The sequence below is a fragment of the Bactrocera dorsalis genome, chromosome 1, assembly GCF_023373825.1.
Source record: "Bactrocera dorsalis isolate Fly_Bdor chromosome 1, ASM2337382v1, whole genome shotgun sequence".
Classification (NCBI taxonomy): domain Eukaryota; kingdom Metazoa; phylum Arthropoda; class Insecta; order Diptera; family Tephritidae; genus Bactrocera; species Bactrocera dorsalis.
Window position 1 is genome coordinate 12,246,288 of NC_064303.1, and position 141,838 is coordinate 12,388,125.

The 141,838-nt window shown below is 35.7% G+C and overlaps 19 protein-coding genes and 1 pseudogene across 23 annotated transcripts in view; 9 read left to right on the plus strand and 11 right to left on the minus strand.

Moving 5' to 3' along the window:
• Window positions 1-21,485: 21,485 nt before the first annotated feature.
• LOC105225063 (uncharacterized) lies at window positions 21,486-29,784 on the minus strand. 3 transcript variants are annotated; one of them, XM_019989818.3, is made up of 9 exons: window positions 29,539-29,784; window positions 28,377-29,089; window positions 27,637-27,771; window positions 26,160-27,420; window positions 25,827-25,945; window positions 25,575-25,763; window positions 25,257-25,497; window positions 24,274-24,410; window positions 21,486-22,492 (listed from the first exon to the last, which is right to left on the minus strand). In XM_019989818.3, exons 2-9 carry the CDS (start codon window positions 29,034-29,036, stop codon window positions 22,325-22,327), a joined length of 2,910 nt encoding a protein of 969 aa, XP_019845377.2. In that variant the 5' UTR covers window positions 29,037-29,089; window positions 29,539-29,784; the 3' UTR covers window positions 21,486-22,324. The 3 variants fall into 3 exon arrangements, with proteins under 3 accessions (XP_019845377.2, XP_011201686.2, XP_019845378.2); XM_011203384.4 differs by having other exon boundaries at window positions 28,377-29,015; window positions 29,539-29,783; XM_019989819.3 differs by having other exon boundaries at window positions 28,377-29,784.
• Window positions 29,785-30,105: 321 nt separating this feature from the next.
• Window positions 30,106-33,397, plus strand: LOC105225087 (ribonucleoside-diphosphate reductase large subunit). Its single transcript, XM_049460922.1, has 4 exons — window positions 30,106-30,254; window positions 30,709-30,797; window positions 30,903-31,080; window positions 31,186-33,397. Exons 1-4 carry the CDS (start codon window positions 30,221-30,223, stop codon window positions 33,297-33,299), a joined length of 2,415 nt encoding a protein of 804 aa, XP_049316879.1. The 5' UTR covers window positions 30,106-30,220; the 3' UTR covers window positions 33,300-33,397.
• A 190-nt stretch (window positions 33,398-33,587) lies between these two features.
• On the minus strand, window positions 33,588-36,157 carry LOC105225086 (polyisoprenoid diphosphate/phosphate phosphohydrolase PLPP6). The gene is given in 3 exon segments (XM_049460960.1): window positions 33,588-33,884; window positions 33,886-34,418; window positions 35,815-36,157. Coding segments are annotated over 3 exon segments (612 nt in total). The 5' UTR covers window positions 35,818-36,157; the 3' UTR covers window positions 33,588-33,808.
• Window positions 36,158-40,707: 4,550 nt separating this feature from the next.
• LOC125779622 (ribonucleoside-diphosphate reductase large subunit-like) lies at window positions 40,708-43,995 on the minus strand. Its single transcript, XM_049460923.1, has 4 exons — window positions 43,838-43,995; window positions 43,305-43,393; window positions 43,023-43,200; window positions 40,708-42,919 (listed from the first exon to the last, which is right to left on the minus strand). Exons 1-4 carry the CDS (start codon window positions 43,869-43,871, stop codon window positions 40,806-40,808), a joined length of 2,415 nt encoding a protein of 804 aa, XP_049316880.1. The 5' UTR covers window positions 43,872-43,995; the 3' UTR covers window positions 40,708-40,805.
• Window positions 43,996-51,438: 7,443 nt separating this feature from the next.
• On the plus strand, window positions 51,439-54,031 carry LOC125779637 (ribonucleoside-diphosphate reductase large subunit-like; annotated as a pseudogene).
• A 5,355-nt stretch (window positions 54,032-59,386) lies between these two features.
• Window positions 59,387-60,553, plus strand: LOC115066698 (uncharacterized). Its single transcript, XM_049460949.1, has 3 exons — window positions 59,387-59,616; window positions 59,680-59,836; window positions 59,901-60,553. The coding sequence occupies exons 1-3, from the start codon at window positions 59,484-59,486 to the stop codon at window positions 60,430-60,432; spliced, it is 822 nt and encodes a 273-aa protein (XP_049316906.1). The 5' UTR covers window positions 59,387-59,483; the 3' UTR covers window positions 60,433-60,553.
• Window positions 60,554-61,227: 674 nt separating this feature from the next.
• Window positions 61,228-62,645, minus strand: LOC105233561 (polyisoprenoid diphosphate/phosphate phosphohydrolase PLPP6). Its single transcript, XM_049460954.1, has 2 exons — window positions 62,506-62,645; window positions 61,228-62,103 (listed from the first exon to the last, which is right to left on the minus strand). The coding sequence occupies exons 1-2, from the start codon at window positions 62,506-62,508 to the stop codon at window positions 61,483-61,485; spliced, it is 624 nt and encodes a 207-aa protein (XP_049316911.1). The 5' UTR covers window positions 62,509-62,645; the 3' UTR covers window positions 61,228-61,482.
• Window positions 62,646-62,876: 231 nt separating this feature from the next.
• LOC125775273 (uncharacterized) lies at window positions 62,877-64,244 on the minus strand. Its single transcript, XM_049460940.1, has one exon. It carries the CDS (start codon window positions 64,090-64,092, stop codon window positions 62,881-62,883), a length of 1,212 nt encoding a protein of 403 aa, XP_049316897.1. The 5' UTR covers window positions 64,093-64,244; the 3' UTR covers window positions 62,877-62,880.
• Window positions 64,245-64,825: 581 nt separating this feature from the next.
• Window positions 64,826-67,009, plus strand: LOC105233565 (S-adenosylmethionine decarboxylase proenzyme). The gene is made up of 7 exons (XM_011215679.4): window positions 64,826-65,084; window positions 65,635-65,721; window positions 65,787-65,955; window positions 66,011-66,277; window positions 66,346-66,438; window positions 66,499-66,654; window positions 66,721-67,009. The coding sequence occupies exons 1-7, from the start codon at window positions 64,966-64,968 to the stop codon at window positions 66,856-66,858; spliced, it is 1,029 nt and encodes a 342-aa protein (XP_011213981.2). The 5' UTR covers window positions 64,826-64,965; the 3' UTR covers window positions 66,859-67,009.
• Window positions 66,991-68,587, minus strand: LOC105233564 (acylglycerol kinase, mitochondrial). The gene is made up of 3 exons (XM_011215678.4): window positions 68,414-68,587; window positions 68,118-68,241; window positions 66,991-68,054 (listed from the first exon to the last, which is right to left on the minus strand). The coding sequence occupies exons 1-3, from the start codon at window positions 68,509-68,511 to the stop codon at window positions 67,035-67,037; spliced, it is 1,242 nt and encodes a 413-aa protein (XP_011213980.2). The 5' UTR covers window positions 68,512-68,587; the 3' UTR covers window positions 66,991-67,034.
• Window positions 68,588-69,186: 599 nt separating this feature from the next.
• Window positions 69,187-71,342, plus strand: LOC105233595 (hemicentin-1). Its single transcript, XM_011215715.4, has 7 exons — window positions 69,187-69,379; window positions 69,595-69,845; window positions 70,186-70,302; window positions 70,462-70,555; window positions 70,654-70,781; window positions 70,841-71,009; window positions 71,080-71,342. The coding sequence occupies exons 1-7, from the start codon at window positions 69,331-69,333 to the stop codon at window positions 71,181-71,183; spliced, it is 912 nt and encodes a 303-aa protein (XP_011214017.2). The 5' UTR covers window positions 69,187-69,330; the 3' UTR covers window positions 71,184-71,342.
• Window positions 71,343-72,189: 847 nt separating this feature from the next.
• Window positions 72,190-73,800, minus strand: LOC105233566 (dolichyl-diphosphooligosaccharide--protein glycosyltransferase subunit 1). The gene is made up of 2 exons (XM_011215680.4): window positions 73,173-73,800; window positions 72,190-73,107 (listed from the first exon to the last, which is right to left on the minus strand). Exons 1-2 carry the CDS (start codon window positions 73,735-73,737, stop codon window positions 72,317-72,319), a joined length of 1,356 nt encoding a protein of 451 aa, XP_011213982.2. The 5' UTR covers window positions 73,738-73,800; the 3' UTR covers window positions 72,190-72,316.
• A 231-nt stretch (window positions 73,801-74,031) lies between these two features.
• Window positions 74,032-76,437, minus strand: LOC109580077 (probable dolichyl pyrophosphate Man9GlcNAc2 alpha-1,3-glucosyltransferase). The gene is made up of 5 exons (XM_029548286.2): window positions 76,298-76,437; window positions 75,060-75,859; window positions 74,803-75,000; window positions 74,577-74,736; window positions 74,032-74,500 (listed from the first exon to the last, which is right to left on the minus strand). The coding sequence occupies exons 2-5, from the start codon at window positions 75,725-75,727 to the stop codon at window positions 74,072-74,074; spliced, it is 1,455 nt and encodes a 484-aa protein (XP_029404146.2). The 5' UTR covers window positions 75,728-75,859; window positions 76,298-76,437; the 3' UTR covers window positions 74,032-74,071.
• On the plus strand, window positions 76,045-76,773 carry LOC105233567 (DNA-directed RNA polymerase II subunit RPB9). The gene is made up of 3 exons (XM_011215681.4): window positions 76,045-76,253; window positions 76,310-76,438; window positions 76,513-76,773. The coding sequence occupies exons 1-3, from the start codon at window positions 76,186-76,188 to the stop codon at window positions 76,700-76,702; spliced, it is 387 nt and encodes a 128-aa protein (XP_011213983.1). The 5' UTR covers window positions 76,045-76,185; the 3' UTR covers window positions 76,703-76,773.
• Window positions 76,774-79,363: 2,590 nt separating this feature from the next.
• Window positions 79,364-80,655, plus strand: LOC125777099 (phospholipase A1 VesT1.02-like). Its single transcript, XM_049451014.1, has 2 exons — window positions 79,364-79,508; window positions 79,581-80,655. The coding sequence occupies exons 1-2, from the start codon at window positions 79,469-79,471 to the stop codon at window positions 80,555-80,557; spliced, it is 1,017 nt and encodes a 338-aa protein (XP_049306971.1). The 5' UTR covers window positions 79,364-79,468; the 3' UTR covers window positions 80,558-80,655.
• A 2,388-nt stretch (window positions 80,656-83,043) lies between these two features.
• LOC105233596 (phospholipase A1 VesT1.02) lies at window positions 83,044-84,273 on the minus strand. The gene is made up of 2 exons (XM_049455606.1): window positions 84,153-84,273; window positions 83,044-84,081 (listed from the first exon to the last, which is right to left on the minus strand). The coding sequence occupies exons 1-2, from the start codon at window positions 84,190-84,192 to the stop codon at window positions 83,105-83,107; spliced, it is 1,017 nt and encodes a 338-aa protein (XP_049311563.1). The 5' UTR covers window positions 84,193-84,273; the 3' UTR covers window positions 83,044-83,104.
• Window positions 84,274-89,270: 4,997 nt separating this feature from the next.
• Window positions 89,271-108,119, minus strand: LOC105233568 (zinc finger protein 225). Its single transcript, XM_011215682.4, has 7 exons — window positions 107,832-108,119; window positions 94,020-94,302; window positions 93,637-93,939; window positions 93,161-93,330; window positions 91,070-91,235; window positions 90,312-90,395; window positions 89,271-90,009 (listed from the first exon to the last, which is right to left on the minus strand). The coding sequence occupies exons 1-7, from the start codon at window positions 108,015-108,017 to the stop codon at window positions 89,822-89,824; spliced, it is 1,380 nt and encodes a 459-aa protein (XP_011213984.1). The 5' UTR covers window positions 108,018-108,119; the 3' UTR covers window positions 89,271-89,821.
• A 28,244-nt stretch (window positions 108,120-136,363) lies between these two features.
• Window positions 136,364-137,339, plus strand: LOC105233569 (uncharacterized). The gene is made up of 3 exons (XM_011215683.4): window positions 136,364-136,687; window positions 136,867-137,069; window positions 137,124-137,339. Exons 1-3 carry the CDS (start codon window positions 136,449-136,451, stop codon window positions 137,312-137,314), a joined length of 633 nt encoding a protein of 210 aa, XP_011213985.1. The 5' UTR covers window positions 136,364-136,448; the 3' UTR covers window positions 137,315-137,339.
• A 223-nt stretch (window positions 137,340-137,562) lies between these two features.
• LOC105233571 (DNA damage-regulated autophagy modulator protein 1) lies at window positions 137,563-139,950 on the plus strand. Its single transcript, XM_011215684.4, has 4 exons — window positions 137,563-137,721; window positions 138,003-138,124; window positions 138,216-138,603; window positions 138,669-139,950. The coding sequence occupies exons 1-4, from the start codon at window positions 137,657-137,659 to the stop codon at window positions 138,832-138,834; spliced, it is 741 nt and encodes a 246-aa protein (XP_011213986.1). The 5' UTR covers window positions 137,563-137,656; the 3' UTR covers window positions 138,835-139,950.
• The window catches only part of LOC105233572 (forkhead box protein L2), a 7,845-nt gene continuing 5,407 nt past the window's right edge, over window positions 139,401-141,838 (minus strand). For all 3 annotated transcript variants that reach the window (XM_049448365.1, XM_049448367.1, XM_049448373.1), the window contains exons 3-8: window positions 141,782-141,838; window positions 141,312-141,667; window positions 141,179-141,257; window positions 141,056-141,113; window positions 140,399-140,461; window positions 139,401-140,307 (exon numbers count right to left, since the gene is read on the minus strand). The exon at window positions 141,782-141,838 is cut by the window's right edge and continues 22 nt beyond it. In XM_049448365.1, the coding sequence (XP_049304322.1) occupies window positions 140,216-140,307; window positions 140,399-140,461; window positions 141,056-141,113; window positions 141,179-141,257; window positions 141,312-141,667; window positions 141,782-141,838 (705 nt within the window). In that variant the 3' untranslated portion in view covers window positions 139,401-140,215. The remainder of the gene's footprint in view (window positions 140,308-140,398; window positions 140,462-141,055; window positions 141,114-141,178; window positions 141,258-141,311; window positions 141,668-141,781) is intronic.

The window sequence follows — 141,838 nt, forward strand, 5'->3', positions numbered from 1 at the left end:
TTATCACCCAACATCGAAATCTGAAAGAAGACTTTGATTTGACTTCATCTTCACAACCCTATGATACTGTGAGAGATGGTTATGGTGAAGCTTAAACTTCAGTAAGGGGACTTATATCTTTTCCTTTTCAAGGAAGAAGCCAAGAATAATTCCTAATATTGCGTCATCGCCGCCGGAAACCCTGGAAACGTAACCAACCCTTGTGTAAAATGAAGTAACTTACCCGTGTGGAACCAGGACCTTCGACATATTCAGTTTAAGGGATCGCAGAAGTCAATTGCAGCGTCTGTTCACCAGAAATGCGACTGCGTGCGGGCATCGGTCTTGAAGCAAGCTGTTCGCTACATAAATATGTACCGTTCGCACGATAGTCGGGTCTACGTAAACGGAACGGACCCGGATTTTGTATCCGGCCAAGAACTGTTAACTCAGCAAAATTCTGCCCCTAGAACAACGACATAAATTTGTACACAATTTTACACTCCTCGACTAACGAGGTTTCGAGTTGAATTTTGGTCTTACCATCTCCAATGAAAGAGGGACAGCAAACCCCGAAAAGTTCTTATACAGCTTTGGATATTATCATCGACAAATAAAATATTATTCATGACAAAAACCATTTAAATTCTGAAATTTTTTTTGTTTCCTGAGGCTCAAAGTTTAAATTCGACTGGGTCTGCAAACAGCAACTTTGTAAGTTGCTTGACCCTACTAGTCTCTTTGTGCATTTGTTGTATGCCCCTTAAAGTTATCCAAAAATTGGGAAACTTTGGAAGTTTGAGCCTGTTTCTTGATCGCTTTTTATGAAAAGCTATGTTTTGACGACTTTGGTTCTGCTTTCTCCAGGTCGGACAAAGAAGCAAATGGGTCTGGTAGCGAACTAGGGCAAGACGAAATATTTCAAACAGTCGTCGCACTCGCGACTTGGCAGCCACATAGCACTGCTGACAGTCATAACTTCGAAGTCGTAGATAATTGTGTCTATCTTAGAACCAGCATTACACCAACAACAACCTAAGCATCAAAATCCAACGAAGAATAACCTGCCAACAGGTGCTACTTCGGACTGAGTAGGCAATTGAGAAGTAAAGTCCTCTCTCGACGAACAAAGACCAAACTCTATAAGTCACTCATTATCCCCATCCTGCTACAAGGTGCAGTGACATGGACGATGACCACATCTGATGAGTCGGCAATACGAGTTTTCGAGAGAAAGGTTCTGCGGAAGATATATGGTCCTTTGCACATTGGCAGCAGCGAATACCGCAGTCGGTGGAGCGATGAGCTGTATGAGACATATGAAGACATTGACATAGTTCAGCGAATTAAGAGACAGCGGATAAAAAACACTCCGGCTCTGAAAGTATTCGACGCTGTACCCATCAGGAAAAACAAAGGAAGAGGAAGCCCTCCACTACGTTGGAAAGACCAGGTGGAGAAGGACTTGGCTACACTTACCCATAACCGCGGAAGCAGTGTCTACGTCAATAAAGGACAGGAATGCAACTGATCACAAAGTGATCGTAACCATTTCTTTGCCCTTGTGTGTACCCAGATCCGGCTACACTATTTCCTTTTTTTCGCTATAACCAGTTGAATGTAATTATTTCAACATTTACACCACTCATTTATCAGCATTTTCAGCTTTTTCGTTTGTTAATTTTTTTCCGCATATTTGTTTTTTTTTCCATATTTTCACACTCTCCGCACACACTTGCCGGCTTTCCAGGCCATTAGTGACGTTCGTTTCTACCGTTTTTCGTTTTATTTACTCGCATTATTTCTTTTTCAAATATTTGGTTGCTATTATTATTTTTGTCGGCATTGTAATGTATCGCACTTTAGCGTAAATCTACTTAGGCCAGTAACATCATCATCATAAACATAATTGTAATCATCAACCGCAGCAGCGTCGCACCCCCGCATACCACAAGCACCGACGCAGCCACCAGATACCATCAATAGGTGCCGCCACAGTGGCAGCCGCCAATCGCCCACATTTATTTTGATGAATATGTAGCGGAGCCGCAAACGATAAATACTACGTGTAAATATAGAAAACAATAATAATAACAATAACAATAAACGAAAAAAGCGCGAAGCACAAAATCAAATCCGAAAATAACTACTCAACCAGGTGAGTGTCGGCGACCGGCCGTGGCATCTTCACCAACGCCAACGAAAATGACTCTATTAGATTTTTGGTGTTAAATTTTAACGATGTTGTTGTTATGGTTGCTGTTAAAGCGATTATCATCACTTTTTTTATGAAGTTATTATGTTTTGCTGAAAGAATTAAATTCTAAACAGAGAAAAAAACTGCGGTTTACTAATGTACTTCTTGTTAGTGTTATTTGGAATGAAATTCAGAAAATCACGCACAATATTAAGGTTACGTTAGTCTGGTAGGCCAATGAGCCACGCGTAAGCCAGTTTTAGTCCTTTGCGATACCAGATGGAGTTCAGTTACTAGGTCGAGTAGTATTGCCAATACAAAGTGCCCAAGAGATGCTTTATTGTTTCTCTGCTGCTTAGCTCTAGACATTTCCCGCAGTCTTCCCGATCAGGCATCCCCATTCAATGGGCGTGTGTCGCCACCAGACAGCGACCAGTTAGATCAGTCTATACTATCGGAACCCTAGAGGCTTATAGCGTAGTCTTGCCAATACGGGACAAGTGCACAGGAGATGCTTTATTGTTTCTCTGCTGCTTAGCTCTAGACATTTCCCGCAGTCTTCCCGATCAGGCATCCCCATTCAATGGGCGTGTGTCGCACAAAGACAGTGACCAGTTAATTTCCGATCATTTTCCTACACTCTATTGAGTACCAATATTAATTTTGTGTACTTCCGTTCCACCGTGTTGCACATGGCATTTGCAGTTTTGCATCCAGATAACTCGTTCCATGCTTCTGTCCAGATCGTCGTGATACCCGTACACCATTATGGTAATTGGCAACATTGCCTTCGAAGCCTTTGTGACCTGCCAGGGAGTAGAAGTAAAGTTGCTTACTTTTGGCAACACTCCACTGCTGCCCTGCTTCCCAAGACACTTCTGGCCGATATGCGATACGAGATTACTGCTTTGATTGCTGCTTGACTGTCAACGTAGATGTTGACGTGCCTGAAGTAGAGGCCAGCTCCGCGGCATTCACAATGGCAAAGACCTCAGGAAGAAACATACAACTTAAAAGACTGCCTTATGCATAACTCTGGACAGTATACCTTCGCACCAACTCCATTCTCGAGCCTTCCGAATAAATCTTTTGAAGATTGTCGCTTGACGCTGTAATACATACAGGGCTTGTCCGGAAAGTAATAGGACTGAGTCGATTCAGAAAAAAAAATGTATTTAGCAATCGTTACGGTTCTTAAAAAACTTTCAAAATAGGCTTTTTCTGTGCCGATGCAGCGCTGCCAGCGTGATTTTCAAGCATTGAAGGCGTCACGGAAGGCATTCTGCGGAATAGCCGTGAAAGCCGAGGTGCATGCTGCTTGGATTCCCTCTGTCGATTCAAAACTCGAAAGATTGCCTCTTTGTCTCGGGATCATACTCAAATATCCATGACTCCTCACCTGTGATTAAGTTATTCAAAAATGGGGGGTCACTTTCACACATGTTCAAATTTGCTTGGCACACTTCCACTCGCCGCAATTTCTGGTCGTCAGTGAGCACTTTTCTAACCATCTTCCCGCACACCTTGCGGCTGTTCATGTGCTCCGTCACAATGCCATGAACCACAGGTTTTGATAAATTCAATATCTGGGCTATTAAACGAATATTTAGTCAGCTCTCCCAACACGGTCTTCATCAGCCATCTCTTTCCCACCCTCCAAAAAGGCCTGGTGCCACCGAAGCACACCACTTCTTGCTAAAGCAACATCTAGGTAAACCTGTTTGATCATATCAAACGTCTCTCTCACAAATTTACCGAGTTTCAGTGAGAATTTAATTGCGTTCCTCTACTCTAACGAACGCTGCATTTTTGGCTTGCACCAAAGTAACAAATCGTGAGCAAATGTTTGTCCTGACTTTCCAGGCGCTCGGAGACAACTGCCCAGCCGCTCGTTCGTTAGCTAGGAACGCCGAATCCAGTCGGTGCGCACACGCTCCGAAGTACAGCAGAAGAAAATCAGTCCTTTTACATTCCGGACAAATTTTGTATGTGATAGATGTACATAAAGTACTGTCAACTCTTAGGAACTTCCCAGGAACCCCACATGAGTTGTATCGCTAAAGTTATACCAACAAATTGAAAAAAGTTTTTTCGATCAATACCGATTATAAGAATTCTAGCGCCTGTGCGCCTGTTTTGGGAGTCTATTTAATCACAAATAAATGGCACAAATTATTTTGTGAAGCTCGCGAAGTCATCGAAAGCGGGTCCATCCACCTTTCTTAATAACTACCATGAAACGACATCGACAACATGGCGCGCGGGTTGTTAACTCGGCTATAATCGCGTAAGCGGTGTCTACGCCAATAAGAAGAAGAAGAAGAAGACATCGATAATAGCCTTTTACAAACTGCTGAGGACCTTACATTCACTAAACGTGAGGAGGTGCGGGTTTATGAATATGACATTTAGACTGTCCAACAATCTAGCGACTGTCGCTCAAAAAATGATCCGAAACCGATTAAAAAGTCGAAATTACTCAAAAATCAGTGTCATACTCATCGCATTCTTTGATTAGCATGGTATGATTCATCATTAATTCTTTCCATAGGGTGAAACTATAAAGAAGGAATGGAATGTGGTCATTTTAAGGAGTCTCATAGTGTACCATGAGTTCATTGAAGGCATTCGCTGAAGCCACTGAAAGTCATCCCAACCCAACGAGACTTATAACATATATTGGCTGAATCGTTGGCATGCTTTTATTGGCTTAAAATATTGAAGACGATAATAAAGATTTGTATTAAAATATGTAAAAATGTGTTCTTTTTCTCTGTCAGTTTGGGTGATTTTAGTTCAAATGATATAACTATTTTTTACGAGGTGTTTCAAAAAATATCGCGACTGTTTGCTGACAGTTTTCTTCGATTGTAGGGGCGTGGTGCATCATGAGTTCTTGCCACAGGGAAGAACGGTCAATAAGGAATATTACCTGCAAGTTATGCGCAATTTGCGCGAAGCAATCCGCCAGAAACGCCCGGATTTGTGGAAGAACAAAAATTGGCTTTTGCATCACAATAACGCCCCTGCTCACACACATCGTTGCTTGTGCGCGACCTTTTTGGCCAAAAACAACACACTAATGATGCCGCAGCCACCGTATTCCCCAGATCTGGCCCCCTGTGACTTTTTCTTGTTCCCTAAACTGAAGAGGCCCATGAAAGGACGACGTTACGCTTCTCTTGACGAGATAAAGACGGCATCGAATGAGGAGCTGAAGAAGATAAAAAAAATGAGTTTTTGAAGTGCTTCGAAGATTGGAAAAACCGTTGGCACAAGTCTATAATATCTCATGGGGATTACTTTGAAGGGGACAAAATAGATATTCATGAATAAATAAATAATTTTTGAAAAAACACAAAATTCGCGATATTTTTTGAACACACCTCGTATAATGTTTAAAACACCGACCTTTTTCTGCTACGTTTGGTGATCTGATATCGATCTTAAACTATTCACAGACTCTCACAATGGTTTCGAGTTCATCTCAACGAAATTTGACAAACGCTGTGGTATATTTTCCTGCTTAGAAGCTAGACACTGTCTTTTGTTCTAAAAATATTTAAATTTTCAGTGTCATATTTTGATAGTTTTTCGCGGCCATTCCTCAAAGTGTCGACCGTCGACACAACGAACTTAGAGTTCACCTACTTAATTTTTAGCATAATCTATAAATAAACCATAAATTTAGAAGCAATAAGCGCTTAGTCACTCTTGCTTTGAACTAGAAGAAACCCCAAAATAATAGAGGGCAGATTAATTAGCCGTCAGGGCGAGAAAATGCTTTGAAGTGTCACGAGCAATTCGTGCAGTTAATAAATGAAAAATAAAAAAAGAATTAAAAATAAATAACTAAAAAAATGGACCAAAAATATCGGCAGCAGCTAGCAATTTATGACAATAATTACGTAGCGTGCGTAGTATGTCTTACGTAGTACAAAATTTCTTCAAGCTTTTTGATTTTTATAATCTTATTTTTTATACTGTTTGTCCACAGATTTGTATCTGTAAGTTTGCCCCTACAAACAGTCAAAGTGAATTATTTTCATGATCGATCAGTTTCGGCGCGTTTACCCTTTGCCTTTACCACGAATAGGTAAACAACAACAACAATAATAAAATTGAAAGCAACAATTGCAGTATGCCACTGTGACTCATTTCACGTCAGCTTAGACACTTTTTTTGCCTACGAGTGGTGTGCCAGCTGACTTTTCGGCTGGCCCCCGATACAAACAAAACAAAAAACGAAAAAAAAAAACAAGTGCCTGTCAAATTTGTCATTTGACATTAACTCAATTAAATGACATTTAAACGGAAAGTATTGACATCAAAGCTACACAAATTTTAATTGATGTGCTGGACAAGGCGAACGCTTTGCTCTATACGTCAACAATGAGAGCGTGTGGTCCACATGCCAACAGCTAACGACTCGGCCGCGATCTCGGCTCGCCCCGTGCGCGAATGACAACTATTTGACGCTTTTTCGTGTTAAAAACTTAATGTTGATTAATTGGATTAGCTTTTCATGTTATTGGCTTTGTTAAAGCTACCGTTGCGGTTGGGCGTAACGCGACGCTTTAGGCTTAAGAGTTCAGACTGGACAGTGTTTCGGACAATTTTACATAAGGCACATAGCTACCGGAAGCTTAAGATAAGCGCTGTTGTTGCTAGTATGTCTTATTATTGTTATTTATTTATTTCTTGGACAACTGCTTACAGAAAACGTTATAGCAAACACATACCTGGACACACCCCCGCCAACTAGCCTTGATTGGTTCTTGCGTTTGCGTGCTGTTAGACAGTTTGGTGCTGTTGTTTTTTCGTGCGTTTGATGTTCACTTCGATCACTTTGATCACTTCAATCACTCTTTGATCGTTGCTGCACGTTTATGGTATGCGATTTTCTTTTTGGCGGCAAAACCTATTTGATCCCACTCGGCATGCTGACTCGGCAAATAATAACGTTGATCGTTTGGCGGTGGTGCAGTGTAGTTGGTTTGGTGGTAGAGAAATATGCTGATTTACGCGTCGTAATGGAGCGACATGAAGTCTCCAATGGCCGCCAGTGCTCGGTACTTCACAGCATATTTCAATTTACAATTCGATCCGCTAATCGCGCTGACGAAGTTGGCTTCCATCTCTACACACACACACGTCACTTCGCCCCCAAAAACCCACGATCGTCCACCGTTCGTTCGTTTGTTGAGTGTGTGCGGGTGATTTTCAAGTGTTCTCAGCTCATTGCCGCTTGCCGGGGTATATACGCGCAACGCTCAGCGTTAGTGTTAACTTTTTTCTTTCAACTTGTCCTGCATGAGTCAGTTATTCTGCGGAATTCATTTTTTCAACTATAGATATACATACATACAAACATGTGCTGTTAACTTAGAAGTTTTGATTTTTAATTTTTTATTTTTTTTTTTCTTACTATATTTTACTCTCCATTATAGCCAACTCACTCAGCCGAGAATTTTGCACTATCACGCTCATATGCGTCGGCTGCTTTGCAATCGGCGGCACTACAGTACTCACATACATACATATGTATGTACATACGATCAGTTCAAGAAATCTGTGCTGCATGGGCATGGCTTTCAAAAACAATACGAAAACACTCGATTCATAAACACTCGAGCTGATTTCATCCAACCGTGTTATTTATGTAGCTTGGTTAACACTTCTGTTGAAAATTCTACTACAAGCGATCAGTGATCGCAGTAATCAAAGTGTTCGGCGTTCGGTAGTATTTGCTGTTAACGTTTTCCTTTTGTGTTGTTGTGAAACAAGTTTTGCATAAATATTTTCATAACGTTTGGTGATCGGAAAATCATGATATGTCCCCAGTATTTATTTGTTTACATAATTTTGAAGATCGATCGATTTCGATTCGATTTTGTGGTGTGAAAAATAAACTTTCACGTTTTTTCGAATTAACAGAGAGCTCAAATGAGATCCATATTATGGAAATTAGGTTAACGAAACAGTCTTTAATCAATGATTAGATGATTTTTTGGGAAAACCAAACCAAAATATATTAATCGCACTTTATACAGCAAACGAAAATTTAGAATAGAATAGAATAACTTCTTCTTTATTGGCGTAGACATCGCTTACGCGGTTATAGCCGAGTTTACAACAGCGCGCCAGTCGTTCTTCCTTTTGACTGTTTGGCGCCAATTGGAGTTTCCAAGTGTAGCGTGGTCCTTCTTCTTGGTATTTTCAACGGAGTAGACATATTCCTCTTCCCCTGCTTCCCTCCGTCCATGACCTAACCCGATTAACCGCTGTCTCCGAATTCGCTGAACTACTGAACTGTATGTCAATTTGGTCGTATATCTCGTACTGCTCCATCGTTTCATCAACTGTCACATCACAGTTGCCAACGCGCAAGGGAACATAAAGGATGGGATGAGTCATGTGTAGAAGTTCACGCGAGTGTGAGTCTGAGCGCCATTCACTTTTGAGATGATTATTTTACATATGGCTCCAGCAGCTCACGACTTCCGGCTATAGGCCAAATATCCTCTGGGTAGCGAAAGATCCGTTTGAAGGCGAGCTAAAGTGGGAAGGCGAACATTCCTCCCCAGGTTTTGTGCGCTGGGTTTGGGAGCCGCCACGTAAAAAATACCCTCAATTGCACGTCAGAGAATGATAGATCTGATGTCTTGTAATCTTGACTTCAAAAAGGAAAGATATCGCATGACTTCGATCCTTAATTGAGAAAGTTCAATGTGTTGACTCTACAAATTTCACTGATAGAGAGAGATTAAGCCACGTAGAGGTCAATGAAAAAGAAATACAATACAGGAAATGTACTACCGAGGTCAAATCATGTACGGAAGAAAACTTGATTTAGAATAAGTAGTACTATGGTTTAAGAATACTTTCAACGAGTTAATAGATTTGTTTATATACAGTCAACGAGAGTAATGTAAAGTACCTGCAAGCAACACACAAAGAGTGCTTGTTCTTGGAAACTACGTCACTGTTGGGAACTAGAAAGTGCAGGACTTGCTCTATGTCGGAATCAGCACAAATACCACCAAAAATCTAAGCCTGGAGATCGACTGACGAATAAATCTTGCTAACTGGTGCTACTTTGGGATCGGTATACAATTAAGAAGCAAATTCCACTCTCGACAAACAAAAATTTCGTTCTATAAGTCGCTTTGATTCCCGTCCTATCATACGACGCAGAAACTTGGACGATGACAAGCCGAAATGTGAAAGCACTTAGAGCATTCAAGAGAACTGTTCTCCGCAAGGACTTTGGAGCCTTCCAGATGAGCTATTATTACCAAAGAAGATGGAACCACGAACTGTAACTCTACCCGTGAGTGTACAATATAAGCAAAGGCGGCCAGGCATGCAATGGAAGCAGCAAGCGAAAGGAAAACAGTTACTGACGTAGTTTCGAGTTCTCGCCGCTCAAACTGCCCCGAGGTTATGGGCTTCATTTGGATTTTCTATCAAAAAAGATCGTTAGGAAGTGATTTTTTCAAATTTCTGGGTTCCCTTGAATTAAACAAAAAAATTTAAGTTATTTTTGAGATCATTTGGGCGATCTTTTGCTTCAGTCTATTATGTCTTTAAGATTCTTGTGGATTTAACTATAGAATATTAGTATAAGCATCTGAGGTATAACCGTGACTCGGGAGTTTTAAAAAAGGTGAATTTCAGCACTTAATCATAATCAGAAATGAGACCTAACTTACTCCCGAGTCTTGTGTAGGGACTAGTTTAGGTTTGCGGATTAAAATTCCACACTCCGACTTCCGGAGGGGTAGGGCTTCCTCCTATAGCCTATATATATAGTTTTGTATAGCAAAATCAAAAAGATACCATCCATCATACTAAAGTATGGAGTAATTGTTTGCCTCTACAAAATAGACTAAAAGCCTGGGGACAAAGATCTTAAACTTGCATATTGTCGAGTGCTTATCTTTCTCAATATCGTAGAGATTTTCAGACGGAATTTGAACCGGATTGCTCAATTTAAACCACACGTACAAATCGAATCGAATGTTTCATAGAATGTTAAAACCTTCCATCAACCTCTTTTAATGACCATAAAATCGTTAAAATCGGTGCTTGGAATATATCTGTTGAAATCAGAGAGTTGGCAGAGGATCTCAACATCTCTTATGGATCGACTCGGCACATTTTCGTTAATATTTTAAGTATAAAGCCTCTCCAGAACTTTTGTTACGAGTCTAGAACAAGAGTACTGTATCTTTTGCAAAAATAACGACAAAAAGGTCGTAATAGAGATACTTGAAAGCGTAGCTAAGGACTGTATATTCATCTAACGCATCATGACTGGTTACGAGAGGCGGTTTTATGAATGCGATCTCGGAACTATCCAACAATCTAGCGAATGGCGCAACAAAAATGAGCTGCAACTGAAGAATCAAAAGTTGCTTAAGCCACTGAAGGTCATTTCAACCGAGGCGTATAACAAGTGAATTTTGGATTAAGCGTTGACATGCTAGTAGTCTATTTTGAAGGCGCTAATAAATATTTGTGTAAAAATACACAATGCTTTAAAAGAATCTAAACTTTACAATAACAATGAACTTGGAACCTTTATTGTACTTGGCGCCAGATTCCATACCATTTTAGTTATTTATACTTTTTCTTCTATACTTAAAGTCAAATATTACCTAATTTTCAGCCTTACATGTAGTAACCACTGGTGCAAAAACATCTGTCAACGTCTGCAACTATACATATATGTACGAGTATATTAGTGACCGGTTTTATACAATTCTTAATTCGTAATTTTAGTAACTCACACACTTTCATTGTGATGATATCGAAATTTCTATTTTAATTTCGCAATAAATCTCGCAAATTTGCATGAATCTACATAAATACGCGACATTTCAGCGTTGGTGAGCAATAGCTCTAGTCTAACCGAAAGCATACCGTGAAACCAACAAAAATTACAACAACATCATTTGCAATTAATTACCGAAGGCTTGTGAGCGAAAGATTCTCGCGCATTCGACACTACAACTTTTCAGCGTCGATTTATGTGATTTATTCCACTTCAAGCCAGTATCCCACCGACAGCTGACCAACCAACATCTACAATCAATTGCCAATCCAAATACAAAATACGCTACGTAATACTATATTAGTAGACTAGTACAGTGGTGGATACAGTGGTAGGGACGGTAAATAATATCGAGTTTATCTAACTTTGTTGTTTCTACAGATTGACTGTAATGAATTCGGATCAAATCACTGGTATTGAGTATTGAGCTAGCTCAACTTAAGTTATAGGTGTATATTTTCAAGATCGAATTTTCGAAATTCCTAATATTTCTAATTATTTCTCGAATTTTTTTCATATATTAAACAAGGGTCTCATTTCCTCCATATTCAATCCTGTGGACTGTGGTTCTCTACATAGGCTTGGAAATGACAGTGTTTCGAGAGATCGGACCCGTCACCTTATTTCCCTGCTCTATTCGTCTTCCTTACGTTATGTATATCTCAGCCTCATCAAAAATGCTAATTTTTGATCTATCTCCATAGATCCAGAAATGTCAGTATTTCACCTCGAGTCAGCTGTTTACTGCCAATATATGCCCTAATTTCACTAATCTGTTCGACTTCGTTACGTTAAAGTTAAGATATTTTTATTAAGACGTAATAAAACTGTATATTGTCGACTAAGTGATGACCAGCAGAGCTAATTTTGAGACATTTATTTAAAATAGTTCAATGTTTAAAATAGAACTGGGTTTCCAAAGTTCCAACACTGATTTTCGACTATTTTTGCTGGCAATTAGTTACCTTTAGACCTGAATAATAATGGAAATAATCCAGCTTATTCATCGCGAAAAGATCTTGACCAGGAAAACACTATTGTTCTGAAGATGGTTCCTAAGTTTAAGTCTTATGCAAACCGAGACAATTTTTTCGTGAAGTTCGTACTGTAATTCGAAATGTGTTCCAACCAGTCACAACCCGGATAACTGGGATTTCGTCACGAAGTTCCTTCCCTTACGTCGAATTATTCGAATACTTGAGTTAAAGTCCATTAAATTTTTTGGTAGTTTATCATTAATATCTCCCACATTTCGTGCTCTTAGTCCTTAGTCCCTCCATGAAGACCTAAAATTTTATCCAATCTGAGCATAAACCATTGAAGCTACATGCTTTTTGGTACTCAGAGTCAGACAGTCAGGAGGATAATGAACAGAATAAACTTTCCACAGGCTTCCGGAATCGTCAATGTCTCTCAATAGATACAACCGAAAAATGATTAGACATCAAAAAATTAGTAACAGGAATTCTTTAAAATTTACTGTAATTTTTATGCCCCAGAAAATTTGTTTTATGGTCACGTTATAGGTCAGACTTTGCCCCCTCCGACGACCTTTCGTTATGATCGCCAGCACAATTCCTTTGAGATGGAATTCAAAAATTACCAAAATAATGGCAAAATGTTACAGCTTTAGGCGGCCGATACCTCTATCCGTTAAGTCCAATTTTCGATGACTTATTTAAGCATTTCGACTGGTAAGTGGCGTGACACGAGTGATGTTATGCTCTAAGGCTTGAATCGAAGCGGAATTGTCACATAGACTTTAGACTTTACATATCCGAACACAAAAAAGTCTAACGATGTGACATCATATGATCTTGGGGACAAATCGACCGGCTCAAATGCGAAATTATCTTCTCACGAAGTGTTCTTTCAATAAATCCATTGATTGATGCGATGTGTGGGAAGTCACAGCGATAACGAGATTCAATTTCAAGCATCAAATGCTCGGTTATCTTGGCGCGATAACAGTCGCCATTGACGGTTACGTTCTCCGTTGAGACATAAATCGATCTCATCGAACGAAATTTGGCTGGAAAACGTCGAATCTTTTCGGAACTTTCCAAAAGTCCATAGAGCGAAGCGATGTCGCTTGGGAAGGTCGAGCGTTTTCAGTTCTTGTATAAGCTGTATTATATTATCCAATACTGAATGCTGCCTGTCAAGATGGGTGATGGTGTTGCGAATATTACGCTCAGTAGGCCACATTTAATTATTGCTGTGACCGTCCCCACTGCTTTGCCCACCACTGTGCGTACCCACAAATTTGTTTCGTATTTCAACCAAAAAAGTAAATTTACAAAAATAAAATTAATATTCATGCGCTTGTGGAAAAATGCGTCGCCTAATCAGAGTTCAACAAGGCACAATTTTTGGCAAAATAAAAATTTAAATATTGTACAATCTTCAGCTCATAAATTAAAGCCAAATTGGTTTTGCAAAATTCTTGCATAACATTTATAATATCTTAATTGTCAACCGATAAATATAGACGTACGAAAATATATATGTATGTATGTATATATATATATATATATAGCCGTTAGCGATTAGCCAGTCACCACACGCTGAATATTAATGACAACTCCTTCGATTTCGAACATTAACTATCTCAAATTGCGCATAAATTATCGCTAATAAAATGGAAATTTCAAGGCGACCGTGAAATGACATCAAATAAATAACTTTTATTATCTGCGAAATTTAGTGGAGAGAGATTCTTTGTCTAATCCGATGCTAGTTTGAAGTTCAAATTTAAAGTATAAGTTTTAAATTTACTACTTCAGTTGCGATTTGGTGAATATTTATGAAATATAAATTAAGATATATAAATATTTAAGGTGGCAACATTGATAGCATAAAAATGTGTTATTTTTGCGGCCTACAAATTTATGCTAAACATACATAATTGGTGATCCAAGTAGAGGTCTTTTCTTCTCTAGCCTTTTTTTAACAAATAACGCGTGAGTCGTGTCAAGCTTGTTATTTTTGTTCAGAATTGTTTAGCATTTCATCATGGAAAGACTTGTGACTACAACTTTTACGAATCGTTCAACTTTGTTACGAAAATTTGCGTTCTGTAAAGAATGTGTTTCGCACGCTTCGCTAAACTTATGATCAATATAATCGGCCTACTGAGCGTACTAGTCGCAACACCATCACCCATCTTGAAACCCAGCATTAATTATTGGATAATATTCGACTGAATAGACAACTGAGAGTGTACGTGAAGACCGTGGAGAGACGACTCAGCGTCGTTCGCAGCAACTCGAACTGACGTGTGGATCTTACATTGAAACCGTACAAAATACAGCTTGTGCAAGAACTGAAGCCGCTCGACCTTCTCTACGACATCGCTTCGCTCTATGGGCGCTTGAAAGGTTCCAAGAAGATCCAACGATTTCGAGCTATATTTTTTTCAGCGTTGAGTTCCATTTCTGGCTCAATTGATATGTAAATAAGCAAAATTACCGCATTTAGGACTAAGAGCAATATGAAGAAGAGATTCAAGAGCTGCAATTTGATCCAGAAAAAAACTTTTTAGTGCGATTTGTGGGCCAGTAGAATCATCGGCCCATATTTCTTCAAAAATGATGCCGTGAGAATGTTCCTTCGAATGATAACAAGCATTCACCATTTAATTTTAAAGTTTCTATGTTTTTTCTTTAAAAAAGAACCTCGAAATAGATCACCCTTTGTATATAGAATTATTATTTAAGGACATATATAACTACATATACGTATGTAGAAAAGTCTTTGCCCCTGAGCTAGGCTCTAATGCATCAGCAGACTACTCCAGAGATGTTAACTCATGGACACATGGACAGCTAACCAGCAGTCAACCTCTGTTCGCATATCGGCCAAAAATATCTTGGAAAGCAGGGCAGCAGTGGAGAGTGTCGCCGAAAGCAAGCGACTTCACTTTTAGTGGGTGCTAGGTCACAACGACATCAAGAGCAATAAGATAGTGGACGAGAGTGTCAAGAGTGGTACATGGTTGCCACCCCAAAATGTGATCAACATCGGAGAACCTATGTGTTTCCAATACGACGATTGGGACAGGAGCAGGGCGGACAAAATTAAAACAGAATGGAACGATCTAACTGTGTGCAAAGTGCAAAAGTTATGTAAAAAACGATAGATCAAAAATATACACAATTCCTATTGACACTCGATCGTAGGGAATGTAGTAACTTGATTGGAATACTCACTGGTCACAAACTATTGGCGGCACGCTATGTCTGCAGAATAAGGCTGAGAGATCGAGAAGGCTGTAGAAAATATCAAGAGTCCAAGTCCATATCATCCAAGGCACCAGGGAAATAATGGAATATCTCTTGTGCACTTTGCATATTGGTAATTTTATGCTTTAAACATTAGAGGTCCCCACGGTATGAGACTTTGGAAAAGGTATCTTTAGTACGACCAAAGTTTGTTTAAATTCTCGTTCAGCGCAGGTATCCTAAAGAATGGCTACTCTTTATGGACTTCATAATGGAACTCTATCTGGTATCGCATATGTTTTTATTCATAATGTTAATTAGTAAAATTAAGAATTAGAAAGTAGCTATAAAGTATCAAATTTAACCCGGACTGACAAAAATTAAATTTTCACATATTTCAATACAAATCTCTATTATAGCCCTCAAAATAGCCTACTAAGCCAATAGAAGCATATCAACGCTTTATCCAATTTAAACACTGGTTATAAGCCTCGGCTGGAATAGCCTTGGCAGTTTCGACGTCATATTCTTAAACCAACATCTCGTCAGCGGTAATTGATGAATTAAAGAACCTTAGCTGCGTTGTCAAGCATCTCTTTTGCATCTCTACGCACATCGCTTTTGGAGAAGATTCAGATTTAATAGTAAGAATGCGAAATTGACACACTGCATACCTCAAACTGTAACGGAAAAAATTGAGTCGAGCCATACGAGATGTGGAGTTGCAGATTTAATGAGATGATATATATGCATATCTTAGAAAACATATTCCAAAATATATTTTCTCCGTAATAAGTATTTTTAAATATTAAATAAGTTAATCAACCCAAATAATCGCAGTTACAAAAGTTTCTATGTTAGCGCCTAAAAGTATGCAACAAAAATTTACGCGATAAACACAAACATCGAATACACGCCACATTTGAAATCGAAAACAAGTTGCATTGTGGATGATAATGCAATTTGCTAATCCATACAAGCAAAAACAACAAAAGTGAGGCAAACCCAGCAGAGAAAGATACTTGCAGAAAATTTTAACTCTTGTATTATCCATGTTTAGGCTTCTTAGGTGTACAGAAAAAAATGCTGAAACCAATATCTGTTCCACACAACTTGATGAAACGGTCAAATAATGCTGAAAAACTCTGAATGAGGTTTAATTGCAAGTCTGATGGAAGAGAGTGTATGTCTCACAAGACATTACTAATGAAATTGACTAACGGGAACGTTCCTAGAAACTCATTTAAGTATGAATACATTTTCATCCACCGTCTAAAGTTAAAAAAAAATTATAGAATCCGATATCTTCTTAGAACGGAAATCCGGTGTAAACTGGAGAGGCGCTTAACTGTTGGTACATAAAGTACGAAAATAAAGACTTTAACGCTCTTGGAACTGCCTCCTAAGACCATCAATTAAATCGACGACATCAAACAATGCGACGACCAGACCTCCGTTCTCACGACAGTCGGGTCTACATAATTGGAACGGACTCGGAGTTTTTATCCGACCTGGTATAATTCTGCCTTTACAACAACAACGACCGGACTTCGGACGCAAATAACTTCCGACGAGCACCGACCACCATTCACAGTGGAGCCATTGGCACCTTCCCTCTCAGTGAGTGACGTAATTGGAGTCAAACCACCACCCATTGCAGACAAAGAGCTCGAGTTGCCGCGAGAAACGAGAGTGGCCCTTTCGCAGCTTCGTTCTGTATACTGTAGCAGGTTAAACTCCCACTTATCCAGAATAGATTCTGATATATCTAATAAAAGTCCAGCATGCTATGAGTCCCCGCATGACACTGCCAACCTCTTTGCATGTCCTGCTAGCCCCCTTCTCATCTGACATCTTTCTCCCTTTGCTCCGACTCCGTCGAAACAGCACGTTTCCTGGGCCAGCCGTTGGGATATCGACGACGACTTGTCTAAACCTTACCATCCTAACGGGGATTTGGTACCCGTTACAACAACAGCATCTTGGGAGATTTCACGAAATCGTCACGTGGATCGATTTATATGCCAGTAAGGAGCATCTATTCGACAGTATTCCGTCCAAAACTACAACAATATAGCGGAAGTATAACAACAAAAATACTAATTAAAATAATTCCTCAATTTTTTTTAGAAAAATTAGTTTACCGGCCAGCTGCTAAAAAGCGTTTTGTTAAATAAATTACTTGCGCCAATGCGTTTTTTTCAGTTTATGTGTTTTTTTTTTTTTTAATTTTAAAATATTTATTTTTTCCTGTGTGTTTTTTGTTTGTGTCATTATAACATAATTTTTGTTTGCTTTGCGGCGTAATTTTTTTTGTTTGTTTTTTGTTTTTGTGTAATATTATTAATAATAATAGTTATTATTATATTAGTAAAAAAACTCGTTTTAATAATGCTTTTCCAGATCAATTTTACGATGTAATTATATATATATATATATTGATTTTTAAGTAATAAAAATTAAACAAAATCTACTTAGTTGCTCGAATCTGTAATAATATATATATAGATATATATATTTGAGTGTGTATGTATATATAAGTGTAAAAAATCGATGTACACACTTATATTTAGTATAATTTACAATTTTTTATTATAATTTTACGCAACGCTTAATTTAATTAAATTTAATTTCTTGGTAATTAAATTTTGTTTTTGTTTTTGTATTTTTTTTGATTTTTTATGTATATATATAAAATAATTACTCAAGCAGGATGCGGTGATATACATTTATGGTACATCTCAGAAAGGCCTAAAGCTGTTGTTGCTTTGAAGCGACGAAAAAGAGAGAGCAGAGTACCACCAAAAATCGCACACACATACACATATATGCATGTATGCGCGCTATTTATATTATGTACATATGTATTTTATATAATTTTTTTGTTGTTTTTGTAATAAAAATTAATCTCAATTTGTAAGTGCGCATGAATTGCTACACGGCCTCGCAAGGGCTTGAAATTTTTACAATTTTTTTTTTTTTTGTTTTTGTTTTCTTTTTTAGTATAAATATATTTATATTTCATATTAGTTAGGTTTTTTTCGCAATTTTCATAAGTTTACTGCTATACATACTTAAAAAGTGAGAAAAAAAGTGTAGGTGTATGTGTGTTTGGTGTGTGTGCGAGTGTGTATGAGAGAAAAAATACTACCTAAATTGTTCTTGCAATAGCGAATACTTAAAAATGTTTTGATTATCAAGTTTTAAATTTAATGCTTATCATTTTTGTTTTGTTTTTGCTTTTTTAAAGACTTCCTATGCCTAAGTTGAAGTCCGGCCTACGCTACTTTTTGGATTTCGTTTTCTTTGTAATTTTTTAATTCAGAAAAATTCAGCTTTAATGAATTTGAATACAAAGTAGATCACGCTTTATATATTTATAAAAAAATATACAAATTTTTAATATCAATTTTAATTTTTTTTTAATTTCGATTTGCCTTTAAGAATGCAATTTTAAATGCCCTACAACTACTTTATATAAATTCCTTTCAAATTCTAAATTTGAATTTAGTTTAAAAACCGCTAAAATGCCAATTTGATTTACAAATATACATTTTTTTGCAACAGAAAAGCGTTTTAATTATTTTTTTTGTAATTGAGAAATTTATAATTTAGAGAAATTAGGCGACAAAGCAGCTTTTATGAAAATTGAGTTGCACATAATTTATGTATTATTTTTTTTAAAGAATTTTTAAATAATTTTTGATTTTTTTGTATTTTTTATTTTATTTTAAGCAAACTTTAAAGCATTTTTTTATTTTTTTACTATTTTTAAATCACACGTTTCACTGAGTTGCAAAATCAAGTATTTGTGTAGTAAACTTAGTTTTGTGTGTCTGCGTTAGTGCCTATGCCTCTACACCTAAAAGTATGCCTAACTCACGTTTCTTATATACTGTTAATAGCAAAATTGAAAACAAATCTATGCTGCACATACGTGTTGCGGCTCGGCTCGGATTTAGATATACATACATATGCATTACATCATTTCTTATAAAACAATATTAAAACAAAAAAAATATATATATAAAAAATATATATATAAAAAAAATTAAAAAAAAAATTTAAAAAAAAAATTTAAAAAAAGTTAAAAACAAAAATATATTAAAAAAAATTAAAAAAAAATATAAAAAAATAAAAATATAAAAAAAAATATTAAAAAAAATATTTAAAAAAAAAATATTAAAAAAATATTAAAAAAAATTAAAAAAAATATTAAAAAAAAATAAAAAACAAAAAAAATTAAATTAAATTAATAAAAAAATTATAAAAAAAAAATAAAAAACAAAAAAATTTAAATTATAATAATAAAAAAATATTGTAAGAAAATAAAAAAACAAAAACAAATATAAAAAATAACAACATTAAAACCTTCAAATAATAAAAAATAATAAGAATAAAAAAATATTAATGATAAAAAATAATAAAAACACTACAAAAAATAAGTTTAAAAAATAAAAAAAAAATCCATAATAAAAAAGTTAAATAATTTAAAAAGATTTAAATAACTAAACAAAATTTAATAATTAAAAAAATAAATAATTAAAAAAAATGAAATTATTAAAAAAAATAAATAATTAAAAAACAATCTTAACTAAAAAATTTTTAATTTTTTTAAAATAAGTTTGAAAAAAACAAGAATTAAAATTAAAACAGAAAGTAACTAAACAAAAGTTAATAATTAATAATTAAAAAAATACTAATTAATAAACATTAATAATTAAAAAAAATAAATAATTAAAAAACAATCTTAACTAAAAAAAGACATTTTAAAATAAGTTTCAAATAAACAAGAATTAAATAAAAAAATTAAAAAAAGAAATAAAAATTATAAAAGAAAGTAAAAAAAATTAAAAATAACAAAAGAACAAAAATAAAAAAAAATAAAAAAATAATTTTAAAATAAAAAAATTTAATAATTTAAAAAATTAAGTGGTAAAAAAATTAAAGAATTACAAAAAAAAAATAAATAATTAAAACTTAAAAAAAATGTAACAAGTAAAAACATGTAAAAAATAAAAAATACAACTTCGAAAAAATTTTAAATAAATTAAAAATGCTAAACTGATATAAACAAAATATATAATATTAAAAAAAAAATTAAATAATTACAAAATTGTTTAAACAAATAAAAAAAACTCTTTCTTAACTTTTTTTATTTTAGAAAAAGTTTGAAATAAAAAAAATTTAATTGAAAAAGAAATTAAAACAAATTAAAAAATCTTTGAAAATATTAAATACTAAGCTGCTCTACGCTACCCTACCTATAGTTAAACACGATAAATACAGCAACAAAAAAAAGTAGAAATATTACAATATTACATAGAAACATAGAAACATACATATATACACATTAGGGTGCGCATATATATATACATATGTACATATTTGCATCGTTCAACGATCTATGTTATGTTACAAAATCTTCACAATAAATTCGCGTATTTCTTGAGCGTCTCTCGCAAGAGAAATTTATTAATAAGTAAATGAGCGCAAAAAACGAAAAATGAAAAACGGGAGAGTAACAGTAGAAGTAGAGAGTATGAAAACAAGCAACTTGTAGTCTACAGCGCGAAGTTGCGACTTGTGGGCGTGGCCGTTATGCTTATATATACAATTGTATATATATACCTGCCGCTATGCTATATAAAATACATAGACATATGTACATACATGTTGATATATACATATATATGTACTTGAAAGCGTTGTTGTTGCTACGTTTGTATGCGTAGCGTGTATTATTTATAAAAATATATGCAAATCTGCGCTAATACTGATAAAACAGCTCAAACATAAACATCGATTAACGACTTAAGTGTTGCAGATAATACATTTGCTCTTTGTGTTCGTTAATATAATTATTATTTTAATTTGTTTTTTTTTTTTTTTGTTTTTGTTAAATATATGTATATATATAATTTTTTGGTGTGCTACCGTGAAAAAAGTAATTAAGTAATTGTAATAAATATGTGGACAAAATTACAAGCCTTAAAATGTACGTAAGTATTTGTTAAGTTATTTATATATATATATATATTTAAATATGTTGCTAATGTTAGACATTACTCTCATATTATAATTTTTTTTGTAATATTTTTTTCATAATTTTTTTGTTTTTGCTTTTGCAACATAATGTTTGCCTGTGTGTATGTACATATGTACGTTTTAAAAAGTTTTTGAACTTTGAGTAATAAGACCTTTCTGTGATTGTCCATTAATATATGCGAATAAAACACCCTGTATGTGAAATTTATATTGCTTTGTTTTTGTTTTTAATAAGATTAATAAGTTCGATATTATAGATTAAATGTAAGTAATTATCACATGATTCGCATATAGGCAAGAGATTTTAAAGTGAGTGTGTGTATTAACTATTTTTTTGTTTTGCTTTTGCTTTTGTTTTTGTTTATGCTTTGCTTTGCTTTCTTCTTTGCTTGGTTTTGCTTTGTTCAGATTCAATTCTTTCGCTTTGTTAAATATGTACAATTCTTCTTATTTTCATATATAAGTATATATATTTTTGTTGTTGTTTTTGTTTTTTTTTTGTATATTTAAAACAAGCATTTCTATTATTTATGTAATTGGGTAGTAATAAACATTGTCATTGTGGTTCAAAAAATACTGAAGCTTCGTTTTTTTGTTTGTTTTTAACTTTTAATTATACAATAAATTATTAACTTATAAAATTGTATGTATTAAGTATATATGCCCTTGGTTAAATTAATTATTTAATTAATTAATGTTAAAACATCGCTTTACCTTCCACTCTATATAAACATTGTTTCATTGCTGTTTTGGTATTCGTTTCTTTCTATTCTTACTTTTGCGCTGTAATTACCCTCCTTTTGCTGCTGCTTCTACGTTTTCTTCTCATATATTTCTTTAATTTTATTAAATAATTTGTTTCTGCTTTTTTTTAATATTTTTCTGCTTGCGCGGCACTCATAGTCTACTTGCTAAACATTCGCTTTGAATTTTTTTGTTTTTGTTTTTTATTTTAATAATTTTTTGTAACTTCTTTTTTTTACTTTTTTTTGTAATTTTTATTTCGTTATTTTGATTTGATTTCTCTGATTTGGCGTTTTATGTTAACTTAGTATTATTTTCACTGGAGACAAGATTAAGAGGTACTAAAAAATCATCCATCTGATTGAATTCCCCTTTAATCGTACCTTGTTGCAGTTTCTTTTTCTTTAGCAATCCATCTTTTATGATATTCGCCCGCTCCTCATCTATGTGTCGCTTGTACTTCTGCAAAATTGAATATAGTTCACTTATATTTTTCGATTTTATTTACGTTTTTGTTAATTTTAACTGAAATTATTATATTTATTTATTGTTTATAATTTTATAGTGAAATTTTGTTATTGAGAAAGCGTGCGTAATTGTGCGAAATGAGGTTATGTTGAGTTAGTTGATCTTAATAAGGATTTTAAAATGTTAGATTTAACGGAGAAACAGAGAATGGTAGGTGAATAAACAAAAATTAAGAGGAGCACGTAAAATTGGTTAGTTGATAGTAAAAAAAATAAATAAGATAAAAGAATATAAAAAAAGTTTTCCATATAAAGACTTGATTTCGATCAATCAGTTTGTATGACAGGTATATGTTATAGTGAACCGATCTGAACAATATGTTCAGAGTTTTTAGCATTGCTTTGTATAATAAACCATGCGAAATTTCATGAAGATATCTTTTCAAATAAAAAAGTTTTCCATATAACGACTTAATTTGGAAGGTTCATTTGTATGGCAGCTATATGCTATAATGATCCGATCTGAACAATATGTTCGTAGTTTGTAGCATTGGCTTGTATAATAAACCACGCGAAATTTCATGAAGATATCTTTTCAAATAAAAAAGTTTTCCATATAACGACTTAATTTGGAAGGTTCGTTTGTATGGCAGCTATATGCTATAGTAGACCGATCTCAACAATATGTTCGTAGTTTGTAGCATTGTCTTGGATAATAATTCATGCGAAATTTCGTTGTTTGTAAGACAGCTATATGTTATAGTGTACCGATCTGAACAATATGGTTCGTAGTTTGTAGCATTGTCTTGGATAATCGTCCATGCGAAATTTTGTAAAGATAACTTGTCAAATAAAAAAGTTTTCTATATAACGACTTAATTTGGAACGTTTTGTTTGTATGACAGCTATACGTTTTAGAGGTCCAATAACGGCAATTCCGACAAATGAGCAGCTTCGTGGGGTGAAAAGTACAAGAGCACAATTTCAGATCGATATCTCAAAAGCGGAGGGACTAGTTGGCATATATGTATGTATACACATAGGCACACAGATATTTTGGTGTCAAAAAATAATTTTTACCGCATTTGATAACAATAAAATTTAAAAGTTATATTTTTTAAATGAATTTTGATAAAACGCAGAATTTTCTTCATATGAGCTACAAAATGTGCAAAAACTTGCAAATTTCGCAATTCGAAAATCAAAAATCACATGAAAAAGGTCACAAATAATGTATTATTCTGCATAATTCTAGTACATTTACATATTTATCTACACTACGCTATCAAAATAAAATAATTTCATGCATTTCTGCTTACACAAGCGTATCCGCTTGAGCAATATACTCAACCACATACTGTGTATACACTTGTACATACATACATATATGTATGTACATACATGGTACATTCATACCAAGCACACACATATCTACCTAAATCAATAGTCGTGAATGAGTATTGTTTAATGTATTTGAGTGTGAGCAAGAAAAATATTAATATTTAACTTTGCAAATTGTTGTGCTAATAATGACTGGATAAGATTAAGCTGTTAGCAGTTCAAGTTTTTTTAGCTTTCTTTCTGTGGACTGTAAGGGTAATAAATGAATAGTGAAAGTTTGCTGATTAAGAATTTGAAATAAATAAATAAATAATACTGAAATGCACTGAATTCACAAGGAAATGATAAAAATATGTAAATGTGTATAAATCAGATTATATGAAACAAAAAAACTATGTATAGAGTGAGTTATTGAAGTCATAAGCATGCACTTACCGCAAAGGAAAAACCAGATGGCTCTGGACTTTCAACTGTTAAGAACACATTTTGTTTCAGCTCAACGCCTGGGCCACTCGTACCGCAAATAGGCATTTTGCATAAGACTTCGGAAGGCGAACCTGCCCGTTTATTTTCTATAGAGAAAAAGTAAATTATTATTAATTTGGGTTAAAAAATATGTTATAAAAATATTAATACATTAAATGAAAGTAATATAAGCATATTTTAAAGAAAATATTTTAAATATTAGATTTAATATACATAATTTTAAACTGTAAGCATTTGAAATAAATTTTAAAAGCAATAAATTTTTTTTCAATACTTTTGTTTTTTCTTTTTTTTTATTTTTTTAAATTTCTTTTTGTAATATTTTTTTGTAATTTTTTTTTTTAATTATTTTTTATTTTATTAATAATTTTATTTCTTTTTTCATTATTTTATTTTTATGAATACTTTTGTTTTAATTTTTATTTATTTAATTTTCATTACAAACTTATATTTTATTTTTTATTATTGGTAAAAAAAAAAAATAATATTTTATTTAAAACAATTTCCATAAAAATTACAATCTTTCTATATTTTTTAATTCAAAAATCCAAGTAAACATTTTTTATTTTTATTATTCTCTAAGTTAATTTTTTTTTAATTTTTAATCTAATCTTATTTTATTATTTAATTTAATTTTTTTTTATTTGTTAATTATTATTTTTTGGCGTGTCATTTTATAATAATATTTTATATTTTTCTTTTATTTTTTTTTAACTATTTATTAATTTATTTTTATTATTAAACTATTTTTTCGTTTTTTTTTATTAATTATGTATTTTTACTTTTTTATTTTTATTTTTTGTATTTTTTATTACATATTTTTTTCTTTTTTTATTTTATTTTTTATTGTCTTTCAAAATTTTATTTTAATTTAATTAAAAGATTTTAAATAACATGCTGTAATTTCAATAATATTATGTACACAAACTTACTCTTCTTCGACTTTTCACACTCCTTCGGACGTCTCCGCCGTGTGTGTATCGTATCACGTCGCATTGAATGCGGCCTATTTACACCATGCAATTTAAAGTAGAGCCCACACGCATTACACACCATTTCACCACGAATGCTACGTCTCCAAATAGTCGTGGTGAGTGTGCCACAATTGGAGCAGGACATATCCTTTGGATTGCTTATAATACCGGCTGGGCTAGCATTAGCATTCTTGTTGTTCTAATATGCAGAAAGATAAACGATTTGTTTATAAATTATTTGCATGCAAAATAAAAGTCAAACGCATGGCAACATACCTTCTTATCCTGCATGGAGGCAGCAGCAGCTGCTGCAGCTGCGGCCGCCACTGCGACTTGATTATGTGTACTGGCATTAATCTCGAGATTTTGGGCATTAACAGCCATAACATTAGGCAGTTGTTCAATTGTATCATTTTTCGTCGGGCATGTTTGTTTTCGTCGGCATAATTTATTTATATTATCATTCTGCAAAGGCGAAAAATTAATGTTGCAGTTTGTATTAAATAAATTTAATGACTGGGGATTTGCCTTTAGTAATGCCATCGGTTCCTCAGGTACATTCTCAGCCGACAAAGCAGCAGGCGGCGCAGGGAATACAAGCGATTGATGTATCATATGTCGGAGCAGCTGATTGTTTTCGTTGTTTGCTGTAATAGAAAGCACCGATTACTGGTTTGTAATGAAATTTTAAAATATATTATTTCTAATAATTTAAATTAAAAACAAGAAAAAAACGTAAGCTTCGAACACACTGAAGTTTAGTATTCTAAACAGGTGCACTTCTTATAACATTATTCTAATTCTGAACGGTCAGTTTGTATGACAGCTAAATATATGCTATAGTCATTTTTGTCTACTCACCAGCTGATCGGGCAAGTGCCTGCCACAATTGTGTGGTCGCAACATCTGTTGCTTGCTCCTCCGACGTTATACTATCCGGCGTTTTACGTTCATTCAACATGGAACCCATATCCATTTCCAAACGATTCGAATCGGAACTCTCATCGGAGTCTGTGTATGCAGTTGTATTTTCCTTTTTAATAGGTATTGATAATTGGGTACTACTACAAGGTCTACTTCTAATTTCAATTCCTCCTTTAATAATACTTGTTGTTTCTAATTCTAAATTTACAGGTTGTGTGTGTGTTTGTTGCTGTTGTGGTGGTGGTTGATGCTGTTGTTTTTGTTGATGTTGCTGCTGCAATTCGAGTATTGTAGGACGAGTGTAATGTAGTAATTGAGATACAGTTGTTGTTGTAGTTGTTGGTTGTGTATTTGAGAATTCATGTTTCGCTTTTTTAATTGATAAGTCTATTTCCTTTCCATCTTGTTGTGTTGCTGTAACTGTTGCTGTCACAGTTGTTGCTGTAGTTGCTGTTGTCTTTTCATTTGATGGACGTTCATTTTTTATCACAGAATTTTTAATACTTTCATCTGTTGTTTGCATTGAAGGTAGATTTGGAGACTGACGATTCGAGCATGGTGGTGATATGATCACTTTTTTACTAATATCCATAAGCACTGCCGCCGTTTCGAGTTTTTGTTGTAGATTACGAATATTCTCAATATTCGGTAAATTTTCATTTTTCAAATTTATTAAACTATTTGCAATTGTATTTGGCGAAATAAGACCATCATAACTTAACGGTGTATTATTATTCGTATAATACTCTGTGGTCGCACGATTTTCTAATAACATTTCATCCGTTGTTGCCTGACTCTCCGGTACACTTGTTTTCGTTTCACCTGCTGAGCTGGCGGCTTGTTGTAACGGCGGCGGTGGAGGCGGCAGGGGCGGCGCTAATGGTGGTGATAACGCGCGTAATTTTTTTCTCATTATGGGCGGAGTTTTTGAAGAACAAGATGCAGCATTAAAAATATCTTCATTTTCATTTATATTCGATTTATGCAACGCTTTAGTGACTACTGCAGGAGGAGTATGTGTGCTAGCTTCAGCATAATTATCGGCAGTAGCAATTATAGGATTATAATTAGCAAAATAATTTTTTGAGGATTTACTTAATTCGGTTAAAGCCCTTGCTGCCATACGCTCTGAAGAAGACTTGCCGCAAGGAGGCGATTTTAATTGGCCGGCGAAACTAATATCGGGTTCGGCAGAATTCTGTGAAAGACAGTTGAAAGTTAACACACATGAATAATATATGTACATATATTGCGCGAAAACCACAAAATGTTTTACATTTGCGATAAACGTTGCAAACATTCAATTTTCTCTTTTTATCAAACACCGTAATAATTAAGGTTATTTTGTTCTACAAAGGAAAGGCAGAGCAATCCGATTGCAACAGTTTATTATAATTTTTTTTTTCAAACTTACATGTTTCGAGAACTTCGTTAATTCTTTTAATGTAAAATCTGCTTTTTGAGCCATCAATCGAAAGTTCCAAAACGCATTCAATTGTGTTCTGCAGTTATTACAAATAATGGCGGGCAAGCCATCACCTGGTGAAATCTACAAAATATTTAAAAATTAGTATATATGTTTGTATATACATATCTAAACAAATTATTTTAAATTAAATTTTCTAATAGTTATTTCGTTTTTAACTTCACATTTAGTATATAAAAGAAAATACAGCTATATTGTTATCACACAAGGTCGTGCAAAAATTTGGCAACACTACTCTTGACACAGGCTTAATATCGATATTTGCACAACAACGATAACACACAACAACTTTATTTACTAACAAAAGGAGATTCACTGCACGTGCTGTGCTGCACAACTGATATCGCCTGATAATTTCACCATATGTTGATATGCGTCTGATAACTCCTGTCGCAGGCACACATGCACATGCTACATAACATAACACGTTTTACGTTCGCAGTAAATATACACATAACACAATTTTATATATACATATTATATACTTATAAAGTCGATAAAGAGTAAAGTTATAAAATGTATTTGCTGAACAAATAGAAACTTTGGTTACGCAGTAAAACGTGCAAGTAAACCGAATTTTGCATTTTGTAAATACAAATTAGCCGGCAACCCTATCAGTTTAATTATTGTCAGTGGTGTCGTAATCGGATCTCCTACTTATTACGTACCTTTATAGAGAGACAGCTGAGTATTTGAATGGTAATATGTGGTGATGAATCATCATGGTTTTCCTTCTTGAACACCTCCTCTCCCAGAGATATGCCATCATTGCTTTTGCCTTCTTCGTTATCATTGTATAATGTAATCTTGCGTTTCACATGTGTGGCATTTTCTGCTTGTATATGTGGATTAGTTGTTGAAAAGCCCCCCACCTCGTTTATTTCCAATGATTTAGACATCAATTGACTGATTCCATATGTAGAAGTCTCAGTTGTAGCAATGGAAGAAGGCACAATCGGCACAAATGTACTTAGATTATTATCTGGTATCTCTTCCTCACTCTTAAAAACTGGTACAGGGGATAGAGATAGGTTATCAGAGCTACAATCATTTTTTGTGCTGCAGCTACTTTGTGGCCTTCCGAAATGAAGTGATTGGATTTGTCGATGATGTTTATGATGGTGAAACTGTTGGTTGGGGGTATTTTCCGTGATTTCTTTTGCTTCATTTGCAGACCCAAACGAATCATTCGTTTTCGTCGTCGCTGTAGCTGTAGCTGCTGCTGATGATGATGAATTAAATATTTGCAGCACCTCAACGTCATGCTCTTTGACCAAAGTAAGGCATAAACGACAAACTTGAAAGAACTTAGGTGGTACATTACACATAGTTATTGGATTATATGAAATTAATGTTTCACACAATTTAAGCACTTCACAATCTTAAAACAATATACAATGTTATAAATTAATTAATAATATATATAAAAAAAAACAGAACGCCCTTTTTAACGCATCCGAACAGATTCACAATAAAATCTAATAATATGAAGGCGCTATACTAGTATGTTCAGCCAGAACAAGACATTTTGAGACATTTCTCTCACACACAAGAAAATCCAGAGTTTCCGTTACACAAAAATAATTCAACGCATTGCATGCAAACACCAACACATAAAAATCGTGATAAAATCTAAACGTGTACACAAATATATGTAATCACATTCACATTCAGTTCAGTTCAATCTACATATCTTCGCATATAAAACACAACTGGTATATATGCTTTTCTTTTGTGTTTATTGAACGAGTTGACCGAATATCCGCTTTTTTGTTTTGTTGCGAGCGCTTACGCATCTGCATCATATCAAACGTTGTTGCCAACAATTACCAACTAGCGCGTTTCAACAGCAAATCTCTTATCGTCCTTATCACATCTACTAACACTCTATTTACTATCATTAACGGGTATATATGCCCTGAATTTTAATGTTTGGATAGGTAAAAAACACTTTTGAATACTTGTATACACCGATTTTTCTACATTATCAAAAGAAACTATAGTTTTTTGCTTATTTGAGGCAGACCAAATCAATCACCATGATTACAAGGCAACGAACAACACCAATCATGTATAGTATTGCCATGTGCTGGCGTTATTGCGCAAGAACCCTGCCAGCATAGAGAGGCCAACTTTATAGTTGCGCTATTTTTAACTTTCAATCGTTTTTGATTCACGCACACCCTGTTATATTGCTGGATATATCAGTTTTGCCCTAAAATATTCATTGTTTTTAAACAAAAGCAAATAGAAATATATTATAAGTTATTTAGTATAATATTATTTTAAATTTAAAGCGTCATTGTTTATAATTTCAGCTGCGTCTTGTTATTTTGTAAAATTAATGGGGAATGGCTCCCTGTTGTGTTTCGCTCAAGTTATTTGCCAATTGAGAAAGTATGCCAACTTCAAAAGTATTTTTGGCGCGTTTTAGCAACATTCTACTTGTGGAATTTGCCGCATTTTTCAGTTTAATTGGGTGTTGTAAATTGTCTAAAATAATTTGTTTAAAATGAAATCACCAAAGTTATATGTAATTAAAAGGGGTAAGTTTAGCTTTATTACTATTTTAATGGTTATTTTATTTAAAATATGGGCAGTTATTGCAAATTTAATTTCTAAGAAAAGTGCATCATGCTTATGATTACTTTGCCTAAGAAGAGCTTAAAATTATCCCATGCTTTATGGAATGAAAGGTTTAATGTCTAAGAAACTTCAGCATACATAAATATACTAAGTAATTATTATTTTATTTTTTAACAAAATCTTATATGTACATATACGTAAATACAAGTTGTGAAATAGGTGCTTTGTGTATGACATGTGTGAACATGTACGATATAGAACATGATTTTATATACATACATATATAGCTCTTTATGTATTGCATTTTAACAGTTAAGGTAGTTAGCCGGCAATAGCATAATTTCCATTTGCAAAAACTTATAACTTTAATTTCTTAAAAATTGTAGAATTTAATTAGTCATTAATTTTCTACAGATGGGCGTAAAGAAGATATACACTTTGATAAAATTACTTCTCGTGTTCAAAAGCTCTGCTATGGCCTCAATATGGATTTCGTGGATCCGGTAAATAAAATTGACATGTGTTATACACATACATACATACATATGTTATATTTCCAAACAACGGTACATAGAAAGTGCTAATAACCTTTTAATTACTCCTAAAAGGTGGCCATCACGTTAAAGGTTATAAATGGCTTGTATTGTGGGGTCACCACCCAAGAGCTTGATAACTTGGCTGCTGAAATAGCGGCAAGTCTTACAACACAACATGCCGACTATGCAACATTGGCTGCTCGCATAGCTATATCAAATTTGCATAAAGAAACTAAAAAAGTATTTTCCGGTAAGTGTTTTCACAAATTGTTTTTCACAAAGTTGAATAAAGCTTAAAAAACTCACAAACATATGGTTGCATGAATAACGTAAATATTCACATTTTCTTAATTAGATGTTATAAGTGCGCTCTATTTCCACGTGAGCGACGAAACGGGATTACCAACTCCTATAATATCCGACTTTCATTATAATGTCGTAAAGCAGCATGCTGATCGCTTAAACTCTGCCATTATTTATGATCGCGATTTTGGTTATAATTATTTTGGTTTTAAAACACTTGAACGTTCCTATTTGCTAAAGTTGAATGGCAAAATTGTTGAGCGACCACAGCATATGTTAATGCGTGTTGCCATCGGTATACATGGCGAAGACATCGATGCAGCAATCGAAACTTACAACTTGCTTTCCGAACGTTATTTTACACATGCTTCTCCAACGCTTTTCGCTGCTGCCACTAAGCAGCCGCAATTGTCATCATGCTTTCTACTGACCATGGTGGACGATTCCATTGATGGTATTTTCACATCTGCACATCAATGTGCATTGATTTCCAAATCTGCTGGCGGTATTGGTCTAAACGTACATTGCATACGCGCAAAAGGCACTGCAATTGCGGGTACAAATGGCACATCAAATGGTTTGGTGCCTATGCTGCGAGTGTTCAATAATGTAGCACGCTATGTGGATCAAGGTGGCGGTAAACGGCCAGGTGCCTTTGCCATCTACCTCGAACCATGGCATGCTGATATTTTCGAATTTTTGGATTTGAAGAAAAACACTGGTAAAGAAGAGCATCGTGCCAGAGATTTGTTCTATGCCTTGTGGATACCTGATCTATTTATGAAACGTGTAGAAGCCGATGAAGACTGGTCGCTAATGTGTCCACACAAGTGTCCCGGTTTACATGAAGTATGGGGTGAAGAGTTCGAAAAGTTATATATGAAATATGAACAGGAAGGTCGTGCCAATAAGAAAATAAAAGCACAAAGTCTTTGGTTTAGCATTATTGAATCGCAAGTGGAGACCGGCACACCATACATGTTGTATAAAGATGCTTGTAATCGAAAGAGTAATCAACAGAATGTTGGCACAATTAAGTGTAGTAATTTATGTACCGAAATTGTGGAATATTCGGCACCCGATGAGGTAGCTGTGTGCAACTTGGCTTCGATCGCCTTGAATATGTTTGTCACACCCGAGAAAACGTATGACTTTAAGCGCCTCAAAGAAGTCACAAAGACTGTTACACGTAATTTGAATAAAATCATAGACATTAATCATTATCCCTTGCCGGAGGCAAGGAAATCGAATTTCAGACATCGTCCCATTGGTATTGGCGTACAAGGTTTTGCTGACGCTTTGATTTTAATGCGTTATCCATACGAAAGTGAAGAAGCATTCCGTTTGAATCAGCAAATATTCGAAACTATTTACTATGGCGCATTGGAAGCCAGTTGCGAATTAGCTGAAAAATATGGCACCTATGAAACGTATAAAGGTTCACCCGTTAGTAAGGGTATTTTACAGTATGACATGTGGGATAAAACACCAACTGATCTTTGGAATTGGACCGAATTGAAGGAGAAAATTAAAGAAAATGGTATCCGTAATTCTTTGCTGCTTGCGCCCATGCCAACTGCTTCAACTGCTCAAATTATGGGCAACAATGAGTCATTTGAACCGTACACTTCTAATATTTATACACGTCGTGTGCTTTCGGGTGAATTTCAAGTTGTAAATCATCACTTGTTACGCGATCTAACCGAGTTGGGTTTGTGGGATGATGATATGAAAAATAATATTATAACCAGTCGCGGCTCCATACAACATATTGAATCCATACCACAGCACATACGCGATCTATACAAAACTGTTTGGGAGATTTCCGTGAAAACCTCGATTAAAATGGCTGCAGATCGTGGTGCATTCATCGATCAGAGTCAGTCGTTCAACATACACGTGGCTGAGCCCAACTATGGCAAGCTTACTTCTATACATTTCTACGGCTGGAAGGCAGGTCTCAAGACGGGCATGTATTATTTGCGTACGAAACCAGCTGCAAATGCTATACAATTTACTGTGGATAAAAGCCGCAAGGAGACGAATGGTGAAATTAAAGCTCAGCCTCCGGTAGATGAAGCTGGTTCACCCAATCGCAGCCAAAATCTGGCGGATATGGTTTGCTCACTGGAAAACAAAGATGCCTGTATGTCGTGCGGTTCATAAATTATTTTTCTTATGATTATAAAATAATCTTATGTTTGTATTATGAATGTTTTGAAAGTTTCGAAATAAAAATTTAGTGTTAAGTGTAAGTTATTAAATAGCAGTTGTTTGCTTTGTTTAAGAGGAATTTCGAAGTATTTTTTGTTTGCACGAATTTTAATAAATACAGCCTCATTTGTAATCTGCAGTCTAATTCACGTTCATACAGACAGACGGGCATCACCAATCATTTATATATACACATACGATTTCCAACGTTTCCTACCATTTAGGATATAAAAAAGGTAGTTTAATTTTTAAATCATATTTACTTTTTATTAATGCAATACAAAATCTTAGGTGTTAGCATATTTATCACAAAACTGTTGTGTCTTTTATCTCATTGCACAGAGTACACTTTACATTCCTATGCTTATTTGGTCAATGAGTCACATCAATTTGTTATTTTGGCTAACGTTTTGCTTAACAAATTTACAACTTTTTAATACAATGCAAAAAAATAATAATTTTTACTCTTCTCCACCGGTCAAATAATTATTCGTGACATAATTAATAATATTTGAGGCACCATTTTCACCACTCCAAGCCTAAAATAAGCGCTTCAACAATACCAACACCAATACCGCCAAGTACATCTAATATATAATGCCGTCTAAGTAAAATTCTTGACAAACACACACCTAGTGTCCACGAAAATATGGCCAACCATAAATTCTCTGGAACTGGATTTATCACAGTGAAAAACATGTATATAAATGCCGATCTGGACGCATAGCCTGAAGGAAAACTAAACTTATCACGTCCCAGCATATCTGAACACATTGTTGGTCGCCGTCGACGAAACATTGCTTTCAACACAGCAATTATGATAATATCTAATATTAGACCAAATAGCAGTGTGAACTGCATTTGGTAAAGTGATTCGTTATTAGCTATACAAATAAATGCTATCCATCCAGCCAACCAAGCAATGCCGTTGCATGATATCTCCAAATATTTGCAATATGGCCGTAATTTGTAAACTGGTATACATAGGAATACAAATGCAACTAATGTTTTTGTACATAACTCATCTAGTTTAAGAACTACGCCGAGTGCGCCGGAACGTTCCTTGGTCCCCTAGAAGAGATAAGTGTAGATAGGTATTTGTGTTGGCAGAAAATATAATTATTTAAAATTATTATAACATTACTCGAATGTAGGCAACATTTGCTTTCAAGCTACTATTCCCAATAGACTAATAAACAGTACAACTATAACATCTAACTAAAACTGATTTACCGGTATCTTAAGGAAAACTCTGTTCTGAACAAAATCGTGCTACATTTTCTTCACATCTTCTTTACTGGCGGAGACACCGCTTACGCGATTATAGCCAAGTCAACAACAGCGCGCCAGTCATTTCTTCTCTTCGCTGCGAGGCGCCAATTGGATATTCGAAGCGAAGCCAGATGCTTTTCCACTTGGTCCTTCCAACGGAGTGGAGGTCTTCCTCTTCCTCTGCTTCCCCTGCTGCGTCGAATACTTTCAGAGCTGAAGCGTTTTCGTCCATCCGGACAACACGACCTAGCCAGCGTAGCCGCTGTCTTTTAATTCGCTGAACTATGTCAATATCGTCATATATCTCGTACAGCTCATCGTTCCATCGAATGCGATATTCGCCGTGGCCAATGCGCAAAGGACCATAAATCTTTCGCAGAACCTTTCTCTCGAAAACTCGTAACGTCGACTCATCGGTTGTTGTCATCGTCCAAGCCTCTGCACCATATAGCAGGACGGGAATTATGAGCTACTTGTTGTTCGTCGAAAGAGACTTTACTTTTCAATTGCTTACTCAGTCCGAAGTAGCACCTGTTGGCAAGAGTAATCCTGCGTTGGATTTCCAGGCTGACATTGTTGGTGGTGTTAATGCTGGTTTTTAAGTAGACGAAATTATCTACAACTTCAAAGTTATGACTGTCAACAGTGACGTGAGAGTGAAGTCGCAAGTGCGACGTCTGTTTGTTTGATGATAGGAGACATTTCGTCTTGCCCTAGTTCACTGCCAGACCCATTTACGTTGCTTCCTTGTTCAGTCTGGAGAAAGAAGAACTAACGAACATCGGCATACGTCAGCAGCAGCTGTACACCTCTTATTAAAGATTGTATCTGCTCCATTAAGTTCTGCAGGTCGAATAATTTTCTCCAGCAGCAGATGGAAGAAGTCGCACGATAGGGCGACTGCCTTGTCTGAAACCTCGTTTGGTATCGAACGGCGCGGAGAGGTCCTTCCCGATCCTGACGGAGCTTTCTTCACATCTAATATATATTATAATTTAACATATAAAAACAATCAAAAGACATTCCCACACCTAGCGATTCCAGGTGTTGGACGGACATTACTCAACGAATACGGCACCAACGTTTAAAATAACGAATCACGTAGGAAAGGAGTGTCAAACATGTATTTAATCAGTGCTAATATAAAACAATAATAATGTTACAAAATACACATTTTATCCAAAAATTCACCTACCATTATATTATTGTTTATTTACAAGTATATTTTGCACCTTTGTTATTACAAATTGTTGCAAATCTTTAATAAAGTGAAGGCGCAAAGGGTGGTCATAATGAATTAAAATAAGTGTGTTTAGTGTTGGTTAACTTATAAAATTGAAGATAAAAGTTTTAACTGACCCTTCAACAAAATTGTTAAGAAATTAAAAAAGTTATATATATGTACGTAATTTGGTAAATGTTCGAGCGCTCGAAAAAAATAACCCTAGTCGGTCAAACACCGGGGTTTCCAAAATTCTTCTGTGTCCAACTTCTTCTTCTTTCTGCAATAATAATGAATTATAAATTTTCCTATTATGTATTTCTCATTTTTTCTAATTCTTGTTCACTCTTGAATATCGAGAGTATCGATAATTCGAAAACGATCAGTGCATGAATCAATGTGGCCATTCGAATTTACAGCAGTGATGCCATAATTTCTAACCTTGCCATCTTCGTTGAAGTGAAGTGATTGAGAAGTTTTTCACATTTTTATAAATATAACATAAAAACCAATTTCTCTTATTGATTAACTAAACAACATCAATAATTACGTGTATATAATTGATAGAAAATATCTTTTTAACTTCTAAAGACGTATTAAGTGTAAAAGTAAATTTTAAATTTCGGAAAATACGAGTTTTTTTTATATTAAAACAAAGGAAACATGGCTTTTAAAGACACGCGCCATACATATTCGGAAAGTAGAATTAAAAACGAGTATTTTAAGACATTTCCCGCGAAAATTGGTGCACGTTTTCGGAAAAGCTTCTCTCCTGAACCAGAGAACTTAAAGCATAAGGAAGGTGCAGGTTCGACAGCGAACATTTCGCTCATTTGCTGCAAGACCGGCATAAATCAAAAAACGTGATTTTTGAGTTAATGCTGCAGAATTGTTCGTTATATCATACTTCATGTTGAGTGAAAAATTCATATGAATACCTCTTATATGCCCCGCTTGAGAAGAGGTGTAAGGTTGGAGTCACCGTGTAAGGTTGTAGTCAGCTGAAAACTTTAAACGCGTTTTCTGGAGAATCGATTTTTTTGACTTATGCCGGTCTTGCAGCAAATGAGCGATTTGTTAGATTTGTAGTAAGGAATTCACCTCATAACCACAGAAGTCACGCTGTGAAATGTTAACATTTTTAACAGTTCTCCACATACTCAACAGAGAATATGAAGAGAAATAAATATACATACACATGTGGCATGTATGCCCAAGCAGAGAATATGAAGAGACATAATAATATGTACAGCTGTGTTCACGAAAATAGTAGTGCGACAGCACATAACACTCCAATCTTATTGCTGACATGTTCTATCTTGCAAATTGAACATTTCTACAATACTTTCGTAGAACAGAATATTGTTAACAAAAAAACACCAAAATGCCGTTATCTTTATTTTGATTTGCTATCTTTATGATATATTTCTATATTTGCACCAAAAATCTCTTGTTCATTAAAATAGTAGTGCTTGACGGGAATAGTTGAAAAAAAAAAATAAAAATTTTTTTATTTTTAATTTTAACTGACATCAAAAAGTGTATTAAAATAATATAGTAATTGTGTGATATAAATTTATTGAAACCGGTCTTTATTTATTGTTTAGTGGGTTGAAAAAAGCATTGCTCAATCAAAAAGCGAGAGTTAATTGGTAACTTGAGAGATCAGGGCAAAACATATAAATAAATCGAAGAAATTATTGGTTGCACTTCTCCGATGATATTTAATGCTATTCATCATACTATTAAGCCGGAAACTTGTGGTGGTAAGCGCAAGACTACATTTCTGGAGGACCGACGAATTGTGCGATACAGCAAAGCAAAGCCTTAGGCGTCGTCAAAAATAATTAAAAATGAATTGAATCTACTGGTCAGTGCTGTCACAGTTAGCCGAAGGCTAATAGAAGCTAATTTACATGCAGGAATCCGAGAAAAGTACCCCTTTTGACGAAGAAGCACGTCAATGCAAGAATAAAAGATTGCGAAAGACCATATGTATTGGCCCGTCCAAAAGTAGCACAACATTTTATTTACGGATGAGATAAAAATTGTTTTTTTTTGGTGGTATAGGCTCCAGGCAGTGTGTTCGTTGTCCCCCAAACACAGAATACCACCCAAGGTGCATCACAAAGACTTTTAAATATGGTGGGCTAAAGACTATGGTGTGGGCTTGTTCGTCGTATGCTGGCGATGGTCCAATCTCTTTGATCAGTGGCATTATGGAACAAGCAGTGTACATTAATACATTGAATGATGTAATGCTACCGTATGCTAATTGGAAAATGTAGTTAAAATGGACATTTCATCAGGATAATGATCCTAAACATACGAGCAAACTAGCTAATCAGTGGTCTGCATCTGAAAACATCTACTTGATACCATGGCCAGTACAATCTTCGCACCTAAACCCTATCGAAAACTTATGAGGCGATGTCAGGAGAAGTGTAGCACCAGCAAAACCATCGAAAAACACAGAGCTTTGGCAAGTGTTTAAGGAAGCATGGGCTGAAATCTCTGTGAGGCGTTGTAAGGACCTTATTGATTCCATGCCACGCCGATGCCTAGCTGTTATAAACAACAACGGATTTACAACAAAATATTAGGCCTTAGGAAACATATTAAATATGAAATATTTACTGTTACTTTCATATTCTTAGTTTTATCGTCTTTTTTAATAGCCACTACTATTTTCTTGAACAGCATAATTTTTCAATTTTATTTTAATTTAATAACTGTATGTAAACTAAAAAAAATTTATGGTAGATAAAACTGTAAATATATCATACATTAATTAAAAATTAGGTTTTTTATAACTTTCTAATCGAATATTCTTCTTATCATGTGGTTTTTCTGTTAAATAGTTAGTAGCCACCGGCACTACTATTTTCGTGAACACAGCTGTACATACATACATATGTATGCATGCTCCTTATGATACTCCCGACAGCATTGTGATATTTTCATGCTTCAATTTTTGCTTTCAACCAGGGTATCACATGTATGTTAGCGCCAGCTAAGTTGAAACCAAAGCTGACACCAACACTATAGCGCTAAGTCAACAATTACAAAGAACTGGGAAATAGCCCAGACGCGCGCTCAGCAAAATCGTCAATTTCAGCAGTGCAATATCCGGCATGCGCCGATCAAAATTCTGGATCGACCTAAAAAGGGAATAAGCAAAATAAAACACTTGCAACAACATCCGGCATGCGCCAATTGCCAAGTGCTGACGCAGGTAGATTTAGGCAATATTAAGAATATGTTAATTAGTATTAAGAGTTAGTTGTTAAGTTGATTTCGACTCCTGACCACAAAATTTTAATTTTTTGACTTTATAACAAGTAAGTCATTAATTTGTATGTGCAATGTATGCAAATACATACATATGTACATATACATTTTTACATAATATGCAATACTAATAAATATCATGTATTTGTATGAACTTCCGAACAAATAATGCACAAGCAACAAACATACATATGTGTACACATGTGAATATGTCACCAACAAAAAATTTAAACATTGTTCTACAAAAACAACAACTGCCTCAAATAGCATAAGCGTGCCAAGTCAATATGGCAGCCGAATTGGCGAAGCCGAAAAGTAGTAAATTTTACAACAAAAACGATTTCATTCATAAACACAGGTTCATATTCCACAAACGACCTCAAATAAAATAAAATAAATAAATAAATTCTAAGAAAGAAGGGAGAAAAGTGCCAACATAGGAGTATATGTACATATGTATATACATTCATACATATTTACGCCTAGTTTGAAGGCGAAGCTGTTACAGCGGCAAGGGAAGCGGTGACAATCGTTGGCCATTCGTTTATTTTTTTTTTCGGCACAGCTTGGATTTTCTACCAGGAAAGCAATGTTGTGATGCTTTGTCGTCGCGGCAGTGCTTCGACAGATTGACTCTTGGCTGACCGTGACAACGGAGATGCGAAAGATGCGTGCGGCACTTGTTATTATGAATGTATGTACATATGTATGTGGCTCGCATTTGCTTTCGTAAACATAGAGACAAATGTGCCAAAGAAATAATATACATATGTACATACATATGTATGCCATAGAAGTTCTATTGGTACAAATATGGAAATGATAACAAAATAATGCGAATACATATGTATATTTCCTGAAGGTCATTAATTTTCTTTGAAGAAATGAAGTTCATTTGGCACATCTTCACTTTGTAATACTCAAAATAAATACAATTTATTTCAAATAATAATTTATTTAAAATTATTTTTTATCTAAATTTTCACGATTTTGTAAAAAAATTTAAATTTTTACCTTTTTTTTTTAATATATTTTCTTCAAAGCATTTCTCTTTATTCATTCTCGCGTGAGATCAGTCGTTTTACATATATTTCTGCCAGAGAACGTGCTCATTTCTGCTAAATAGCAGCGAGAATGGTGAATTCCTTACTACAATTCTATCAGGTCTGTTAGCCGCCCAATCGAACCATCATACAGAATTCAATTTGCACCTTCTCTATGCTTTAAGTTCTCTGGTTTAGAGTTAGTTTATACATTCTCTGTATAAATTAAGTTTTTGTAAAGAAAACTTTTTTATTTGATAACCTATCATCAATAAGACCGGCACGGAAAACGGTACAATCTCCGGAATGGAAACTTTTTTATTTGTGAAGGGTATTGTAGCTTCAGTGTTATCGAACATTAAGTTTTTCATGAATTGTTTGAAAGGGACATTATCGAAAATTTAAATTATTTTCGAAAGTGTTAAAATTATAGTTTTTGTTGTTTATGACTATAGATTTCAAATAAGGCTGTATTTATTAAAGTTCATGCAAACATTTCAAAACTCCTCTTACACAAAGTAAACAACTGCTATTTAATAACTTACACTTAACACTAAATTTTTATTTCGAAACTTTCAAAACATTCATAATACAAACATAAGATTATTTTATAATCATAAGAAAAATAATTTATGAACCGCACGACATACAGGCATCTTTGTTTTCCACTGAGCAAACCATATCCGCCAGATTTCGACTGCGATTTGGTGAACCAACTTCATCTACCAAAGGCTGAGCTTTAATTTCACCATTCGTCTCCTTGCGGCTTTTATCCACAGTAAATTGTATAGCATTTGCAGCTGGTTTCGTACGCAAATAATACATGCCCGTCTTGAGACCTGCCTTCCAGCCGTAGAAATGTATAGAAGTAAGCTTGCCATAGTTGGGCTCAGCCACGTGTATGTTGAACGACTGACTCTGATCGATGAATGCACCACGATCTGCAGCCATTTTAATCGAGGTTTTCACGGAAATCTCCCAAACAGTTTTGTATAGATCGCGTATGTGCTGTGGTATGGATTCAATATGTTGTATGGAGCCGCGACTGGTTATAATATTATTTTTCATATCATCATCCCACAAACCCAACTCGGTTAGATCGCGTAACAAGTGATGATTTACAACTTGAAATTCACCCGAAAGCACACGACGTGTATAAATATTAGAAGTGTACGGTTCAAATGACTCATTGTTGCCCATAATTTGAGCAGTTGAAGCAGTTGGCATGGGCGCAAGCAGCAAAGAGTTGCGGATACCATGTCGCTTTATATTCTCCTTCAATTCGGTCCAATTCCAAAGATCAGTTGGTGTTTTATCCCACATGTCATACTGTAAAATACCCTTACTAACGGGTGAACCTTTATACGTTTCATAGGTGCCATATTTTTCAGCTAATTCGCAACTGGCTTCCAATGCGCCATAGTAAATCGTTTCGAATATTTGCTGATTCAAACGGAATGCTTCTTCACTTTCGTATGGATAACGCATTAAAATCAAAGCGTCAGCAAAACCTTGTATGCCAATACCAATGGGACGATGTCTGAAATTCGATTTCCTTGCCTCCGGCAAGGGATAATGATTAATGTCAATGATTTTATTCAAATTACGTGTAACAGTCTTTGTGACTTCTTTGAGGCGCTTAAAGTCATACGTTTTCTCAGGTGTGACAAACATATTCAAGGCGATCGAAGCCAAGTTGCACACAGCTACCTCATCGGGTGACGAATATTCCACAATTTCGGTACATAAATTACTACACTTAATTGTGCCAACATTCTGTTGATTACTCTTTCGATTACAAGCATCTTTATACAACATGTATGGTGTGCCGGTCTCCACTTGCGATTCAATAATGCTAAACCAAAGACTTTGTGCTTTTATTTTCTTATTGGCACGTCCTTCCTGTTCATATTTCAGATATAACTTTTCGAACTCTTCACCCCATACTTCATGTAAACCGGGACACTTGTGTGGACACATTAGCGACCAGTCTTCATCGGCTTCTACACGTTTCATAAATAGATCAGGTATCCACAAGGCATAGAACAAATCTCTGGCGCGATGCTCTTCTTTACCAGTGTTTTTCTTCAAATCCAAAAATTCGAAAATATCAGCATGCCATGGTTCGAGGTAGATGGCAAAGGCGCCGGGCCGTTTACCGCACCCTTGATCCACATAGCGTGCTATATTATTGAACACTCGCAACATAGGCACCAAACCATTTGATTTGCTATTTGTACCCGCAATTGCAGTGCCTTTTGCACGTATGCAATGTACGTTCAGACCAATACCGCCAGCAGATTTGGAAATCAATGCACATTGATGTGCAGATGTGAAAATACCATCAATGGAATCGTCCACCATGGTCAGTAGAAAGCATGATGACAATTGCGGCTGCGTAGTGGCAGCAGCAAATAGCGTTGGAGAAGCATGCGTAAAATAACGTTCGGAAAGCAAGTTGTAAGTTTCGATTGCTGCATCGATGTCTTCGCCATGTATACCGATGGCAACACGCATTAACATATGCTGTGGTCGCTCAACAATTTTGCCATTTAATTTTAGCAAATAGGAACGTTCAAGTGTTTTAAAACCAAAATAATTATAACCAAAATCGCGGGCATAAATAATGGCAGAGTTTAAGCGATCAGCATTCTGCTTTACAACATTATAATGAAAGTCCGATATTATAGGAGTTGGTAATCCAGTTTCGTCGCTCACGTGGAAATAGAGCGCACTTATAACATCTAATTAAAAAAATGTAAATATTTACGTTATTCATGCAACCATAATTAAGTTTTTTTTAAGCTTTATTCAACTTTGTGGGAAAAAAATTTAAAAAACACTTACCGGAAAATACTTTTTTAGTTTCTTTATGCAAATGTGATATAACTATGCGAGCAGCCAATGTTGCATAGTCGGCATGTTGTGTTGTAAGACTTGCCGCTATTTCAGCAGCCAAGTTATCAAGCTCTTGGGTGGTGACTCCACAATACAATCCATTTATAACCTTTAATGTGATGGCCACCTTTAGGAGTAATTAAAAGGTTATTAGCACTTTCTATGTACCGTTGTTTGGAAATATAACATATGTATGTATGTATGTGTATAATACATGTCAATTTTATTTACCGGATCCACGAAATCCATATTGAGGCCATAGCAGAGCTTCTCAACACGAGAAGTGATTTTATCGCTGTGTATATCTTCTTTACGCCCATCTGTACAAAATTAATAACTACAGTTAAATTCTAAAATTTTATAGAAATTAAAGTTATAAGTTTTTGCAAATGGAAATTATGCTATTGCCGGCTAATTACCCGAACTGATACATACTTAAGTACATATGTAAGTACATATGTTCTATATATCGTACATGTCCAGACATGTCATACACAATGCACCTATGTACATATTTCACAACTTGTGTATACATACATACATACGTATTATACGATTTTGTTAAAAAATAAAATAATAACTGCTATGGGATATTAATGTAAAACCTTTAAACCTATCATTCCATAAAGTATAGGATAATTCAAAGCTCTTCTTAGACAAAGTAACCATAAGCATGATGCACATTTTCTTAGAAATTAAATTTGCAATCACTGCCCATATTTTAAACAAAATAACCATTAAAATAGTCATAAAGCTAAACTTACCTCTTTTAATTACATATAATTTTGCTGACTCCATTTAAAACAAATTATTTAACACAATTTACAAGAATCAATTAAACTGCAAAATGCGGCAAATTCCGCAAGTAGAATGTTGCTAAAACGCGCCAAAAATACTTTTGAAATTGGCATATCTCGGTATATACAATGTACACTAGAGCAGGGGTGGCATATTGCCCGTTCCGGCACGACTAGATGAGGGGGTCATCGCGGGTGAGAGTAACGTATTTTACCACACCATGCTTACAAATGAGAGCGCGCGCATACACACATATATGGGAGTTGCACTGTGGGTAATAACTGTAAAATTGCCTAACAGTTTTATGTTTCTTTGTAACTACCAAAAATTTATAAAATGTAAGACAAATAACAAAAAGTATAATAAATATTTTATTTTAGTAATATTTTTTTTAATATGTCTTTATAACAGCATTTAATTTAGTTTATTTGACATAATAAATTCTATGTTTGGTTTAATCCCATTTGCTGTAGCTACACGCATTATTGTATCAAAATTTAAATCAGATAACCTACTTCTTATTTTATGTTTGTTTAATTTCATTATTGAAAAAAATTATTCACAAGTGTATGTGCTTCCAAACATAGATATAATTTTCGAAGCAAAAAGCTTCAAACCTGGTTATTTCTTTAAACTTCCTTATAAAAAGTAATTTCAATAATAACTTCAGGTTATGAACCACTGTTTCTTCAAACACATACATATGCCGAAATGAATCTTATGAGAGCGCAATGTAAATGATTAGCCAACACCGTTTCTACCGCCTGCTTACCATAAAATTTCTAACGAATTGGGGGTTTCCCCGCAGAAACGAGTTAGCAGATTGCTCTTTCACAAAGCAGGGTTGCCAATCTCGATATACTGTAGTAATTATAAAAAACGTCTTCAATATGTTCGAAACTTCTTAAATTAACTCAAAATCAGAGTCGAGTGCTATTATTTATAAATATATAAACTAGTTTTAATAGTTTGATTTCAGTTTTGGTATTTTATATTATGAAAAATTATAATTGAAAAGTTAGATGTGTACAAAACTATATATGTATATATATATACTTGGCCGCTCTTAATCAATAATGCCACAGCGCGCAAATATATTTGTATTTGATGATTTATTATATTTTTGAATAACAAGTGCCGCACGCATCTTTCGCATCTCCGTTGTCGTGGTCAACCAAGAGTCAATTTGTCGAAGCACTGACGCGACGACAAAGCATCACAACATTGTGTTTCTGGTAGAAAATCCAAGCTGTGCCGAAAAAAAATAAACGAACGGCCGACGATTGTCACCGCTTCCCTTGCCGCTGTAACTGCTTCGCATACAAACTAGGCGTAAATATGTATGAATGTATACTCTTATGTTGGCACTTTTCTCACTTCTTTCTTAGAATTTATTAATTTATTTATTTTATTTTAGGTCGCTTGTGGAATATGAGCCTGTGTTTATGAATGAAATCGTTTTTGTTGTAAAATTTACTACATTTGGGCTTCGCCAATGCGGCTGCCATATTGACTTGGCATGCTTATGCTTATTTATGTCTCTTCATATTCTCTGCTTGGGCATACATGCCACGTCATTATATGCCGAAAATACATGTATTTATTTCTCTTCATATTCTCTTTTTGAGTATGTGGAGAACTGTTATGTTATGTATGTTATGTTATGTTATGTTAACATTTCACAGCGTGAATTCTGTGGTTGTGAGGTGAATTCTTTACTACAATTATTTAGAGACATGAGACAATCGTCTCAAGCAGAATACCGATATAAGAATGATGTAGAAGGATCGGTAGGCACGCTTTATTTGACAGCGCACGGCAAGTTAAGCGAATTGATCGCAATAATTAATGAAAATAGTGCTCCCAGGAAAATGGAATGCCTTCCAAATCCTGGTTTAGTTCGCAGGCTTCAATTCTTATTAACAGAATTAAAAAAGAATATTGAAGACTGCGAATTAAACGAAATATGCTCTCTAGATAGCATAGAGAGACTTATAGAAAAAACTCGTGATACTGTGCTTGAATTTATCAGCCAGCACGAAAATGATGAGTTAACGAGTAAATATAAAGATAATAACATTGCCGCGGCTTGAACTATGTGCGGCTGTTCTCTTAGTAGAACGTTAAAAAATCGTTTCGAATTTCTACAAAACGTTATAGCTAACATATTTAAATTTATAGATATCATTAGGAAAAACCATTAATGAAAACAATTTTTTATAAACGAAAAGCATTAAATTATATAGTTTGTCAAATACAAAAAAATACTTTGATCTAGAACTAAAACTTATCGATTCCAACAAGCGAATTCCAAAAAATTCCAAACTAGCCACTTTAGTTCCAATTGTAGACAACAATAATATTATAAGAGTAGGAGGTAGGATTCAAAGTAGTAATCTAGATGCTAAGCACCCTATACTTCTCCCTTATGAAGATGAAATCGTTCGTTTATTAGTAAATCATATACATAAGTACATGTTAAACCTCTACACATTGGACCACCGGGTTTACTAGCAATAACCAGGCAAAAGTTTTGGATTTTAAGAGGTAGACAATTAGCAAGCAAAGTTGTAAATAAATGTTATAGTTGATTTAAAGCAAACCCTCGCTCCCTACATCAGTTAATGGGAAACTTACCGCAAGATAGACTATTAATAACGCGCCCATTTTATATAGTTGGAATGGACTTCCTCGGTCCAATTTGGATACATCATAAAATACGTGGAAAAAAGGCTGATAAAGCTTATGTCTGTGTCTTCGTGTGCTTTGCCACTAGTATGTAGTATCAGATCTTTCTTCAGCAGCTTTTATTGGTGCTCTAAAAAGATTTATTTCTAGGAGAAGTTGCCCCCACAAAATCTATTCAGATAACGGGACCAATTTTTTTGGAGCAGCCATTAGTCTTCGCGAAGTTTTCAAATTATTTCAGAAAAACTCACATAAAACAGAATTATCAGAATTTTTTAATCAAAGAGAAATAACCTGGATAAATATACCAACAAGATCCCCACATGTAGGAGGATTGTGGAAAGCGGCTGTTAAATCAGTTAAAAACATTTTTTCCGAGTAGTTGAAGGTATAATGACTTTTGAAGAAATGTCCACACACATGTCACAAATAGAAGCCGTACTTAATTCAAGACCTATTACCCCATTATCAAACAATCCAAATGATCTCCAGGTATTAACACCAGGTCATTTTTTGGTAGGAGAACCTTTATCAACTATCGTTGACACGAACTACAACCAAAGTTACCAAGGGTTAAGGGACCATTTGAAATCGGTCGAAAAGAATTCAAAAGAATTCTGTAAGCGATGGTCTCATGAATATTTAAATGAACTGCAAAAAAGAAATAAATGTCAAGTTCCTTTTGAAAATGTCAAAACTGGTACCTTGGTACTTCTAAAGAAGAAAATATCCCACCAATACAGTGGCGAAGAGGACGTATTGAAAACGTCATTTTAAGCCAAGATGGCAAATGTAGAATAGAATGGAAACGTAAGGACAAGCAATGGTACATCAAAAAGAGCAATACACAATGTTTTTTATTTTCCTATCGAAGAAAAAACAAGAGATGATCCGATTGAGGCAAATGTTAATATACCAAGGCGGTCGACTCGTATAAAAAATAAAAACTTAATTTTAACATTATTAAGCTTACTTAAAGTTGTACCATCTGTAAAATGCTTAAATGTAAGTTATTTTAAGAATAGTTCTGGGGTATTTTTGGAACAAATAGGGCCTGTTGGGTTGACTAGAACAGCGTGGGATATAATTGTCTACATTGATCTTCTTCAATACTCGGTTGAAAAGCAGCAAATTTCAAATTCGTTGAAATACTTAAAAGACTCAACTATATTTAAAGAGGATAAAGTGAACGAAATGGCTCAGCAGCTGCACAACAAATATTTAGAGATTGAACAGCTTCACGACATCATTGCGTTCACGGGGAGGAGGATGCAACGGAAGACAAGGTCAGTGTTATCCTTAATAGGGTCATTATACCACTCCTTGTTTGGACTGATGGATGAAGAGCATGCAGAAGTTCTTACGGAAAAAATAGAGAAGGCTAAGGAGAACGAAAACTACTTGCTGGGATTGTTGCGAAATCAATCTTCAGTGGAAGACGTTACCTTAGATGTTTTAAAGCGTCAAAATTAAGCTTACTGGGATAACTTTAAAAAAATGAACGACTCAATTTATTCAATGAGTTCCATTCTCGATGACCAATTGAAAAGTGAGTTATTTAATGAAGCAGCCACCAAACTCGGCACAACAATGGAGACCTTTGAAATGCTTCAAAGAGACATTATAAGCGTCCTTTGGAACTCTAGAGGTAACTTCATGGAAAGGCTGTAGCCGATAAAAAAGTTTGAAGCCCAAATAAAATTAATTTCAAATAACCTGGACCAGAGCTTGCGGCTACCTGATACTGACCCCTTTGAACTCGGACATATAGCCACCACAACAGCCAAAGTAACTAAAGATTTTATATTGTTTAATATAAAAATACGTTTAGTTACCAAAACAGAACTCCATATGTACACAATATACCCATACCCCACAATACATGACGGGTGTTTCGTCAGCATTAAGGAAACAAATCGTCACATTATTTTCAACGAAAATAAAACGGTTTTCTATAGCATGACTGATGAAATGTTGTACAGATGTCAACATATGGTGCGAATGACAATATGTCCACAAGTGCATCCCATCTTTAACGTAGGACATATGCAGACTTGTGAGATGTCATTATTAAAAAATAAAACAGGCATACAAACCACTTAACTGTGAAGTCAATATTATGCCAACGCAAGAATTTTGGTTACAGCTTTCCTCACCTAATACATGGATATTTTCAATGCCATCAAAGGTAGCGGCCAAAACTATCTGCAATGGTAGTAATCAAACTACCATTCTAAATGGACAAGGCATCATAACTTTAGACACCAATTGCGTTTTGAGGACGGAGAGCGTAAACCTTTGGGCATACAATCTCAAAAGTTCCGGCATTAAGTATGAAATACCAGGAACTAACCTCACAACACATCTCCCTCCTCTAAAACATTTGAAGCTTAAAGGATCCATACAGGCACTCAAGATACCTGACATTCCGCGACCAACTACCATTTGGGGATTTCCACTAGACTTAGAGTGGCATCATATGGTGCATTACGGCATGAATACCACCAACCTAATCCTGTTAATTGCTGGTGGTATAATCTTAACAATAATCCTACGACGCATCTGCAATGCAGCAAGGAACGTATATCCCATAGGAGGATATATATTTAGAAATTAGTTATTAATATTAGCAAATGAAAATTATACTAAAATTTAAAATGTAGACAATAAAAAAATATCTTGTATAAGAAAAATTATTACGAGCTCGACCAGCTTATCTTATAAAGAAAAATGTAATTAAAATGCCCAAGATTTATAAATACTTGAATTATTTTGAAGTGTAAACACTTCAACGTGGACAGTATATTTCAGTATAGGTTCAATATATTTGAACAGGCATATTGATTAGAGACTGTAATATTTAATGCATGCAATGTAAAGGAACGGAAATGATCCTAAACTATTAAAAGATAAGAAATAGTGTGTATGCCGTTGAGAACACTTATGTTTAAGATATGTGTACATACTTCGGTATGTACAGTAGATTAGTATTAAGATTGGTGTATGTACTCTGAATGTGGTGCATACACGAATTAGGATAAGAAATTCTATAAATAAAGGAGCTCTGGGCAACCAGAGCTGAGTACAATTTTACAACCGAACCCCACGCGTTCTAATTTACATATATTATTAATTATGTCAGAAATGATTATTTGCCCGATGGAAAAGAGTAAAAATTATTATTTTTTTGCATTTTATTAAAAAGTCGCATACTTGTTACGCAAAACGTTAGCCAAAATAACAAATTGTTGTGACTCATTAACCAACTAAGCTGAGGAATATAAAGTGTACTCTGTGCAATTAGAGAAAAGACACGACAGTTTTGTGATAAATATGCTAACACCTAAGATTTTGTATTGTATTAATAAAAAGTAAATATGATTTAAAAATTAAACAACCGTTTTTATATCCTGAATGGGAGGAAACGTTGGAGACCATATGTGTATACATAAATAATTGGTGATGCCGTATGAACGTGAATTAAATTCAGTCAAAGGTATCATAGCTTCAGTACCACCAAATATTAAGTTTCTCATGATTTATTTGAAAGGGACACTATAGAAAATTTAAATTATTTTCGTCTTAAAAATATAGTGTTTGTTGCTTATGACTGCAGATTACAAATAAGGCTGTATTTATTAAAATTCGTGCAAGCAAAAAATACTTTGAAATTCCTCTTACACAAAGCAAACAACTGCTATTTAATAACTTACACTTAACACTAAATTTTTATTTCGAAACTTTAAAAACATTCATAATACAAACATAAGATTATTTTATAATCATAAGAAAAATAATTTATGAACCGCACGACATACAGGCATCTTTATTTTCCAGTGAGCAAACCATATCCGCCAGATTTCGGCTGCGATTTGGTGAACCAACTTCATCTACCGGAGGCTGAGCTTTAATTTCACCATTCGTCTCCTTGCGGCTTTTATCCACAGTAAATTGTATAGCATTTGCAGCTGGTTTCGTACGCAAATAATACATGCCCGTCTTGAGACCTGCCTTCCAGCCGTAGAAATGTATAGAAGTAAGCTTGCCATAGTTGGGCTCAGCCACGTGTATGTTGAACGACTGACTCTGATCGATGAATGCACCACGATCTGCAGCCATTTTGATCGAGGTTTTCACGGAAATCTCCCAAACAGTTTTGTATAGATCGCGTATGTGCTGTGGTATGGATTCAATATGTTGTATGGAGCCGCGACTGGTTATAATATTATTTTTCATATCATCATCCTACAAACCCAACTCGGTTAGATCGCGTAACAAGTGATGATTTACAACTTGAAATTCACCCGAAAGCACACGACGTGTATAAATATTAGAAGTGTACGGTTCAAATGACTCATTGTTGCCCATAATTTGAGCAGTTGAAGCAGTTGGCATGGGCGCAAGCAGCAAAGAGTTGCGGATACCATTTTGCTTTATTTTCTCCTTCAATTCGGTCCAATTCCAAAGATCAGTAGGTGTTTTATCCCACATGTCATACTGTAAAATACCCTTACTAACGGGTGAACCTTTATACGTTTCATAGGTGCCATATTTTTCAGCTAATTCGCAACTGGCTTCCAAGGCGCCATAGTAAATAGTTTCGAATATTTGTTGATTCAAACGGAACGATGCTTTGTGTATGAGATGTCTGGACATGTACGATATATGTACATATGTATGTATAGAACATGATGTTATATACATACATACTTATGTATCAGTTCGGGTAATTAGCCAGCAATAGCATAATTTCCATTTTCAAAAACTTATAACATTAATTTCTTAAAAATTGTAGAATTTAATAAGTCATTAATTTTCTACAGATGGGCGTAAAGAAGATATACACAGCGATAAATTCACTTCTCGTGTTGAGAAGCTCTGCTATGGCCTAAGTATGGATTTCGTGGATCCGGTAAATAAAATTGACATGTATTATACATATACATATGTTATATTTCCAAACAACGGTACATAGAAAGTGTTAATAACCGTTTAATTACTCCTAAAGGTGGCCATCATGTTAAAGGTTATAAATGGCTTGTATTGTGGGGTCACCACCCAAGAGCTTGATAACTTGGCTGCTGAAATAGCGGCAAGTCTTACAACACAACATGCCGACTATGCAACATTGGCTGCTCGCATAGCTATATCAAATTTGCATAAAGAAACTAAAAAAGTATTTTCCGGTAAGTGTTTTCACAAATTGTTTTTCACAAAGTTGAATAAAGCTTAAAAAACTCACAAACATATGGTTGCATGAATAACGTAAATATTCACATTTTCTTAATTAGATGTTATAAGTGCGCTCTATTTCCACGTGAGCGACGAAACGGGATTACCAACTCCTATAATATCGGACTTTCATTATAATGTCGTAAAGCAGAATGCTGATCGCTTGAACTCTGCCATTATTTATGCCCGCGATTTTGGTTATAATTATTTTGGTTTTAAAACACTTGAACGTTCCTATTTGCTAAAGTTGAATGGCAAAATTGTTGAGCGACCACAGCATATGTTAATGCGTGTTGCCATCGGTATACATGGCGAAGACATCGATGCAGCAATCGAAACTTACAACTTGCTTTCCGAACGTTATTTTACACATGCTTCTCCAACGCTTTTCGCTGCTGCCACTAAGCAGCCGCAATTGTCATCATGCTTTCTACTGACCATGGTGGACGATTCCATTGACGGTATTTTCACATCTGCACATCAATGTGCATTGATTTCCAAATCTGCTGGCGGTATTGGTCTGAACGTACATTGCATACGCGCAAAAGGCACTGCAATTGCGGGTACAAATGGCACATCAAATGGTTTGGTGCCTATGCTGCGAGTGTTCAATAATGTAGAACGCTATGTGGATCAAGGTGGCGGTAAACCGCCAGGTGCCTTTGCCATCTACCTCGAACCATGGCATGCTAATATTTTCGAATTTTTGGATTTGAAGAAAAACACTGGTAAAGAAGAGCATCGCGCCAGAGATTTGTTCTATGCCTTGTGGATACCTGATCTATTTATGAAACGTGTAGAAGCCGATGAAGACTGGTCGCTAATGTGTCCACACAAGTGTCCCGGTTTACATGAAGTATGGGGTGAAGAGTTCGAAAAGTTATATCTGAAATATGAACAGGAAGGACGTGCCAATAAGAAAATAAAAGCACAAAGTCTTTGGTTTAGCATTATTGAATCGCAAGTGGAGACCGGCACACCATACATGTTGTATAAAGATGCTTGTAATCGAAAGAGTAATCAACAGAATGTTGGCACAATTAAGTGTAGTAATTTATGTACCGAAATTGTGGAATATTCGGCACCCGATGAGGTAGCTGTGTGCAACTTGGCTTCGATCGCCTTGAATATGTTTGTCACACCTGAGAAAACGTATGACTTTAAGCGCCTCAAAGAAGTCACAAAGACTGTTACACGTAATCTGAATAAAATCATAGACATTAATCATTATCTCTTGCCTGAGGCAAGGAAATCGAATTTCAGACATCGTCCCATTGGTATTGGCATACAAGGTTTTGCCGACGCTTTAATTCTAATGCGTTATCCATACGAAAGTGAAGAAGCATTCCGTTTGAATCAGCAAATATTCGAAACGATTTAGCTGAAAAATATGGCACCTATGAAACGTATAAAGGTTCACCCGTTAGTAAGGGTATTTTACAGTATGACATGTGGGATAAAACACCAACTGATATTTGGAATTGGACCGAATTGAAGCAGAAAATTAAAGAAAATGGTATCCGCAACTCTTTGCTGCTTGCGCCCATGCCAACTGCTTCAACTGCTCAAATTATGGGCAACAATGAGTCATTTGAACCGTACACTTCTAATATTTATACACGTCGTGTGCTTTCGGGTGAATTTCAAGTTGTAAATCATCACTTGTTACGCGATCTAACCGAGTTGGGTTTGTGGGATGATGATATGAAAAATAATATTATAACCAGTCGCGGCTCCATACAACATATTGAATCCATACCACAGCACATACGCGATCTATACAAAACTGTTTGGGAGATTTCCGTGAAAACCTCGATTAAAATGGCTGCAGATCGTGGTGCATTCATCGATCAGAGTCAGTCGTTCAACATACACGTGGCTGAGCCCAACTATGGCAAGCTTACTTCTATACATTTCTACGGCTGGAAGGCAGGTCTCAAGACGGGCATGTATTATTTGCGTACGAAACCAGCTGCAAATGCTATACAATTTACTGTGGATAAAAGCCGCAAGGAGACGAATGGTGAAATTAAAGCTCAGCCTTTGGTAGATGAAGCTGGCTCACCAAATCGCAGTCGAAATCTGGCGGATATGGTTTGCTCACTGGAAAACAAAGATGCCTGTATGTCGTGCGGTTCATAAATTATTTGAAATAAAAATTTAGTGTTAAATGTAAGTTATTAAATAACAGTTGTTTGCTTTGTGTAAGAGGAGTTTTGAAATGTTTGCATGAACTTTAATAAATACAGCCTTATTTGAAATCTATAGTCATAAGCAACAAAAACAATATTTTTAACACTTTCGAAAATAATTTAAATTTTCGAAACAATTCATGAAATGTTCTATAACACTGAAGCTACAATACCCTTCACAAATAAAAAAGTTTCCATTCCGGAGATTGTACCGTTTTCCGTGCCGGTCTTACAGATGGTATCTTATCAAATAAAAAGTTTTCTTTACAAACACTTAATTTTGCACGGTTAGTTTGTATAGCAGCTGTTGGGGTGGGGAGTAGCTTCTTTGTGAGAAAAGGACATGTGCCAAATTTCAGATCGATATCTCCAAAACCGAGTCTAGTTCGCGTACATTCATACAGACAGGCGGGCATTACAAATCATTTACATATATACATATGTATGTACATTGTACGGAGCCTCCGTTTCCTGTTATTCAGGATACTTAAATGATTGTCGCCGTGGCGATACAGGCCGTGGTTACGATCACCACCCTATATTATTATTATTATTATGAAATATATGTATGGTCTATACAGACAACTTAAAGCATAGATAAGGTGCAAATTGAATTCTGTATGATGGTTCGATTGGGCGGCTAACAGACCTGATAGAATTGTAGTAAGGAATTCATCATTCTCGCTGGTATTTAGCAGAAATAAGGACGTTCATTGGCAGAAATATATTGTTACGAATTTACTGCTTGCTAGTTTACTTTGTTAGGTTCGTATCTCTGGATTGACAAATAAAATCAACACTGTTTAATTTAATTCAAACAACTTTTTATTTCACAACTCGTCTACACTATAGCAGTTTACTCTTAACACTGATTGATTACGTTTGGCGCTGCCACGGCTTATATAGCCCACGCACTTCTCGCTGATGCCGACGTGTCCATTCTAGAATATCGCGTCTGGAAATTACCAGAACATACGGCTATACGGCGCCAGACGCAAGCAGACAGTCGCGGCGCCCGACTCAGCAATTGTTTAACTAGACAAGCAGACAGTGCGGCGCCAGATGTCTACAACAAGACAAATGCTATTCCATATACTACAGCTATTGTTCATAATCAGGGATGCATATAGTAATACAAATACAACTTAATACTACTTTTTGTAACACTGCCCTCCACTAAAGCCTAATCGTCCCGATTAGGCACAAATCCTCTTGAACCAAATGGGGGGCGAGCCTCTCCAAATGTACTACTTTCATTTTACATCGTGCTTTTCCATTTCTTTGTATGCGGTATACCACGTCATTAAGTCGTTTCATCACCATATAGGGTCCTTCCCAGGCTGTCTGCAGTTTCGGGGACAAGCCTTTCTTTCGAAGTGGATTGTACAGCAGGACCAGATCACCTTCTTCAAAACCTTTTTGAATTTGCCGCTTGATCGAACCGGTCCTTCATCTTATTGCTCATCAGATGCGTATGCTGTCTTACCATTAGATGCAATTCATTCATTTCTTCCTTTAAGGCAGAGAACAATAATCTCCATCATTTCTTACAGCTGTAGGATTCGTTCCAAACTTAAGATCAGCAGGGAGTCGCAGATCAGATCCGAAAATAATCTTCGCTGGCGTGTAACCAGTTTGTCTCGTGCTTCGCTGAACGATACGCCAGCAGGAACATCTGGATGCACTTGTCCAATTCCGTTGATCTTTATCGACGATTTTCCGCAGATGTTCTTCGAGCGTTCGATTGAATCTCTCTACCATCCCATCTGATTGTGGGTGTAACGCTGTTGTCCGCGTCTTGTGGATGCCCAATAATGTACAGACTTCTTGGAAAATGGAAGATTCGAAATTTCTGCCTTGATCTGAGTGTAATTCGACGGGCACTCCGAACCTTGTTATCCAATTGTTCTACAAAACGCCTCGGCTACGGTCTTCGCTTCCTGGTTTGGCAAGGCATATACTTCTGGCCATTTACTGAAATAGTCCATGACAACCAGTAGATATTTGTTTCCGGCCGTACTGGTTGGGAACGGACCTGCAATATCCATTGCGACTCGTTCAAATGGTGATCCCACGTTGTACTGTTGTAGCCTACCGCGACTTTTGGCTTTAGGACCTTTAGCTGCCATGCACTCTACGCAATTACTTATCCATTCTGCTATGGAATCTCGACAACCGATCCAGTAGAACCGTTGTTTAATCTTCTCTATAGTTTTTGTTATTCCAAGGTGCCCTCCACTAGGTCCATTGTGATATTCTTTCAATACTTTTGGGATCATGGACTTCGGTACTATGACACGCAGACGAGAATGTTTGCCATCTTCGCTTTCCCAGGTACGATGAAGGTATCCATTAACGAGGTTTATGCTGTTCCATTGGGCCCAATATGCTTTTGCAGTTGGACTCTCGCTACTTATTTGTTCCTTTGGTGGTCGTACCCCATTTTCTTTGGCTATTATCAGCTTTGCAAGATTAGGGTCCTCCAGCTGATTGATTCTGATGCGGTGAGGAGTCCAATCATCTTCAGGTTCTATATTCAGTAATCGCACGTCGATTATACCTTCTTTTCCTTCTGATTTGGAGCAATGTTTACATTCCAGTGGACAAGGGCGATGTGATAATGCATCCGGATTTTTGTGGTGAATCCTCTTTCGGTGTTCTGTTGGTTGTTTCCATTTTGATGGTTTTACTTTTATCTTGCAATTTCGGGCAAAGTGACCCGCTTTTCTACAGTTTTGAAACATCTGCTTGTTGTATTTACTCGCTGTGCAGCAATTGTCTTCAGAGTCTTTCAATATTTCTTCCATCAGCGCCGGTTGTTCCATTTCAACCCTTTGTACTTTGGGTGCTGGTTTACTTAGTAGGGAAGCTGTTTCCTGTGTGAGGGCGTGCGAAACCGTTTTTCAGCAAACGTTCTTTTTGGCATTGCATATGTGGCGCGTTTGGTGTCCACATCACGAATTCCATTTATGAAACATTGAATTTTTTACCCTCTCAATGTAATCCACAGGTGCATCTGCATTTGCCAAATGAGCCAGTCCGTTCGATTTCAGTTGCGAACTCTTGCAATGACTCGTTCATTTTCTGACCCCTATTTTGCAGTTCGATCTGGTATATTTTGTTTCCGGTGCTCACTACCATATCGTCTTTCTATCGCACTCATCAATGCCTCATAGTTGTCCCGTTCACAGTCTGGAATAGTCTGAAGGATTTCTTCTGCGCAGGTCCTTTCAATGATACAACAAAGGACGCCACTTTGTCCGCTGCATTCCAATATTGGCCAATGCTGTCTTTTCAAACTGAAGTTTGAAAATTTTGAAATGGAATACTTCCATCGAATGTGGGTGCCTTCAATCTTGGATTATTTGTTGATGGTGCAGGGCCATGCAGTTGCAGTTCTCGCATCCGATTACTCAAATGAAGAACTTCTGATTTTCAAGTTTTTCTTCGTCATTTTTTAACGTGCTTAATTCGTCTTCCAATTTTGAAACTTTCCTGTTGCACTTGTGTATTACTTTCTGTAATCGGTTGTACCAAACGCTTTTCTAACTGCGTATTATTTTCAGTCATTTGTTGTGTAAGGCGAGAGACTCTAACGTGATGTATTTTCAGCTATTTGCGTCATTTGCTGTGCCAGACGATTTCCTGTTTGCACTGCATTTTCTGCATTTTCAGCTATTTGCGTCATTTGCTGTGCCAGACGATTTTCTGTTTGCATTGCATTTTCTGCTATTTGCTTAATAGCCACTAATAGCATGTTAGTGTCTACACTTGATGATGTTCGTTGTTCTTCTAATTTTTCTTCTACCTTTGTAGAAGTTCCTGGCCCATCAATTCGAACTCGTCCACATTAATTCCATCCGCTTCCATTGCTTCACGTAGTCGTGCCTGCAGATCCGCCTTTTGCCCGCTTATCGGCAAATTACGCTCCTCCAGTTCCCTTTTTTAATTGCTGAATTCTCAATTCTCCGAATTTAACCATCTTGAATTTGGATTATTTGACAATCCCACTTCTGACACCAATTGTTACGAAATTTACTGCTTGCTAGTTTACTTTGTTAGGTTTCGTATCTCTGGATTGACAAATAAAATCAACACTGTTTAATTTAATTCAACAACTTTTTATTTCACAACTCGTCTACACTATAGCAGTTTACTCTTAACACTGATTGATTACGTTGGCGCTGCCACGGCTTATATAGCCACGCACTCTCGCTGATGCCGACGTGTCCTTCTAGAATATCGCGTCTGGAATTACCAGAACATACGGCTATACGGCGCCAGACGCAAGCAGACAGTCGCGGCGCCCGACTCAGCAAATTGTTTAACTAGACAAGCAGACAGTGCGGCGCCAGATGTCTACAACAAGACAAATGCTATTCCATATACCTACAGCTATTGTTTCATAATCAGGGATGCATATAGTAATACAAATACAACTTAATACTACTTTTTGTAACAATATGTATGTACATACATATGTAAAACGACTGAATTCATGCGAGAATAAATAAAGAGAAATGCTTTCAAGAAAAATATACAAAGTCACACAGAGAATTAAAAAAAACATTATCTGAGTCATATACATATGTATGTCTGCGTGATTTTCTTGTATTATATGAACCATTGTTTTCCGAAAAATGGTAAAAATTTTAATTTTTTTTACAAAACCGGCAAAAATTAGCTAAAAATAATTTTAATTTTATTTATTTTTAATTTTATTTTTTAATTTTTAAATAAATTAATATTCCAAACGTTCTCTGCACGGCCTGTATCGCCACAACGACAATCATATCTATATGGGTATATGCCATTAATATCGTTCCTTCAAGAAGAATTTCAGTTGGAAATAAACAACAATCCGAGAGAATGTACCACAAGATATGGAACAACAACAGATGCTGTATTTATTAGATATCTTGATAAAGTGATGTCTAATACTTTTGTAACATACTTCAGTTATCATCGATCAATTGTCACAGTAATAGCAGGAACAGTCACAAACGTAGAATCGTGGCCCGTATCAGCTGATACGACCTATCTTATGGGCGCGCAATATAAGTGAACAGTGAAAAACGCTACTCCCTTCTCTCTTTGCCGTAGGATGGCGTGGTAATCCAGGGCATTTGGATTTTTGCCGTAGGATCGTGTCAGCTGACTGCTCTCTCACAACGTAGGGTTGCCAATATCGATATACTGTAGTAATTATCAACTTTTATAGTTCAATATGTTTGAAATTTTCTTAAAATAACTCAAAATCAGAGTCGAATTCTATTATTTATAAATATATTAACTATTTTTCATAGTTTGTTTTCAGTTTTGATATTTTATAGTGTAAAAAATTGTAATTGAAAACATAGATGTGCTCAAAACTATATATGCGTATTAGGCAATGGCAACATTGTTCAAATGTAAACAGGCGCCATTAAAACAAACGTCAAATGAAAAATTTATTGGATTGATTCAGAAAGGAAAATACGTGTGTTCAAATAAATAAACTATGGATGACGAAAAATTAGTAGCTTTAGTTGAGACTAGAAATGAATTATTTAACAAGAGCAGTCCATACTACAAGCTGCAATCCAGGAAAGATGCTTTGTGGAATGAAATCGGGAGAGAGTTGAACGCAAGTGGTAAGTTGCTTTATTATTTACAACTGTTTATGTTGTTAATAATAATTAATTATATTTATAAAGGAGAAATGTGTCGCCGTAGATGGCTAACACTTCAGGACCGGTACGGGAGGGAAGTGCGAAAGGCTAACGCCCCCTCAGATAGTGGGAAGGAGTCCCAAAGGCAGTGGCATTTGTTGGAGGCAATGAAGTTCCTTAAGCCACATATTGTACCACGACAGTAAGTTTTAGTATATTAATTGAATATACGTACTTGTATTTTTAATAAAAACTTAAATTTACAGAGTTACATTCTCACAAAATATTTGTGAAACCGCTGTCACTGATCAGGGTCAGTTGCAATCACCAGCTGAAGAAACTCAATTGCAGCCACAAGGACATGCGCACGAGGTGGAAGTGCCATCACCGTTATGGCCCTTGTCGCCATTAAGCCCAATCACAATATCGCTGCCGTCGCCATCGCCTCCTTTCCCAGTGGAGAAAAGCGAACCATCCCCGACTTCTTCCACATCAACCTCGCTTCCCTCACCACCCTTCTCTACGCAGGTGGCTACCAGAAAGGGTAGAAAACGAGGGTCATCTATGTCATCTACTAGCGAGGTTGACCAGAAAATGATTGAAGCCATCGAACTTTGCAAAAATAAATGGTCATCAACGCAGCCAACTCAGCAAACCCAACAACAACAATCCGCAAACCCGGCTGTGCAGTCATTCTGCAATTTAATGGTTTCCATTTTAAATAAAATGGACGAAGAAAAACAAGCTAGGGCAATAGAGAAAATGTTGCAAGCTGCATTTGAAGTGCAGAGAGAGTAAAATAAATTTAATATATAGTATATAATTTAATAGAGTTATGAAGTAGTTATTTTTAAATTATTATTTTAGTTTTATTTATATGTTAAATAATTAATTTATTAAGTAAATAGTTCTAAACATATGCGTTTGTTTTTAATTAAAAAAAAATGAAATAATTGATCTCATGAATTAAAAAAAAGGTAATTATTTCTAATTAGGTTCTCCAGGAGCATATGGTCCTCGTGTAATAACGTCTAAATTGTTCTGGAATGGTACAGACCCTTCATTTATGAAATAGTTAGCAAGTCTGTCCCGTAAGTTAAACGCATTTGAAGGACCTCTACGCACCGAAGTTCGCATTGGTCGTAAAGAGTTGTTTTCATTTTCCCGGCGCCACTCACCGTCATGAACAATGTTATGTCCTTCTACTCGATCTACATAGTTCTCCGGACAATACCAGCGATTGTGATCGTTCAACATTATAAAATTGTGTAAGGCTATGCAAGCCAACACAATATTTTCACAATTTTCTGGATTACATTCAATCACTGGTCCTGCTATAATACCGTCAGAGGCAACATCGAATGTAACTATTACGGAAGTCACTGATGAGAATAATTGAGTTGAGATGATTTTAAACAAATATTTGGATAAAATTTTGTATATAAAGAAAATAAATGTTTATTGAATAAACTGTCATTTTCTGGAAAAAATTCATAAAATTGTATTCTTTCATTGTTTACCATATTCAGTTCCTGTCATAATCTGTACTTTTTAACCTATTACTTGTATAAAATAATTTCGATGTTTCATATCTGCCAGCTGTCAACTGACAGCTCACTGCTTTTTTTAAATTTTTAAAACATATTTATTTTTTATTAATACAATACAAAATCTTAGGTGTTAGCATATTTATCACAAAACTGTTGTGTCTTTTATCTCATTGCACAGAGTACACTTTATATTCCTATGCTTAGTTTGTTAATGAGTCACATCAATTTTTTATTTTGGCTAACGTTTTGCTTAACAAATTTACAACTTTTTAATACAATACAAAAAGAATAATAATTTTTACTCTTCTCCACCGGGCAAATAATCATTCGTGACATAATTAATAATATTTGAGGCAGCATTTTCACCAATCCACAGTAGACCAACAATAAGCGCTTCAACAATGCCAACACCCATACCGCCAAGTACATCTAATATATAATGCCGGCTGAGTAAAACTCTTGACAAACACACACTTAGTGTCCACGAAAATATGGGCATCCATAATATTTCCGAAACTGGATTTAGCATTGTGAAAAACATGAATATAAACGCCGATCTGGACGCATGACCTGAAGGAAAACTAAATTTATCAGGTCCCAAGGTGAGCATATCTGAACACACTGCTGGTCGCCGACGTCGAAAGATTGCTTTCAACACCGCAATTATGATAATATCTAATATTAGTCCAAAAAGCAGATTTAATTGCATTTGGTAAAGTGGTTTGCTATCAGCTATCCAAATAAATGCTAACCAGCCAGCCAACCAAGCAATACCGTTGCATGATATCTCCAAACATTTGCAATGCAGCCGTAATTTGGTAAAAGGTATATATTGGAATACAAAAGTTACTAATTTTTTTGTCCATAACACATCTAGTTTAAGAACTTCGCCGATTACTCCGGAACGTTCCTTGGTCCCCTGGAAATAAAAATATAATTATTTAAAATTAAAAAAAAAAATACTCGATTATAGTCAACATTACTACTTTTCCCGAAGCTAATAAACACTACAACTATAACATCTACCTAAAACTAATTTACCGGTATCTTAAGGAAGACTCTGCTCTGAACAAAATCATACTACATTTTCTTCACAGCTAGTATATATTAATCATGAACATACATTATAAAAACAATCAAAAGTCATTCCACATCTAGCAATTACAAGTGCTTACTGGACATTACTCAACGAATACGGGACCAAAGTTTAAAGCAACGAATCACGTAGGAAAAGAGTGTTAAACCTGTATTTAAATAATGCTAATATAGAATAATAATAATGTAACGAAATATACACATTTTTTTCCAAAAATTCACCTACCATTATAAATTAATTTTGTTCAATTTACACGTATATTTTGCACCTTTGTTATTACTAATTGTTGCAAATATTTAATAAAGTGTAGGCGCATAGGGTGGTCATAATGACTTAAAATAAGTTTGTGTAGTGTTGGTTAACGTACAAAATTTAAGATATTTTTTGTTTGCCAGAAAGCTTAAACTGACCCTTCCATTGAATTGTTAAGAAACGAAAAAAAGTTATATACTTGATTTTATTTTTTGTTTTGCTCATTGTGCTATTAATATGATTATACAACATTATTCACAGTTTCGATTATTATTAGGGCAAATTGGGTTTTATTTACAATAGCAGTGACCATTATTGGTGTCAATGTATTCTCTCTAAATTGAAATATTAATTATCATTGCAATTAAGCTCTGGTCCAGCTAGGTCTAACGCCACCTTTCGAGTTATTGCGTACGATAGTGTTTCCATAAATGTTGACTTTGGCATGGAATACATTGCTAGTTTTATTTCACAATCACGTAATCCTCTTATAAAACTCTCAATCTTAATTGTTTCAAGTAAATCCTTGGAACTATTAGCGTACACTAAATTGCTAAGACGTTCAATATCGTTGGCATAATCTAGTATTGTCTCATTAGGTTTCTGCACGCGATTAACTAATTGCATATTGTTTATTTGTCGCCAGTGCTCACTACCATATCTTCTTTCCAACTCACCCATAACTGCTTCATAATTAAGATCTGTCATATTTGTAAAGGTTTGAAGGATCGCGGTAGCAGGGCCTTTAATAGCTAAAACCAATGCAGCTAACTTCTCCACATCGTTCCATTTATAAAGCTTTACAGACATTTCAAATTGTAGTTTGAAAATTGAAATAGGCATCGTTCCATCAAATATTGGTGGACTTAAGTGCGAAGTATTAACGACTTTTGGTAGATTATTGTCAAGTATTTCATTTCCACAAACGTTTATGCTGTGTCTGTTCACATTTCTATCAGTAGCTTGGATTTCATTTTCAACCTTCGGATGGTTTTTTTGACAACCACGTTCTAATTTTTCTTGTCTTGCACTCAGTTGTCCATTGATCGCTTCGATGTGTAACAGCCTTTCTTCCAGTTTCTTTAAGTGCACCGATAAATTTAAACGCCACTTAGCCAAGTCAGCATATGCACGTTCTCCCATTACCAATGCATTTTGCTGTATACGTTCTTCCAATAGAGTTGCACTATCCTGCACTCGTTCCTTTAATTGCGCGGAATTTTTAACTATATCATCTGCAATACGTTGTTGTATATCATCAACTTGTGCAGTATTTTGTATCAGACTCTCCTGTACCCCCGCTATTGCAGATAATAAAGTGGTCATTCCCATAGAAACCGCGGTACGAGTCTCATTGTCAAAAACTGCTAAAGCCTGTAATTCGTTGTCATGTTTGGATACCATATCTGAAAATTCATATGTTTCGCTATTTTCCCCACGGGCCTCCATTGATTGTAATAGTCGCGCCTGCAATTTCGATTTGTTCCCTTTCGTTAGCAATTGCCTTGCTTCCAATTCCTTTTTTAATTGCCTTACGCTTAAATCAATAAGTTTAGGCATGTATAACACTAACTTTACTACACTTCTGACTTAACAATTTACTCCACAACCACGAAAAGATTACACAGAATTTCAAAATTAAAAATTCTATGCTAATTGACAATTAGTTATTGTAACGGACACCTAAATTTTCAACATCATCGGAGGGACATTCCAGATCATTCGTTTTCCTTCATATCGTATACGGTATTTTAAGGAAAGAGCTGCCAGACTATTATATGTATGTTGTTTGTATATCGATGTAATGAAACGCTGACATAAAAAAAGCTAATGAAGGTTTTAAAAACTCAAAAGATTAATGTAATATATATACATATATAACAGAAAATTTATTTAACGCGAATTCATAAAGTCATTTTCAACTAAAAACAAACCCTTTTCACAGCAATATTAAATACATATGGTAACTTCTTTGGTTCATTAGGTTTGTTTTACAACTCCTATCAGCTGCTTACTGTCACGAAGAGCAACAAAGCAAATTACTATCAAGAGCAAGCAGGAATTAGAATAAAAATATCAAAATTTCGTTTGGTTTTCCGCAATTACTTCATATCAAAACTTAAAAATTAAAGAATAGAATTCTCACAATTCAAACAATACAAATAGATCAAAGTATTGGTTGTTTATACATGCTATTTTCTGCAAGAAGAAATTTCACCAGCAGATATTTGCAGCTCTCTTGCTTCTAACGCCTTAACTTGTGCTCTCTTGAACAGAAACTTGGTTAGCTAGTGATAGTTAGCAGTTGGGAAACACACCTATTGTTTTTATGTGTTTACATATGTTTTGTGTTATCTGTGATTTTCTTAAATTTAATACAAGCTGCACACTTTTGTTTCGAGCGTGCAGCACATTAGAATAATATTTGAAAAAATGTTGAATGGAATAGTGGCCGAACCCTCTGTATACTTCTTTGAAGGCGTAGAAAAGCTTTTGGAAATTTGGTTCGAAGATGATGACAACGACGAATGTGATTTGAGGAAAATACCCAGGTAGAGTTTATATTTAATTGCAAGTGTAATAGTGGTAACAAAGATATTTACATTTAGTGATAAATAACAGAATAGTTACGTGCAGTGAGAAATTATGGGCAAAATTTGCATAAATTTGGTATCAGCTATTGAGACATTCTGAAGTTTATGCGTATGTTTCTCCAATATCGCAGTAACTTAGCCAAGTAGTGGCCGGATATAAAACGGTGTCGTTCCGGTTCCGCAGATCAGACTTTGTTACAATTTCCAGCAATGAAATATTGATGACAATTAGTGATAAGAACGCAAGCTATAAGATATACAGGCTGCATATGCCGTCCGTTTTAAAAATATATTGTATGTATGCCTGGTTTTTGTACATACTGGCATACATACACATTTTTCAGTATTGTTCTTATCACTAAGCACCAATCCTTACAAAAGGTTATCAAAAACTTGCCCTTTTAAAATGCTGTCTTTCTAAGCCAGACTTAAACTTTTTTTTAATTAATAGGCGCACGCACAATTTTCAGCATGCTTTCTATTTATATAAAATTGTTTTTAATTTCAGAGCTAGCTGGGAAACATTACTGCAATCAGTAAAATGTGAAATCATTAGTTTTACCAAAAATGATGCCATAGATGCTTATGTATTAAGGTAATTAATTTCATAAATACATGTGTCTAATTGAACTTATTCATTGAATGCTACCACAATTGCAGTGAAAGTAGCATGTTCGTTTCCAAAAAGCGCTGGATTTTAAAAACATGCGGCTCCACAACATTGCTGAAGAGTTTAAGACCACTTTTGGAGCTAGTGCCACAATATGGTTTTACAGAAATCACCGATTTATTTTACTCCAGAAAGAATTTCTCACGTCCAGAGTTGCAGGTCGGTGTAATTATTTTGTTTCAACGCATATTTTTCCAATACACATCACTTTCAGGCCTTTCCACATCGTGGTTTTTGTGAAGAAGTCGAGTATCTTGACACCGTCTTCGAAGAAGGTCGCTCATACTGTTTAGGGTCAATTAATAGAGAATGCTGGTATTTATATACTTTCAGTAAGTATAAGAAGGAAGTGACGCGACCACGTAAACTCGATAATGCCGAACCAGATCAGACTATTGAGATTTTGATGCAAAATCTGGACAAGGATGTGATGGCCAAATTTTCGAAAGACAAATACGAAACCGGTGCAGAGGTCACAAAGGTTGGTAAACAGAAAATAATCTTTTGGAATTTAGAAATTTTATTAAAATAAATTGTTATAAATTATAGGCTACAGGCATAGATAAATTACTGCCTAATATGATAATTGATGACTTCCTTTTTGATCCGTGTGGTTACTCAATGAATGGCATAGCAGATAAGGTAAGAAAACATAATAAATAAATAGCGCTATTTACTTAATTCACATTAATCTCTTTGCAGGGAGAATATATGACAATACATATAACACCTGAGAGTAATTTTTCTTATGTTAGTTTTGAAAGTAATGTGTCCATGAATAATTATGCCGAACTTATAAACCGAGTGGTAAAAACTTTCAAACCGGGCAAGTTTGTGGTAACCATCTTTGCAAATAAGGTGTGTATTTGTTGCCTTGTATAAAATTTTCAACTAAACTTTGTATTAACGCTCAATTATTGTTAGGCATCGCCTGCTTATGCTACCATAAAAGAGTTGGAACTCGAATATGCCGAAAAGACTAGCTGGAAGCGCTCGAACATGCAGTATTGCAGTTTTCCATTATACAATTTGCTATTCGCACAATATTGTCAATGTCCTTGAGATTATTGACAAACAATATATACTTAGTAAACTTCCTAGAAAATCTCCAATATATTTTAACTACAGGACATCAGTAAGCTCATTTCTGTTCAATTATGTAATAGATTGTAAAATAAAAGCTATATATAAAAATTAGTATAGAACAAACAAATAGTATTTTAGTTAAAAACGAGTTTTTAATTACAAAAGACTTGTATAGCATTTGGTATAACTTCAATGCGTAAAGGTTTAACAGCATACTCCTCACCATCTATTGAGTAGTGGGATTCCGTAGCATCTTTGTCCGTAGGTTGCAATCGTATTGTTCTACTTTTGATTGTGCTATTTGGCGTCAGTTCTTTGCCAATAACTTTATTTATTTGCTTAACAAAGTCAAAGCCAGGCGAAAGTGTATCAATCATTCTTGTTTCGAGCTCGGAGGTGGCACCCACGTTTTGTTTACACGTTATATTTAATTGATTCACATTTGTATGTCCTTCGGTTTTCGTATCACAATCTTCGTTCAACTTGTATGAATTTATATTATTGGCAGTATTTGTATCCCTAACTGTATACATTCGTGGTAAAAACTTCTTTACATACGATTTATTTTCGTATGGTTGACAATTTCTACAGCCGGCACAAGGCGGCGTATACTCGTAGTCAGTGGCTAGATTCCAATTTAATTTATTTGAAAAAGCACTGAAAAATGTTGCAGCATATTGTCTTAGTGGTCCAAAATACCAGTATTTATCCGTAATGCTCTCAACATCACGTAAAAGTCCCCAAGAAAAGTCATTCAAGCCGTAAACTGTAGAGTTTTCCTTTGTCGCATCCGCTTTTTCTGTTGTGTCATTAATGAAATCAACTTTCATGACACTTTCATTTTTTACTTTTTCTTGGAGTAACGGCGTCAAAGCGGCAGTAAGTGATTTCACACGTTCTAGTTTGTTTTCGGGCTTTAAATCAAGATATTTAAACGCGGTAGTACTTTTTCGTCCTAATGGCAATAAGACAATTGGACATTTACCCTCCTTGCGTCGTAACAAGCCGGTAACTACTTCGGAGGCTGTGCCATCACCGCCAGCAACCACAATTGCATGTGGACGCACAGTCATTTCGTTTAGCCATGTTTTGACATGCCCTTCTTGTGTTGTTTTTATGATATCCACGTTGTAACCGGATAAATGCAATATGGGCTCGCAATATTCCTTGAACTAGAAGCATATGGAAATAAAAGTAAATTAAATTCAATATAATGGTTGCGAAGCAATGTTTACCATTTTTTCAGCATTTCTCTTATTAGCAGCAGGATTTAAAACGACTAAAACATGTTTCGGCTTATCACAGATTTTTCCCATGGCTACAGTTTCAGCACACACATTTTTCATATGCTGGGATATACTGCAAATAATTTATTTATTAAACAAAATTAAAGTAATATTTGATAAAACAACAATTGTTTACAACATTCAAATGCACACTTTCAATTATATGGCAAGGTTGTATAAAACCGCACACGATTTGATTACACCATATAAAGTTATTCACATTTTTTATAGTTAAGCTGACTTACTCAAAACTTGTTTTGGCATAATAAATGCCGTAGCCTGCAACGCCGCTCGCAAACAATGATTTTTTCCAATGATTTCGTATTGTTTTGAGCGCAATCATTTTACTTTAATTTTATCATACACAACAGCTGCACTGATAACAAAATTGCTGGAAATGCGAGTGACTGCTAAGTACAGGGTGGTTGAAGTGAAGCATATATTATCGATATGTCGCGATTACTTGTACGGAAGTAAATCGACTTATAACTATTTAGTAATAGTAAGTTAATAAATGAAAATGTTTTTTTTATATTTTAAATTTTCTGTGAACTGTTGTAAAAATTTTCGTCTTGTCAATATGTGTATATGTAACCAATATCATTGATTTTAAACCAACTTAATTGTAGTTCTTGGATTTGTACTCAAAAATAATCATTTTTTGTTTGTAGTCAATTTAGTAGCGATATTGTAACACTGACTGGCTTCCGGTAATCGCTTTTTGAACTAAGCCAAGACAGTTTTCAAAAATGAAAAACATCGGTTTCCTGCACATTAACCTCTGTGTGAAATATCTAAAATTTTTATTATCCTCTTGTAACACATATATTTTTACTCGTCAAAAAAAAAAAATAAAATTTATAAAAGTATTAAAAAATTTGTATTTTAATTTGTATGCAATATTTTCCATTTTTATTAATTACATTATTGTTATTTGGCTGTTCAAAAAAGGGTTTAATGTAAAATAAAATTTACAAGCATTAAATGTACAAGTGAAAATGTCGCAACCAAAGCGCATGTGCAATTACCAGGCTCTTGTCTATGTCAAGGAAGTATTATGTGCATTTCATAGTAAAAACTTTCTGTTGTGTTAAAAGCCAAAGTATGTCCTGTGACCTGAAAAAACCAAAATAGTTTCATACCTTCAACAGTTTTAAATAAAATGTTCTGCAACTTAAAAGCAATTTGTGTATTAGCTATAATTTTTATATGTGAGTAGAATTTACAAATATGTATTATGCATATTTTTTCACGCTGTTAAAATTTGGGCATATAAATTGCATTTCAGCAGACATACATAGATAAGCACAAAATTTTTGCGCACATATTTCCTGTTGAAAATATTTTAAAGAAAACTTTTTTTATTACGCTTAATTAAAATAACAGTGAACAGTTCATTAATTATGTTAATTTATGCCTTGCATAGTTTTCCACAGAAAAATCGACTGTCAATATGCTTATATTGATCACAACCAACAAGCCAACGCTTCGGTGTTTGTGCAAAAATCGCGGAGTGTCGAGGAGACATTCGAGTCGTTGGGGGACACATATTTGAAACAAAGTAGACCGCTTGATAGAGGGCCCTACTTTGACACATCAGCTACGAAGAATGTGACATCGTTAGTTGGTAAAACAGCGCATTTGAATTGCCGTATTAAGAACCTTGGAAACAAAACAGTGAGTAATAATAATTGCCAACAGATGGGCATTGAGCCAAGTGGTGGAAAGATAAAGTGCATATGTGTGTAGATGATTTATTGCCAGTAAATGGCTTTTGGAATATTTTCCAAAGTTGCAAAATAATTGTTTTTATATTTACAATTTTCTTTAAAAACCTTGTTTTTAGCTTCAATATTTTAAAGTTTTTAAAATATTTTTGCAATTTTCTTTGAAAATCTTGTTTTTAGTTTCAACATCAATATTTGCCAAACATTTTTGGTAAACAAAAATTTACCAGAAAATTTATTAACCCAAATATTTTCAATAAACAATGTTTTGAAAAATACCATAATTTAAGGTTTCATGGATCAGACATAGAGATTTACACCTACTGACTGTGGGCGAAAGCACCTACACTTCCGATCAACGATTCACATCCATATATAACAAGCTAAGTGGGGATTGGTCTTTGCAGGTAGGCCACAAATATAAATAATAATTAATTGATATAAGGAAGTTTTTGCGGCAATTAATTGTAATATATGTATATACATAAATATATAATTTAAAAAATACAAAAATAAAAATTATGTAAATACTAGTACTTTTTAAAAGCTCTGTTTGGCCATTCCAGATTAAATTTCCGCAAATAAGAGATTCCGGCATTTATGAATGCCAAGTTTCAACAACACCTCCTGTTGGCTATACAATGGTTTTCTCTGTAGTCGGTAAGTTAACGCACTTACAAATCTACTTATGTATGTGTTCATATAAAAGATTGAATGAAACCAATATTTAACGAAATTGTATTTCAAAATACTTCCAGAACCAATAACGAGCATTCCTGGCGGTCCAGAGTTGTATATTGATATGGGCTCAACCGTTAATTTAACTTGCATTGTCAAACATCTGCCTGATCCGCCATTGACAGTGCACTGGACTCACAATAATGAGGTCTGTACCACGAAAATATTTCTTTTCACTTTTTAAAATTTACATTATTTTCAAAAAAGGAAATAAATTACGATTCACCACGTGGTGGCGTTTCCGTTATCACCGAGAAGGGCGACATTACAACGTCATACCTTTTGATACAAAGAGCAAGAATTTCCGATTCCGGCAGATATGCTTGCTTACCATCCAATGCAAATTCTAAAACTGTCAACGTACATGTACTAAACGGTGTGTGTATTTGTAATATGTTGTACTGTTTTTTGCAATTTACTAAAAATAAGTTTCTCTTAAACTTTAGGAGAACATCCAGCAGCCGTACAACGTGCCGGCAATTCATTAAATTATTGTAGCAATTTTATTGTTGTGTTGATTATGTGTCGTATAATATATATTATAGATTAAAACTTGTATGTATGTATAATGCAAAACAAACAAAAATTAAATACTTCTTGCATTGTTATAGATTCGAAAATTTTATAGATATTTAAAGGAATATCATTGTAAATTAAAGATACATTTTCTATGTAAATATACTTTATCTGATCTATTAAGCCTTAAAAAGCTATGCATTGGTTGGTGTTACTTTTGTAAATGATGGTTAATAATTTCTTGAATATGTTATGTAAGTTGTGCAAAGCAAAAATAATAAACAAGAAATAAGTTCACTTCACTAAAGCTAGAATAACCTTCACAAATAAAAAGTTTCCATATAAGAACTTGATTTTGATCGGTCAGTTTGTATGACAGCTATATGCATTGATCCGATCTCAACCATACGTTTGGAGATTATACCATCGCCTCCTAGAAGCATCAAGAGGTCCTTAATCAACTACTTCGGACGCAAATAACTTCAGACATGCAACGACCGCCATTCACAGTGGAACCATTAACACCTTCACAGACTCCCACTCAGTGCATGGCGTACTTAGAATCAAACCACCATCCATTGCAGACGAAGAGCACGAGTTGCCATGAGACACGAGAGTGACCCTTCTGCAGCTTCGTTATGGATACTGTAGCAGACTAAACTCCTACTTATCCAGAATAGACCCTGACATGTCAAACATAAGTCCAGCGTGCAATGAGTCTCCGCATGATACTAGCCTTACACTTGCACAAACTTTTACATTTTCCACAAAAACCGATTCTACTTTACCGGAATTGCTTTGGATTTTATTTGGCAATCTAACAAAGAGTAATTAATTAAATTTTATTCTAAAAGATTGCTCACGACGGTAAGTTTCCAACTATGTATAGTTCATGGTATGTCAATTCGCACGCTACTGATATTAACTCCAACTATTTTATCACTTCAATCGGTCATGGGTAGACACACATATAAACGACTTCCAAACAACTTACCTAGATCTGTATACGAGTACATACCTTAACAATCAAAACAAATTAATTTCAAAAATGTATTTTATTTATTTATTGTTTTGAAGTCTACAGAATGATTTATTTTTTAGTTAATAAAGTTAAAGTAACTTTTACACTCCTGCTTCTTTAGTATAACTTAGTAACTAAAAATCATTTTAGTCTTTGTGACTATGTGTGGTGCTAATTGAGAAATCAAGACGAATTGAAATGATTGCAATTATGAAAATAATAAAGAAGAAAGCAACAACCAAAAGTGGCTCTTGCAAAAGTGTAATCTTCGAGAAACTGTACTTTAGATTGAAATTTGCAATATGATTTTCTACCAGATTTTTGCTAGACATTATTATAACCGGTCGTCCAACGGTATCTAAATATGTGTAATGCACTTCATTTGGTAGACGCTTCACTGGATAGGGGGTTGTTATTTCGATATTGGAGACACCTTCAGGTAAAATGATTTTTATCTCCGCCTCATCAATTACCATATCGTTGTAGATGTGATCGATTAGACGCATTTTTAATTGATAATTATCGCCGGCGTTGAAAAGATATTCGAAAGATGGTATGTTGTAACCTAGTGTGTAGTGTGTTTTCCAGCCACCGAAAAGAGGGAAACGTGGCCTCAATTCCAATTCAACAAAGTCACGCATAACTTTCATATTTGACGTAGAAATATTGCCATTAGTATCACGGTAGTATACATCAGATGCTGATGCAGGTAAAATCGTCTTATACGATTTAATAGCGTGACCGGAACGTGCATCCTTTTGGAACTCATAACGTGAAAATGAACCCTTCAACAAAGCACCGGTATGTTCCATGTAAAGATTTTCTTTCACAGCAATATTGCCCCAATGCGATACCTCGATAATACGCTCAAGACGTGTTGTAGTTAAGAATGGGCGTTCGTTTTCGTAGTGTATGACAAGTGATTGGTTTGATAAGGCTAGCGTATGATAAATGACATCAGTTATTTTAATATCACCGAAACAAATATTTGTAACTACTTACCTTCGATATTTTCGTAAGGTCCATATTTAATTTTATTAGACGCAACATTGAAGGGTTTGGTTTGTGTATAAGAGAGTATATTGGCGGAGCTTAATAAAACGCTAAGCTTCTGACTCTTTGTCTCATACAGTGAATTCAAGTACAGATTACCCTCATACCTTACAAGTTGCTTCCCCGATTGTGGTATCTGACTGGGATGGGGTATTAACTTCTTTGTGTATACGGCTTCAATAGTGAACACTTCAGTGGCCGTAGATTTTGGGAAAGCAATACTGAATTGGTGATTTCCATCAACCACTTTTTCGGTATATTTTAGCTCTTTTTTATTTTCATCTCTTGCGGCGATAAATGCTAAATTTTTACGATCTGCAGCTGGTACAATGAACGTGTACACGCTAATCGGCTTGCCATCGCTATTGGTTGCTGTTATTTTAGTTAGCTCCTTAACTAGTTGGGTTGATATATCTAACGAACGTTCAACATTCTTATTAATAATTTTTGCCTGAGTTAGACAAATAGTATAGAAAATTAATATTAATAAAATTGAACACCGGTTAGTTTTCATTTTGCTTTGGACACGTAGGTGGGCACCGGAAAAATTTCGTCACTACAAGTTGTTGTAAAAACGAACACCAATAAGAATTGAAACACAGGGCGTAAAAGATGGCATACATTTTTTTTGTGATGCAATTTATACAATTTAAGATTTTCTAAACATTTTTAAAAAAGTATGTAATTTTGTAATAATAATGAAAATAATAATACTAATATAAATTAGTATTTTCTAAACATTTTTGAAAATATATGTAACATAGCGATAAAAAAAAAAGTAAATTACTTTGGTGTGTTTAGTGTAATGTTTTATTTTTTTCAACTTTTATTATTTTAACAATAATTTCTCACGCGGCTTTTATTTTTGTAAAACTATTTACAAATTGTTGCCAAATGCAGAAACAAAAATATAAGAAGAAGTGTACAAAACTATAAACACTAATTAGTAAAGACCAAATGTGTGGATACCTCGCGGGCGCGGGTGCAAACAATGACACACATGCAATTATAAACATGGAATATACAGACGTAGAGAATAGAGCTGTCATAACTCTATTTTTAAATTGTCGATAGTTATATTCTTTCAAAACAATATCTTTAACGCAGATATGATAAATAAACAGCAGCACAAAGAATGGCATTTCCAGGCCATCTTTTACAAATAGAGGAAACATGCTAAAGACAGTAACTTCCAAAAACCATAAGGTTTCCAGTGGGTAGCTATTCAATAAACATAATGCGGGGGCAGCGACAAGTAGTATAGACTTTTCATGAACCTATAAACATTTAAAATAGAAGAAAATTCATAATATAAGTGTCGAAATATTCGAATGAATTGGACTTAATGCTTACTTGAAATGAGAACAAGTAAAAAGTCATGGCGGTGCTCACCAAACTTAACAAGAAAGTTTCTTTTCTTTTATTGAAGAAGAGATGCACGTTAATTGGGAGCACAAAAGCAGCAGTAACACCTAAGCACAGCATAGCCATTTGTTGATTTGAAATTTTATTTCTGAAATAGGTTTAACTTATTAAAGTGTGTATATCTTCAAAAATATCATATAATTTGATTACGTACTTAATTTTGTAAACCACATTTACGACACACCAAAAGTTTGAAACTTTATCTTCAAAGACACCACGACCAATGGGAAAGAGACGTCCCACCACCTCTAAAGTTGAGTCCAACGATCCTAGCCAAGGCAGCCATAATACAACGAATGTGCTTACAACAATTGTGGCTATTATTAAGAACTTTTTAAGCTTTTGTGAAAAACTATAAAATAAAATGGTAAATGAATTATAAGGATTCGTATGTTAATGTAATCTAATTACCTTTTTTGATCAAAGCATGTGCGGAGCAGATAAATAAAAATTGGAAAGGCATGATAAAGCTCCATTTGTTTATAGTTCAATGCTAATGTGTATACGAATGAGCCTACATAATGTTTTTCCTTGCATATAGCAGCTATAGCAAGCAAAAAGAAACCAAGCGATATGTTATTGTACTGAAAGTGCCCGTTATCTATGAGAATTTGTCCAGGATATAAAATCATTGCTATTAGATAGACGAACATTGATTTTTTATTTTGTTGATTTACAATCACTGTAAAAAGTACGAGCAAAGCTGGCAGATATATAACAACATCAGCAAGCAATACACTCAAACGCATAAATGTTTTGTGTGCATCGGATTCCACACCACGTGATTTGGTCAATTCAACAAAACTCTCATCATATTTTCCAGCGACATTACCCAATAAATAGCTATGATACGCTGTCAAAGGTGGATAATCTAATCCCCAATACAAAAGGTCATTTTCACTTGTGTTTCTGTACCAATATTTAGGCTCCAAGTTTGTTGTGATTTCTTGCCAATGCCTTTGTGCCTCGTAATCGCCGTACATGGGCGGCTTTCCCTGTCCAGAATATGAATTTAGTGATACAATAGCTCTTACGGCTATAGCAGCACTTATTGCAGCTAGAATATTGGCGTTAATCATAGTAATTTTTATTATTTAATTTATATGCCACGCCATCTATAAGTTTACACCGGTATCTTGGTTTTTCAGTTTGTTTACTATGTAAAACAGCTGATCAGAGATGTGGGATCTTTTCAAATGAGATTTACGTGACTCGAAAGAAATGAAACAAAACATTTAAATAAAAACAATTATGTTATATATTTACATATATGGTATAACTATTCATAGTAACAATTATTTAAAAGCTCATTATAAGAAACAATTACTAAATTTTAGCAATATACATCATAAATGAATATATAAACTGCCATTGTTGTTATATCGATTGTTAAAAATACCATGTTTCACATCTCTATTAGAAAGTTTGCCAAATACCGCGTCCAGAAGTTTATATATTATAGCTCGCGTACTATTTTATAAATATAGTTCTAAATAATAGCTTTTAAAGTTAATTTTTACATAAAAAATAAAGCAGAATGTCCATTTTTGATAATGCTAACTCAGAGGGCCCTGGATTTGTAGGTATACGTTTCTGCCAAGAATGGTATGTATTATTGGAACAAGTGCATGCTTACATTAAATTATTACCTTATTTTGCAGTAATAACATGTTGTATCCTAAAGAAGATAAAGAAAACAAAGTGCTGCTTTATGCTTGTCGAAATTGCGATTACAAGCAGGAGGCTGATTCAAATTGCATATACGTGAACAAAATTATGCACGAAATCGAGTAAGTTTTCTATAATTTTCGTTTTTGTTTAAATGGAATGAATTATTAATGTAAATTCATAAATCTTCTCCCAGTGAGCTTACTCATATAGTGCCGGATGTGATATCTGACCCGACTTTGCCCCGTACTGAGGATCATGCCTGTCCTAAATGCTCACATAGGGAAGCAGTGTTCTTCCAAGCGCAAACACGTCGCGCTGAAGAAGAAATGAGATTGTACTACGTTTGCACGAATCAAAACTGCACGCATAGATGGACCGAATGAATTACTATTATAGTTGTGTATTTTGAATAAGTGAACAAAAAACAATAAAATTGAAAATTTTAATACCTTTAGCTATGATATTCGACTATAACCGCGTAAGGGGTGTCTATGTCAGGAAAGGAAGAAGGTATTCAATATATGTTTTAGTATTATATTTATTTAGCGTATTTGCTATCAGTTAGGGGTACATATAAATATATTTTTAATCATACTGAAAAAGTAATTTCATCACTTGAAAAGCGGGAAAACGTTGAGAACATTAAGCAATTAATTTAATAAAATAAATTGGCAGCCAAAGACGGTACAGGGTGTTATATGTGTTAAAAGGTTTGGTTTAAATATTGACAATGGAACAAACTGCAGAGTGACAGCGGCAATGCCAATTGATTTATATTTGTTTCCTTCTAGTTCCTTCTACTGAAGGTGTGCTGTCTTGTAACTTAATTTTGTTGTTTCTCAGTGACTCCTGTTATACATCCTTCTACTTTACAAAATATAAATATAAAAATATAATTATATTACAAATAAATCTGAAAATATACATGTCGTATAGGTTAAAAAAGCGCAGAGGAGTGAAACCTTTACATAACTGAGTTCACTTCCATTTAACGACAATTTTGATTTCCGTTCTTCCTTCACATCCGAAATTTCGATCAATCAGTGTGATTTACTTATTGATATATGGCTTTCATTTGGCGTTAATTATAAAATTGGAAAAAAATCGGTCGGTGATTTTATTAATGTTTTTAGAAGGGAAGATTTGTAAGAAAACTGGGGAAAATGGTGTTTTTAACAGATGTGGCTCTGTGCGACATCGTTTTGTTTCCAAACTTGAAAAAGTCATGCGACGGCTGGGCATTTGTGTAAAATATCATAAGTATTTTGTGTATTGCCTTAATATAAGTACATATGTACATATATAGTTATGGCTGGTATTCATAGTGGATTTTACTACATTATATTGAACTCTCATGTATTCTGTGTTATCTGTCTCCTTCCAGAAGTTTGAAATATCATATGAAAATCGTTACAGGCCAAAGTTAAAATCAGAGTTTTTATGAAGTCGTTCCAAGCTTTCGCTAAATATAGATACAAATTTCGAACAGTATTTTCATTTCCAACATTTAATGTTAACCTCCAGTCCTGAATGTCAAATATGATAATAACTCTGACGAAAAGAAAGGCGTAACTCGAAGCAGTGGTGGCGAAAATCGTTCATAAATTTAACTTCTGAACAATGATAAATATATTTTATTGTTCACGCGTGTACTCTTATAAGTAACATACGATGTGATATATTAATCAAATAATTACCACATGTTGCTGTTCCAGCTATAAACCTTTATGTATCAACTAAAAGTTCGAAAGTGTGAAGAGTTGACTCAATTGAATTGTTGCTTTAAATTTATTATCTGTGCTCATATGCCAAATTCATGTTTTTCACATTCAGCAAATTGATATGTAAACATACAAATACTAACACGTGATGTATAATATATGACTTTAGCCACCGGAATAACCCTTACGCCACAAACTTTTCAATTTTGCGAACTCGGACCGAGCTATTATCTCGCTTAAGAAAATAAAAGAAATTTCTATTTATACATATTTAAATTTATTTAAATACATACATATAAATACATATATTCTATATTGTTCGCGGTGATAAATTATAATAGAACACCGATATCAGCAATGGGGCTCCCCATAAACTAAAAACATTCGCGATTCTATTGGTTGTCGCTAAAATCAGCACGAGCAAATAATATCAACAATATATTTATACACTCGCAATGTGTTGTAACAAAGTAAAATAGTTTTGTTCACCTAAGGGTTGTTTGTAACGCTTGAATCTCGGCAGATAGATTAAGAGTTATATATATATAAATGATCGTGATGACGGGTCGAGTTAAATTAAGGGTGATTGTTTATGCGTCCTTCTCTCCAAGTGATAGCAAAATCAAATTTTGAACAAATTGTGCGAAAATGATTGAAATCGAACTATGACATTTCAAGCCTCCAGACACCGAATATGTGGACCTCAGTGACTGTGGCTGTTATTTTAGCGGAAATATCGATCGATCCGTGAGGTAAGTTATTGAATTTAACATAAATAATTTTCCTGGCAATAATGTAGTCTTGTCTTAAAAATGGATAAAATCGGGTCAATGCTTCTCCTTGAACCTAGAATTTTGATACCTAATGTAAAGATGTTTAAACTACCGGTTGACTTTATACCGAAAATATCGGTAAAAAATTACGATTTCAATGAAGTTAAGTCGAGAAATGTTCTAAAATATATGGAGCGCTGAATACATGAATGACATCGATCAAGACTTATTAGTGCCTTTGAAGCAAATTCCAATAGTAAAAAACTGTTCGGTTACATCCGAACTTAGCCCTTCCTTACTTGTTGTTTTGTTTTATTATTTTCGCAATTATTTGATGCTATCAAAATTATATATTAGGCACCTGTTAATAGGGGTTTAATAATTATGGCCAGGAGGTTGCGCTTACATATAGTAAGTGGATTTACTATGTCAAAAATATTGACTTCTTTTCCTCACTGTGCGTAAATACTGATAAGATAGCCCTACCATTTTCTAAAAGCGATCTTCACAGTCATATATTAAGCTTATGTGAGAATCAGATAGATTTACACTCGTACAATTATAGAGTTAAATGTGGACTGAAATTTAGGTATAAAAATAAGTGTGGTTCACGTTTCCGACATATTGGTTATTTGGTAAACTCCGAAGAGCTAACATGAAGAGCCTACTTGCCTTAGTACTCGCCGTTGCTGCAGGTAAGCATTATTGCACCGAAAACAAGCAAACACACACAAATTTAACTTAAAACTCCTTTGGCTAACTTACAGCTTCGGCTATTCCCATTAATGAGGATAGGCAATCTGGTGAAGGTGGCTGGTACGTGCCACAATTGGATGGATCACTCGAATGGATGACCACCGAGGAAGCCGAAGCCATGCGTCAAGCACCAAGTGGTCGCGCCGCTGCTGTAGTCTATTTCCATTTGTACACTAACGAGAACCCCACCACACCAGACACTATCATTTCGGGTGATGCCGCTTCCTTGGCTGCATCTCACTTCAACAAAGCAAATCCAACCAAATTCATAATCCACGGTTGGCAATCGGATTCTGATTCCGATCTGAACCCATTGATCCGTGACGCTTACTTGGCAAGTGGTAAATACAACGTTTTCTCCGTAGACTGGAGCGACAAGGCACAAACCCTCAATTATGCTGCCTCCGTATTGCGTGTGCCCGGTGTTGGCAAACAGGTTGCTACCTTCATCGATTTCTTGAACCAAGAAGGTGGTCTGTCTTTCGATCAGGTACATGTAATTGGTCACAGTTTGGGTGCTCATGTATCCGGTATTGCGGGCAAGAATGTACGTTACGGTCGTATTCAGCAAATCACTGGCTTGGATCCTGCCCTACCCATGTTCAGTTATGAGTCACCCGCTGATCGCTTGAATCAAAACGATGCCTACTATGTGGAGTCCATTCAAACTTGTGGAGGTCTTTTGGGTTTCTTGAAACCAATTGGTAAATCTGCTTTCTACCCTAACGGAGGTAAAAGTCAACCTGGTTGTGGTCTTGATCTGGTTGGATCATGCGCTCACTCGCGTTCATGGATCTACTATGCTGAAGCTATCCAAAGTAATAATTTCCCATCTATGAAGTGTGGCGATTATGAGAGTGCTGTAGGCAAGTCTTGTGGTCAAACCTATTCTTCGGTACGCATGGCTGCTCCCACAAACTATGTCAACGCCGATGGTGAATTCTATGTTCCAGTGAACAAGAAGGCTCCCTATGGCATGGGCTTGTAAAATGTACATTATTCTGTTATTTAGAATAAGCAGTTGTGATGAATTGCCATAAAATATTGTCAATAATAAAATTTTAGTGTTTTGAAAAGCGTAAAAAATATCTTATTAATATATGTAAGGAAACTGGAATATGTAATGTAGTTGCTTTGCCTGCATAAAGCTGATCAGTGAATTACAAAATTTAAAAATTAAGGTCTTTATTCGGCAACTGTAAATCCAACCCAATTCGGTAGAAACACAAGGAAACCAGTGCAGAAACATCCCAACTGATGAAAGTGAACTCAGAAAAAATATTAAAAAATATTAAAAAACATTCCAGTTCAATCTACTCTAAAACGATCCCATAGTGCGAAGACTGACGATTATAGACTGCTTTGTCGGACTCCCGGGACGGCTAAGTTTACAAAAATTATTTCACGTCACAATTATTTAAAAGAAGCTAGACCATTTTTGACAGATCACGCGTGAGTTGTGTCAACCTGTCATATTATTTTTGTTCAGTATTGTTTGAAATATGGTCATGGAAAGACTGACGCCTGAGCAACGTGTACAATACGTTAAATTTTATTACGAAAATTCACGTTCTGTAAAAAATATATTTGAAGCGCTTCGCTCAACTTCTGCTCGATATAATAGGCACTGAGCATACTATTCGCAACACTACGTATATCACCCATCTTGACACCTAGCATTCTTTATTCGATAAAATTCGACCGAATAGACCACGTCCAGCAAGCAGTGAAGACAATAGGAGCCATAGAGTGTACATGAAGACCGTGGAGAGTCGACTCGGACTGAGATCGTAAAACGAAAGCATACAAAATTAAGCTTATACAAGAACTGTAGCCGTTCAACCTTCTCAAGCGACATCGCTTTGCTCTATAGGCTTTTGAAAAGCTTATTTTGTTCAGCGATGAGTCCCATTTCTGGCTCAATGGGTATGTAAACAAGCAAAATTTCCGCATTTGGGGCTTGAAGAGATTCAAGAGCTTTCATTTCATCTAGAAAAAATAACGGTTTGGTGTGATGTGTTGGCCGGTGGAATCATCGGTCCATAATACTTCAAAAATGATGCCGGTGAGAACGTAACTATCAATGGCGACCGTTATCGCGCCATGATAACCGACTATTTGATGCATGAAATTGAAGCTGGTGATCTTGGCGACATTTGGCGCCACTTCCCACACATTGCTTTAGTCAATGGATTTATTGAGAGAACACATCGGTGAGCAGATAATTTCACCTTTTGGGCCTGTCAATTGCCATCAAGATAGTGTGATATCACACCGTTAGATTTTTTCCTGTGGGAATATGGAAAGTCTAAAATCTATGCGGACAATTCCGTATCGATTTAGGCCTTGAAGCAAAACATCATGCGTGTCATATGCCAGTTACCAGTCCAAATCCACGAACGAGTCATCGAAAATTGAACTCAACGGATGGACAATCTGAGACGTAGCAGCAACCAAGATTTGGAAGAAATAATCTTCAAAAATAAATTGCAAAAAAATGTGGATACACTTCTTTAGATCTTTTATAGTAGTATTTCATAAACCTTTTTTGTTTTGTATCATTTAAATGGTAAAAGATCTTTATAACATCCAAACAGCGCCACTACGACCAACTCTGACATACATGAGTTGAAGGATTTTTGTGAGAATGGAAACCTTTGGTGCATCGAATGTATTAGCTAGAATCGACATTAGACGCCTCAACAGCTTTGCTCAATGGTTCAAAGCGCTTCGCAGATTCATGATGATATTTTGATATATACATGAACTTAGGAGTTTTTAGCATACCAAAGGATTCGGTGTTTCAACTACTCAAGTGGGATCCCAGTGACCTTCGTTGCTTCACGTAATTATCTTTAAAATGGCTATCAATTTAGCACAAAGACAAATTAATGAACTATTCTTGATCGGGATCACTATTTTTCTGACCGTTTTTCTTCTTCGTAAACACTAACATTATTTACATCTATACATTAATTTTTGTTTCTTTAATTGAAAAGAAATTGTTAAATAATATTTTAGAGAAGTCCATTCGATGCTATCTAATTTCTTAAAAATTACTCATACGCCCCGCTGGACGTTAATTACGCTCTGAACAGTGTTCTCTCAGTTTGCCACGGAGATTGTAACTCATACAAGAAAACGTCGGAGACCCTATATAGTATACATATCTCTGTCTGTCTGTCCGCTTATATGTCTGTTCTATCAATGTTACATATACATATGTTACACACGTAATTTTCTCCCCAAGAAACTGCGCATTTATCGGTATCATCGATATCGCAATACTGTAGCATATAGCTGCCATACAAACTGAAATCACGTCCTTGTAAAGAAAACTACTTTATTTGACAAGACACTTTCAGGATATTCGGCTCGAACTCCGAAAAAATCTTCAAAAAGGATCACTACCATATAAACCGACTGATCAAGATCAAGTTCTTGTAAGGAATATTTTCACTTCACTTCTCTTAATTGACTTTTTGAATATTTTTATTCAAATTAATATAAATTACATCTGAATATCAGATTATCACTATTTACCCTTGCCATGGGGAGCCTTCTTGTTCACTGGAACATAGAATTCACCATCGGCGTTGACATAGTTTGTGGAGGCAGCCATACGTACCGAAGAATAGGTCTTTCCGCATGATTTGCCTACAGCACTTTCATAATCGCCACATTTATAAGATGGGAAATTATTCTTTTCGATAGCTTCAGCATAATAGATCCATGAACGCGAATGAGCGCATGATCCAGCAAGATCGAGACCACAACCAGGTTGACTTTTACCTCCGTTAGGGTAGAAAGCGGATTTACCAATTGGTTTCAAGAAACCCAAAAGGCCACCACAAGTTTGAATGGACTCCACATAGTAGGCATCGTTTTGGTTCAAGCGATCAGCGGGTGAGTCATAACTGAACATGGGTAGGGCAGGATCCAAGCCGGTAATTTGCTGAATACGACCGTAACGTACATTCTTGCCAGCAATTCCAGATACATGAGCACCCAAACTGTGACCGATCAAATGTACATTAGCGAAAGTCAGACCACCTTGCTGGTACAAGAAGTCGATGAAAGTAGCAACCTGTTTACCAACACCGGACACACGCAGTACAGAGGCAGCATAATTGAGGGTTTGTGCCTTGTCGCTCCAGTCTACGGAGAAAATGTTGTATTTACCACTTGCCAAGTAAGCGTCACGGATCAATGGGTTCAAATCGGCATCAGAATCCGATTGCCAACCATGGATTATGAATTTGGTTGGATTTGCTTTGTTGAAGTGAGACGCAGCCAAGGAAGCGGCATCACCCGAAATAATTGTGTCTGGTGTGGTGGGGTTCTCGTTGGTGTACAAATGGAAATAGACTACAGCAGCGGCACGACCACTTGGTGCTTGACGCATGGCTTCGGCTTCTTCGGTGGTCATCCATTCGAAGGATCCATCCAGTTGTGGCACGTACCAGCCACCTTCACCAGATTGCCTATCCTCATCAATGGGGATAGCTGAAACTGTAAGGTGAACAAAAGAGTTTTTAGTTAAATTTGAGGTATTTACACGTTTTCGGTGCGAAATAGCTTACCTGCAGCAACGGCGAGTACTAAGGCAAGTAGGCTCTTCATGTCAGCTTTTCGGGGAATACCAAATAACTAATATGTTTGAAACGCCAACTTCTTGTCTTTTTATACGAAAATCTTGTGCTCTAAATAGTTTAATTATGTAATTAATATTATTTATGTGGTGTTTGCATTATATCTGATCATAAATAACTCCACATATTATGGTCAGTGTTGAGCTATCTTATCACAAAATGTTGCAGAGCAGAGATTTTGACAAATAGCAACAATTACTTATTATTATTAAATTATGTTCATATAAAATCACAATATATACGGTACAAGGTGTAAGGTGCTGTATGTGCTTGAAGAACGTGTATTTGACACGTGTGATAAGTTCTTCTATAAAACTCTCTGAAAATATGTATATCGGTTCGGTATTAGCTCTTCCTTATTATGGTCCCCATGAGCCGAGGTCGATTATATAGCTCTAGTACTCTATATATTTGGCTTTGACCTGTTAAAAATAAAGTCTAATCTTATTCAGATACATATATTATACGTGGGATATTCGATTAGCGCTTCATCATCCGTCGGCGTAACTACCCAAAAAGTAATACATCGAGTCGTGATAGGGACCGGCTGACTATATGACCAAATTGGTTTAATTTTGTAAGAAGGAACATCTCAATGAAAAATTACTTTTTGACGACCAAAGTAAAAACTATAGTTTATATTAGCTCTTAGGTAAAAAAATTTAGAAAGTGGAAACGGATTTTTAGGGGTTTTGAGGTGAACTGTGTTTCAGTTTACTTTAGCTTGGTGGGTGATGGTCGTTTGGCAAACACCAACAGCATCATCCCACTTTTCAACTGGGAAAGAAGGTTCAAAGTAAACATAGAAAATTGGATTGAAGATATGTTAGTTACGCGCAACATTTTAAATATTTCTATGGACTACAAAGGCAGCTTTTTTGTTGGTTGTTGGACCACTGAAATATATATCAAGTTGATGTCTGTGCTATTGCGAAAGCCGCGGAGCTGACCTCTAATGAACCTGCAGGTAATTCCAGAGTCAACATCTACGTAGACAGCCAAACAGCAATCAAGGCAGTAAACTCGTATCGCATATCGTCCAGAAGTGTGTTGGAAAGCAGGGCAGCAGTGGAAAGTGTTGCCAAAAGCAAGCAACTTCACTTCTATTGGGTGCCAGGCCACAAAGGCATTGAGGACGATGAAATTGGGGACGAGATTCCCACGAATGGTGTACTACTAACACTCGAAAACGTGATCAACATTGGGAAACCCATGCATTGTCTATACGACGATCTGAACAGAAGAATGGTGAAGAAAATCAAAACTCGATAGACGAGCTGTCTGGGTGCAAAAGTGCAAAATTCATTAGCAAAACTGTAGATCGAAAGTACACAAAATTCCTATTGGCACTCGATAAAAGTGACTGTAGCAACATGATCGGAGTACTAACTGCTCACTGTCTGATGGCAACACATACCCGCAGTATAGAGCTGACAGATCGAGAAGATTGCAGGAAATGTCTAGAGCAAGACACCAGGGTAACAAAGGAGCATCTATTGTACACTTATCATGGGCAAGACTACGCTGTAAGCATCTGGGATTTCCATGGCTGATACACTGGAAGGGTGGTGATAGTGAGGGTGAGGGACAAGCGCAGGTATCCTAAAAGATGATCATGGGCTTAGCAACTGAACTCGTCTATGCATGGCTCATTGGCCTACCAGATAACCGCTAAGAAATGAAATTATATATATTTTTCCTCATTTAATGTCAATGCCCAATATCGTAGGTCAAAAACAAAAAGAAATGCGTTATTCACAGCGGAAAGGGTGAAAAACATCCATAAATAACGAATCACGTTTATAAATCGTCTGACCAATTTAGTGATAAACATCTTTTATTGCTCACGATTATATATAATATATATGTACATATGAGTATTGTGTCCATTTATAAGTGCGATGTAATATATTATTTTAATCAAATAATAACCACATGCTCTTGTCGCAACTTTAAATGTCAATAGCACCTACATATGTACATCAGCTGTTACATTCTATAACTGCTTAAGCGTGCATAGTTAAGACACATTTGAATTGTTGCTTCAAATACCGTGTGCTCCAATTGGGATGATATGATTTCTAAGTGTCGTTTCGGCCATTTTTTATATGTAATGATCACTAATTTTGTTGTATTGTATTCAGTTATGTTTACAATTTCGTCAAGGAAGGCAAGATGAGAGGCAGATATGCAAGAACGTTGTAATAATCGTGCACCTAAGGTTGGTATTCATAGAATTGTTGTTCCCGCGATTTTTTTTTTACATATGGTAATGTTGAAGTGCCAATAAGACAAAGGTCTGAAGTAATTAAAATATTGCTGCCGTTGAGGCAAATGTTGCTGAAGACCGTAAATTGGGGCTGTCTTAAACCACAACCTGGCGAGTATTGAGAAATGATTTGGCCTTGCATGCGTATAAAATCGTTCTTAATCAAGAACTGAAGTCATTGGACCATCGTAAGCGCCGTGAATTTGCTGATTTTGCCTTGAAACAACTTGAAAACGCTAATGATTTTTTTATGATAATCATCCTTTCCGATGAGGCTTACTTTCATCCAAGTGGTGCGGTAAATAAATTATTCATAAACAACCATTACATTCACTTAAATTAATAATTTGGATTTGGTCTGGTGAAAATATCGGAAGCATGATTGGTTCCAAAATCACTCGAATTTTTCGAAAAACAACGTTAAAGCCTGTGGAGCAATGCTTTCCGACTACCAGAGTTTGATGAAACGTATTATTACTGGCGATGTGTCTTGGATCTGTGCTTACAACCCATAAACAGACGATCAATCGGTTCGATTATCAAGGTGTGGTGCACTCCGAACTCCTTCTAAACGGCCAAACTGTCAACAAGGAATATTATATTCTTAAAAAGAAGCCGGAATTGTGGGCCGACAACTCTTGTTTTTGCACCACGATAATGCACTGGCGCATTCTGCATTGATTCGTGTGAGTTTTTCAAACAATATCTTGCCGCAACTACCATAGAACGTGCAACAACCGAATTGTTGCAAGAAAAGTTTGGAGAGTCGATTATTTCAAGAAATCGTAACATTGAATGGCCTCCAAGATGTTGTGATTTAACACCCTAAGATTATTTCTTGTGGGGTTACAATAAACTACACACTCTTCAAACCTTAGAAGTCAATATTGAACGTGCTATTCATAACATACGATTTCATTTAGTTGAAAAAGTACTCGCAAATTAGGTTCAATGAAATCGAAGTCGTGGAGATCATTTGAAGTTAATTGTATCGATTGTACTTCACACCAAATGAAAAGCATTTGATTTTTCTTAACAATTAGTATGTTATTTTTAAGAAATCATATCACTCTTATTGGAAAGCCCTGTAAATTATCTTTTACAGCAAATTGATATGTTAACACACAAATAGTAACACGTGCTGTATAAGATATGACTCTAACCAACTGAATTAACCCTTACACCACAAACTTTTGAATTTCGCGAATCGAGTTTATAACACCTAAATCTAGTTGAGATAGAAATAGAGTTTTATATATGTATATGGTATAAATGATTAGGATGACTAGTCGAATGCAGGAATTGTCGAAGTTGGCTATAACCTTTCATCCCTGCAGACACCGAATGTGAGATATGTTATTGAAATTTACAGAAATATTTTTTCTGATAGTAATGTGGGCTCGCGTCTAAAATGGGTAAAATCGAGATAATAGATTCCTTGGCCCTCATGTAACAATGTTTGAACTTCCGGTTGACTTTATACTGTATATATGGGTCAATATGTGACTTTTTTTAAAGAAAATCAGCGAGTGTCTTTTTCTATGATTTGATATCTTTCTGCCGAAAATGAATATAATCGAGTCAAGATTTAGGCTAGTCCCTTTTGGTAGACATATTGTAATTAAATCTGCGACAGAGTAGTGTGTTTTGGTGCTACCAGGTTTTTTTGGAGGGCCGGGAAGAGGTCACTGATGAAGACCGGCAATGTGAATCGTATGCGCAAAGTTTTGAACTCAGGCCGTCGACTAAATATTCGTTTAATTACCCAGATGTTAAATTTATCAAAATCTGTGGTACATGACATTGTGATGGAGCACTTGAACATGCGCAAGGTGTGCTCGAAGATGGTCCCAGAAGTGCTCACTGACGACCAGAAATTGCGGCGAGTGCCAAGAAAATATGACCATGTGTGAAAGTGGCTCCCAATTTTTGAATAACGTAATCACTGGTGAGGGGTCATTTCCTTGCCTGGAAAGGCCGATGGAGAAGCACGATAGGTGAGCAGGTTCAAGCAGCATGCACCTCGGCTCTCAAGGCTATTCCGGAGAATGCCTTCCGTGACGCCTTCAATGCTTGGAAACTGCGCTGGCAACGCTGCATCGACGAAGAAAGAGCTTATTCTGAAAGTTTTTGAAGAATTGTAACGATTGGTTCAATAATTTTTTCTTTTTAAATTGACTCAGTCCTATTACTTTGGGAACAAACCTAGTATTGTATATCTAAAACAAGAAACAATCGTAGCTACACCAAAGCAATAGTACCTTTTACAGGTGCATATTTTATATCGTAAAAAAACGAGCAGTTTATAAAAGAGAAAAGGACGTGTGTCAAATTTCTGATCAATATCTTAAAGCGAGAGACTAGTGCGGGTATTTACAGATTCTCAGATACGATTTCTCTTTTTGGGCGTTACAAACTTCGTGGCAATTTATATCTATCCTGTTTAGAGCATAAAAATCGATTTTTCAAAATTGATCCCTAATTATCTCTTAAACATGTATTCAATAGTCTCTTATTTATAAGAGTTCCATTAAAAAGTGTAGCGTTTCCAATAAGCCGCCCAAAAATGTACTTACATACCTGTCATTGTGCTGAAAGGCTGAGTGCTAGCAAAAAATTTCGCATACGTCTGTACAAACATACAAACCAAATTTGCCGCCAATGAGCGTAGCAACAGCGGTCACCACATATCTATGTACATACATACACACATACATATACATATGTTTACGTACATATGTATATGCGCCACAGCGGCGGTGCAACATCAAACACTTGCATTCAGTTATTGTACTTGGACAAAAAAACAATTGTCAGTATCTATTTTATTGGCTTGTGCTATACTGGCTTTGTATTGTCACTTAAAAAATATAAATATCCTTAAGACTAGCTTATAGTTAAGTGGAGTATAATGTACACTGGGGAGCTTATAACTAGCCATATAACTAAGTATGTAGATATGTTCGAATGTCTATTTGTTTCTTTGTATAAATATATGCCAACAACCCCCCCCCGCATAGCTTAATATGTGCATAGTATAAGTATTTATATTTATATGTATGTATTGGTATGTATGCGTTTATATATATATATATTTACAGCAGTCATTATTTTGTTGGTTTGTTTGTATGCGCCACATGCATGTTGTTATCGTTATCGTTTTTCGGTTTTATTTGTTGCTTTTGTTGTTGCTTCATTTTCATGATTTTATACGTTCAACGTTTCAGTTGTTGTTGTCGTCAATTTTTGTTGTTGTTGTCGATCTTTGTTGTTGTTGTTGTTGTTGTTGTTTTTATTGGCTTTGTTGTTGTTTTTGCATTTTTTGTATTTTTTACTTGTCACTACATTCCGTTGTGCCATTTGAGGTTTCATCTTCTGTGGTTGTATCGCCCCCCGATTGAAAACCAGTCTTGTTGTCAGTGTCAGTTGAATTGTTCGAATCGGAGCACCTTGTGCAGACTCCCTGCATTAGTGTAACGTACACCTTGCCGCAGCGAACACATTCATCTTGTGGATCACCTGAAGTTAAGAATGGAAATTAATGCTGTGTGCTGCTGCCACTGCTCTTGCTGGTGCGACTGCTCTAGAAGTGCGCCGCAATCACACACTCACATGCACACATAGAAACCAAGCAGACATGTGTGTATATATACATACGTCACACTGGCCAGCAGTTACATACATACATACATATGTATATGAGTACTCGGCTTTGCGCCTGCGTATATGCCTGCAAGTTTGTCTGTTTGTATGCGTATGTGTGTATGTGTGGTGTGTGTGTGCGATGTGGTATAATGAAAAAATGTGGTAGTTCAACTTACCTTCATGTGTTTTCATATGAGCTCGTAAATTGCACGCTAATGCGAACTTCTTGTTGCACAATTCACAACCATGGGGCTTGTTGCCTGCAATGCCAATGTAAAAATTTATTATGATTTGGTTTTTTTTTTGATTTTTGTTTTAGTTTCTTTTACTTTGATTTTGCAAAGTCTTACTTTGTATTTGTGCAAGTAAAAAAAAATATAACGGTTAATGCCAATTTTTTCAATGACAAATTTTTTCGAAATTGCGCTTATTTCACAATTTTCTAATTCCAAGCAAAAAAATAAATAAATATATATGCATGTATGGTATGTATAATTTTTAGCAGCTGCGCAATCATTATTTGTCAATATATTTTATAGAAATAATTTTAATTTCACTGGACTTATGCCACTCAAATGCGCTGTCATTGTAGGTGTGTGGGCATACAGGTTCACCAGTTTGTATGAGCAAAAAGTACCCACATAACTACTCAACACTTATTTGCGCATATTTATGCAAGCCATATAGTAAGTACATACCTACATAAAATATACATACATACATACATACATACATACATACCTATATAGGTATATACAAGTACATATTTACTTATGAAATAAATCTTAAGCTGATTGTGTACTTATAAGTACTCAACCATTAAATGTAACAGCAACTTGTTGCTATTGAAACAATGCGTCAAATACCTTGTAGGTATGCATATAAACATACAAACATACATATGGTGTTAAGTGCGTATGTATAATGTACCAACCTGTATGCAGGAAAAGATGATTTTTGAGATTTGTCTGTTTCGAGAAACCGCGGAAGCAAATGTTACACTTAAATGGCCACGAGCCACTATGCACATACATGTGTGATTTCAAATCGCCGGGTGTTGGAAAGGATTTCGAGCATAAATTGCACTTATGCGGCTTTTCCTGTAAAAAAGGTAAAAATGTGACATTTTGTTAGCATTATTAATTTAAATAGAAAAATACTCAAGCTATTAAATACACACAAGAAAATATATTAATACAGTATACTCTCGATTTTTGTGCCTAATAAAGTAGCTGTATGCAATTAAAATTTATTTTACCGATTATGTTTAGACAGGTCAAACTCTAACATATAATCCAAAATTGTATTAGATGAGGTGAAAGTGTAAAGGAAATAGGCAGTGAAAACTAAAAGGTAAAAATCAATGATGTTGCTCTCATTAACTCCGGATTGGCTTCACTATTTTGCCTCTGTTAGCAAAAGACGATGATTATCAGTCGAATCGATTAACAAAGCACGCCCAGGGTTAAGCATCAAACTCCTATCTATCTTATATTTAAAACTAGTTCATAAGACTCTTTCACTGGCTATATCCACTTGCAAGCCCGAAAAAACATACGTTTGCAGAATTTAATGTGTTTTACTAATCGGTAATTTATTCTAAAAAAAAATCGGATTCCCTTGATCTCGTTGCCGAATTTCGAGCTCCGAAAGAGTTGTCTGGCGGTGTGCAAGATTTTTTGCTTATAATTATTTCAATTCTAAAAGCAAATCAGTTTATTATGTTAACAGGTAATATACTGAACTCGATTCCCCAATCGATGGCGATGGCCATGCTTGAAAATGAAGAATTTCGAATAGCAATTACCCGTCTGAAGAACAACAAAGCGGCTGGGGCCGATGGATTACACACCGAGCTATTCAAATACGGCGGCGAAGAACTGATAAGGAGCACGCATCAGCTTCTTTGTAGAATATGGCAGAACAAAAACATGCCCGACGATTGAAATTTAAATGTGCTCTGCCCAATCTACAAAAAGGAAGATCCCACAATCTGCGCCAATTACCGTGGGATAAGCCTTCTCAAAATTGCAAATAAGGTGCTATCGAGCGTACTGTGTGAAAGATTAAATCCCACCGCCAACAAACTGATTAAACCTTATCAGTGTAGCTTTAGGCCTGAAAAATCGACAACTGATCATATATTCACCACGTGCCAAATCTTGAAAAAAATCCGTGAAAAAAGGAGCGACTTATACACTAAAGCGAATATCGCTCTCGATGGAATGATGAGATGTATAAGATATACGTCGACTTTGACATAGCTCAGCGAATTCAGAAACAGCGGCTACCGTGGCTAGGTCATGTCGTCCGAATGCAGGAAAACACTCTCGTTATGAGGATTTTTGACGCAGTACCCGTCGGGGGAAGCAGAGGAAGAGGAAGAGCTCCACTTCGTTGGAAACACCACACCCTAGCCACACTTGCAATCTCAACTCGGCTATATATATTTTTTAGCGTATTGAGTACTCATCGGAGGTTAAAAGAAAGCTCCTGTAGATCAATATATACCAAGCTGATTTTATTTACATATATCGTCTGTGTCAGGGTATAAAACCGGTTATATTTCTTTCACAAAATTCTGATGCTGATATAAGAAATATCTACTTAAGCTCTTAATTGTGCTTTATATTTAATATTATCCGAAAAAAACTTCTTACGAGTTTCAAGTCACTACCGAATGGCTTAGAAAATATGAAAAATTTTGTGCCAAAAATATAGTCTGAGACTGGACTCTCTTCTTCTTTATTGACGTAGACACCGCTTACGGACTTGACTTTCGAATTGGAATTCGAAAGAAACTTGATTTTGGGCTCCACAAAAATTTAACAAGGACCATATATGATATTATAGTAGTAACCAAATTTCCTCGAATGGAGTCTGCAACTATTCGTACTTCGATCCCATTGCAACCATTTTTCTTAAATTTCTCTTATCACAATTACTTAAACCATATTACCTCACCCTTTATATTGATATACACCTGCCGCCTGTTTTACATAGCACTGATAAAGGCTACACTCACCTTTATATGTGTCATTCGATGGTAGTACAAGTTGGAGCTGGCCGTAAACCGCTTGCCACACACCTGACATTCGTGCGGTTTTTCACCCGAATGTATTCGCCGATGCGTATTTAAACTGCTCGACGTGCTAAAGCCTTTCCCGCAAACCATGCACACATGTGGTTTCTCACCTGCAATTGGACCAAAGCAAAAACAAAAAAAAAAAATCGAATTTAAAATCATAACTTTTCGGACACAAAATAATATCGCATTGAAAGCAAATATAACAAAAAAGATAGTTTCTTTCTTCGATACAGAAAATCAGCATCTTCACACTCTCAAAATCGCCACACACACATACATTCAGACACACGCACACACAGCCACGCCAGGAATGCATGCTTTGTTTTTGTTGCTTTTATTTTTTTTTTAACGAAATGCAACAGGTGCAATTGTAGTCGTCTGCACCGCTGCGGCGCGTCTGCCTGCCTGCCTACCTGTATGCGTTCGCATGTGTCGCTTAAGTAGACTAGGTCTATCGAATGCCTTCCCGCAAACATCACAAGGCAGCAAACAGCGTTCACTTCGGCCGATTCGTGTGCGTTGCGGCGTTCGCTGATCACGGATCACTTTTTCACAGTTTGTTGAGTTTATAACATCACTTACGGGCTCATTTAATGATATCACCGAACCGGATAGATCACTCGATATTGACTTGTGTTCATCTTCACTACTCGAAACCGGCGAGACGGGTAGTGAGATGCGGTGCAGCAGGGAGGCGGAAAGATCAATTGGCGAATCTAACAAGTAGCAAAAACACAAAAAAAAAGAACAATAATTATAGACCACGTACCCACTTGAACAGTCAATAGTTAAGTACCTTTCATTATGGAATCCATCGTTTGACGATACATAGATATTCGCATGCGCATGAATAAGACTTCTTCGGGTCTTTCGGGCAGGTAGAATACAACAAGTTCCTGATGCGCTGCTATCGGTTTTATCGCCTCATATATGGGTTCACCTTTCACTTTTGTACAAATCATATTTACATTTGTATCACATACGTTTGAGACACGCAGAAAGCGTATCCAATTACAGCTACGCACTGGTTTATGAAATGCATCGGAGATCTCGTCGTACAAGCCGAAACGATGCCGGATCTAAAAATATAAAAAAATGTGCAGAATGTAAATTTTTTACTAAAACGTTACATAGTATAATTGCAAAAGAATTAACGTAATCCCTAACATTTAAGAATTTAAAGTGTATAACTTCCTAGTTCTTCTTTATTGTCGTAGACACGGCTTACGGGGTTAAAGCCGAACTTCCTAGTTGCTTATACTTGTATAAGAAAAGCAAACTTCTGATGAAAAGGCTGAAAAACAAACAGTCCCGAAAGTTTTCCCACTCCTGGGAGGATATTTAACTAGCCCCTAGAATTAGCAATGGGGATCGTGATGCGAAAACTTACCCTATCCCTCCCAAACAGCAACGGTACCTGCACACGGTACCCACAAAGCAAGAGAGAAAAGTCAGGTATAACCTAATAATCAGCGGAGTAGAAGCTCTAATGGCTCTGACAGCATAAAGGCAAGATTGCCAGCTCCGGAATTAGGCTTGGATCTAAAGGACCAATCACCTACTCATCTCAAGCCTACTGATTAATAATTCAGAATTTATTCTGTATATCCAGGATCACATCTAATATAGAACATTACCATTTTTGACTTACGTTCGAGCAATTATCTTCTAAATATTTCTTTGAAAATTATCTTCGTCATTTTATTAGCTCACTTGCTAATCGGTGACTGATTCGGATTTGTTACTGTCTCGATGAGTTAGTGCAATATTCTCCAATACAGAAACGAACTAATCTGGTCTATCGACAACTGCTTCTTGATGGCATTGTTGGCTAAGCACAAATAAAGAGTAGTTGGACACGACACGATAGTCGGGTCTACGTAACCTGAACGGACCCGGTGTTTGTAGCTAGTTAATGACCGTAAACACGGCACGATTCTGTCGCTACTACAACAACAATAACAGTATCTTAATGATTTCGTCGAAGCCACTTCGGTATTCGCTATTATGACGCAAAAATACATATATTTTTCGTAGAATCTTCTTTTCGTTTACTCCAAAATCCAATCGTTATTCTTCGAGTAGCACCAAATATTTTATAAAGGTTTTGAGGAATGCTAATTGTGTATAACCGCCTATGAATCCGGGTTCGCTCAAGTTAAGTAGACCTAACCTCCAGAAAATCTTTCTTATCCCTCTTTTATTAGCGACACAAGCTAAGAGATCTGCGAGCTACATACTACATAGTTTCACCAGTTTCGCACTCAGCCAAAAATATCCAAATAAAATCGGTATAATTAGTTAGTCTTGGGGGAAGTTTGGTGGAGGGGTTTGCTGTTAAGCGCTTTTTTTTGCTCCATTAAGGTAGCAGTAGATCTGCTGCTTCGGAGTGCAGCCTCATTCAGAATTCATTCCAGGGTGGTCGAGAAATGCCTAACTTCACTATTAATAGCAATGAGTGTCTTTGTGTTAAACTGGTTTGGGTGCTAGGCCATAGCGGAATCGCAGGAAATTGTAAAGCTGATGGGCTAGCAAGGAATTGCACACTATAACCGATATCGGTAGAATGGGAGTGGATCGGTGCTCCCGTATACTCTTGTGTTCTACTAGTTAGCTGAGCTTCGCAGTAGCTTGGCCAGCACTGGGCCACCAAGGGCAGTCCACATGCGATCTTCGATCAGCTATCTAACCTAATCTAACCTAAGGTTAGTTTTCGAATTTATATAAACCGGCTTTCTAAGTAAAATTTTTTTACATTGATTGGTTGTTTTAAGGTTTTCATTTACTCGGTCTCACTAGATGTTCGCTTTGACAGTAAATGAAAAGATCAAGGGACTAACCTAAAGCCCTTTATATCTTCGCTTTTGATCCTCTATTTGATAAGAAGTGATGATGTGGAAAAAGAAGAAATATTCTGAAAATATGCTCGTTATTTCTTGGTTTAAGCTCAATTTAAGCATTACTCTTCACTCAAATGAATCTTGGTGTGGAGAAAAAGGAGTTGGTAGTTTCTTTGTTGGCGTTGGACTCCTGGAATTCTGAAGTGTTTTGTAGTGTAATCAAAGTTTCGTGGTTAATTGTGTGAGAAAAAAAGTTTGGTCGTATATTCGGGTATAACTTTAAGATCTTAAGGGTCTTATATCGGTATTCTGCTTGAGACGATTGTCTCATGTCTCTAATTGTGACAATCTTTATTTAGTGACTCAGAGTCACAAGCAGAATACCGATATTAATATAAGTACGTATGATTACTACCAAAGCTTTTACTATAGCATGGCAGAATTTTATTTGAATAAGGTTTGTTCTGTCACGGAAAGCGGGAATACCCCATGGACGTGGTGCTGGATTCAACAAATAATGCATTTGTTTGGAAAAGAAAACAAAAAATTGCGCCTCTTGCGGTTATTATAAGTAAAAATTGTTTAAACATCTTCGATTAAGGTAACAATTTAGCGACTACATAGAAAAATTAATCAATAATAACCCAACGACAACCGTTCCACTGCTGCAGCAGCTCAAGCACTTAAAAAAACAACAACATTACACTAATTCTCTTAAGCATGAAAGTGCTAAAGATCATGCGCATAAGTGCAGCAGTAAGTGGAAATTTTCGAATAAGCGCATAAGGTAACTTGTTACAACAAAAAATACAGCAACAAAACAACAAAAAAATCAATATGACATTTGGAAAAGCAGACCCAGGCAGCATTTGATAACTTCTGCTTTACGCATGCAAACACTAATTCATTTTTTCCGCTACTACATACCTACCCCTCTCGCACACTCATCACCAACATAATTTCTTATTAATTTTTTGTCGATTTGTTGTTGTTGGTTTTTCATCGGTAGTTACTTAAATACATGTTAACCTCTTGTTGCTATCCACACTTATGTACGAATAGGTTTCGTGATTGACGGTATTTCTACGCTAAGCTACTGTGTTATTGGTGTGTTTGTTGCTATTATTGTTGTTGCAGCTGTTGCTTTGCCGCTGTTGGCTGTTGTTATGATTGAAATGACGTGAAGCCGGCTGCTGTGTTGTGTGCTGTGCGATGCTGCCTTGTGCGGCTGTTCTGTTCTTGATGATGAGTTGATTACAGTTCAAATTATTTAAGCGCGTTTTGATATTATTCGTCTTTTATGCGCAGCAAGTGAGATCAACTTTTGGCCATACATGCACACAGACAAACATACATACAGATTTGCTACCAACAGATCATCGCACCTTGGCGCATAGCACCGACATAAGCATCAAGCGGCTACAGAACCACACAGCTCATCACAGCTCAGCAGAGCTGAGCTCAGCTTGGCTTAGCTCAAGTTCAGCCTCATTTTCAGCTGAAGCAAAGTCGAATCTCTTTGATGTTTCGTAGAAGTGCTCGTTGTTTACCTTTCGTGCATAAACTCATAAGTTATAGTCATGCAATTTAAATGTTGACTCTTGTGGTGGCTCTTTTGTTTCTGATTTTGACAATGACAGGAAGCGCAGGTACAACAAAAAAAGCAAAAAAAAAACAACAAAGAACTCGAAAACATCAACTACTGATTTTTAGTCATTAATGTAAAGACTCTACATTCAAATAAATATACTTAAATAACTTTAAATACGGTTGAATGCTTGTATATAAATATATACATACATCTACATATGTGTGTGTTTGTTTGCGTGCACACTTATTTCAAAGCTGGATTTGTACCGAAAATGGCGTTGATACTCATAAAGCCACAAACATGCGTAGCTTTGTGCTATAACAAAAAAATAATAAATCTTACATTTCACCTACGATTATTTTGCCATTATGCAGAGCTTTTAAGTGGCATACCAGAAATGGTGTGCTTGAGTAGAGTTTTCTAATTCTATATGCCACAACAATTGATAGGCGGTACAAGCTGGGTGCGATAAGGTGCCTGCCTAAAAGTCAAAGCCACCGAGTCATGAAAGACAAAAAATAAATAGATAAGTAAGGAAAAGCTACGTTCGGGTATAACCGAACATTTCATACTCTTACAATATTTCATACTCTTGCACCTAGTTATATGGGATCCAGAACAAGTTTTCACCCGATTTCATTCATTCTAAGCACAAAAATACGCCGTTATTAGAAAAACCCGCTCTCTCCATTTTATTTAGATAACGCATATATTTACCGATATATGCGTTATAAAGTCAACCGGAAGTTCAACAAAATATTTATATTAAGTATATGAAGGCTAATGGAAGACTTTAGACTGTACATATATCCATAGTCTAATGGTATGAAATCGCAAGATCTTGGTAGCCGAACGACCGGACAAAAAAATAAATTATCTGCTCACCGTAGTGTTCTTTCAATAAATCTGTTGACTGATGCGATGTGTGGGAAATGGCGTTAAATTTCGGCGAGATCAGTAGCTTCAATTTCAGGTATCAAATAGTCAGTTATCTTGGATGACAGTTACGTTCTCACCGGCATCATTTTTGAAGAACTATGGACCGATGACTCTACCGGACCAAAAACCACACCAAACCGTTGTTTTTACTGTATGAAATAGCAGCTCTTGTTTCTCTTCCGGTTACTCGACGTTCTAAATGCAGAAATTTTGCTTGGCTACGTCTTATTGAGCAAGAAATGAACCTCATCGCTGAACAAAATTTGGCCCGAAAGCGACGGATCTTATTGGAACTTTTCAAGAGCCCATAGACCGAAACGATGTCGCTTGGAAGGGTCCAGCGGCTTCAGTTCTTACGCAAGCTGTGCTTTGTACGCTTTCAATTTATTTATTTTTTTTAATTTTCGACCCCTTTTGGAGCATACGGTTCGTATAAAAGCAATAACGTGATAAAAATTCTCTTCCAAGGCGTTAATCAGGGCGCAATTAAGCTACTTCTCACAACCTTTAAAAAACAGTCCAGCTGCGTTGGATTAAAAGAATTTGGTGACCACGCCACATGCCCACGACGTAAGGTATTGCGCTCACAAAAATTTCCTTCAATAAATTGATTGTTCCCTTGGCTGTAAGGTCTTGTTGGAACCAAAGATTGTTCATATCAACTTCCTCGAACTCAGGCATGAAAAACTCATCAATCAGGGCTCTATAGCGTTTACGTTTTTTGAAGAAATACGGACCTCCTTCCTCATTAATTAGGCTATATAGCGTTCCCCATTTTTTGTAGAATTATGGTTTCTCTTTTCCCGTAGAATGCACCAAAAATGACTTTTTGAGGATGTAACGACGACTCAACAGTAGCTTGTGCATCATCAGTTTTTTCTTATTAAAATAGGGATTTAACCAAAAATGAGCCTCCACGCTGAACATACTTTTCAATCAATTTTCTTTTGAAAATCGGGATCGGCTGTCATCTCGTTTTGGACCCATTCACCGAACATATGATGCCGTTGGTAGTCGTTCGGCTTCAATTCCTGCAGAAGTTGGATTTTGTAAACCCGCAAATCAAGATCCTTTAGCAAAATCTTTCATAAAGTGGTAGAGTACAGCGCCAATTGTTGCCCGCGAAGACGTTTGGACTCATTCGGATCCTTTTCGATACTCTGAGCTACTGCAGACACATCAGCAAAAGCGTCTTTGGTGCGCACGTGATGCAAAATCGATCCACAGAATTACCAACTCTTTTATGAATTGGTAAACTAACCTTACTTTATTTGAACATTTTCGACTGAGTGCTACTTACAGACTTGACCCCAAAAATGGGCACATTTAGTCTGTTGTAGGCATTACTTTTAGCTTGTGACGATAACAAAAAACATATGTAAGTAGAAATATAATTCTGAAAGTCAGACCTGTAGCAACTATAAACAAAAACAGTCAGCAGGGGAATACAGGATACCTGTTACCAGGTCAAGCAGTAAACAATTTTAGACTTAAAGACCTCTTCAGAATCAAAAGTTTCAGAGCTGTTAAGAACTTCATGTAGAAGACAGATATGGACCGTTGATGCGGACGGAGGGATTAATTCAGGGACAGATTTGTACACTCGTCAAAGCTTTGTTATAATAAAATAAAATTAAGAAATAAATAACTTCATGAGCTGAAAGCAGAAACGCGAAGACTATTTTATACGCTTACTTCTGAGGGTAGCAATGGGAAAGGAATATATTGTATTAATTATAGGGGAATACATTTTTATGAGCATCTTGGCTGTACGATAACCGTTTCATAATGTCCCTCTGAGGATATAAGTAACCGCATTGGAAAGCGAATTGCCATTCCTTTTCTTCACTGAATATTATTTAGCATATTTATTGCCGGAATATTATTACCAATCAAACACTATATAGTCGCACATAACAAAATCAATAGGGGCTTGAAATACTCAAACCAAATTAGCTGGGATTGGGCTAACACAAATTTCGAAATGGCGATTGAAATTGATTGAAATTATTTCATTACAGAAGTAACATGAACAAATATAGATAATATTTAAGTTCCTTAAATTAATCTTAACAACTGCGAAGCGTGATGCAATGATTAATACCTGCTACTGGTATCAAAGGGAAGAACTTCCCAATCTCCGTACAACAAAATTAAGAGGATTCTAGTCTTCTTGCTTTGAAATGATCAAGCAACTACTGTATTAGGGTACCCCTGAACAAAACTGCTTACATGGTTACTGCAAAATCTTCTCAGCCTACCATCTCCGCATTTGTAACCAACCGTCTGGTTCATGAGTCATGAATGAAGTGGTCTACGCTTTCAACTATGCATATATCCTTATATGCAATACAAATTGCAATTCTACATAATTTCTCAATGAAATCTAAAACCATTATCCCACGATTGAATGCCATCAATTCTCATCATCTGCTTATCAATTCCCAGTCAATAGGCCAGCCGTGGTCAGCTGTGGCATAAATATGTGGGATTTAACATTAAACTTGTGGGATTTGCTTTTGTTCTGTCATCACAACGTCATGCCATTTACTCGCAGTCATATTAAATAACTCCAATTCACAAATGCATAACGTCTTTGACATTGCACATATTTGCACACATATTAATCAGCATCGTCATCAGCCAATATGTTATGTGATTGATATTATGATGAATTGTGCGTTGTGCAATCGTCTGCTAGCGTCACGGACATTGAACTTAACCAACGCCAATGACTAAAACTAATGCCTGTTTCTGCCATAAATGTAGTAACCGCATATCGATAGTATATTATATGCGTAATAGTTGTTGTTGTTTGTTGTGACAGCAGTATTGACAGCACTTGCGTAGCGACTCTAAACCAGTACAACTGTGCGGAAAATCACACTTTCACTGATTGAAAATGGATGAAGATTTTTGACAGCAATGCAACAAGTGCACACCAGACTTATTTAGAGCGTGTAAATATTTATGCATGTGTGTGTGCAAGTTTGTTTATTTATGTTGTTGATAAGTGTTTGAGGTAATTGGCACAGCTATTTGGTGGAGGTGACATAAAGGATGCATTTATGAGTTAACATGTTTAAGTTCGAAGCCTACAGGATAAAAAAAGCTTAAATTTGATAACTAATTTAATTTGAGAGTAAGAAAAAAGGTATCGTATTTCGCTCTTTAAGATTTTACTAATATTCATATATTTTAAATTATAAAAAAAACTCTGTTGACTTTTTGATATAAAGTACCGGCTACTAGGCTAATAAGGAGCTTACATCGGCTTTTTTGTAGAATATGGTTGGACGATTGGAATTTAGGAGTAAAAGTAAAAGGAAGACCTCACAATCTGCGTCAACTACGATGGAATAAGCTTTCTTAACATCACCTATATGGTTCTATCGAGCGTACTGTGTGAAAGACTGAAGCCTACCGTCAACAAACTGATTGGACCTTATCAGTGTGGCTTTAGATCTAGAATCGACCAGATTTTCACTACGCGCCAAATCTTAGAAAAGACCCGTGAAGATCGGCACACATCACCTCTCCGCCGATTTTAAAGCGGCCTTTGGCAGCATAAAAAGGATTTACCTCTATGTCTGAACTTGGTATCCCTGCAAAGCTAATTGGGCTGTGTGAGCTGACGTTGAGCAACACCAAAAACTCCGTTAGGATCGGGAAGGACCTCTTCAAGCTTTTCGAAACCAAGCGAGGTTTCAGACAAGGATACTCCCTGACGTGTGACTTCTTCAATCTATTGCTGGAGATAATACTTGAATATGAGCTGCAGAGCTAAATAAAGAAGGTACAATCTTCTATAGGAGTGTACAGCTGCTGGCGTATGCCGATGAGATTGATAGCATTGGCCGTAACATCCATGCTGTTAGTCCTGCTTGCTCCATACTGGATAAGAAAGCGAGGCAAACAGGTCTGGTTGTGAACGAGGGTAAGATGAAATATCAAATAAACAGTCGTTGCACTCGCGACTTGGCTGCCACGTCACTGTTGACAGGCCTTCGAAACCGTAGATAATTTCGTCTATCTTGGAACCAGTATTAACATCAATAACAATGTCGAAATCCAACGCAGAATAACTTTTGCTACCAGTTGCTGTTTCGGACTGAGTGGCCAATAGAGAAGTAAAGTCTCCTCTCGACGACTAAAGACCAAGCTCTACAAGTCACTTATTATCTCCGTCCTACATGGTGCAGAGGCATGGATGATGAAAACATCTGTTGAGTCGACGTTACGAGGTTTTGGAAGAAAGCTTCTGCGAAAGATTTATGGCGATTTGCACATTGTGAACGGCGAATACCGCAGTCGATGGAACGAGGAGCTGTACGAGTTATATGACGCCATTGACATAGTTAAGCGAATTAAGAGACAGCGGCTACGCTGGCAAGATCATGTCGTCCGAATGGATGAAAGCACTGAGAGTAATTCGACGCAGTAGAGGCCAGTGGAAGCAAAGGAAGACCTCCACTTCGTTGGAAAGAACAGGTGGAGAAGGACCTGGCTATACTTGGATTCTCCAATTGGCGCCAAATAGCTAAAGAAGGAAGGACTGGCAATGTCTACCCCAAACAAGAATTTGAAGACGCATTAAAGTCTTCGAATACCATCGCCCTCTTTTTGGAAAAATGCAGATTCGAGAAAATCTCATTTAAAATTGTATGTGCTGAAGCTGATTGACCGAAACCCTTCCACACTACAACGGACAACTGGGAAAATTTTTTTTTGGCGTGTTAAAACAATTGAGTAATATTATTAGCACCCTAAGGTATATGTATAGTACTTCATGGAAAATAAGTTTCCGATATTTAAAAATCCAAGATTGAAATTATATCCAAGACTGGCATATATATTTTATCCCGTAACGGCATTTATTTTTTTATTTGTATGTAAATGTATTTGTATGTGTGTATGTAAATTAGATCAAAGCGTATAAATTGCTGATGTTCATCAAATTCCCACGCATCTTGCTGGAGGGTGTGTTTTTTCCTTAGATCGCTTGACTTTTGATAACCAGTTGAATTAATTTTGACGGTTTTGCGGTAAGGCGTCAACAGGAGTCACTTAGGTTGGCGGTCCAAGCATGTATATATGTATGTATGTTCACCACCACCACCGCTACTAACATGCATATGTGGTCTAAGAAAAAGTTCTCAGTCGTGGTCATTCTCCCATAACGGCGAAAAGGCACCGTCGTGAAGACGTTCTTTAAGAAGTTCCCATGTTTTCTTAATGCTAAAAAGCTATTGTTCAAAACGCTACTTTTACACTTGTTGCACACGGAAAACGGGAAGGGTGGGTTAATAGTTGAATTTTGATGTTAAATTACCCCACGTAATGTTTGCAACATTCACACACGCACATACACACACAAACATATGCACACATGTATATGTGTACATATATGCAGTGCATAGCGGTCGGGAAGTACAAATATTAAACTGAACTAAAAACGCATAAATTGTATGTGTGGGTACAACTACCCATAGTTAATAGTTATTTACAAGCACACATACCTACAAACTCACAAACGTCTTGGTAATAACGTCGTTGCTGGTGCTTACCAAGCGTGAAAAGAAAAGACGTTATACTTAGACTTTTCTCAAGACGCCAATGCTTAAGACAATTATGCTCATTTGACGGAATTGCATGCTACGCCATATGAAGACACACTATTAACACATTCATACAGACATACATACACATATACACACAGAGTTGACAGCCAGCCATCCCGTTTAATCGGGAAGCGTGGGAATTTTCCCACAGACACTTAATGAATTACTGCCCATCCACTGGGTGAGGGTGAAGGTGTGTTTCTATGCGGGCGGTATGCGGGCTATAGTGTATTTAGAACCCCTCTGTGTTATACGAAATTGTCGACTTTCAACAGGTACAAAATTACAACAATAAATATATGTTAAGCGTTAAAACTGTTGCATGCGTTCATATTTATGGGTATTTGTATGAATTTGTTTGCGGCTAATTATGTGAATTTTTCATGTATGTGTTTGTGTGTGTGTAGGTGCAATGTAAATATGTTTTGTATGGTTTTAAAATCATTGTATTTATATAAATAATTGATTTTTCGCACATAAATATTTTTAATAAAATTTAATATTAGATTTTATATTTTTAATATGAATAAATGAATGCAAATAACCGTTATCAGTTAAGCTAGAGAAATTAAATGTAAACTCAGTGTTAAATGCTAATTAAAATAAATCAAATATTTTATATTTTAATGTTTTTTCGTAATTGAGATTTTATTATAATTTATTAATATTATTTTATAGAAAAAGTGATAAAAAATATTACTTAGATTTTACTAGATAATAACGAAGGTTAATATAAAATGCGCATATAAAATTAAATATTAGTAAAAAGCAAAAATTAATAAAAACAAAATAAAAAACAAGAAAAATATTGACTTCTTCTACACCGTAGCTATAATATCCTTTCTCGGTGCATTTCTTATAGCATAAAAGGGCATAAAAATATCTCTTTAACTTGATTTTGATCATTCAGTTTGTATGGCTGCTATAGGCTATAGTGCTCCGATTCAAATTTAATTCTTTGGATGTTGTAACGTTGCCTTGGATAGTAATCGATGCCAAATTTCGTTAAGATATCCTAAAAAAAATAAGTTTTCCACACAAGAACTTGATTTCAATTAATCCGTTTACATGGCAGCTATATGCTATATTGATCCGATCCTAACAATATTTTCGGAGATTGTACTGCTCTCTTAAAAAATAATCCTTGCCAAGTTTTGTTAAGTTATCTTGTCAAATAAATAAATTTTCCATACAAGGACTTGATTTCGATTGATCTGTTTACATGGCAGCTATATGCTATAGTGTTCCGATGCGAACAATTTGTTCGAAGATTGTACCGTTGCCTTTAAAAATAATTCCTGCCAAATTTCGAGAAGAAATCTCGTCATATTAAAAAGTTTTCCGTACAAGGACTTGATTTTGATAGTTCAGTGTGTGGTAGCTACATATGTCCTATAGTGGTCCGATATCGGTTCCAAAAAAATAAGCAGCTGCTTGGAGAGAAAAGGATGGGTGCAAAATATCAGAAAGATAACATAAAAACTGAAGGACTAGGTCGTGTATAAACAGACAGAAAGACCGACATGGCCAAATCTACCTTTTCTAGAGTTTCAGTAGAGTTTCAGTAACCCACAATCAACTACCTATATCTAGGCTTACAAACAGTCTGTCGCAAAAGTAAAGATCTATTACATTTTGAACTCAAATTTTGTTTATTTTTATTTAAGATGAATTTAGGTTATGAAATCATGGTATGATTCCAGTAGGCAAAACTTTTGGAGTTAACTTGATCTTGAGTTTTAGTCTATCTTCAGTCTTCAACTACCTATATCTAGGCTTACAAACAGTCTGTCGCAAAAGTAAAGGTTAATTACTTTTTGAACTAAAATTATATTTAGGAATTAGACCAAAACGTCTGTAAGATGAATTTAGGTTATGAAATCATGGTATGATTTCGGTAGGCAAAACTTTTTGAGTTAACTTAAACTTGAGTTGCAGTAACCCACAATCAACCACCTATGTACATCCAGGCTTATAAACAATCTGTCGCAAAAGTAATTCAAATTCTATTTAAAACACAGACCAAAATGAGCTGAATTTAGGTTATGAAATCATATTATTATAAAAGTTAACCTATAAAGGAACAGGGAAATGCTAACTGTCGAGGCGAAATAGAATTCTTAGCTGTTCCAATCAGTTTTCTAGGCTAATTTAAATGTTATAATTAATCTTTGTTTCATGCGAGCTTAGGTTGGTTAAAATTTTATTCGAGGAACAACCCCTATGAACCATAAAATCTCTTAAAACTCAAAAAAAAAAAAAATAAAAACATAAACGCAGAGGCCAATTACGCGCATATGGTGAGAATGTATCGACAGGATTTATTTATAATAAGATTGATCGTTTATTAACACAGATTTATTTGAATGATTTAACCATAAAAGTCTTAAGTTAAGCAAATTTTAACGATTTAGCCTTAAAACCCTTAACCTAAGCAACTCTTGATACAAAACAGATAAGTAGATAGATAAATAAATGAGGATTGCAACGCGACGTAAGATTTTTTGAGCCGTCTCCTAAGTCACAACGACTCACTTAGTCAGAGCATATTGATAAATTCGATAGACCCATAGTTTGTTCCATGGAAGGTTGAATACATACATATTTAAACCCATTAGCAACTTGAAATGGCGCATGCCTACCCACTTCTTCATCCTTGCGGAGCAGCTCCTTTATGGTATGGTGACCAACCGTAATTAAGGATTCAGGTCCTATCATGGTGGTGGACGCTGCGAAGCGGGTGAGCTTATCAGCCAGTTCGTTCCCGGCTAGATCTCTGTGACTGTGATAAGGTGCCATTAATTGTGATCTGATTGACTGTTCAGTCGTTTTAGACACTCCTGGGCCAGTAGCGATTTGATCTCGTACGCAGAGATCGCTTTAAGTGCCGCTGAGTATGACTATACGTACAACAAATACACGTATGATACAAAATAATTTTCAAAATTCTTAAATAAAACAATGTAACAACTATTTTAGGTAATAAAAAATTAATTTTCCTCAAATTGCCTCAAAACTCCACCAACAAATATAGTATATGGCATAACAACAAATGTTTGACAGCTGAGCTGTTATCACTGTTGTGAAGCACTATTAATGAAATTTTACCCATATTGAGCGTTCGTTTGCCACTCGTTTGGAAACAGGGAAACTTTAAGCAAGTTATAATATTTTAATAATTTCTTTTAATATATGTATTTATTGTAATTTTTGTTTATTGTTAACTCTTTGTTCTTAATTTTTAATCAAGACGCCACTTCCTAAAATCTAAGTAAACCCTTTCTTTATGAAGATATCAGCTTTATCTTCTGCTGTTTTGCATATAAATCTGTATGTATGTTTGTATGTGCAGCTAACAACTTCCGTAACCGCTAGCATTTAAGTAATACGAAACCCCGTCGCTTGTAACTAAATTGATTTCACGTTTTTAATTTCATTTTAATAATTTTCAATTTAATTTCAAACTATATTCTTGGTAATTTCATACTAATTAAGGCTGCAGCGATTTCTGTACATATGCTATCTACGTACATATGTATGTATGCATGTATTTAGTTCTTTATTTGCATTGTTGCATGAAATTTGTTTAATTTTGTGTGTGTTGTTGTTGTACTTACATCATTTTCATCGAGATATTGAAATGCGTCCAGTTTATCCAAACGTATCGTGCCTTGAAAGGGGTAAAAAATTGTGCCCTGCTCGATGTATGATGTTGTCCACACTGTGATTTCGGCCTCGTGATTTGCCGTTATTGTTGTGGCGGCGAGCGACAGCTCTTTTGGTATTAAAACACACGTTTCCATTGTTGTTTTTTGTATTGTTTTGATTTAAAAAAATTATTGGAATTGTTTTTGATTAAATTTTTTTATTGTTTTTGTTAAAAAAAATTGTTTTAAAATATTAAAATTGTTTTTTTTTTTTATTTTTAATACTATTATTTTGCTATAATTTGTTGTTAATTTTTTATTTTTATAAGTTTTTCATTAAACAAAAATTGGTTTTAAATTTTTTAAATTATTCATTGTTTGTTTCTTATTTTTAAAACTATTATTTTTTATACTTTGTTGTTAAAATTTTATTTTTATATGTTTATTATTATATTTTATATATTTTTTTAATTTTTTGTTTAATATTATTATAGTTTTTTATTTCTATATTTTATTAATATTTATTTAATTTTTGTTACTATTTTTTCTAATTTTTATTTTAAATATTATATTTTTCTTTACTTTATTGTTTCTTGTTGCTTTAGTAATCACAAAACTATTTGTTTTTAATTTTTGGTATAATTTTTTTTTAACTAATATTATATATATTACTATTATTAGTATTTTGAAGTCCCTACATAAATTTTTGCACTAAAAATTGTTTTTCTTACGCCATCAGTGCTTTATGTGTTTGTTGCTGTTTGTGTTTAAATATTTTTTATTTCAAAAACTGTTTATTAAACAAAATAAATTGTTTTTGTACGCATAAAAAATCAGTGTTTGCGTTTATTGTTTATTAATAAAATATTTAATAATTGTTCTAAAACGTTACATCAAAAAGCCGACACGCTAATTCGTATTTTATATTTTCCAATAAACAGTATTGAACGAGTTTGCGTTAGCGCGTACGCGATTTATACTTCAAACAAACGAAACAACAACGTACAAATTGTAGTTGTCGTAGTTGTGGTAGTAGTAGGACCCTTTTCCTTCAACACTAAACTAATACTGTCCGATCAGGATTGTCCGCACCAGCCATGACCTTCGGAATGAAATACATAGCAGCGTACACACCTGATACAGGCCGCACTAAATGCAAGACCGAAAATTAAGAGCTACTCAGCTAAGCTCATTTAGCTCAATGCTCCAATACGTTACCAAAAACAAGATCAACATTACACAACGTTAATTTAATCGATTGATCGTACATACATACAAACACACACACACACTCAGGTGCATGCAAGCGAGCAGTGTGCGGTAAATACTCGCGCCACATACGCACATACCCACAAACAAGCATCTGAATATACTCGCCTATATGCTTGTACTCGTATGTATGTTTGGCTGTAGGCAGCCACCATCATATGGAGCGAGCGTAGTACGTACTTGAGTGTGCGCTACTCCAAATACATACATCCATACATACATACAGCCGAACATGCGCCGGAGCACAGGTAGCCAGGCAGCGCGCTTGACTTTTTGCCCAGACAATTGTAAAGCGGCTTAAGAAAGCAGCGCGCTCGACGTATTGCCGCATTGCCGTCACCTGTTGCCTTGTTTGGCTCGTTTGTTGCTTTTTGTTGTAATTGTTTTTTTTGTTGTTATTGTTGGTTTTCTGTTACTGTTTCGTACGTCTTGGAAGACGTTAAGTGTTTGGCTGAGCAACTTTTTGAATGAAATAGGAAGCCCACACGTAGTAATGTTGGTATTATGCATATATCCGTTTATAAGCACATACACACAAATATACGTGTTCATACATCGCTACATATACTGGTGCTTGACCATTTTTCCTGCTCTCTTGAGTTACAGCAATTGAGTCGAAAGCGGTAAGACGAGTCAAGATGAAATGAAATGAAAAAATCTTAAGCTTGTGTGCACGTGTGTGCATGTGTGTGTGCGCCTAGTTAGTGCGGTTTTGGCCGTGAACGTCGCTTGCCAAGAATGCTCGTACTACAACATCCCATTCATAATTTCCGTTTGAACGGCTCCAAATTCTGGGAGAGCATGTAGAATACTCAATGTCGTTGCTCGAAGCTGGCTGGCAGTAGCGTTCGGGAGATGTTGTGAGCAGCTTTGCCGCTATACAGTACTTACATCCATACATACATACATACAGACATTGGCATCGAGACATTTCTGAGTTAAGAATAATAAGAAATTGTTTCTAGTCGCCCATATGCATGTGTATTGCGTCTCTTTCTTAAACTCCGCCCTTATTCTCGAGGAAGTGATGTGTGCTGGCGAAAAACTTGGTGAGATCTTTTATTTCCTTTTTACAAATAATTGAAACGCACAAAGACTGGCACTCAATTTTTATGCAATTAGTAACATTTTTGTTATTGTTGCTTTTAGTTATATACTTTCTTACATGAGTATTTATGTATTGTATAAATGTATTAAAAATAACGGTTTGAAGAATTCAAATTTGTACACGGTTTTAAAATACATGTGTATATTTATAAAAATTTGAGCGCATTTCTAAAAGAGTGGTGCTCATTTCGGCTATAAGAGTATATACATATATACACTATATACTTATAAATATATATTTTTTTAACACAGGAATCACACTAAATAAACGTTATTAAAACTCACATAAATTATACCAAAAAACGTTAGTAAGGCAGGCTATGAAGAGACTGTTATGAAAAAGGCTAGGCCGCAAAAAGCGCGAGTTGGACGTTAAAATAACGCGTCCTTTGAAAAAAATGAAAACGGTTTGATATATTTATATGATTTAGAAATTATATATTATTCTTATTCTTATTACTCATAAGCTAGAATGACTGACGTTTTTTGTTTTGAAAATTCGTTAATTTGATAATATATATTCATTAGGGGTATTCAGACCGAAGCCTGTTAATTTGGTAATTCGTTAGTTGATACTTCGTTAAAAGGCTTAACTGTGAACATACTTTTTGTTCTACCTCTGTAGTATGGTAAATTTTATTCCGAAACAGCTGATTCAATTTTATTAAAGAGTAAAAATGCCTCAACAAAGTGCAAAATCAAAAATTGTCAGTCATTTAATTGAAAATTATGTGGAGCAGATCAAATTTATTACTGGTAAGTACTTTAAATTGATGTACAGAGGAGCAGGAGAACAGCTGATGTGATATTACCGAGTAACGAAACAATTATCAAGCTTGCCAGATGGATAGTTACTCGGTAGAACGATAGTCTGTAAATTTTACAAAAACAAAATACATATAAAAAACTCCCGAATAACGACTAACGAATTAACAAGGCTGGTCTGAATACCTCTATTCTGTTCACAGCTCATTGCTAAAGTGACGTCACAAGAGAATTACTCAACCTTTTCGCCTGCTATCAATGTTTTTTTGCCTTATGGGGTTGCATGGGTTTCCTCGGGTAAAAAACAGCCTTTTTTCAACAACTTTTTTCTCATATAAAAAATGAAACATTTTATTAGAATTTTTTATTGTTACAAACATACACTATTAACAAAGAAATTCTGAAATTTTTGTAAGCAAATATTTTAAACTCGGCCAGTGCGACGCCGTTTTCGGTGACTCCTCGGTAAAACGTTGCGTCCGCGTTGGCAGGATAACTCCATACAGGATCATCTGAAGTGAAAAATACGTGTTTTAGTTAAAACCTTAAATTAGAACTTGGGCGATGGAAAAAAACTGAAAATTGGGGCAGACATTTTTATAAAGAAATGAAAATTGCGGTAAAAACTTCGTGACATTATTTTTCAAATAGTTGTAATCGAAAAAAATCCTTCGTCCAAGTCTTTAAGAATTGTATCTCAAATACTGTGTAAAATTTCATGAAAATCGGTTGAGTAGTTGTCGAGAAATCTCGCCAACCGACTATAAAAACACAGTAACGAGAAAAACGCAATTAAAGACGGTGTACTTAGCGTAGCTAGCCTCGAGCGCACAAGTTCTCATAGCTTTATCTCCGAAACTACTACTTGGATCAATTTAGGACAATATATTGAGGTGTTGTAGAATTTAATAAGGCAATAAAAAATTCAATTCTTTGAAGCAAGTAAATTCATGTAACACTTATATAAAGTTTATTTATGAATTTTGCTCATTTCTTAAACAATACTCAGGCTGATCTGGTCGTATGGAAACAAAATCTGTGACAGCTTAGTTTCATGCAATTTTAGTATTATTCAAGCCTTCACCTGAAAAGTAGATACCGTTACAAAGGAAAAAAATAACAAAAATTTTAAATACTCCAGCTAATGCTATCTTTCTATACCCCGAACAAGGTATATTAGTTTTCCATGAAGTTTGTAACACTCAGAAGGAAACGTCGGAGACCATATAAATATAAATACAATGTATATGTATAAAGAAATTAGCAGGACCAGCTAAGTTGAATTACTCTTGGCCGGCTGTCTTTATAGAAGCGAACTACTCCCACCACTTTTGAGATACAAATTTTAAATTTTGACTGAGTCTGAGTCTGAAGTAGGTTTGAAGGCACAGTGCTTAAAGTTTGCAGGAATGTCCCTGATTGGACCCTTTCATATACTCAGCTTCCCCGCAATACCCTTGATACAGCTGATAGATCCACAGAAGCCATTTGTAGAATAGCATTCAGTGCCATTGTTAGTGTAGTCCATGTTCACCACAGATGCCAATAAGAGTCGATCTTTGGGCGGGTTCACGGTTCTTAGCGAATACAGATTTTTCCGGAGTTAATTCAAATTGAAGGAGAATTGAAAGTTTAATTATAATACTAGGCATCCTACATACTAAAGTTGGCGGAAATAACGTTGGCCTTTGGTGGAATCAATAAGCACACGCATCAATTTGTAACGGTAAAAGTCATCCAAAGCGCATGTAAACACAACAGTTCGGCGACAAGGTTTTTACTAGTAGTTTTTGGGATTCACATGGAATTATGGACTACTTAGAAAATGTTCCGCATTAATGTAACTGTGTTTGCAGATGAGTTTATTAAGCTTGCTTCTCAGGAAGATGTTTTTTGTTGCTGTATTTTTTTGAAAATTTTTATTGTAGAAGAATGAATTAAAATTGAAATCAGAACCTGAAGTCATCTCTATGCAGGCTAATCAGAGCTCTCAGCACTGATTTATTGACGGATCTTTTCTTAGATAAATCAATTTTATACTTTGGCAACATGTTGCTACAGAGTATAATAGTTTTGTTCACCTAACAAATTTTTGTACCACCTAAAACTAATTGAGATAGATATAGGGTTACGTATACATATATAAATGATCAGGAAGAAGAGAAGACTTGAAATCCATCTGGCTATTTGTACAAGTTGCACTTGAATAAAAATTGAGATATCTTGCAGAAAATTAGTATGTGGGTTCTTTGGCAAAAAAATACGAGTTCGTAGATGTAATCGAAATACTACCGCGCCCACAAAACGCCATTAATTCGATATCTACGAATATATTCCCATGTTACAGTGTTGAAAATGGGCGAAATCGGACTATAGCTACGCTTACTTCCAATATAACACAACTTTAACCACCACAAGAAGTAGTCAATATAACGAAATAAAACCTTGAGAGCGCGTGTTTTTCTTATAACGGTACATGTTTGTGCTTATAATGAATAAAATTGGATGAAAACACGCCCTTGACCCCACATAATTAACAGGCCTTATGTATCTGAGGGTACTTCCCTGGCTTAATGCTTGCGGGCTGCAAGAGTATGAAATGTTCGGTTATACCCGAACTTAACTCTTCCTTACTTGTTATATTATTATATTATAAATGTGCAGTTGAGTCTGCATCTGGAGTGTCTAAGATCTCAAATCAAATAAATATGAGATATTATGTAGAATATTTTTATATATAAGCGGAACATTATCCGGTTGAACCTGAAGCTAACTTAGAAAGTTACAAAAAAACTTTTTGCAATGTCGACAATTCCTTCTAAATTATTGAGATGGTATGACACAAATAATGAAGAAAAATAATATTGAGGGTGTTTGTATCCTTCTTCTCCTTTAATGGCGTAGACACCGCTTATCATACACGTTTGGATGATTACTTAGTTATACTCCTTCCTTTGCAAGTACATAGGTCAGTGCTTTCAAGCATACAAATTTTTCGTAAAAGTTACATAAAGCATCTCTTTTAATCTATTACCAATTAATTTATTTAAATGAAAAATTTTCCTTACTAGTTCGTCTCATTGTTACTTTTATTATATTTTAATCCCTTAAATAATTACGAATTTCTCTGCATTAAGATCATGCTAATTAATGCTGTGAAGTTCATTCACATTCTACCATTTCACCTTATATAATATTAGCAATGTTAATAAGACAAACGTGCCGTCAAAGTTTTTTTGTTTATACTTTTTGCAAAGGTGATTAGCTGTTTACTCATTCCAACTCACGAACCTGCATGGTTACTCATACAGTACAACACACACACAAGCGCACCTACATCCAATAGCAGTTAACTTAGCTAAAAGATTCTTGAAAAAAATCTTCTAAAATGAACGCGCTGGAATCTTTGCTGCTAAGTGTATCGTATTTCACAGCGTGTATGTCTGTTTGTACTTACATATAGTATATACATACATACGTGTACTTAGCTTAAAAGCGTGAAAAATTTCTCTTTGCCGCTCATTTACGTCGTTGAATCGGCACACAACGTCTTCAGCCAATGGGAAGTTCACGACGGAACATTGAGCTTGAACATTGTGCCAATGAAATCCGAGCTTTTTATATTTAAGCCATAACCATAACGTATTAGTATGTCTTTAGTACAGGTAAGAGCCATATTGGTTGATAAATGTTGTCTTGAATTTATAAGTGAATCGGTCAAAATCCTCCTACTCGCTGAGGAAACTGGAAAACTGTGATTTAATAGTGGTTTAATAATTTTTTGTTTTTGTATTTACTTACGCGCTTGCTTACATATGAGTAAATGGTATACATTTACATATGAATAATTTTTGCATATTCGTGTATATGTGATGTTTACCTGCTGTTATAATTAAAATTAGGGTGGTTCATTTCTTTTTTCATTATTTTTATATTCAAAAAAATTTTCTTCCTAGTATATATGGACGAAAAATTAGCTTATTTTTTCAGATTGGACATATTATCGTAATTAAAATTAGGGTGGTTCATTTTTTTATTATTTTTTTTTCAAAAAAATGTTGCCTTTGTATAAATGGGCGAAAAATTAGTTTTATTTTTCAGTTTGAGCCAATGTAGCATATAGCTGCAATGCAAAAATACCGATCAAAAGCAAGAAAACGATCTTTTTATGCCTTTAATCCGTTAAGAAATGCGTCTGTGAGGGGTATTATGGCTTCGTTGATATCAAAGTTAACCTCGTATCTTATATTCATTAGTTCTCATCGAAAAATTCACTAACTTCTATCCATTAGTTAATATAGGTAAACTTTCAGCAAAAACCGTCCCGCCCTAATGCATATATTTATAAGCAATTCGCATGTAGTACGTGCATAAAAGACTTGAAGTGTTGTAAAAGCGCATTTTTATTAGCTTAAATTAGCCGCAATACAAAGTGAATGCGTTTCTATGTACATATGTGTATGTGCATGCACAAGTGCTCTACAATTTCTACAATAAAGGAAATTAACTTAAAATTCTCCGACAAAAAGGTGTTATAAAATTGTGGAAAGTTATATTTGCAAAACTGGTTTCTCTGTAACACAAGCTCATTTCAAATGTAACAGATTTTCAAAAAGTGGCGAGCATTTCAAAATTAGTTGAAAAATCATCAATTCTCTACACACAAGAAGGGTTACTCTTGGAGATATTATTTTCGTTTTTTGAGATATTTCTTTAGTCAACACTAGAATTTCTGTTGTGTGTATTGCCCGATTTGCTTCAACATTCAATGCGATTTCATCCCTTCTTTTGATAAGATTGTCTTTCTATCTATAGTCTTAAGGGGTCTACTGTGATCAAATTGAAAGATGAATTTCGTCCATTTCATCTCCTTCAAAGTAATCCCCGCTGCAATACACTTATGCTAACGAATTTTCCAGTCATCATATCACTTGGAAAAATCCTCCGTCATGATGGCCATCAGAACCTTCTTCGATTCCGCTTTTATATCCTCAATTGAGTCAAAACGGTATACTCGGAGTGGTCCTGTGAAATTGCTGAATAGCCGGAAGATACACGAAGGTAAATCAGGCGAATACTTTCTTCGTCTTCTCGAAGATCGCCTAAAGAATCAAAGGATCCCAGAATTTTCCAAAAAAAAAATTCTGTAAATGTAATTTTTTTATTTATTCATTAAATAAAACACTTCTACAAAAACATTACAAAAAGAACGTTTTTTCTGACGCGTATCTCAAAAAATAATGAATATTAATGACGTGAAATTTAACAATAGCACCTACTTTTAAACATGGTTTGAATAAAAGCTCCTGATGTCCATCAGTAAAAAACTGCTACTTATTTTTTAACCGGTTCCACAACTCTTTTAAGAGGAAAAATTCATCAATATCAACATCAAACTCAAGATGCAACAAGGTGAAAGCAGATGAATATAACAAAATAATAGTAAATATTTTATTTAAAGTATAATAAACCAAAAACCAACACAAAAGACTTAAGAAGCGAACTTGCATTGAGAAGTGTCATTGCTATAAAAAATGAGAAAATTAGACGCGATAAAGCTAAATTATGAAAATCAAAAGTAAATTATTACAAAAAAGAACTAATTTCCATCCTCCCATTTGCTAGTTACTGGTTTCTCTCTTCCCTCCCATATGGCCATTGATGTATTAAAACCAAAAATTAAATTTTCATCAATTTCTTTAAAAGAAATCTTAAATAACCACTTAATTTAAGGAGAGACGGAAATGAATTACCTTATCTCGACGAAAACAAATGACTACCAACACCTATCCACCTCCAATCATCCCCTGTCAGCAAGTTAAGCCCAATACTCATTAGACTTTAATGTTACATTAACATTTTATGTTACACTTTACACTTTAATGTTAGGATATAGAAATATTGATTGTTAGGTATAAGAAATATTATTTAGGCTACGAGGGGTAATCGTATGACTAAGCAAGAGCTGATGAAATTCTCTCATCAGATTGGGTTGTATGAAACAATAAGATATAAAAATAGTGGTAAGAGCTTCAATATACATATAACTAGAATACTAGGCAAAATTTCTCAAATCAAGTTTCGTCCATAAGTCTTTTGTTACAGCTCTGGTGTGGTACAAAACCTTCAAAAATGGCCAAGAGATCTTTGAAAATGTGCCTCGTTCTGGACAACCTTCGATCTCCTCAATTAATAAAAATATTGAAAAATGTGAGGGATGTGGTGCTGGGAAATCGTCAGTGTTAGAGAGATAGCAAGAGAGCCCGACATCTCTCGCGAGTTCGTTGGAAAGATTTTGGTGGATATTTTGAATATGAAGCGCGTCCTTGCTCGACTCGTTCCGATAAAGCTGGTTTTTTTTTTCATAAAGAGTATCTTAAACAGGTCTTTTTGGACATGATCCCACATTCATGGAGAGCATTATAATTGCCGACAAAAGATGGGTATCTGAGTTTGACATGCAAACAAGGGGGAAAAACGATTAGAGGTCCAAAACACCACGCCAAAGCCACTCAAAAATCATGATGATGCTCATTATTTTTTTATCGATATTCGTGGTTTGATGCATCATGAATTTGTTCCGGAGGAAAAGACGATTAATAAGGAATTCTGTTTGGCTATATCCGTCGAAAACGGTCGGAAACGATGAAGAACAATTCACGAATTTATACGATGATAATGCACCATCGCATCAAGCAACGATTGGGACCGAAATCAAAGCCACAAAACGTAATGAATACCACCACTGTATTCACCAGATTTGGTTCCGTTTGATTATTTCATGTTCCCCAAACTGAAATTGCCACTCCGTGGAACCCGTTTTCAGTCGATCGAAGAAATCAAACAAAATTCGCTGACGAAGCTGAAGCCATACCAAAAAGTGCTTATGAAAAGAGTGTCAAGGACTGGAAAAATCATTGGCATAAGTGTATTACATTTTGGAGAGGATTGATTTGAAGACGATTATATAAATATTGATGAATAATTAAAAGTTTTGGGTTTTATTTACAATTCCCGGGAGCTATCACAATGTATACCAAATCTAAATACTATTACATCTGAAATATGGATATAAGATCTTCATTGTGATTATGATCAATGAGTTTGGCAGTTATAGTCTGATGTGAGAAATTTCTCGGAAATTGTATCGTTGTCTTGGACAATAATCTATGTTCCAATTTCGTGAAGATAACTTTGAAATAAAGTTTTCCATGATAAGGCAACCATATCATATAGTGGTCCGATATTTGTGGTTAAAATAAATGAGCCTCTTCTTGACACTTATTTTAAGTCAAACTCATGAGGTTTCTTTACCTGTTGAGGAAGCTCAACTGTGCAGCTCTACAATTTCCGTAGTCTTTAGATCCGGTCTTTGGACATATTGTCTTGATATTGTTTACTTTCGATTTTAATATACTCAAATTCAATTCGTTCTTATCCTACCAAATCACTCAGCATTTGTTATACATATGTATATATGTATGTATATGTCTATATAATCCTAGGCATTATTGTGGTTGGCTTGTATTGCAATTTAAGGATTAACACTTTTGCGTCGCTTCGCTTAAATGCCTATTACAAATTACAATTTAGGGATTCACATGCCACTATGCACGTTGGCCCCTTTAAGATTCTATTGTTTCTAGAAGTCAACTGTTTTGTTTAAATTTCCCGCCAAACTCAATCAATTGCATTATACACCTGTTCCACAATTATTAAGGATAACGTCAAATGTAACTTTAAAACAACCCTTAAAGGAAGAAGACCATGCGGGCAAGCGAGTAACAAACCAACCAAGCGATACCATATTGTAGCATCACCAGGAACAGGTTCAACTGACAACTGCCAACCGTCAACCGCCAAAAGAATACTCTTCAGCATACTCATTTACACATTATTTCATACGTACATAAGTACATATATAGCAGTATATCTGCATATTTATGTGAATATTTGTATGCATGTATGTGGGCATGTGCGTGTACACACTTGCCGCTACATCCTAAATTGCCACATACTTACCCAACCGGTGCATCGCCAATTGTGCACCGATGAGCGCCAGCACATCCGCACACACATGCGGGTATTTTGCGCATAAACAAGCCAGCGCACCTACCCTGCAGGGAAATCCAGCTATATTGATTCCGCACTTACACCCTTGTGTTAACGTAGAAATCGCTTGAGGTTTGCTTTTAGCTATCCACCTGTGGTGCTGTGGATTCTCAGGCGCAATACCGTGGGAAATTCGCCCTGTAAAGTTAATTGCCGAGTTTTGGAAACCACTTGTAGGCACAAAAGTAACAGGTATTGGTGGCATACGGAGCAGAATGGGAATGAGATACGATCACGTAAAGTAATTGGCTAATATATGTCTCATTTACTGAAGATATTCGTATAAACAATATTCAGTGACCAAATTTAAATTTGTGATTGCCCAGAACCTGAAGTATGAACGACGTTACGAGTTTTCTAAAGAAAGGTTCTGCGGAAGATTTATGGTCCTTTGCGCATTGGCCTCGGCAAATACCGCGTTCGATGGAACAATGAGCTGTACGAGATATACGACGACATTGACATAGTTCAAGGGCTACGCTGGCTAGGTCATATTGTCCGAATGGACAAAAACACTCCAGCTCTGAAAGCAGTACCCGGCGGGGGAGGCAGAGGAAAAGGAAGACTGCCACTCCGTTGAAAAGAACAGGTGAAGAAGGACGTGACTTCGCTTGGAATCTGGAATTGGCGCTACCTCACGAAAAGAAGAAACGACTGGCGCGCCTTGTATCGTGTAACCGGTGTCTACGGCAGTACAGAAGAAGAAGAAGTCACTATTTGTCAACGTATCTGGTATACTCTCTGTTCTCAAATTTTTGGCTTCATTTGAATTTTTCGCTTTTGAAGTTTTGATTTTTACTAAAACTTCTCAACTAGGCAGTCATTTTGTTGGTGCTCTGAGCAATGCTATTACAGAACTGGTGTTTTGACAATATCCATTTCACACGAGAGCTCTTTTGTCGGTTTTTCGTAGGCGAAGTGGCGACGAAGAAAGACAAAACGAACGAGCCGCTCGTGGACGTACATATACGCCTGTGTTCTTATTGTTGTTGTTGTATCGCCAACACATTCAACATTCCTGAATTAAATTCGAGGCCTGGTGACGAGTTGACAATCCTTGGCCAGATAGAAATTTGGTCCGTTTCGGTTACCTAGACCCAACTATCGGGGGAAACAGTTCTATACGCCATTCGGTACTCCTTTTCATTTCGAAATTATTTTCATGATAGCGCTCGGGTCTTCCAACATTTTCTGTTAACATCTATATTTTGTTTACAATATGAAAATTCGTACTTATAATATAAGAACTGTACGACTCAAGTTCTCGGATTAGTGTCGCTCGTGTGAACTGTGGCAAAGATCTATTCATAAGGGAAACACCCCACTTTTGTTATTGCGTGAAGAAGAAAATCTTTAACCTAGCCCTAGCATTAAAACAACTTGCACATTGGAGAGTTTTTAATCACCACTCCTTCTCCGATCACAGGTACATTAGCTTTGCTTACGAAGTGGGTCCAGCTAATAAATCTTTTAGTAATATTAGCAACACGGATTGGCTTCTGATTGAAGAAGCTAAGTTAGATTTTCCAATGACGCCAGATTGCTGCTCAGTTTTCACAGCCCTCGCCATTGATGTCGATATCTTCCGTGCTGCAAGCAGAATCTCTCCTAAAAGTGTTCTTGTTCTCTGAAAACCCATAAAGGCAAAGGGAAATCGCTTTGGCGGACTTCGGAACTATTAGAGATCAGGTTATTGACCAGAAGAATGTTCAACAAAGCGCGAAAAAGCAATTACAAGTCGAAACTATAGAAGGCCAAGAAGCACAAGATCATAGATGAAAGTTTAGGTGCATTCTTGTGAAAACCCCTGCTTCTATGGATTATGAAGATGGTGACTGGATTTCGAGCAGCGAGGTGTCCTTAAAACTACTCCTGGACGCTCACTTTCCAACGAACCTATGCACTGAAGAAGTGTCCCTCCTTCTTCTGTCTACTTTCTTAAAGATTCTGAGAAGGTCATCATAAGTAACGGGCAACACGGACTGCCAAAAAACTTAATTTCATTCCTATATTTCGTAGCTACCAAGTACCTCAATGATTTACAGATTTTTCCAACATGGTCCACGGAATTGCATATATGCATGTACAACGGTATGTATGCCTGCCAACCCGGTTAAAGAGCAATGCATTTACTCTCAATCGTATAAAGGAGTCAGTCGTAAAGACACCAACAGGTGAATAAAACGTTGACTTTGCTGCCGTGAAGGTGCGCTTCCCTTTGTTCACGTGTTATTCTTTCATTGTCCGATAAATAAAAACATCTGTACCCTGCTGATTCTTGCTGTGTTGTTGTTGTTGTCGTTGCTCCTGCTGCCGCTGTTGGTGCTGCTGCTGCTGAGTGTTACTCTTAGTAGGCACCGCTATGATGAGGGCAAGGCAATAATTTTCGTACAAACGTGTGCAGAGTTTTGGAAAAGGCATTCTGAAATTGTTGTGCAGCAGAAAAACAGCTTGTCGTTATTATAACTATTATCCCTTGACTTTATTCGCCCCATTTCAAATGTAAGGATATGCTATACATAATAAAATGCAATAAAACAACAACACTGTGCCCTTACCGAATCGTAGTCATAAGTGCATCCTGCATTAATGATTTTATTTCTCAGCACACGAAAACCAATAATCCTCTTCAACCCCGATTTGTTATGGGGTTTTCTCTCTGGATGAATTGGTCATGCTGTTATTTTCCATCTATATACAATAAATGCAGGTTCTAATTCAGGGTTGATCCTTACGAAACACGAAAACACTTTGCATGCATGCCGAACAACTGCTCGCTAATTGTGCGTAACTAAAGAATAGTTTCAATTAGGAGAAGTTGTTTTGATGCAAAAAATGTCAATAATTAAAAACTTAAATAAATATTAGATATGTGTTTGCTTGCAGGTGGCAGCGTGGGATGCTGCATACATTTGTCTTTTTGGGGAATTAAAATATCCAAACATATGTCACTCCGGTTTAGTCGTTAGTTTTTAGGAGCAGCCTTGCTTTTCTGCCTTGTACGACACCTTTTTAACTATCTTCTTTTGAAATCTACATATTTGTCTTCCAGCTGCTACCATATAAGCTCCAGCAAGGTGAACTTTTCAAATTCTTTAAGGTACTTCTTTTAATAGTATACTTGTCTCAAACAAGTTCTAAATTTGTAAAAAAATTAGAGCCAAACTCCAAAGATTAAACTACACACTTTAAGCTTTATTAGAGAAATCTTACTGAATTAAATTCCTAATATTTGCTGCTGCTCCACTACTGCGGAACTTTTAACTCGAACTTGTACTGCCAACAATTGGACCACTAAAGAAGCATTCGCTCAGACGCGGTCAGCTATGGCCAATAGGAATTGGGTTTCAATAGAACATCGCCGACATCACGAGCCAGAAGTTCAGAGACCTTGGTTGACTTTTATAAAGTGCATTCGGTGATTTTTACGAAATATTTAAACCGATCCAATAAAGAAGTTCCATTAAATTTTGTGTGGGGAATCAAATTTCTTTTGCCGAAACTTTCAGAATGTTGAAAAAGGCCTTTAGTGATAATTTTTTGTCGAGTGAAAGTGTTTTTGATTATTACAAATTATCTAAAGAGGGTCGAGAACGCGTTCGACGACGAACCACGTCCAGGGCAATCATCAACAGCAACTGATGGTCAATAAAATAAACGAATTATTGCTTGACAATGGACGATTAATGGCTAGAGATCTTACTGGCATCTTTGGAATATCAGAAGGATCAGTGAAAACTATTTTTAAAGATCAATAGAGCCTGAGAAAAGTGAAAGTACGATTGGTTTCAAAATCACTCCATTTTTTTCGAAAAATAGCGTAGCATTAACGTCTGTGAAACAATGCTTTCCGACTACCAGAATATCATAAAACGTATTATTACTGGTGATGATTCTTGGATGTATGCTTACGACCCGGTAACAGACAATTAATCGGCCGAATATCGTGGCAAAAGTGAGCCAAAGCTGAAAAAATCACGTCAAAGCAGGTCAAAAATTAAGGTTATGTTGACAGTTGGTTTCGATTATCAAGGTGTAATGCGCTTCGAATTTCTTCCGACTGTCCAAACTATCAAACTACACGAGTATAACCAATTATTATACCAATAAAGCTGATAGCGAATTAAGAGCCAAATTTTCTTTTGCGTCCATCACAAGACCAGTAAGTTAAACTTCCCGGGAAGAATTTTCGACGATGACTTACGAGGTATGACAATTAAGTAATGAGACTGATTCCATAAAAACCGTGTATTTCAAAATTATTCTACAACTCTGTCATCCCCTTCAAAGTAGTCCCCTTGGGCAGCTATACAGCGATTCCACCGCGTTTGCCATGCTTCGTAACATTTCTGGGACGCTTTGACTGGGATGTCAACGAGTACCCTCGTCACGGTCGCCTGGATGTCCGTAATCGACTCAAAATGTGTTCCTTTGACCACCGATTTTGGTTTAGGAAACAAAAAAGTCACAGGGAGATATGTCGGGCGAATAAGGCGGCTGTTGCACCACGGCAATTCCTTTAGAGGCCAAATACAGGGACACGCTGAGGGCGGTGTGGCACGGCGCGTTGTCGTGATGAAAGATCCAGTTACGAGCGATGTCTGGGCGCACCCTGTTGACTCGTTTTCGAAATCTTTCGAGTACTCGGCATTAGTAGACTTGATTCACAGTTTTCCCCGGTGGAACGAATTCTGTGTGGACGATTCCACGGCTATCAAAAAAGGCAATAATCAACCATTGTGAGCTTTGGGCACGACTAAGAGCACTATCACCATACACTCTTACAATTTTAGAGTACGTTTCCGAAGCTGTTTCCTCCAATCTGGCGCAAAATTTTATCGTGACGCGTTGCCCTTGATTTCGTTTTTCCATTTTCGTGACGAGTACTACAAACACACGTCTACTCAACTTAACGCAGCAGGCGAACTAAACAAGCTAGAGCGATGGTATATATATCAATGGAGAGGGGAGGGATGCCGAAAAAAGAGTAAGGGAATTCACAAGGTCACAGGTTTACCACTATATAAAATCAGTCTCATTACTTAATTGTCAAACCTCGTAACAGACCTGCCAAAAAAACTTTCACATTCCTTGACGAATACGATCCTAATTTCTGAAATACTGTTGAAATCTTAAAGTAAATTTATAGGATAATGCTTTAACAAAAAAAGGTCTGTAGAATGACTCGTTCTATTTTTCAATGTAAGAGCATGTCTTTTTTGATCTCCAACAAGTTCTGTTATCTTAATAACTCTGCCCATATCATAAGAGAATGCAGTGAATTTTAAGATAACTCCCGTTTAAAAAATCCAGAAATGAAAAATAATCTTTCATTAGCATTTCATGAGAAAACTCATGTCAGCGAACATGACCTTAACACTTTAAATCCTGTACTAACTAAATTTGGGAACTTTGAAAGCACTATGGGAGAGTGAAGAGAGTACATGTTTGTCACTAACAGACGCCAGTATACTCATTATATAGGATGAAATCATTACTTTAAAAACTCTATACCACAGTTTAGATTGGGCTACTCTGACTGGCTGTTTCGCCAAACAGAATCATATACTTGTACGTCCTATGTAATGCCACCACATGAATGATCCTATACAAATGTGTTAAGGCCAGAAACTATCAACTACTATTACCCCTTCTAAACGTCGAAAGTCGGTTTCAAGCTCTTTAGTGAAGTTTTAAATCGTCAAAACTCACACGGTACAGTTTATATCGAAGAATTTCAAAAAAAGTAACCGGTAGCCCTTTAAGAACCCTCAATATGCAAAGCTTAGCATGTTGGTTGACAACAGCACCTTTGCTTTCGTAGTACACTGCGGTAAAATCTTCCCAACCCAATGACATCTCGGACTGCCAGCGTAGAATAAATTGCGCTCACATTTTTCGCCGCAAGCTAAACATATGTAAATCAAATAAACCGTAATTATACACGAATACGCATACAGCTGCAAAATAATGATTACAATTAAAATAGTCAGCAAGTTTTATTTGCTGTTAGTCATAATATTAGCTGAGCGTAAGACTCAAGAATTATTACCGTAATGCTAAATTTTGTAAAATATACATTTATATACTTGTATATGTAAAAGTGTGTGTACATACCTATATTTATACTTATAAAATATTTGCATCTTATTAATTTACTAAAGTGCTATTAACTAACGATTATTCATACCTGCAACCCAATATAAGTACAAATTAAATATTATAATACCATAAAGTCTATGCAGAACCGCTCGTTTTGAATTTTTGCATAATTTATTATTTTTTATACCCTGAACAGGATAAATTAGGTTTGACGCGAAATTTGTAACACGCAGAAGTAAACATCGGAGACCATATAAGGTACTATAAGTATGTATATAGGATTTTTTCTATAGGGACGCTACAAAAAAAACCGATAGAGACAGTAAACGACGTCATATTTTTTCCCGCTCTTTCATTTTTCTTCAGTAAGATTTGCCATTTCATCATGGAAAGATATATGATCCAACAGTGAGTCGAAATTATTAAAATTTACTACCAAATTTCAGAGTCAGGGGCCTCAACTTTAAGAGCTACTTACATGTATAAAAGATCAGCCTGGTGAGCTGACTGGATTTATTCATATCCGTATGTTTATATGTACGAGTATGACAATTAAGTAATGAGACTGATTCCACAAAAACCGTATATTTGAAAATTATTCTACAACTCTGCCATCCTCTTCAAAATAGTGCCCTTAGGCAGCTATACAGCGATTCCAGCACGTTTTCCATGCTTCGTAACATTTCTGGAACGCTTCGACTGGGATGTCCGCGAAGACCCTCGTCACGGCCGCCTCGATGTCCGTAATCGACTCAAAATGGGTTCCTTTGACCACCGATTTTGTTTATCGCGACGCGTTGCTCTTGATTTCGTTTTTCCATTTTCGTGACGGGCACTACAAACACACGTCTACTCAACTTGACGCAGCAGGTGAACTAAACTAGAGCGATGGTACATACATCAATGGAGAGGGGATGGCGGAAAAAGAGAAAGGGAATTTCAAGGTCACAGGTTTACCACAAGCGCGGCAATAAAATCAGTCTCATTACTTAATTGTCAAACCTCGTATATATGCGAAGCAATCCCTCAGTTTTGACGATAACGACAAAAAGTTGTGAACACGTTATTTTATGCGATATCGGAACTCTATAGCATATAGCTACTCTAAAAACGGATCGATCAAAATCAAATCGTTTTCTAGAAACGTTTTTTATTTAAGGGGTTACATGGGATTACGGGTTTCAAAAATAGATTTTTTTTTATTGTCTTATTAAATTTGTCTTAAATTTTCAAGTTCCGAGGAATAGTTTCAGAGATACAGCCTTGAGAACTTGTGCGCTCGAAGCTAGCTAGGATAAGTGCGCCGACTTTAAAATATGTTTTTTCTCGAAGCTGTATTTTTGAAATCGGTTTCTCAAGAAGTAATCAACCGATCTTCATGTCTCATGAATGTTTTCACAGATCTTTGAGATGCAATCGTTAAAGATTTGGACGAAATATTTTTTTTCGATTACAACTATTTGAAAAAAATTTCGTGAAATTTTTTTTTTTGTTTGTAAAAATGTCTGCCAAAAATCCCATTTTCAGTTTTTTATCCCTCTATGCCAGTTCAAAGTTAGGGAAGCACGTATTTTTTCACTTTAGATGATCCTGTAAGGAGATATCCTGCCAACGCGAGCGCACCTTTTTTCCGAGAGGTCACCGGAAATAGAGTCGCAATGGCCGAATTTAAAATATTTTTTCCAAAAAATTTCAGATGTTCTTTATTAATAGTTTATGTCTGTAACAATAAAAAATTCTTTTAAAATATTTCATTTTTATATGAGAAATAAATGCTGAAAAGGGCAGTTTTTTACACGAGGAAATCCAGGTAACCCATTAACAAGTTATCTCCACGAAATTCGAGATAGATTATTTTCCAAGGCAACGCTACAATCTCCAAACATATTGGTCAGATTAGACCACTATAGCATATAATTGCCATACAAACTGACCGCGTCTACCTTGTAAACTGACATCTCAAGTTCTGATATGGATATGGAAACTGTTTTATTTCAGAAGACATCTTCACGAAATTTGGCATGTATTATTCTCCTAGGCAACACTACAAACTCAGACCATATTGTTCAGATCGGACAGCTATGGCACCCAGCAGCCATACGAACTGATCTATTAAAATCAAGGTAAAAATCTGTTTATACCCTTTTTTGCTAAAAGAAATGCAGCTGTGAAGGGTATTATCGTTTAGCTGCAGTCAGCTATTTTTGTATTTTTTTTAATGAAAACCACTTTGATTAAAAACTGGAATTGTGCAAGTGTACCGCATACAGTAGCACTGAAAATATAATTTCTCGAAGCAGGTGATTTATTACGCTGCGCCATACAAAGCACGTACATACATATGTATGTATGTAGCAATGTGAGCGCGCGGGGAAATACTACACGTATTTATCGATCCTGACGATTGCGATCGAATATGAGCTTTTTCGTTGTCGTTTTTCGTTTTTGCTTTATTATTAGTTATTATTAGTTATTAAGGTGCTGTGTGGTGAGTGTTCTTCCTTCTGGTCTTGGGTCTTTCATTTAATTCGAGCACACTCAGTTACACACACACATATGTACATACATACATATATCAATGCATACATATGGTTACGTGGTACATGTCATCAAGACGCAGGCAAGCGGGACGGCAGCTTCCTGTGCGCGCGGTCACTATGGTGTTTGCGCGTATAAATCCACTACTCGGAGCTTAAATGTGAACGAGATAAACATGAAAGAATTTGACCAACTCATATGGACTGCAGTAGCGCTGCCGGTAGGTAGTTAACTCCCTATATATGTATGTATGTATGCAGCTATATTCTTGCATTCTTATTGGTATATACTGTTTGTTGATGGGCCATGCTTGGGGGCTTGAAGGCTTCGAAAGTGCCCACAAACGTACATACGCACTGTACTTGCCGCAAAAATATCAGCCAGCTTCGGTATCCATATATATGTATGTATGTGTATGTACAGCCCATATGCATCTACCGTATAATGACTGCTCCCTTGCGAACTTGATTTTATTCATTCATTAAATTCCATACATACAAAACAGGTAGGAAACTAACATGTGCAATAAGAGTAGCTACAAACTAATTTAATTTGGATGCTTGATGCCGCTGGCTATGGTAGGCAATTTACTACAGTGTGATGAATTTATCTTTCGAACATTTCGACTACTTACTTACCGACACATGTATATACATATAAACATACATACATATGTATATACAGAGTTAACCGGCCAATATGCCGCCTATATAGTAAATGTAAAATACATACAAACAATTCTATATGCATGCATTGTTAGTGTAATTTCTGTGTAATCGCAAATATCTTTGGCTACTGTGAATTTAATAATAGGTTTGATGCTTACGATATATTGTACGAATATCGATATACATATACATATTTATATGCCGATATGCTGCATATATATAATTTGTACATTTTATTAGATGCTTTGTCGAAAAAATTATATGCATATATGACGATAGCAGCGAAAAGACGTGAATCTTTAAGATAAAAAACTTCTTGTTGCCAAACGTTTAGGGTTATGGCGAGGTTACTAATATAAATATGATGTTGTAATTCAGAAGCGATGTTGAGTTTTTATCACTCTAATGATAGCACTATGATTTCCGGGTCCAATTTCCTTCAACTAATATTAACAGAGTTGAGGGAACAATTGTGAATGATCTCTGGAGCATCCCTGAGAGCTTTGTTTCACTCAAACGCATGTGTACTATATATACCTGGGTATTCGATAAAGCAGTCTGGGTCTGGTAGCGAACGAGAGAAAGGCAAAATATCTTCTGTCATCAAACAAACAGTCGTCGCATTCGTGACTCGGCTCCCATGCCACTGTTGACAGTCATAACTTGAAGTCGTAAATAATTTCGTATATCTTGGAACCAGCATTAGCAGAATCATTATTGCCAACAGGTGTTACTAGGCAATTGAGAAGTAAAGTCATCTCTCGACGAAAAAATATCAAACTCTACAAGACACTCATCATCCGCGTTTTGCTATATGGTGCAGAGGCAAGGTTGATGACAACAACTGATGAGTCGTTTGTTACGAGTTTTCGTGGGAAAGGTTCTGCGAAAGAATTATGGTTCTTTACGTATTGGTCCACAGTCGATGGTACGATGATGAGATATGCAGCGATATTGACATAGCTCAGCGAATTAAGAGACAGCGTCTACGCTGACTACAAGTGGGTCATGTCGTTGAAATGAACGAAAACACTCCGGCTCTGAGAGTATTCTACGCAGTGCCCGCCGGTTTCGTTGGAAAGATCGGGTGGTGAATTACCTAGCTGCACCTGGAATCTCCAACTTGCGCCAAATTGTAGTATAGTCCTTTTCCTAGAGTAAAAATCGGAGTAAAAACTTTTTGGCATAGGAAATTTCACACAATGGCCAAATACGGTTATTACTAAAATGTAAAATAATACTTATGAAAACTCTTTATCCGCGCTACAAAAGGATTAAATTTGAGTATACGTGGATAGTACCTAGGCGAACTCAGCCCTGGCTGTCGCTTCTCTGCTTTTGAGTTTGCTGACTGTGCGTCCAAGACTAGTAAAAAATGCCTAGACTTTTTATCTCTAGCATGGAGTTATTTTATAACTAGACTGGTTTGGTTGCCTCGAAATAGAGTTGTTGCAGGAAACTGTAAGGTGGATTAAGTCGCTAGGACTGCAATTTTAGCAGCACCGTTGGCTTCTTGTGCTTCACTACTGGACTGTGGGACCTCAGACCAAATAAGCAAGCGTTGGTCGATTACCAGTAGCGGTGCCATCGCAAGGTTCTTCTGGTTCAGAATAAATCGTAAGAAGGAACTCTTCACACTCAGCAAGTTCCAACTTTTATTTTAATAGTTGTAGGAATTCTAACTGGTCTTGGCCGATTAGAATTCCTACAATAAGCTGCATAAGCTTTTTGGAAGAAAATTAGATAGAATCATATCAAAACTTCCTCCTCAAATACCTCGCTTTAGCCAGATCAAGGCTTTTGTCATTCTATCCAGCCATTAATTCGAAAGCTTTTGTTTAAGATTTTTAGCATATTTTCTGCAATCACATCCCACAGTGCAGCGTAATATTTATCAATGAATTTTAACATCTAACCGGCGTAATGAAGCGAGTTGCTCCGAAGATGCAACGCATCAACTCAATTGCTGCGAGGTGTATGCGTTCACCTCCTCATCTCGTATATTGCATACGTGTATGTACATAAGTTTGTATGGGATGTACGTGGATGCAGTCAGTACTGATCTTTGCCTGCCCAACGCAACACGTATACAGTAGCTCGGCTCGCTTTAATTTTATGGACACGTTGGAAACGTATTATTACTGTTAAGAAAAGAAATGCCAATGTGTCTTAAGGATGCCAACCGACCAACTTGTATGCATGTCGTTTGTATAAATTCATATATACAGACACTTGTACATATGTATGTACTTTCGAACGTATGGTATTTATGTGTTGCATTGCTCTCGTTTTGCGCTTCCGTCGAGTAATTGAAGTGAAAAGAAGTTGAAGAAGAGGAAGAGTCAAGAATATTCGCCAATATTTACGACTGATTTTAGTTAGTGCCATTGTTGTTGCTGCTACAGTTAAAGCAACAACACATTTTTAATAGACGCATGCTTCATTTACATATATTTGCATGTATACATATACATATGTACATATATATATGAAATCCTGCATATCCTTGTGATTCCTCGCTGATTGCATCTGTGAAATAATGCTGTTGGTAAAAAATTCTTTAATGGCGAAGCAGATGGTCCCTACACCTTTGGTCAAATAATCTTCCTAGCTACGTCTCTAAGTTTTCCAAAAATTGGGGGAATGATTTTAGAGATGATGGGATGAGTCCATTGACCCAGTATATAAAAATCGCTGGTCAAACTTTTCCGGATTTGTCCGGAAAGTAATATGACTGAGTCGATTTAAAAAAAACGTATTGAACCAATCGTTACAATTCTTTAAAAAGCACGATGTCCAAGCACAAGAAGGCGTCAGGTGCATGCTGCTTTGATCTCCTCTGTCGTCTCTAAATGCTTACCTTTCATCGGCCTTTTCAAGCAAGGAAACAAAAAAGGCCGGGGGGGCCACATCTGGGCTGTAGGGCGGCTGCTGAAGCGTTGGGATACCGGCCTTGGTCAGGTAGCTGTTCACAAGAAAGGCGGTCGTGTCGTGGTGTAACTTCCATTCGGCTGCGATGTCTTATCGGTCTCAATTGACCCTTTGTTTGAATCTCTTGAGGACTTCCACGTAAAACTTAACATTGACGGTTTGTCCAGGAGGAACAAATTCATGGTGGACACGCTGGCGTGTGCTACTCGGAAGATTGCCTCTTTGTCTCGGGATCTTACTCAAATATCCATGACTTAAGATTACGTTATTCGAAAATTGGAACTCACTTCACACATGTTCAAATTTTCTTAGGACACCATGCCTTGCACCACTTAGAGAAACAATGTTTGTCTTGACTCTCCAGGTGCTCGGAGACAACTTACCAGCCGCTCGTTCGTTAGCTAGGAAGGGCCTAAGCTACCTAATCCAATCGGTGCGTGCACGCTCCGAAGTACAGTCGGGGCGGAGGAAAATCAGTCCTATTACTTTCCGGACAATTATGTACGGAGATCAAACGTGACACAAACCTAATCTAGGAAAAATAATTTCAATTAGTTTTGAGTGCAATAACAACTCTTTTATGAGCAACAACAACTAGAACAACAAGAATTTACCATGAATTAGCCGTTTCCCACAATAGCTTACTTTAAAAATAATTAGTCGAGAGACAAAAGCTCACGCATCTAAGCAATAGTAAAATCTTGCCGATTGGAAGAATTTTTTTTATTTTCTTCGATCTATGCGAAAGAATGTCTGTGAGATTTTAGTACGACCACTATAGAAACTATTCCGGGTCGACCCGATTTCCTTCGTTTTGGGGATGGCATTATTAGATATAGCCAACCTTAAAGTACATATTTTAGTGGTATCACTTACCGTAATACTATCTCTTGTGACTACACATGACACCCTCTTATCATTAGCTTCTTTTCTTGTGCGGTTGAGATTTCGGTAATACTCACCCTGTTCTCCATTCGTAATTTATTACTAATCTCTTGGCATAACCTGACTTCCAAGCAGATCTTAACTAACAGTTAAGCTCGGAAAAACATCTGTCAAAGGTATAAGATTATTATTTCGGAATTTTATTTATATTTTACAAGAAAATTAATCAATGACCCATAACTAGATTTTGTTACACCGGTCGTGTTAATTTTTAAGAAATTGATCTCTGAGGTTTCGAGAAGTAAAATCTCAGTTGACTATTACAAAAGAATCATTATTCAAACCTATGTACGTCCGGCTTAATTCACTTCGTCATTAGTAATGTATAATCTAATTATGATTATTTTTCAAGTCTCACGTTGACATTTTGGGAAGACTAATTAATACGTCTAATAAACAAGAGAGAGATAGAGATCGGGGACAATTCCTCTATGGCCCGAAGTCTTTAGGCGGTCCGATCCTCAGCAACAATTTTATGTACATTTTTAACACCAACAATTCACAACAACCATACACCGGGTCCCAATTGTCTCTCAACGGCCTTGTATATATAAAAATTTTCACAAATAGGGCTCTGATAATAAAATATGGAAAAAATGCAACTTTTTTATTTTCTACTTGCATCAAGCTGAATTTGGATGAATATTAAGAACTAAGCATCAGCTTTTCAAAGATGTTCAATGAAATTCGTTTATTTATCAATTGGCAATTATAGTTGAGTACATTTTTCATTACAATGTTTGAGCTTTATCGGCAATTTCCTTAAACATATTATACAATTCGATTCATTAAATAATACCAGCATACATACATATGTACGTACATACGAACGCTCGAGCATAAAGGAATAAACAAAAGCACACTTTATAAAAATATAATTATGATTTTAATAGGCGGCAATCGATCTACAATCTATGCTGCAGTGTGAATATTAAGTAGTCGCCAAACCTGCCCATTTGTCAATCGGTAGCGTTCGTCGCTCTTCGACTCTCATCGTACCAATACAAACAACTAACTGGCAATTGGCAGCTGGCAGCAATATGGTTTCATAACGAAACGAACAGTGCAATGCGTTGTTGTCTACCCGCTAAAGCCAGGCCATGATTAAGAACATCACCAGAACTCGAATTGGCTTGTCGTCTCGGTTATATGCCGCTCAAGTTGGCGCAAACCAGCCAGGTTTAGTTTATTTCAACTCTGCAGCTTGCAACTTGCTGCCGAACGCACTTTGCGCGCTGTCTGTTTGCCGCTGGCTAAAATTTAGATTTTTATATCATATATGCATGTAGGCACACACACACACACACATGCAAACAGATGTACACGTACTCGGCAGTCGTAAAGACGTATCAGTACCACGACAGCTTATGGCTTTTATACCCCATGTAGTTATGTTGGTACATAGGTCCATGGGTGCATATGGGTGCAGTTCGGTGTGTATGTAGATAATTGTGTGAGGTGTATCCATACTTTCGGTAGCAGCAGGCAGGTCGCTCGGACATTTGGCTGGACAATCGGCCGGTCCGCCGGTCGGCCGGTCGGTCGGTCGGTAGAATAAAGAACACGTTCCCGCTATTGATACGAACTGTGAGCAAATGCATTCGAATATTAAAGAGGATGCAGTAAACGTGCGGCGTTGCGGCAATGGCCAACGGTTGAGCCGCACTTTCGTATGCGTGTACGTTGGTGTGTTTAGTGCCGAAAGTGGTAGCCAAGCGCCATAAAATGCTGTCGACAGTCCAGATGCTTCGTAGCCGCAAGGAGTGCAATTTTGTTGGAAGCATTTCACTGACACAACACTAACACTGTATTTATTTTGCTATTACCGAAGTTAATACACATTACACTCGGCATGACACTTCCCTACTACTGCTACTAGCTTAGTTCTATACACCATATCCACATGTATGTATGGAACGAGTACGAGTATGAATTATGGCTGTGAGTTGGGCGCGAGGGAAATGTAAAATCAAATGCTCGCCAAAAATGAGGAATTGAAAGTATCGCTGTTGCCTATATAAATATTTATATATTTGTGCACGTATGTATGTACATACATATGTATGTATGTATGTATATTGATATTATTAGTGTTATTAAGTTGGCGCGTCCTTTTAACGGCTTTCAGAAGCTGTAAAATGTATGTGTAATCTGTCGGATAGATAGTAGAAGTTAATGAATTGAATGTTCGTTAGTGAAATAAAGTCCGATTAGACACAATTAGATTAAAAAAAAATCTACTCAGATCCTTTAAACGGCACTGAAACATAAACCTAGGTTCAATAACCTGTTGTAACTACGAAGGAGTATTACAGTTATTAACTTAAGTTCGAATCTCAAAATCTGGAGATTTGAATAAGAAAAGGTGTTCAATATTATATATTTACAATTTTTAGACCAAAGTTCAATTCCCGAACGATTGAAGAATATATCAATCTGGTACACATTCTGATCAAAATTGACCCGGACTGACAAATTATACAATATCCGATACAAGCATGCTTGCGATTGATCCAATTTTTCATAAACTTATTATAAGCCTCGGGTGGGGTTGAATTCAGAGTCTTTATCGAATTTCAGTTTTTTCGGTTTTGACTTATTTTCGGAGCGCCTATGTTGTCGGACAGTTTCGAGGTTATATTTATAAATCAATGTCTCGTCGCCAGTACTAATGCGTTTGATGAATGTTGGGTTGTTAGTGGCAGAATTCTGTCAAGTTTATAGTACTTGGTCGGATAAAAAATCCGAGTGTCTTTCGATTACATAGAACCCACTATCGAGGGAACGGAAAGTTTGGTCCACAGTTAAATTAAGTAGCATCTCTTTTCCGACCTCTAAAAAAATATGGGTTTCTTTGTTAAGCTACGTTGTCAAACATCACTTTGCGACATCTACTCGACGTCGGTTTTGTAAAAGTTTCAAGCCTTTTAATACGAAACATACCCAAAACATTAACCAAAATGAGTTGACTCGATCCATAAGAGATATTGAGATCCTCTGATATCTCTTTGATGCCAACCAGATTTTTTCCTGCAGTTTATTTAACCTTTTCGTTATTATCGTCTTTGAGAGGGGTGGTTAGACGGCTCGCATAAGGCAAGTTTGCGATGACTTTACGACTTTCACTGAATGCTTTGTGCCGCTCAAATAATAGTGTTATTTATAGTGTAGACATTCTGCAAAATTTTTAACCATTCCGTAGCTGTGATTCAATTGGAAACATGAAGTTGCAAACAAACTTCTTGTTCAGTTTCTTTCTTCATAGTAAAAATCACCAGAGAAACTTTCCATCAGACACACACTATGTAGTTGGCATAAGGCGATGAAACTTCTTTGCGAGCTGGGGATATAAAATCTGCCATTACGACTTCCAACGGCTAAGTCCCGCTAACGAAAAGGCGTGCCTTTGAGAAGAAGCGACGGAAGAAAAATAAAATGGCTATTGAAAAACAGAAGAAGGAAGAACTCAGATTATCTCGAAAACACAATATGTATCTACTTCCTGATCCACTATATCGAATGACAAATGATCTCAAAACTTATTCTCACTTTAATTATTGAACTCTAATTCTTGAGGATCAACCAAAAAGCTAACTCAGTCATGTATCTGGAAATATGTGTTTTCATAATTTTTGTTGTAACGCTCCAAACCAAATATGACTCCATTCAAAGCTTTGATGGCTTTCTTAGGTGTAATTCGAGACTATAATAGTTTCTTCACTTTTAATTTATCCTGTATACTCAATGAAAATAATTTTGAATCAGTTTAATTAAGCTATCTAAACATAATCTTATTCCGGAAAATCGGTTCAACAAAACCGGAACTAACTTCTTTATTTCCGGTCTGGAGCTGTCACCGAAGCAGTAATAACAATATTAACAAAAAGTGTTTGAGATCTTTTTATGTTAATACCAAAGCAGCCCGATGACCTAATTTACAAATTGATCGCTTTTAATTTCCGGATTTTGGGATATATGGATTTATCTAGGAAATTGCATTACTGATTTAAAACAAAAATGAAAATGGCATCCCTAACCGATACTTATTACGCGATAACAGAACCGATTTTAACTACTCGGTGTCGCTCATCGCTAAAGAACACCAATAACATTCCAATTTACAAGTGAAAACAAATATTGTTGTTAAAAAATGAAGGAAAAAATGAGGCGCAATTTTTGGATTTCCTCCGAAATTGAGTGCATGTTAAATTTGCTACGTGAGGTTTATAGAATACAAGGCACCACTGCAACAACAAATTACACATTTATACAAATTGCAAACAAGATGAGGAAGAAGGGATTTCCCAACAAGTCGGCCACACAAATACGACGAAAGTGGTTTCAAATGAAGTCGGCTTATTTGTGCTATAAACGCGGTAATGTTGAGAGGTAAATGCAATATATTAAAAAAATTGTGAGTTTGGTATTTTTATAAAAGAATTTGATAAACAAATCGCTACAAATGTACACATATGTATATATATTTCTGTATAATGTTGCCAGACTTAAAACTTTAGAACAAACTAGATGTTTACCATTTTAATGTTTACATTTAAATATATTTATAGGTTGCTCCTGATACCTGAGAAATTTCGTCCTATAATAGCGCAATTTGTTGATAAAGAAATTAAACCGAATTACCGCGAGCTGTCACCATCTCCGGAACCTGCGCCAGCACCACAACCGACACCATCGCCTCCACCGGCGCCAGAACCTGTTCAAACACCTATAATGACGTATAGTAGAATGAGAGACACATCCAATGCCAGAAGTATGAACATACATTTTTAAAATTATATGTTTGATAATTGCGTTAAAATTTCAGGTGGCGCAAAAAGCGTTAACAGTGAACTGATTTATGATGATTTCTTCTCCGAAATAAAGCAGACCCACAAAATTATTAACAGTACCTTTTCGAATATGCAAAAAATTTTAATGGATTTCGAACATGAGTGCCAAGCTCAGAGAGACGCTAAGCTTATTGCATTTATAAACAGTATGAAATATGATTTTTAATAAAAAGTAAAATTTGAAATATGTATATATTTTTTCTGTAACTCGGGTTGGAGCATAGACTAATATTCCTAAATCAATTTTTATGGAGGATTTAGCAAAATGCTGAATATTTTCGTTTTATCAAAATAGTCAAAATTTTTAATCACATTCTCATTGTAAATTTGAAAGGTTTTAGTACACAGCACAGAAAGTTTTAGAACAGTTTTGCTAAGATACGGCAGCACTATTGTATTAAGTTATCTTGGCAACCCAGTTTGGTATTATTATTTTCTACTCAGAATAAACAAGAATTGCAAAATATAGTAAATATTGACTATTGTTATTTAAAAATTATTAAAAAACATGTCCTACATTTATTTGGTGCCGGTGGCCGTTTTTCTGTTATTCCAGATTACCTTTCTAGGAACGTGAGTAAATTTTGAAAATCTTTGATAACGCAAACGCGTTATAGCTTTTTGTTAGGTATTTCTTTACTGAGAGCTAAACACATTTAATGCGTTAAAAATATTCTTAAATGTGATTTTTGAAGGATTAATTTGTGATCACGTAACATTTTCATTACAAGTTCGAAGTGCATTTAAACCACAAATTATCTCGCTCAGTACTTACATATGTCCTTATCAGTTTGCCAGCTTGCAAGTCTTCAATATCTTTTGCTTGCATAAATTTATCTGCTTTTTTATTGCAGTTATATTGCTGCTGTACTTCAGGGTCATGTAGTGCCCACAGTGCCATATATAAGTGATGATGGCACATACTCTCCAGAAAGTTGCGTATTTGGGCAGCTTATAAATATTGGCAGTGTGCTATGTAAGTAGAAGATCGCGAAAATTAATTGTAAATTAGTCATTTCATAACAATTTAAAATGCATTTATATACATATGTATGTAATTTTTTCAGTGGGCATCACTATTTACATACGATATCGCCAAATTCAACAACTTTATAGTCATCATCCCGATTTGGGATCCTTACTTTTGCGTTACAATAAGATAGCAGTCTGGTTTGGTATGGCTTCGTGTTTAGGTATAAGTATTGTTGGTAATTTCCAAGAAACAAATGTACGGATTGTTCACTTCACTGGTGCGTTTTGTTGCTTTGGTTGTGGTACGGTGTACTTCTGGTTGCAAGCGTTAATTACCTATTTGGTATATCCGATTGCGGGTTCAAAATTATACGCTCACATACGACTGGGAATGGCTATAGCCTGCACCATACTTTTCATTTTGATTGCCATAACTGGTGTAATGTCACATATTCTCTTCAAAGGCGATAATCCAAGGCAATGGTAAGAAATGAGCTAAATCATTTAAAATTTCATTACTAACTTGTTTTTGTTTTTTTGTTACTTAGGTATCCCTCGGATGGTGGTTGGTACTTCCATGTAGTGAGTTCAATATCAGAATGGATTATGGCTACTATTTTCTGCTTCTATATCCTATCTTTTACGGACGAGTTTCGAGATGTTCGTCTAGAACATCCTGAGTTGACGTTCATCTCCTATTCCATAACTTTATAAAAATATTTAAGTTGAGTATACGTGCTATGTATATTAAGTATATACTCTAGCAACATGTTCTTACAGCGTATAATAGTTTTGTTCACCTAGCGGTTGTTTGTATCACGTAAAACTAATTGAGATATATAAAGGATTATACATAAGTATATGAAAGATCAAGATTATGAGGCAAGTCGAAATCAGACTGACTGTCTGTTTGTCCGTCCGTATGCCGCATATGTGGACAACAGTTCGTTTTGCTAACGTTTTACCGAAAATATGTTCATCCTGTCAGATATATTATTGAAATTCAGGAAAAAGTTTTGATCCTTGCAAGTTTCTTTAGTATTAAATGTTCGGTTATACCCGAACTTAGCCCTTCCTTATTTTTTTATTTTTATTTTTTTTTTTATAATGCCCGACAACGACGTGCAGTTGTTAGATAGATGTATATGTTTCCAAAGATCTAAAAGTGCTGTGATAGGTTTTTATTTTTTCCTACATTGAATAATTACACAGCAAATACAAGTTATCAAAAGTTGAATAATCTTTCTGCATTGTATTATATGTAAGTGCAAATTTTTGGGTGTTTAATGTAGTTAAATGAATTAATTTTGAAATCACATTTGAACACTCAGTAATTTGTATAGCTTTTAGTCGTAATATAAATATTGCATATTGTTCAGAAAATGCTATTATTGGCTGAAATTTTCTATAAAGAGTAATGAAATTATATACCTATGAAATTACATTTTCAACGAAAAAGTTTATAATATTAATTTTTGTATTGTATTTTTTTTACAAAATTCTTGTTATTTCTTTTAGTGTCTAATAAGTTTCAATCATAATTGGATTTTTCTTATGCTCCTATGTTGCAATTGATGTTCGAGTCTCGAATCACTGCGGCAATATAGCAAGGCGTCAATGTAATGTTGCTGTACAAGTATCAGCTGAGAATGTTGCTGCAGTTATTTGATTGCTCGAACATCCCAGACATACATATTTATGAATATATACTTATACATACATCTATTAAGATATATTTTTTGCATTTACGCAAATTTTATTTTATATATATGTACATATACCAATTATAGACACAATATTATGAAATAAACTACTTTATTCAACGAAGAATTTCACAAACAATTTTCTTTTATTAATATTTCTTTATTTTGTTATTTCCTTTATTATTTTTTTTGAGGATTTTAGTTACAAAGTGTTAGTAACCGATAGCTAAAAATTGAAATTTTTTTTTGCACATTATTATTTAGTTTACTTCATTTTTGGTATTTTTTATTATATTATAGTTTTTTCTTTAATTCTTTACAATAAACCATAACTTTACAGCTTTTATTATTATTAAATATTTTGTTATCATATATATTTCCTTATATATTTATTAATGTAAGGCAAATTGCTTCTGATAACTGATCAATGTCGCATCGGCATGGCTTTGTGATGAATGCTCATCTTTGATCATTAAATCGGGAACTATGTGGAAGTGATAAAATAAGTTATAATATGTATTTAATTATGTGTAAAATATGTAAATTCTTAGTATTAAGGAAAATACAATACGCACTTGTATTCCAAATGGGACATGGACATGGATCCATCATTTTAACGCCATCGGTGGAAATTCCTTCTGAAAAATATAAAAAATTTATGAGGTCGAATACTGTTTTACTGAACAGCGAATTAAAAAAAATCGAATATCTCTTAAACAAACATAACTTGCCATAGTCAGGTCTGAAAATTCGGAATTATATCTGACTGAGAACCATCATTATTATCAAATGATCAAAATCTTTCATCCACTACAGCAACATAAACAACATTCTTAGAGCGATATCAGTGTTTAAATGTTCTCCCTAAACGTAAGGATTGAACAGAAATAAAATATTTCGCAAAAATGTAAACAAAACGTGTAAGGAACGCTAAGTCCAGGTGTAATCGAATATTTTCTATTCGAAATTTTCAAAAATCAAGAAGGCTGGGGGCATTTCTTCAGGTGTTAACAAAACTTTATATACAGGCTTTATCAACAGGAACGACGTGATTGTTAAATTCAATTCCTGCAACAGCCGGTTCTACGCACCGGAATTGACCCGGATCTCATCCGGCTGCTATTTCGGTGACCTAACCCCGTTTAGATCGGTAAGTCTTAGTCTATGCTTGTCGTCGGTGTGAAAATTCATATATAATAGGCTGTATAGAAGTGAAAAAATTGCCTACATACCTTGCTGGATAATGCTGTTGTAGTTATTCGCACCCAGTAATGGTGTAGAAAAACTAGCCTGTCGAATAGAATGTATAAAATTACAAACTGCGTAATGAACCATTAACCAACAGATAAACTTACTGCAGAGTTATTCGAATAACTACTTCTCACTGTAGACGGACCATAACCGGCTATTGTCTGTGTGGGTATCCATTGAGTGCTGAAAGTGTATATTTATTAATAGAGAATTTCATTGAAAAGTCTCCAAATTTACTTTGTGTTGTATCTGTAGTATGTCTGGCAAGGTGTGTGATTGAAAATCATTTTCGAGGGGCAGGTATCAGTCATTATCTTTGGAAAATGTCCCACCGAACGATAAGGTCGCTTCATGCGTCTTCTTCTCCGATAATTGCCATTTTCAAACATATTCTCATATTGTGTATCTAACGACCAATAGTTGCCTTTCCGTTCACCTGTACCCTCGCGCGGTACCTTTATGAAGCACTCATTCAAACTTAAATTGTGTCGTATTGAATTCTGCCAACCTTTCTTATTTTTTTCGAAATATGGAAAATGTGATGTGATGTAGCTGTAAATCTCATTGAGTGTAGCGCGCTTCAGTGGTGAGTTCTAGAAATTTAAAATAATCGTATATCTAGTTTGTTTCTTTGTCATTTTAATTGTGTGGTTTAAACGCCCAAAAGTAGGCTACATAAGTATTAATGACGTGTTCCAAGTTCATACCTGTATAGCCATGGCAATGAGCGCAACGTAACTGTAAGGCGGTTTGGAGCTATTAAT

Bases quoted from the DNA above. Each gene is read 5' to 3' on its own strand.
- LOC105233568 (XM_011215682.4), bottom strand. From the start codon at position 108,017: ATGGAAACGTGTGTTTTAATACCAAAAGAGCTGTCGCTCGCCGCCACA. The intron at 93,331-93,636 runs GTAGGCAGGCAG...GTCCAATTGCAG, and splicing joins ACACATGCGAACGCATACAG to GTGAGAAACCACATGTGTGC. The intron at 90,396-91,069 runs GTTGGTACATTA...TTGGCATTGCAG, and splicing joins TCATCTTTTCCTGCATACAG to GCAACAAGCCCCATGGTTGT.
- LOC125777099 (XM_049451014.1), top strand. From the start codon at position 79,469: ATGAAGAGCCTACTTGCCTTAGTACTCGCCGTTGCTGCAG. The intron at 79,509-79,580 runs GTAAGCATTATT...GCTAACTTACAG, and splicing joins AGTACTCGCCGTTGCTGCAG to CTTCGGCTATTCCCATTAAT.
- LOC105233565 (XM_011215679.4), top strand. From the start codon at position 64,966: ATGTTGAATGGAATAGTGGCCGAACCCTCTGTATACTTCTTTGAAGGC. The intron at 65,085-65,634 runs GTAGAGTTTATA...TTTTAATTTCAG, and splicing joins GATTTGAGGAAAATACCCAG to AGCTAGCTGGGAAACATTAC. The intron at 66,439-66,498 runs GTAAGAAAACAT...ATCTCTTTGCAG, and splicing joins TGAATGGCATAGCAGATAAG to GGAGAATATATGACAATACA.
- LOC109580077 (XM_029548286.2), bottom strand. From the start codon at position 75,727: ATGATTAACGCCAATATTCTAGCTGCAATAAGTGCTGCTATAGCCGTA. The intron at 75,001-75,059 runs GTAATTAGATTA...TTTATTTTATAG, and splicing joins ACATGCTTTGATCAAAAAAG to TTTTTCACAAAAGCTTAAAA. The intron at 74,501-74,576 runs GTAAGCATTAAG...AAATGTTTATAG, and splicing joins TTTACTTGTTCTCATTTCAA to GTTCATGAAAAGTCTATACT.
- LOC105225063 (XM_019989818.3), bottom strand. From the start codon at position 29,036: ATGTGTAATGTACCACCTAAGTTCTTTCAAGTTTGTCGTTTATGCCTT. The intron at 25,946-26,159 runs GTGAGTAGACAA...TTTCTATTACAG, and splicing joins GGCACTTGCCCGATCAGCTG to CAAACAACGAAAACAATCAG. The intron at 24,411-25,256 runs GTAAGTTTGTGT...TTTTCTCTATAG, and splicing joins GTGTGAAAAGTCGAAGAAGA to AAAATAAACGGGCAGGTTCG.
- LOC115066698 (XM_049460949.1), top strand. From the start codon at position 59,484: ATGGATGACGAAAAATTAGTAGCTTTAGTTGAGACTAGAAATGAATTA. The intron at 59,617-59,679 runs GTAAGTTGCTTT...ATATTTATAAAG, and splicing joins GAGAGAGTTGAACGCAAGTG to GAGAAATGTGTCGCCGTAGA. The intron at 59,837-59,900 runs GTAAGTTTTAGT...TTAAATTTACAG, and splicing joins CCACATATTGTACCACGACA to AGTTACATTCTCACAAAATA.
- LOC105233571 (XM_011215684.4), top strand. From the start codon at position 137,657: ATGTCCTACATTTATTTGGTGCCGGTGGCCGTTTTTCTGTTATTCCAG. The intron at 137,722-138,002 runs GTGAGTAAATTT...TTTTTATTGCAG, and splicing joins CAGATTACCTTTCTAGGAAC to TTATATTGCTGCTGTACTTC. The intron at 138,125-138,215 runs GTAAGTAGAAGA...TAATTTTTTCAG, and splicing joins AAATATTGGCAGTGTGCTAT to TGGGCATCACTATTTACATA.
- LOC105233567 (XM_011215681.4), top strand. From the start codon at position 76,186: ATGTCCATTTTTGATAATGCTAACTCAGAGGGCCCTGGATTTGTAGGT. The intron at 76,254-76,309 runs GTATGTATTATT...CTTATTTTGCAG, and splicing joins ATACGTTTCTGCCAAGAATG to TAATAACATGTTGTATCCTA. The intron at 76,439-76,512 runs GTAAGTTTTCTA...ATCTTCTCCCAG, and splicing joins AAAATTATGCACGAAATCGA to TGAGCTTACTCATATAGTGC.
- LOC105233566 (XM_011215680.4), bottom strand. From the start codon at position 73,737: ATGAAAACTAACCGGTGTTCAATTTTATTAATATTAATTTTCTATACT. The intron at 73,108-73,172 runs GTAAGTAGTTAC...ATCATACGCTAG, and splicing joins ACCTTACGAAAATATCGAAG to CCTTATCAAACCAATCACTT.
- LOC105233596 (XM_049455606.1), bottom strand. From the start codon at position 84,192: ATGAAGAGCCTACTTGCCTTAGTACTCGCCGTTGCTGCAG. The intron at 84,082-84,152 runs GTAAGCTATTTC...TTCACCTTACAG, and splicing joins AGTACTCGCCGTTGCTGCAG to TTTCAGCTATCCCCATTGAT.
- LOC105225087 (XM_049460922.1), top strand. From the start codon at position 30,221: ATGAAATCACCAAAGTTATATGTAATTAAAAGGG. The intron at 30,255-30,708 runs GTAAGTTTAGCT...AATTTTCTACAG, and splicing joins GTTATATGTAATTAAAAGGG to ATGGGCGTAAAGAAGATATA. The intron at 30,798-30,902 runs GTAAATAAAATT...TACTCCTAAAAG, and splicing joins ATATGGATTTCGTGGATCCG to GTGGCCATCACGTTAAAGGT.
- LOC125779622 (XM_049460923.1), bottom strand. From the start codon at position 43,871: ATGGAGTCAGCAAAATTATATGTAATTAAAAGAG. The intron at 43,201-43,304 runs GTAAATAAAATT...TTACTCCTAAAG, and splicing joins ATATGGATTTCGTGGATCCG to GTGGCCATCACATTAAAGGT. The intron at 42,920-43,022 runs GTAAGTGTTTTT...TTTTTTAATTAG, and splicing joins AACTAAAAAAGTATTTTCCG to ATGTTATAAGTGCGCTCTAT.
- LOC105233595 (XM_011215715.4), top strand. From the start codon at position 69,331: ATGTTCTGCAACTTAAAAGCAATTTGTGTATTAGCTATAATTTTTATA. The intron at 69,846-70,185 runs GTGAGTAATAAT...CCATAATTTAAG, and splicing joins AGAACCTTGGAAACAAAACA to GTTTCATGGATCAGACATAG. The intron at 71,010-71,079 runs GTGTGTGTATTT...CTTAAACTTTAG, and splicing joins CAACGTACATGTACTAAACG to GAGAACATCCAGCAGCCGTA.
- LOC125775273 (XM_049460940.1), bottom strand. From the start codon at position 64,092: ATGCCTAAACTTATTGATTTAAGCGTAAGGCAATTAAAAAAGGAATTG.
- LOC105233569 (XM_011215683.4), top strand. From the start codon at position 136,449: ATGAAGGAAAAAATGAGGCGCAATTTTTGGATTTCCTCCGAAATTGAG. The intron at 136,688-136,866 runs GTAAATGCAATA...ATATATTTATAG, and splicing joins AAACGCGGTAATGTTGAGAG to GTTGCTCCTGATACCTGAGA. The intron at 137,070-137,123 runs GTATGAACATAC...TTAAAATTTCAG, and splicing joins AGACACATCCAATGCCAGAA to GTGGCGCAAAAAGCGTTAAC.
- LOC105233564 (XM_011215678.4), bottom strand. From the start codon at position 68,511: ATGATTGCGCTCAAAACAATACGAAATCATTGGAAAAAATCATTGTTT. The intron at 68,242-68,413 runs GTAAGTCAGCTT...AATTATTTGCAG, and splicing joins TATGCCAAAACAAGTTTTGA to TATATCCCAGCATATGAAAA. The intron at 68,055-68,117 runs GTAAACATTGCT...ATATGCTTCTAG, and splicing joins AGAGAAATGCTGAAAAAATG to TTCAAGGAATATTGCGAGCC.